Genomic DNA, 116,738 nt, shown 5'->3' with positions numbered 1-116,738 from the left:
TGCCTTTCTCAGCCCAGTGGGAGAAGGAGCCAGGAGGGCCCTGCAGGGATGCTGCTACAGGTGTACACACACAAAAGGCATACAGCCCCTGCCTGGAAGAAATACATGATCCATCCCTGAGGGGCCAGCTTATTCAGCGTCTCTTTATGGTCCTGTCACTAAGCTCGAATATAGGTTAGCCCCTCAACTCTAATCAGTAGCCCTTAAAGTTGCTTTAATAAGCTGGCTCTAGTGAAGTTTCTCCCCACAGTATTCCAGCCACAAACACACACTGATTCCTCTCCCCCGCATTGGCTACATCACTTGTTTTTCAACAACAAGCAGAGAGTCCGGTCTGACAGCCACAGAACAAGCCAGTTTCTCTAAAGAAACCCACAGGCACAGAGACTGGATCCTGGTGCACACCTTCTCTGGAACTGTGTTCCAAGCACTGGGTAATGAAAAGGGTTGCTTACCATAATAACCCTGACTTGAAACAGAAGATAAAGCCATTTGAGGAAGTACAGTAGTTACACAAATCATTCCACCGGATGGTTTCTCAATGTTTAATTTTGGCTTATTAGGCTCTCACATCTTTATGGTATCAAAGTATAGAAAATCATCCGCAAAGCAGCATCTGATTCACAAACAATCCCTCCCTCAGCTAAATCTAGCCTTAGTTCTAGCCTCAGTGAAATGACTGTGGCAGCTTGAACTCAGCTGGCATGTGAGGCCAATCCTCTGTGTCCACAAGGCGACATGGGGAGAACGACACACAGGTTCTCACCACAAGTGGATCTGAAACAGAAACTTCAGATCTGGATCAAGATCCAAGCCCCTCCACAATTCAGGAGGAATATTCAGCTCTGGAGTCCCTGTGTGGTTCTGACTCCATCTGAAGGAGACCCCACAGATGTAACAGGAGGAGATGCTGCAGATCAGATCTGAGCTGTTTCAGCAGAGTGGGGTGGGGAAGCACAAGACTAGAATAGCCAGGATTGCTGTGCGTCAGGAGTGAGGGGCCTCGGCAGAAATGGGATGGTGGAATAGCAGGCAGGATCTGCAGGTCAGGACAGATTCCCAGTGATTCTATGTCTCGCTCTTGTGGGCAGACCTCTATAGTTAACCATAATGAGAAACAATAATGTCTAACCATCACTCTACTATCTGCAGTTTCTTCTATTGGGTAACTGTTCTGTGACCATTCAAATGCAGGACTAGGTGACCTAAGAGACCTTTTCTACCTGTATCTACTATGATTTGATATATTCTCTGGAAGTGACCAACCACCTGTTTGCACTTATCCAGTGAAACCCCACAATGTGTGGGCAGCATCCTGCATGCTGGATAATAACCTGAGAGGACTCCATGTCTCTAATCCTACACTAGCTCTGTATTAAGAGGACTATTTGCAACTCAAGCCTTGTGCAAACACACTGACTTCCAGATTCCTCCTCCAAATCTTCCATCCTGCAACCTGTGCTCTGCCCCGCTACAGGCAAGGCCCCTTTAGGGGCAGTGGAGCTGCCCTCTTTGGAGAGTTTCTCCTGTAAGCAAAGTAGTGTCATGATGCTAGGGCACTCACAGTGTTGCTTTGCCTTGTTGCAAGGGCCCCAAAAGTTATCCTGAGCCCCCTTTCACCCTTTCCAGTGAGTTTAGCCAGACGCAGAACCAACCCCACAAAATCAGGACGATCCTAGATATAATGGGAAAGGTGATGGCAACAGTTCAAGCCACTCAGAGTAAATAAAGGAAAAGAAGGACACAATAAATACAATCTTCACTCAACTGTCCTAAGAGATAAATATGCAAAACTAACCCTGCTGGATTGCTGCTGACAGGAGGAAATATCAGTGGCACTGCAGTATCCCTCACTTGCACCTTTGGGCTGGCTTTGCTGAGGTTCCTGAGCTGTTTCCTGCCAGATTTTGTTTCCTTTGGCAGCTGTTTTCACCTGTCCCCTATTTTGACCTGGGCCACTGTGTGGGATAGACAGTGTCAGACAGTGAAGTGATTTCCAATCAGTGCCGTGTTGCTTACACTGCTGTAGCTCTGGTTTTGTCATCACTTCTGTCAAAATCTTGTACCTCGCAGTTTATTGTGTAACAGGCTGGATTCGAGAATGGAACCCAGGGCCTTAGACAGGCAACAGTTTCTTCTTTCAATACTTCTCCCTCCACTGAATGGAATAATGAAGCCATAGACATTAGAGGCAGAAAGGCATGCTGTCACCCACTCCGCCTACTGGAGGGTCAATGCACGATTGTTTCCTCTTGTACATTTACCAACGCTTTGTGCAGTCCAGTTTTCAAAAAAAAAAAAAAAAAAAAACCCAAGTAATGTGGCTTCTGCTATTCTCTTGGGAGTCGCTTCTCCCACCTAATACATGTCATTTCCAATTTTTCCTGATATTTAAGTGAAATTTTCCTCTCCCTTCGTATCAAACTAAATGGTTCCCTTCCTGTGTGTTGTTTCCACCTTTCAAATATTTGCGGACTGTTGTCATATGTGCCCCACCCTAGTCATCCCCAAGCCAACCTGCACACAGCTAGATTTTCTAGAGCCAACACTTCCAGGGCCTACCACCATTTTAGTGGCCTAGGTACAGAGAGTTTGGTGGGACTCCATTCAGTTCCCGGGCAGGGGAGGGGGGAAATAGTGTCCTTGACCACCTTCGCCTCTGTGCAGCTTTGCAGAGAGGCCCTGGACTCCACACGGTGTGAAGCCTGAACGAGCTGCTATTGGTGTTATTCTTTCCTTGCTAATTTTTTGGATGAGTAAGAACCAGAATGCTGATCAGAATAAGCAGCAAGGTTAAAATGGTGGCTGTACTCCCTTCCCAGCTCACACTGCCTTGACTCACTTCATGGCTTTGTCTTGCAAGGCCAGCTCCCTTTACTGCTTCTTTTATTGTTTCAAGTTTCCCTTTCTCAGTGTTTGTTTCCTGAGAAAGGTGCTCAGTGAAATTTCCGGTGGAAATATTTTCAAAAAAGCATAAAAGCAGCTGGTGAGCTCAGCTCCTGCCTGCAGCACCCCTGGCTTGGCCATCTCAATAAAGGCCTGAGCCAACGCCCAGAGAAGGCAGTGGAAAAGTTTCCATTGAGATTACTGGGCTATGGGCCAAAATCGGCATTGCAATAATAGCATGCGAAGAGGGAGGGATATTTGCAGCTTAGTTGGGCAAATATGTCACTCAAGGCCATAGAGGACACTGGGATGAACATAGGCAGGCAGGGCCGGCTTTAGGCCTATTCCACCAATTCCCCCGAATCGGGCCCCACGCCTAAGAGGGCCCCGTGCCCAGTGAGAATCCCTTCCCTGGCTAGAGGCTCCTTTTCAATTTTTACTCACCCAGTAGCACTCCGGGTCTTCGGCAGCACTTCGATGGTGGGTACTTCGCTTGCTCCGGGTCTTCAGCGGTGGGTCCTTCAGGGCTGCCGAAGACCTGGAGTGAGTGAAGGACCCGCTGCCAAAGACTCAGAGCGCCACTCGGTGTTTTTTTTGTTTGTTTGTTTGTTTTTTAAGTCATCCCTGCCGGGGACCCGTCAAAACTATTCAAATTGGGCCCCGCACTTCCTAAAGCCGGCCCTGTAGGCAGGCTGCCCAGCATATATCCAGGAGTGCTCTAAAGAGAAGGCATTGGTTATTGCACAGTTTAAGACTCAATATAGAATAAAACAAGCAGTTCAGCCATGATGCTGACAGTTGCCCCTTGTCACCTTAGCTTTTCCTGCTACTCTGGTAAGTCATTTTTGATTATACAGAGCAGGGCACACGAGCCATCTGAACTGTTCAAAGCCTAACCTATAAGGCTTTTCAGAGAAATATTAAAAACAGGATGTTCCCAAAGAGAACATTGAGCAATTACTGCTTTGAGATTGCTCAGAACACTAAAGCTGATTTTCTGCACTCAGAGACTGATGCAGACAAAGCACGACAAGAGCTTACCCAACAATTGCAATGGGGTTATGGGGTTATGTCACATTAGGGCATCATGTACACACCGGTGGGGGCAGGGCTGCTTTAACATCTATTTGATTATTTCCCACATATTGTTCTTTTCAGTTCTTTGCCCCACAAGGTCTTTCTCTCCATTTACTGATATCACTGATTTCACTGTGTCCTTGCCAGTCAGAAAACACACAGTCTAGAAATGTGCTCACCTGCTTGATGTAATTTCAGACCACTCAAACACTGTGGGCTTGACAATTCAGCTCAGTCTCATATGTTATCCTGTTCACGTTCTGCTCAAGACAGAAACATGGGGGAAGGAAGTGAGAAGGAAAGAAAAAATCCAATGAAATATAATATGGGGGGGGCCAGATCTTCAGCTGGTGAGGGTTGGGATAGATCCTCGGACATCATTTTTGCTGCCTTGATAAGGCACAGGGCATCCACATGTACCAGCCATGTCACTATCCATGGAGGAAGCTGTTTAGTCAGCATGCATAAGGGTGACAGAATCAGACACTTAAAGAGCACAAAAGTCCAGAACAAAAAGATGCTCTTCCTCTTCTCATCCCTCCTGGACAGAGGAATTTTAAGAGTACTGATTTTGGAGAAAGATTTATCAAAAAGGCGCTGTTGGCATCTTGATCTGAACAGGCCTGGGATCATCGGTAGAAGAGCAAGTTGGGGGGTTAAATATTGAATCTCCTTGGGGGGAAAGATCCAAATTTATGTGAATCTACAGAATAGACTAGTATCAGAGGGGTAGCCATGTTAGTCTGGATCTGTAAAAGCAGCAAAGAGTCCTGTGGCACCTTATAGACTAACAGACGTATTGGAGCATGAGCTTTTGTAGGTGAATACCTACTTCATCAGATGTCTGACTCATGTGTCTGACGAAGTGGGTGTTCACCCACAAAAGCTCATGCTCCAATACATCTGTTAGTCTTTAAGGTGCCACAGGACTCTTTGCTGCTTTTACAGAATAGACTGTGAGGTTTGCGAAACCTGAACTCTCTTACAAACCCACGAACTGTACTGTCAATTTCATCATTCCGGGGAGAACGGGGCTGGCTCTGAGAAATGGCGTGGAACTATCCAGTAATGAATAGCTGGAAACGATCTGGGTTTATATGTCCTTCTAGAGCTCATGCCGTATTTTTGTATTTCCCCCTCAGATTTTACCATATATGCTAAACAAACATTTCTGTGATGACAATGTTAAGATTGAGCTGGTAATTCCAATATCTTCATCATCACCCCATAGCTAATTAGGCTCATCTGTGCTTGCATTTACCCACTGTGTGTGCATATGCACTTGCAGTAATTGCACCCACAATGTAGGCACATAATTGCACACAGATTTGCCTACTGAAATTGTTCGAAAACTTGGCTTTGAATTTTGAATCATGCCTGTAACTTAAGGCCTGATGCTCTGCTGGCATAAACTGCTGAAGCTCCATTTGAAGCGAATGAAGCTGAGGATCTGGTCCTTAACTCCCATTGGGGCACAACTTCACTAGCAGAAGAGGAAAGAAAGCAGATAGTGAAAATAAGTGGAGGGGATTTGATCCAAGTAGAATGCATTCAGTGACACCTTTTAGTGCTGAGGGGTTTATTTATGGGCTGACGTTTCGTGAAACTGTATTTGGCTCTGTCATAAACAGATAGTAAGAGTTAATAGAACAAAAGTGCTTCATATCTCTTTTGCCTGGAAAGGGTTAACAAGAACAGTGAGCCTGGCTGTCACCTGACCAGAGGACCAATCAGGGGACAGGATACTTTCAAATCTTGAGGGAGGGAAGTTTTTGTGTGTGCTGTTAGTTTTTTGGTTGTTGTTCACTCTGGGGGCTCAGAGGGACCAGACGTGCAACCAAGTTTCTCTCCAATCTCTCCGATACAGGATCTTATAAGTTCAGACTAGTGAGTACTAGGTAGATAAAGCGAGTTAGGCTTATGGTTGTTTTCTTTATTTGCAAATGTGTATTTGGCTGGGAGGAGTTCAAATGTGTATTTTGCTGAAAGGATTTTAATTTGTACTTGTATACTTAGGCTGGGAGGGTATTCCCAGTGTCTATAGCTGAAAGACCCTGTACCTATTCCATTTTTTAAATTTACAAAGATAATTTTTACTGTTTTTTCCTTTCTTTAATTAAAAGCTTTTCTTGTTTAAGAACCTGATTGTTTTTTTATTCTGGTGAGACCCCAGGGGACTGGATCTGGATCCACCAGGGAATTGGTGGGGAGAAAGGAGGGAAGGGGGAGAGAGAGGTTAATTTCTCTCTGTGTCAGGATTACTTTCTCTCTCAGGGAGAGTCTGGGAGGGGGAAAGAGAAGGAAGGGAGGAAGGTAAATTTTCCTCTCTGTTTTAAGATTCAAGGAGTTTGAATCACACAGTGATCTTCCAGGGTAACCCAGGGAGGGGAAGCCTGGGAGAGGCAACGGTGGGGGAAAGGGTTTACTTTCCTTGTGTTAAGACCCAGAGGGACTGGGTCTTGAGGGTCCCCGGGCAAGGTTTTTGAGGGGGACCAGAGTGTACCATGCACTGGAATTCCTGGTTGGTGGCAGTGCTACAAGTACTAAGCTGGTAATTGAGCTTAGAGGAATTCATGCTGGTACCCCATCTTTTGGACGCTAAGGTTCAGAGTGGGGAATTATACTATGACAGGCTCAACTCCTGTGATATATTCCAAAGAGACTTTTTTCTTTATAATAAAGCTCTCTTCAGTGATGAGAGTCGTACTCACTGGAATGTTATTTTTCAGTGTTCTAGCCAATCTCCATTCTAATTTGACTACAACCTACTCAGCTTACTCCCATCTCGGCACAGGCTCTCTCCCCAAACCCTCCACCCCTCTGGACTGTGAGAAGGAATGTGAAGCTCTATCAAAATCTTGACCAGTCTTTCCCAGTGCAGAGACAGCTGCAGTTAACCGTCTCCTTGCTCCTTCCCAGGTTTAATGTCTCTCCTTTGGGTAGGGTGGGTAGAGGCACCCCCGCCAGCTCCCCCTGCTTGAATCAGGAGGCCTCATTTCCATTTGTCATCTTGCTGCTTCCGGCATGATGGCAGTTTTCCCTCTTTCCCACTGAATTTCAATCCTCCTTCCCACTTCCTGTCTCCACCTTCTCCTGTTCTCCCTTTTCCTGCCTACCCTCTCTTCTCTCTCACCCTATCTTAAATAATGGTGAAAAAATAGACCCCAACAGCAAGAGAGACAACTAAATGTCAGCTCTCGACCACATGGCATCGGAGCCACACCCCTCTTCATTTCTATCATGGTTTCATGGCTCCCCTCTGCCCCATTTTATGCTATAGGGACCTGATGTCTCAGTCTCCAGTGTTCCCTTCCCTAGACCTTTAACCAAAGGCATGTTGGCATTGTATTCTCTTCCCAGGGATCTGCATCCCTGCATCTCCCATTCATGCTCTTTAAATTCTCACAGGGCTGCCAAATCTGGACTAGGCCAGTTATGCTAATTAAGCTAGTTCCAGTTCATGATAAACTAGCAGTTTGAGGACATCAGGAGAAAGCCAGATGCTGATTTCAGAGTGATGATTACAGGCTAAAGGATGTCAAACACTCTGCTCTTCTCTCTATTTGATTCAAGAGCTTTTCTCTTTCTCTATATGCAGACCAGCTTTCTGGGCTCCTGGAACTTCTATTGAAGTCTCAGTATCATTTTAATTGCTTTTTTCAAGAAAATAAATAATGCCAATATTTATTCATCTTCCTTCCTCTTATTAGTGCAAAGGATGCAGGTGGCTGCCTTTGTTACGGGGGCTTATTCTAATGAGCAATTGGATTTTTCCATTTCTCCATACATTCCTGACCACAACTGGGGCTGGCTGGCTGAAAGATGCCTTGAGATCTCAGGATGATCATGGTTACCAGGCATCCTGGAACTGGTAGAAGGGCATGGAGCCTTTCATGTCTGGCTCACGGGTCCAAATCAAGCCCCAGTTGGATTGTGGACATCGCCATCTGATAGCTACAAGAAATGAGTGGATGGATCTTAGTCCAGTTCCTAGTGTGATCAGTGTGCACATCACACTGAACACTGCCACAATAGATCCTGTTTTTGGCAACTTGTAGGAGGAAAGGCCATGGTCTGATAGGGCCATGGAGAGTGGCAGGAATAAGTAAATAAAGTAACAAGTTTTCTGGAGAGCAGGAATAACTATTTTGCAAGCTGGATATTACAGAAGCATTCACAAGAATTATTTGCCCATCACTTCCAGTAAGGTCTCCACCCAACAAGCCCTGGACTCCTCACACAACTGACAGGAAGCTAACTTCTGGCACCTTCATGATAGCCTGCTAATTTGCTTGCCGAGCTGGCAGGTGGTTCCTGCTTTTGGACTCAGAATCTGAAGTCAGGTTGTGCAGGTTTCTGGTGGTGATGCACAAGGAAATGTAGTGCTGTACAAAGAAATCTGGGAATAGGAATGGAAGAGAAGATGGGTGTGATGGAAAAGGAGTTTGTGCCTCCCGTTCACATTCCATACAAACAAAACTGCACCAGCTGCACCTCATCACTGCAGGGAGAAGGGTGCTGTTCTATTGACACAACACGATTACACCACAATTTCAGACTCTAGTCACCAGCATCCCCCATCAAGTAGTTTCTGACTTCCATAAGGGAGGCAGTTCTGTCCTCATTAGGCAGGAAAAGTTCCCCAATTCAGCTCAGGAGGGCAAATGCTCAATCGCACCTGGGACGTCACTTTGGGTGAGGCAGTAACATGGGATCATACATATACAATATGTGGACTACCTGGGGACCTCTTACTATGCAGATCACTGACAGAATAGACCATAATGGCCATGTATCTATACTCTTGTATGTTCCAAAATTCCTTGGGATGTTTGGGGTGAAGTAGATTTACCATAAATAAGGTAACTAGGAAAAAATAATTCCATCAAGGAAGTCCACTTGCAGTGCATTGTCTCTAGAGTAAATTCTTAAAAATAATATTTAGATTAAATCAGCCCCTCTGATTCTATGAAGACATGAGAAAGCGTCAGATAGGCAAAGGCTTTTGAAAAAGACCCAACCATCCATATTTGATAATACTATTGTCCTCTCTCTTCCTGGTTTTGTGTTGATTCTGCAGTTGTGTGCCCATTATCGCACACACCTGACATCTAGAGCTGGACCTGTGCCCTGTTGTACACTACTGCCCTACAGTTTCAAAGACCCTGGACTACATAACACCCCCAATCTGCAGCAAAATACCCCCACATCCTGCCATTGCTACCCCCATGCACCACATCACCAATGAAGCTGCACACTCATTTCATTTGCTGATATATTCCACACTATCAGCACATCAGGGAGCATTGGCTTTGAAAGATAAGCTGAGATGCCTACCCGAGGTGAGCTCTTCCTCTCTGGTGTGTATCTTCCAGGGAATCACACTAATCCTGACAGCTCATCCACTTCTTAGTAATAAGGAGCCCACTCTTTATGGCCTATTGTTGTTCTGAAGATGAAGTCAGATGCTGGTTTCTTAGTCACTGCTGCAGCATCTGAGCTTTGTTCTTCCTGCTTGGATTGAAAGTCAAAGATGAGAGCAACATTGCAAAGAACAAAGCTGCCAAGCCAGTTGGGGCACAAGCTCACCAGTCAACATTTCCATTGGTGCTGATGCAACTTGGAATGTGTTTGTTGGAATGCATTTGCCTCACCATAGTGACCACAAATTTATCAACTACTGCCAGAAGACATAAGGACTTTCTGGCTCAAAATGGATCAACGCTTAGTTTTCTGGTTGGTAAAAAGATAAACCAGCTCCATAAATTCTAAGAGACGTTCCATGTATTTCCAGTAGAGACAGGGAAGTGTTAGTACCATTATACAAGGCACTAGTGAGACCTTATCTGGAACACTGTGTGCAATTCTAGTCTCCCATGTTTAAGAAAGATGAATTCAAATTGGTGCAGAGAAGGGCTACTAGGATGATCCGAGGAATGGAAAACCTGTCTTATGAGAGGAGACTAAAAGAGTTTGGCTTGTTTAGCCTAACCAAAAGAAGGCTGAGGGGAGCTATGATTGCTCTCTATAAATACATCAGAGGAATAAATACCAGGGAGGGAGAGGAGTTATTTAAGTTAAGCGCCAATGTGGACACAAGAACAAATGGATATATACTCGCCATTAACAAGTTTAGGCTTGAAATTAGGCAAAGATTTCTAACCATCAGAGGAGTGAATTTCTAGAACAGCTTCCAAGGGGAGCAATGGGGGAAAAAAACCTAACTGGCTTCAAGACTGAGATTTATAAGTTTCTGGAGGGGTGGTATGATAGGACTGCCTACAATGGCATGTAGCTGATCCACGACTGCTAGCACAAATATCTCCTACAGCTAACGATGGGACACTAGTTCGCAATGGCTCTGCATTACTACAGCAAAATTTTTCCCAGGTGTCTAGCTGGTGGGTCTTAGGGTCAGGAAGAAATTTGCCTCTGAGTCAGATTGGCAGAAACCCTGGGGGGTTTTCACCTTCCTCTGACGCATGGGGCATGGGTCACTTGCAGGTTTAAGTTAGTGTAAATGGTAACTTCTCTGTAACTTGAAGTCTAATCAGATGTCTTTTTACTTTACTCTGCAAAGAATAAAACTGAACTAAGCGTGGATTCTGTATGGAAATAGCACTTCAGGCTATCCTGTTCATTACTCTTAACTGTCCATGTCCAGTTACAATGTTATCTTGAGATGTCAGAATTTAGATAAGCATTTAAACTCCACTGTAAATAAAACAACTTGCAAATGTTTTCTGAAAAAAAAAAAAAACTTGAAGTCTTTAAACCATGATTTCACAGCTTCAGTAACTCAGCCAGAGGTTAGGGATCATTCTGATGGCCCAGACATCTGGTGCCTAGCAACTAACAGCCCTGGACAGCCAAGCCTCTGCAGGAAATCAACCAGTTTGACCAGCTGGGGAACAAAGGAACTAAGGTGGAAAGCAGGTGACAAGAGTTTTCCCGGCAGCCAGGACAAAGAGCTGGAGAGGAGCCAGAGGTGGTGGCTAAACATGAGGCAGCTGGAAGGAGCAGGGGCTGGTGAAATGGAGACTTGGGGGTCAAGAGCCAGCCCTTGGGGCTCTGAATCTGACCAAGATGGACTTTGCCATAACTTCCTGCTTGCTCCGCTAACAAAGGATTTTCTATGCTGTGCTCCAGACAACTAATAAACCCTTTTGTTTTTACAATGCTGGCTGAGAGTCACTGTTGACTGAGGACTAAGGAAGGCAGGTGTGTGTGTGCGCGTGTGTGCTTTGCTTCCCTTTGTGTGTGTGGGTGTGTGTGTGCAAGGCTTTCCCAGGTGGCCTATTCAGCTAGACTCACTGCAGGGAGCTCACAGAGTGAAGCTGGGGTGATGCAGGCTCTGTGGTTAATCCCAGGAGGCACTGAAGGCAAGGAACCTTGCCCTACAGAGAATGTGCCCTGTAAGGGTTGTCACACTGAAGAGGCTTTTGTCAGGGATTGATTCAGAGCTGTTCAAGAGCATCAAGCCTGTGGACCCATGACACTGGGTCAACAAAAGTTTCTAGAAATGACTGAACAAACTGTCAGTATTTTCTGTTCATTTTAAAGAGAAGCAGATCTTGTGTTTTACAGCATCTCCATCTTCTTGAACGAAGCAGGTGGTGTCAGATGCAAAACAATTTTTTAAAGACCGATTTCTTGCTAAACTGCTGCTATGAGGTAAACATCGGACACTCTGGTGTTGGGGCTCAGGAAGGTGAAGAATAAGACAGGGCAGATTGTGCAGACAAATACTACAGACAGACCTTCTGCATGTGGAATGTGATGCAGAGAAAACGTTTGTTTTTTTTAACTACATAATTACTGCAGTTAGGTCATTTCTCACAATCCTGCTTCCACTGCAGCCATGGAAAAATTCCTATTGACTTCAGTGGCAGCAAGCTGTACTCCAAGGTGTCTCGCTACGTGTTCCATTCTGCCATTGTTTTCATACCCAGTTGCTTATTGTCCTTGAAATATTCTTTATCACTAACAGAACGGAATTTCTCGGTGCTATTTCCTGTTGCCTTCCCAAGCACAGAGACTACAGACTAACAAAGGCTAATATCTTACAGACCTGTAGTAGGCCGGCGTGGCTCCCCTCCTCCCCGGAGAGGGTCGAGCCCCGCTGGAGGCCAGGGTGGGCAGAGCTACGGAGCTCTGAGCCTGCCCCTCAAAGGATCAGGGGGCGACCCGGAACTATAAAAGCCGGCCCTCAGACCTCAGTCAGGCCCCAGCAGCCAGAGAGATCAGATGTACCTCAGGGAGCTCGAGACTGGGAGACTCCGGCAACCCAGAGGAGCCGCCCAGACTGGCCGGATCCTCCCCGCGCTCACTACCAGGAGGAGCTGCCTGAGCCTCCCCTGGGTGCCTGCTACTCAGAGAAGCCACCGGAGCTTCCCCGCCCCTGCTATCCAGAGGAGCTGACGGGGCTTCCCCGCGCCTGCTGCTACCCAGAGGAGTCGCCGGCGCTACCCTGGCCCAACCACCCAGCCCCGGTCGTGATGAGCCTATGCTCGTGGACCCTTCAGAGGCCGACGGTAGGTCCCGAGGGGGAGTATGGAAGCAGCCCGGGGGCAGCCGACCCCAGTCAGCCTGCGGAATTGCCGGAGCCTATGTCAGTGTGTTGCGGCCAGGATCCCCGCTGACTGACCAGCAGAGTGATAGCCGCTGTTAGGGCCCCGAGCTGGAACGCAGTGGAGTGGGAGGGCCTGCGTCCCCCATCACCCCACTCTGGGGTGGCAGACTCCCCCTCTCCCTGGCCTGAGGAGGTTGATAACTGTTACTCTTGCTCAGCCCTGACCAAAGGCCTGAGCTTATTGAATCAGCATTTGCTGCCCTGCCCTGACCTAGGGCTGGGCCTTTAACACTGTTACTGTTGCTCAGCTCTGACAAAAGGCCTGAGTTTACTGACTCAGCGTTTGTTACCCGCCCTGACCTAGGGCTGGACCTTAATCTATTACTGGTACTACTCAGTCCTGACCCAGGCCTGAGCTTACTGACCCTGTGTTCGCTGTCCGCCTTTGCGTAGGGCCCAGCGCCTCGCGGCTGGTATGGCAGCCCTGCTGGAGGGCCTGAGCCCCTTGCCCACCGGATGGACAAGCACTGCAAGGACCGCCGGGCTAGTTTCCTGGACCAACTGGAGTGGAGTGGGCCGGCGTGGCTCCCCTCCTCCCTGGAGAGGGTCAAGCCCCGGCCGCAAACATTTACAAGGCCATTTAATGTGAACACTAATCTCATTATGGCCTACGGGAGCAACGGCTGCTTGGAAGAATGGCACTTAATATGGAGTAAAATAATGGGGTTTTTAAGTTCTCCTGATAGGATTTATTTAATATTTTCATGTTACAGCTCCAGCTACTTTGACCACCTTGGAAGGTTTGTCTCAATAATCGCTTGAGTCACTTTGCACCTGAAAAACCACAGGCTGTTGTGAAATGGCTGATAATTCCAAAGTCTTGTATTAGTTCATTGCCATTAGTGTGACTGAAGATCTAAAGACACATTCTCCTTATGGGCCTGGTATACACTACGCATTTATACCAATTTTAGCAGCGTTAAACTGATTTAACACTGAACCCATCCACACAACGAGGCCCTTTATATCGATATAAAGGGCTCTTTAAACTGGTTTCTGTACTCCCCGACGAGAGGAGTAGCGCTGAAATTGGTATTATCATATCGGATTAGGGTTAGTGTGGCTGCAAATCGACGGTATTGGCCTCCAGGCAGTATCCCACAGTACACCACTGTGACCGCTCTGGAAAGCAATCTGAACTTGGATGCACTGGCCAGGTAGACAGGAAAAGCCCCGTGAACTTTTGAATTGCACTTCCTGTTTGCCCAGCGTGGATCTCTGATCAGCATGGGTGGCGATGCAGTCCCAAATCCAAAAAGAACTCCAGCATGGATCGTACGGGAGATACTGGATCTGATCGCTGTATGGGGAGACATATCTGTTCTATCAGACCTCCATTACAGAAGACGAAATGCCAAAAAATATCTCCAGGCTATGATACAGAGTCCACAGCACAGTGCTGTGTGACAAGCGTAACGGAAATCCAAAGAATCAAATGGATGCTCATGGAGGAAGAGAGGGGGGACTGAGGACTCCAGCTATCCCACAGTCCCCGCAGTATCTGAAAAGCATTTGCATTCTTGGCTGAGCTCTCAATGCCTGTAGGGTCAAACACATTGTCCGGGGTGGTTCAGGGTATATCTCGTCAATTTACTCCCCCTCCCCCCTCCGTGAAAGAAAAGGGAAAAAAATCGTTTCTTGACTTTTTTCAATGTCACCGTATATCTACTGCATGCTGCTAGTAGACACGGTGCTGGGGCACTGAACAGCAGCATCCTCTCCCCTCCCCTTCCCGGTGGCAGACGGTACAGTGCAGTAGGACTGGTAGCCGTCCTCGTCATCAGCCCATGGGTGCTCCTGGCTGGCCTCAGGTGAGATCGGCTAGGGGCGCCTGGGTAAAAATAGGAATGACTCTCGGTTATTCCTGGCAGATGGTACAGAACGGCTGGTAACCGTCCTCATCATAGCAACTGGGGGCTGAACTCCATCAGCCCCCCACCCATGTCTAAAGAAAAGATTCTGTACTGCCTGGACTATCATAGCAGTAGGATGCTGGGCTCCTCTCCCCCCCCACCGTTTAATGTCCTGCCTGGACTATCATAGCAGCTGGAGGCTGCCTCCCCCTCATTTTATCTCACTAAAAAGTCAGTGTTTCTTATTCCTGCATTCTTTATTACTTCATTACACAAATGGGGGGACCCTGCAAAGGTAGCCCAGAAGGGTTGGGGGAGGAGGGAAGCAACGGGTGGGGTTGTTGCAGGGGCAGCCCCTAGAATGGCATGTAGCTCATCATTTCTGTGGGATCTGACATGGAGCAGCTGTGCTCTCTGGTTCTCTGATACACATGCCCCATATTCTAGGCAGGACTGATTCTATTTTTAGATACAACAAAAAGGAGGGAATGACCCAGGGGGTCATTCTCATTTTTGTCTTTGTGCCTCTGGCCAACCTCAGCAAAGGTCAGCCAGGAGCACTCATGACAGCAGCAGACGGTACAGAACAACTGATAACCGTCATCGCCAATTTACAATGGCACAGCAGACGGTACAGAACGACTGGTAACCGTCTCTGCTACCTTGCAAAGGCAAATGAATGCTGCTGTGTAGCGCTGCAGTACCGCCTCTGTCAGCGGCATCCAGTACACCTACAGTGACAGTGACAAAAGGCAAAACGGGCTCCATGGTTGCCATGCTATGGTGTCTGCCAGGGCAATCCAGGGAAATAGGGCGAAATGATTGTCTGCCGCTGCTTTCACGGAGGAAGGAATGAGTGATGACATTTACCCAGAATCACCCGCGACACTGTTTTTGCACCATCATGCATTAGGATCTCAACCTAGAATTCCAATGGGTGGGGGAGACTGCGGGAACTATGAGATAGCTACAGGATAGCTAGCCACAGTGCAACGCTCCAGAAATCGACGCTAGCCTCAGTACATGGACGCACACCGCCGAATTATTGTGCTTTATGTGGCAGCGTGCACTTGACTTTATAAAATCTGTTTTACAAAACCAGTTTATGTAAAATCGGAATAATCCTGTAGTGTAGACATACCCTTAGTTACAGTGCTATAGCCCTATTGAATTCAATGAGAGGGGAATTTGATTTTCACAACATGAAAACACCTGGTATCCAATCCTGCTGTGGGCTCAAATGCAGGCAGAACTCATGTTGAACATACTGAGGATTTGCAGCATTTACCTTTGGTTTCATGCTGTGGGCCCAGATCCTCGGATGGTGAAAATTGGAACAGCTCCATTGGCTTCTGTGAAAGAAGGCTGACTTACCCCATGGGAAGATCTGGCCCCAGCTGTCTTTATCCTGTTACGTGAGAGATGCATTGGAGTTCTGTTATCTGTTATGTAACAACAGAGATGGAGCCAGTGACATGACTCCATTTAGTGTAAAAGGGCAAGGTTAATTTTCAGCTGTTCAGATGTGACGGCACCTTTAGTCTGCGAGGGCGTCCTGGCTGGTACACATTCAAGTTAATGGGCTTCAGTGTTCCTTTGCAGTTAACTTTTTAATGTTCATAAACCTGGTATGTGCTGAGGTGGCTTAAAGCATAACACAGGTTTTTTATGTTTGCAAATCTGTGAACCTCTGCCTCTTTGAGAATGTATTAATTATTATTATTATTATTGTTGCTGGTCATAATGTGGGAGGGTCTTCTCTCTGCCCTCTGCTCATGAGGTTATGTATGTGTCTTGTAGCACTTTTCTGAACACCACTTGGAAGGAATTTTTTTCCAGTAAGTGTGGACTGATTCTTTTCTCTTAGAAGGCATGTACTTTTTTCAGGTTTACACTGATTAACACAGAAAACAATTGGGGCTGTTAAAATTTCTTCAAATTCTATAGAAATTTAAGTTCAGCTATATTTTCCAGTTAAGTGATGAAATGGGTGTTTGTATATACAAACATCAACATGTTTAACTACTCACTTCCCCACCCCCCTCCGAATATGCAGTATTTCGTCTGTGTATATGGAATATAGGAGTTCGGTGAGGAGCCATTTCAGCATATGTATGACTTATTAAAAGACAAATTTTAAGTAGAACTGTATCCTAAACTGCATTATGATATTGTACTCAAACATTGCATTTCAATGAGAGATTCAACTTACTTTATAGGAACAGAACAGACTCCTCAAACTCTTACCACAAAAGTGGTTCATAGACATGCAGATAGTCCCATTGTCTTCAATGGGATTTGTCAAATGATTAAGGGTTTACAGGATTAGGTTCCAAGTTTGTAAATTGTCCTGGATGAAACTGACAAAGCCTGAGCTGTCAGATCAGAAGGAGCTTCATTCAAATAAAGGTGGGCAGATGTGTGATAAATCTTAGCTCCCTTGCTAAGATGAGGAACATATTTTTAGCAAAGTTCTTGGCAGATTCCTGAGGCAGCTGGTTTAAGGTCATCAGTGTCCGGCATTATAATCTTCACTTATAGTTCTCTGACCCACAAAGCTGGAAAATGAGGCATTTCTTTTCTTTGTGTTGCTGCTCCAGTTCCAGTTCCAGTTAGCAAAATGCACATTAGACTAGCTTGGCTGCAAAGAAAAATTCTGTGTATGTCAATACCTGATTCCTGTCAGGCTGCAGAACTGGGCTGACATCAGAATCCAAACATCCTCTGGTCAGTCCAAGCAAAGGCATTCCTCTAATGATTTGGACTTGCTGCGATGCAGTATGGATGTCATGGATAGTTCAGACCAATGGGGAGAAACAGAATAAAAAACACGTTGAAACACTTTCCGTTCTCCCCACATCCCCCCCCTCTTGAGGACTCCTGACTAATGTAACAGCACAATACATATGCTAACAAAGCCTTTGTTTAAGTTTGTTAGCATATGCATTGTGCTGTTAAATCCATATAAAGAATTAATGCCCTCCCTAGCCCTGTTCTGCTCCTTTAAGGAGCAGAGCTCAGTCCCGCCCCACCACTGGAGTGGGGGCTAGCCCCAAGTCTTTCTGGTACCCCGTATCCCCTAAAAATCTCTTGCTGGTACTGCGTACTGGAGCATACCACCCTACTTGCACTCCTGAACAGGAATCAATGGCCGCAGTATCTAAACCCAATGCAGAGAATCAAAGCAAATAACATAATAATTCCAGAAAAGAACTCAAAAAAGGGAACTCTGCAATCTGTGGGGCAGACAGCTGTGGTTGGCGTTATGGGTCTAAAAATAGCCTTGCTCTGTACATTGTTGAGAAACTCAGTGGAAAAAATTCTTGGCCTCAGTGCAAAGACTAGTGAAGAAATGTCTCCCGCACAAAATTGCCATCACAGCTGGTGAGGACTAACTGAAGTGCCCTTTCACGCCAAGTGGTGGTCCCTCCTGCTCAGTATTCTGGCACATCGAGGGGAAGCTTGTCCTGACTCTGCCTGTGTTGTATCTGCTCTGGGGCTAAGTGGAGGATTTGCCAAATGGGTTATGCTCCCCAGCTTGTATTTAGGAACTTACATAAGCAGCCTGCTATTGAAAGGTGCTGAGCATTCAGCACCTTCCAGTGAAGGCAAATGGTAGTTGCTGGGTTCTCAGCACCTCTGAAAGCAAACCACTTCTCTAGGTGTCTAAATATAGATTTAGGAGTCCAACTTAGGTCCCTACTTTGGAAAGTCTCCAGAGCTGTTGCCACGACACTGTTCACCAGGGCTGAAATTCATTTAAAGCCCCACTCCAAAGGAACCCTTAGAAGATCTTGGTCTGAAAAGCGCCAGAGCAATGCAGCTTGCAACCTTTTAATCTATCACGCAGATCCTGAAGCTAGAAAGGGAGACCTATGCATTGTAAGCACTGCTCATAGGAAGACATGGAACAGGGCTCTGTGCATCAAAGATGAGACTGATTTGATGGTGATATTTATCTTACTGTGGCAACAATAAGACGAGAATAACCCTTCCTTTAGCTAGCATCTTCCATCCACAGCTCTTCACAAACGCTAATGAATGGAGGCTCACAATAGCCTTTTGAGGAGAGAAAAATCAAACAGCAACTCTCGGGCTATGCTCTTTTGATCTTTGCAAGCAGCAGCTCTCAAATGGCAAGAAAAGCTTCGCAGTTCAGTGGAGAGGAGCAGATACTCAGACCAGAGGTGACAGATGCATCTATCACTTTATGAATCTATGAATTTAAACTGAAGAGGCTCCATAGGATACTGTCTAGCCGTAAAGGGACACCTTTTCAAAGAGACCCGAGCTGCAGCTTTTCCTTCACAATTATTTGTCTGGAATTGGGTGTTCCAGTCTGGGGCTATCTCTGGGTCGAAATCCCCGAATCCTTACTCCTGCAAAACTCCTACTGAGCAGTGTCAAGGGACTGGACCTCTTATGGACATTCAGGGGAATGGCACATGCTCAACACCTCTCAGGATGTGGCCTATTGGAAGTTGAGCTAGAGCAAGAACAGGGTAAACACAAAGTACAGTGCGAGTGAGGGCTCCTGGAAACCGCTGATGTCTCAGACCAGTTGCCTGAACACTGACCTGCAGGGACTGCTGGTAGGGATGAAAGGGCACTTAAATGAATCCTTGACCTAGAGATAGGCAAGGGCCCTGTCATAGTATAATTCCCAAATCTGGACCTTAGCGTCCAAAATATGGGTACTAGCATGAATTCCCCTAAGCTTAATTACAAGCTTAGATCTGATAGGCTGCCACCAATCAGGACTTAAGTAGAGCACCTGATAGACTCTGATGTCCCCAAACCCTTCCCTGGGGACCCCCAAGACCCAGATTCCTTGAGTCTCACAACAAAGGGAAATAAACCATTCCCTTCCCCCTCTTTACCTCCTCCCAGATCTTTCCCGCCCTGGGTACCCTAGGAGATCACCGTAATTCAAATTCTTGAATCACCATTTCCCCTCCCTTCTTCCCCGGAGAGAGATACACAGATAAACGCCGAGAGCAGGCTTTTCTTCCCTCTTCCCTTTCCTTTCTCCCACCAATTCCCTGGTGAGTACACAGACTCAAGTCCTTTGAGCCTTAACTAGGAGAAAAAAATCAAACAGGTCTTAAAGCAAAGCTTTTAATAAAAAAAGAAAGAAAAAAGTAAAAGGTTTATCTCTGCAATTTAGATGGTAAACAGTTACAGGTCTTTCAACTTATAAACAATAGAAAGAAACTTTCTCCAGCAGAAACACAATTTAAGCTACTTCCAGCAAGTACACATATGCAAATGGAAAAAACAAATTAAAAGACTATGACCGCCTTTTCTTACTTACAATTCTGAATAGATAAGAGACTGTAGCAGGGAGATTGGCAGAAACCTGGTTGCGCCTCTAGCCCCATCCAGGACCCAGAGAGAACAAAGCCAAACCCAAAACCCAAAAACAAAGGCTTCCCTCCACGAGATTTGAAAGTATCTTGTCTCCTGATTGGTCCTCTGGTCAGGTGTTTGCAGGTCACTGTTTGTTAACCCTTTATAGGTGAAAGAGACATTAACCCTTAGCTATCTATTTATGACAGGCCCAGCTGACACTCTGGCACAAATCTACACAGCTCTGGGGTGGGTGCAGTTTTTGTTATCCCACCCTTTCAGGACAGCCCATTATCCTCCAATTGGTCCTAGACAAAACAAACAGCGGGTTTTCAGTCTGTAATAATCAGGGAACCATTGCCTAAGCATAGTCTGTAGAATACAAACCACTTACATCATATCTTCCTGGTTGCTTTGGTTTTCCTCTATGGTAACAAAGACATTTACAGCAAAAGGCCTGAGATTTCCTTGCCTCCTCTAAAGTGCCATGAGCACAGGAAATGTACTTAAGGCTCCACCCTGCAATGGCAGCTAGCTTCCTGTTTGGAGACAGAAGTAGGCTGGGTAAGCAGAAGGTCAGAGACGTTCAATGGTGCAATAGGAGAACCCCATGACTTTAGCTGCCCTGGGAATCCACAGGCTGGCAGGGAGTGTGAGACATAAACTGATGTTTTCTGGAGTCACAACTGATTATAAAACACTCGACGCAATCATATGGATTGAAAACACAATGGGCCAGATTCTTACCTTTTGTAAAAGGATGAAACTCCACTGAGCCAATGGATCTGTGCCCATTTATACCAACAGTGCATCTGGCCTGATGGCTTGAACTAACAACATGTATCTAAGCTGTTGCACAGAAATACAGATATGATGGGCATCAGCTAAATTCCATGCATGTGGCACAGGAAATGAGCACTGGCTTCATTCTGCATTATCTAGATGCACTGCAAAGAGCCAACTAGCTCATTATTGGGCATCATTACCATTGTCCAACACCCCGCTAGTGGAGGGATCCATAATCATTAAAACAGGTGCCAGAAGTGGGTGGCAGCAACCTGGGAGCTGGCTGAGAAGGGAAAAGCTGGACGCTTAGATGTCTACAGGTATGTCCCTGATTTACAGGAGCGATTGGGGTTTTAAACATCTGAGTGACCTAAATTGCAAAATCGAGCCCTGGTGAAGACCTGGATGAAATTACAGCCTTTCTGCACACTTACCCATTGTGCACATGCCTGAGTGTTTTATGCAGGCCATAACAGGTGCTCACATACTCACTGCACCATCCTTTGAAAATTTGGCCCTTTAATTTTTAATTCTTCAGTAGGATGAGATGTAAAGCAACTAACTCCAGCTCTTCAGAAAATAGAGATCTCAATATTTTAGTAATAGTGATATGAAATGCAAGGATATTTCTCTTCCTCATTTGAAGACTTTTCCTGATTACACAAGAGAACTAATTTTACTTTCAGCTTTCTTCTCACTACTACAACTCCTCTTGGTTTTGAACTAAAGGAGCTCCGCTCAGGAGTTTGAGAGATGTTGTTCCTGCAGCTTTTCTCTGCCTTGATTTTCTTCAGTCAAGGCCAAGGAGTGGCTCCTTACTCACTGCAGAACTGTGTGGTCCATGGAAAGTGGAGCAAAATGATAAAGGTGCTGTGCTATCATCAGAATTTGTCGCAAGTCCCATGTCATCTTCCCTGGAATGTAAGCAGCTTAGATCTGTCTGAGAATCGGATTGCAAGCCTGAGGCAGAGTGACTTCAGCAAACTGAGTCTGTTACAATTCTTGAATGTTTCTCAGAACCAAATTCATCTAATTGAAGGAGGCACTTTTACTCACACAAGTAGCCTAAAGATCTTGAACCTCACTTCAAACCAGCTGAGAGTTCTTTCCAGCTCTATGTTTGATGGGCTGGGAAACCTTACAATCTTGCTACTTAGGAAAAATAATATTGACAGGATTGAGCCATCTGCCTTTGCCCACCTGATGAAGTTAAAGGTAATTGATTTATCATCAAACAAGTTACATTCTCTGAATGCTTTGGATGTTGTGTTTAAGGTAAAATCTTTGGAAGAGCTGCACATAAGAGAGAACAATATAACAAATTTCACGACCAAAGATATTGTTAATGTGCCCATGTGGCTTCGTGAACTGGATGCATCCCATAACCCAAACTCTTTCATTGATGTTGCAACTGATGCTTTGTATAGACTTCTTTCACTGGATTTATCTTTCTCTGGCACCTATAGCCACATTACATGGATTATACAAGACCCTTGTTTCCTGAAAGGGTTAAAGAGATTATATTTAGGAGGGATATTTATGACATCACTAGATATATTGGCTGTGGTCCAAAAACTGAATTGTTCTTTGCTAGAGGAGATCCACCTAAATGAGTTGAACTTGACTGATTCTGACAAGCTCATAGAAAAGGTATGCCTTTGGCACCGAAATGTCAAGACTCTTAATTTACAAGGCAATAAATTTGAAAGCATTAAAGGAATTGTCTTTGAAAACTGCACTCATCTATGGCATTTGGATCTATCACACAACAGGTTAAAAGTGGTGCCATGTATATCTTTTCAGCCCCTGAATTCTTTACAGAGTCTTTCCTTGGCAAACAATGAGTTCACTGCAGTACCAGATGCAACTTCGAATATAATGTCTCTGAAAAGTTTGGATCTCAGCTTTAACCAAATTAGGAAAATTGTCCCAAATGATTTTGCCAATCTAAAGAACCTGGAGCACCTCACTCTAACTGGAAACAGAATCACTACGATCAGCTCAGATTTGTTTCGGGATCTACACAATTTGTTGGAATTAAATTTGGGAATGAACCTTCTTTTGGAAATCTCACGACCTTTTTCAGATAGTTTAGGGAAACTGGAAAAAATGGAACTAGTGGGAAATAAGATGAGCTCCATCAAGAAAGAAACTTTTAGGAATCTGACTTCTCTGCAGTTTCTCAGCCTGCTGGACAACCAAATTAGCACAATAGAACCCGGAGCCTTTGAAGGTCTGAGGCAGCTGCAGACACTGCTTCTTGGCACAAATAAGATCACCAAGGAAACTTTGCAGAAAGGCATCTTCCAGGGAGTAAACTCATTGGTTGACCTTCAGCTTTTTGAAAATTACATCTCCTATGAGACATCTGGAGCACTTGACAACCCTCCCTTCATTCTCCTGAAGTCCTTAAAATACCTCTCTCTGAACAGCCAACGTGACAAAGGGCTTCTGAATTTCCCGTCTAACTTCTTGCAAGGGTTGGAATCAATAGTGAGAATCCATGCAGGCAACTTACCCATCACTGATTTGGATCCAGCCACCTTTAGTTACACCCCTATGCTCCAAGAACTGGATTTGAGCAGCAATCCTATCAATCCCATTAGCCCAGCTCTGCTCCAGCCTGGACCGAAGCTGAGAGAGCTACATCTCAATACAATAGGGCTGCAGTCTCTTGATTTTGTTCTCCATGTAAACTTTTCTAATCTGGCCATACTCAGGGTGTCTGGAAACAAACTAAATGTAATTGAACTTAAACACATAAGGGCTTTGCCTTACCTTACTTTTTTGGATCTTAGACAAAATCCTTTTACTTGTTCTTGCGATAACCAAATGTTCCTCAGTTGGTCTCTTCATGACTTAAAAACTCAAGTGCTCTATTTCTACCAGTACACCTGTGCTTTCCCACTTGCCAGTAAGGGAAGGAAACTTTGGGCCTTCCACACCTCCTCCTGCACAGTCAACCATGAGTTTATCTTGTTTGTTACGAATACAAGCACAATTATTTTGCTGATGATAGTATGCATCTGTTTTCGCTGGAGGTGGCAAGGGATTTATGCTTACCACCTGCTACTTGCCTATGTTCATGACAAGAGGTATAAAAGGATGAGGCAACATACAAAATATGACTATGACGCGTTTGTCTCCTACAACACGCATGACCGGGAGTGGGTGATCAATGAGCTCCTTCCCACACTGGAAGACAAATACCACTGGAGGCTATGTCTGCACTACCGTGACTTTGAACCAGGGAAGTGCATCCTGAAGAACATTGTGGAAAACATCTATGCCAGCAGGAAGACCATTTGTGTCATAACCCACCAATACCTGGAAAGTGAGTGGTGCTCTAAGGAGATCCAGGTGGCCAGTTTTCGCCTCTTTGATGAACACAAGGATGTCTTGATTCTGATTTTCCTGGAACACATCCCCAGTGATAGTCTATCATCCTACCACAGAATGAGAAAGCTGGTGAAGAAGAAAACATACCTCATGTGGCCCCAGGAGAAGATGGAGATTCCGCTGTTTTGGCATAAACTCAACATGGCTTTGAAGACAAGTGAGGGGAAAGATGATGAAGATCCTATTTTGTCTGGGATCATTCCAGATGAAGATTAGTAAAGACAGTGGTCTGCAGTGACTCTCTCTGTCTGCTTATGACATTTCTGATGGGGCCATCTCTGCAATTTCTAGATATCAGCCTGGATATTGAAGACATTAATGTCCAGTATTTGAAATTATTTGGCTTCCCTTCACAGCAGGGGACTGTGACAGTGGCACTTGCATTACAGAGAGGTCAGTATTAAAACCACCTGCAAGTTGCCAGGCCACAGTTGAGGCTTATAGACTGGGCTAGTGACTGTATGTGTGTGTGAAGCTTGCATTGATACTATGTGTTCTTGTACCTCTTCTGTGGCTAAACAGAAGCTTTGAGTCTGCAGGGCCATCAAGCTTAACTTGCTGAAATTTGTTAATTGGGTTTTAATGCACTTTAAAAATGTAAAAAAGGAAAGAAAGCAAGAAAGAAAGAACTCAGTAGCAAAGCTAAGTAACTGTGAACAAAAGAGACCAAACCTGGGGTAGAAAAGAATGATAGAAACAACCTTTGCAAACCCAAAACAACAACTTAACAAAATGATGAATGCCTTCCTGTCTGCAGCTGTTTGGCACAGTGAACATAAACGTTTCTGTGAAACTATTTTAAAACAATTTGCAAATCACCTTTAAGAAAAGGTTAGGTGCAAACTTCCATTTTCAAACTCCCTGAAGTTATGTAAATCCTGCTTCGAGGCAATTAAAAAGAACAACTGCATAGAGAAAAGGCTCTACTGTGAACTTTTAATTATTTTTACACTTGTTAAAATCTAATGTTTAGGTTCATTTCTACATTTCATTTTTTAATCTTTAGGACAAGAGATTGATTACCAGTGTCAATCAGGACAGGGAGAATATATCCACATTAAGTCCTGCTCTACACTCCGTGTTTACACTGGTAGAACCATGTTGGCTGGTTTGTAATTTTTAATGAAATAATGATACTGGTACAACCCCTAGAGTGGATGCAGTTATCACTGTATAAAAGTGCTTGTACCACTATTGCTTATTACACTTCCCATACAGGAATACCAGTATATATATAAGAATATACCAGTATAGCACTGTTTTATAGATATATAGCTGTGTCCACGTTAGAGGGATTGTACCGCTTTAGTTATAGTGGTATCGTTAAAATGTTACAACTTTTGTGTGTACATAAAACCTATGGCTTAAATGCAGTAAACCATTTAAGCACATGCTTAATTTTAAGCAAGTGTTCAGATACTGTGGTGATGAGCGAGGTCTGAGAACCAATATAGAATAGAATAGAAGCATGTGACTAGTCCCCCTGAACTAGAGCTGGATTTTTCAACAAAACAGTTTCATTGGAAAATGCCAATTTGTTGAACTTGAAATATTTCACGAAAACATGAACAACACACAGGCAGGGCTCTATCAGAAATCCACCAGCTTGGGGGCCTGCAGCTCTGAGCAGTCTCACTATGCGGACTGCCCTATGGTTTCAAGGTCTCTGCTCTGGACCCAAGAGCCTGAAAGGCTTTAGGGGCTCTCAAGACTTCTAGGCCCCCAGCCACAGGACTGGAAGACTGGGATCCCTGGCTCCTAAGCAGCCTGATGGGGATTCAGGATCCTAAAAGCCCTGGGAACCACAGTTGAGCTGGAAGCTCAGGCTCAATTTCACGTAGAAATGTTTGAAACAAAATGTTTCTATTATTTCAAACTGATTTTTTCCCCAGATTTTCCCTTTTGCAGGGAATTTCGAAATTCCATTAGCATTTCCAAAAGGAACTTTAATTTTTTATTTTGGAATTTCCCACAGAATGAAAATTCCAACTTTCAACCAGCTCTAGTCTTAATGGCTTTGCTAGATTGGGCCCTTACTTCCTACTGTGGCATAAGCAAATGGACTATGAGGGATTCTCTGTTCTTACAAGAAGACACCTTGTGATAAATGAAGGGGGAGTAGAGGAGCTCCCTTTTCTGAACACCCAGCCAGCCAGTAGCTATAAAATCCCTCTTAGCAGCTGTTCTCTTATTGCTCTACCTGTAAAGGGTTAAAGAGTCTCACTACGATGCATAGGTAAAAGAAAGTAAGTGGGCAGCTGGCCAAAAGAGCTAATGGGAAGGCTAGAACTTTTTAAAATTGAAACAAGACTCCCCTTTTGTCTGTCTGTTGTTCTCCCAGGAAGAGGTGAACAGGACAGAGCTATGATGTAAGAGCTTGGGCCAGATATGAAAAAATCATCAGTGGAAACTACTCATTTAAAATCCCAGATATGTAAGTAGATCAGGAAATGTCTAGGAAGACCCAATTAGGTTTATTCCTTGTATTTCATTATGGCTTGTGGATTCCTCTGTGCTAACCCCAGGTCCTTTTGTTTTGCTTGTAACCTTTAAACTGGACTTCAAGAAAGCTATTCTTGATGCTTAATCCTTGTAGTTGTTTTCTTTTTAAATCTAGCAAATGCCTAAATTCCCAGATGTATTTTCTTTTCTTTCTTTTTATTAATAAAATTTACCTTTTTTAAGACTAGAATTGGATTTTTGTGTCTTAAGAGGTTTGTGCACATGTTGTTTAATTAGCTGGTGACAACAGCTGATTTCTTTTTTTTTCCTTTCTTTCTCAGCTCCTTCCAGAGGGGGTGTGTGTGTGAAAGGGCTTGAGGGTACCCAACAGGAGGGAATTATCAACTGTGCCTTCCTGGGTTCTCAGAGGGGTTCTGCACTTGGGTGGTGGCAGCATCTACCAATCCAAGGTCAGAGAGAAGCTGTAACCTTGAGAATGGCCAGTATTAATTTTTAGAATCCTTGCTGGCTCCCACCTTCTGCTCTTGAAGTGCCAGAGTGGAGTATCAGCCTTGACACACCTAGACAGACAGTGTGAGTTAACTGGATGGTTTTGGTAGTCTAATCTGGTGATATACAGTAGTGGAGTCTGTGGATATTCTCGCTATAGCTCAGCATTTAAGAGTCACTACAGGATGTTTTAAATGAGCCCATTCTGTTGCATTTTGCTGAGTATGTTTAGTAGCTGCTCTCTTAATTCTTTAGCATAGGTTAGAAGGGAATTTTTTAGTAAAACACGGTGAATGATGCAGTATTTATGAAAAGATGAATGAAGGACACTCTGGGTCACATCCACCACTGCAGTGACTTCAGTGGAGCTGTTCCCATACTCTAATACTCAGCTAATGTCTAATACTTGGCTCTTGGCCTCAGTGATCTGTTGTGACAGTGAGATCCACAGATCACTGTGGGTTGTGCAAAATGATTTTCTTGTACTAGTTTTAAGTTTGCTGCCTTTTCCTTCCATTGACCATCGCTTTGTTTTTATATTGAGAGGGCATCAAATTTGCCTTCTCCGGACCAGTCCTTATTTTGATGCTCCCTCTACTGTTTCCTCTCAAAAATAGTCCTAGTCTTGTCAATTTCTTTTCTTACTGAAGCCTCTCCCGGGGCAGCTCCAGGCACCAGCACTCCAAACACGTGCTTGGAGCAGCAAGCCACGGGGGGCGCTCTGCCGGTCGCTGCGAGGGTGGCAGGCAGGTTGCCTTTGGCGGCATGCCTGCGGAGGGTCCGCTCGTCCCGCGGCTTCAGCGGACCTCTTGCAGGCCTGCTGCCGAATCCGCGGGACCGGGACCTCCCACAGGAAAGCCGCTGAAGGCAACCTGCCTGCCGTGCTTGGGGCGGCAAAACACCTAAAGCCGCCCCTGGCCTCTCCAGGCATCTAGTTACTACTCCCTGCCTCTGAACCTGCTCTGTTTCTGACATATCTTTTTTAAGATGGGCTGATCAGAACTGAACTCGCTATTCCAGCCAGGGGAAGGTGTACCCTGGATTTATCCAATAGCATTAAAGTATCTTGAGCAGTATTTCCTGTCTCCTTCCTTATGCACCCTGACACTTTTTTTTTTTTACTGCCATTTCACGTTGGCAGAGGCTTTCATTGAGCGGTTCACAATGATACCCAGACCTTTTTCCTGGTTCATTAGGGTCTGATTCTTCCACCTTTACTCATGTCGAGTAGCTCCTCACACCATGAATAGGACCACTGGAAACCACCATCAGAGTGGCACCAGTTGACATCTTTGCTGACAGTCTCAGCAGAGAACCCAATGACTGAATGGGCAACAGGTACTGAATTCCCCTTACTTTAGGAGGAATCTTTTGTGTTAATCTCCAGGTCAGGGTTGAGGCACATGGACCAGAAGCAGAATTTGGCCTATTGAATGTAACAGCCATTGTATGGGGGCAATTGCTGAACTCTACATCCTGTCAATAACTTCAGGAGCCTGATATTCTGGGCGTCTGAGTCCTGCCAGTGGCTATCAGAGTAATAATGCTACCTCTGGTTATATCCTGATGCCTTGCCCTTGGCTGATGTGTGTCTGATTTGTCCCTTAGCCGTGCAAGATTCTTGTCTACAGCAGCAGCCCAAAAAGCTGTGAGCAGCTCTAAAAATAGATCAGTAAACAGCCTACTCTCTTCTGTAAAAAGCCCCTAGCTGAAGGTCATACAAAAGCTACAGACCTGGCCACCCTGCTCAGAATGAAAGCCACAAGGAAGCTGTGCCCTTGTCTCAAGGACATGCTCCTGACATAACAGCATGGGCAGTTGGGAAAGCGCTGAGATACTGAGGCAGAATGGGTGTCTTGAAATGAATATCCCAGTGAGTCTGCAAAACCATTTATCCAGATCTAATCTGATGCATAAATTTTGTAGCAGTGCCAATAATACAGGAACTGGCCCATCTCTAATGCAGAAGCACTTAGATGTTAGCCATGTTCCTTCTCTTGAATTAACAACCTTTCCTAACTGCATCAAACAGGTTATACTGCCTATGACTGGGTATATGCTATTTCATAGGTCTCTGCAATCCGATATTTAACCCACCAGTCAGATGAGGAGGCAGTGTTGTTTAATAACTAGACCAAAGTACTTGAGGTCAGGTGATCTGAAATGTATTCCCAACTTTGCCAATGACTTCCTGGATGACTTTGGGCAAATCACTTAAGGCTTAGGCTCCCTTTGTGCCTTTGAAAATCTTTCCCCTTCAATGCAGGGGCCCTCAGTTTCTGTGAAATGAGGTATTGCTACTTGTCTACTTCATTGGGTTGTTGTGGAATTAAATTCATGAAAAGTTGTAATGTGATTGGAGATCCTCAAATGGCAGGAGCAATACAAGGACAAAAGGGCAGATCCTGATCTCATTTACATCAGTGAAAACGTTGAGTAATTCACTGGACTTGTGTCAGGTTAACGCTGACATTTGGCCACGTCCAGACTACCCGCCGTATTGGCGGGTTAAAATCGATTGCTTGGGGATTGATATATCGCGTCTAATCTAGACGTGCTATATCGATCCCCGAGCCCGCTTATATCGATTCCGGAACTCCATCAACCCCAACGGAGTTCCGGAATCGACACGGAGAGCCGCGAACATCGATCCCGCGCGGTGTGGACGGGTGAGTAATCCGATCTTAGATATTCGACATCAGCTACGTTATTCACGTAGCTGAAGTTGCGTATCTAAGATCGATTCCCCCCCCCTAGTGTGGACCAGCCCAAAGTCTTGGTAATGCTATTTGTGAAGTGTTCCACCCTAGCTCTGATGTTAAACAGTAGTCCAGCAAACTTGAATCTAGGCTCTCCTCTCTGACACTGGGTCCCAGCCCCCTATTGCCAAAAGTAGCAAGGAAAGTGAATCCCAGCAGGGGGCTCAGAAATATTTTAATTCAACACTCAATTATCAGCACTCACAGGCCACCCATGAGGAGATGCTTGACACTCTCTGACCTTTCAGATCACTGCATAGTGTAGCTTGTCATTGAAAGGCTTCACTCCAGTGCTGCTTGGCAAGAGCAGGGGGTATCCCTGCTGCTCAGAAGGACGATCTGGTCCCTCTCTCTCACTCTGATTTCAGTGACAGATTCACTGGCACTATTGCAAGTATGCTGCTGGATCTGTACTGTATAGAACAGCTGTTTCATTATGGTGTGCACAGCCCCCATCCCTACCCTGGGATCAAATTAAAAGCTGTGAGGACATTCAGTTGAATAGAAAGAAGGACTGAAGTGTGAGCAGTGCTGGGATCAAAGTGATATTGAGCTAATTGTATGAGAAAGGTTCTCAACAAAGCAGGAAGTTCAGTGTATCTAATGGAGAGAGAAGAAAGGGGATTTATTCCTTTTGCTTTATCTGGTGATATAGATATAAACATCTCTTCCTTGCTTCATTGCCCCCTGCAAAACAATGAAATATATGCGATTCATATAGCATTTCAGAGCCTTTAGACAGAGAAAATATTAAAGGGCTGAGGCTAAAAAGTGTGGTGTATTGAAAGTGTGTTAAAATTATAGTCTATCATTTTAAATTCTCGGTGGTCTACCTTACTGGTAGAGTATTCTGTTGGGAAGCGTGCAGTAGTAGTCAGTCTGCAAAGATCCAGCCTATAGCAAGGTGAGATGACTTGCAGAAGGTGAGGTCACTGCTTAAATTGCAGCAAGGGAGGTTTAGGTTGGACATTAGGAAAACTTTCTGTCAGGGTGGTTAAGCACTGGAATAAATTGCCTAGGGAGGTTGCAGAATCTCCATCATTGGAGGTTTTTAAGAGCATGTTAGATAAACACTTGTCAGGGATGGTCTAGATAATACTTAGGGCTGGTCTACACTGTGGGAGGGTATCGATCTAAGATCATGTAGCTGAAGTTGCGTGAATAGTGTAGCTGAAGTTGAAGTATCTTAGATCTATTTACCTCGGGTCCTCACGGCGCAGGATTGACGTCCGTGGCTCCCCGTGTCAACTCCGCTACCACCGCTCACTCCGGGTGGAGTTCCAGAGTTGACGGGAGCGCATTCGGGGATCGATATATTGCATCTAGATGAGACATGATATATCGATCCCTGAAAAATCAATCGCTAGCCGCCGATACGGCGGGTCATCTGGATGTATCCTTAGTCCTGCCTTGAGTGCAGGCGACTGGACTAGAAGACTTCTCAAGGTCCTTTCCAGTCCTACATTTCTATGATTCCATCAGATTGATTTGTCTCGGGCAATTTTTTTATTGTATTTTGTTGATGGTGGTGTGTAGGCTGATGGTTCCCAATTTTAAGTTTGAATTAAGCAATTACTTTTTTCCTCTCAGTTGTTTGCAAAACCGTCTTTGAAGCTGGGAATGCACGATTTTTTGCTGATCAGATTTGTCCATCTTCCTCTGACACACACTACAAGTCCCCTTGCAACTCACATTTACAAAGCCACTAATGCTCCCTGTGGCTTACATCTTTTAAAAAAGAAACTCAAAGTCAGAAGTTTTCATCAATTCATTTTGTTTCTGATACTGACAGGCTGTGCAAATGTTAACATCTGCGTAACTCGTGTTTTTTCTCAAAAGTCTCAGAGTGAGAACATGGATGTAGAGGCTGTGGCTGCATTTCTGAAGGGCTTGGATGGCTTTTGGACTGTCAATATCATTCACAGCTCTATAAACTAAAGACCAAACTCCACAGTGTAGGCCATGTTTATCCATGGGAAAGCTGGAAAGTTATTTCTCCTATAGAGCATGACAGCTGGAAAGATGCATTATGAAGAGTGTTCATCTTCCTCTGAGGTATCAGATATTGGTCACTACTAGAAGCAGGATTCCAAAGTAGATGAATCTGTGCGTCTAATCCAGCATGGCAGACGGTAGGGTACCATACTAGAAGTACCTGTGGATCTGATCTTATATGGCAAGGGGCAGAATACCAGCTTAAGCCTTTGAGTCTGATACATTGTGCCAGAGCTGGAAACAGGACTGGATGGACTTATAGATCTGATCTGATATGGGTAAGGCATGGGATACCTGGATGGATAGCTCTATGATGTTCATTCAGCTCCTATGTTCTTACTAATGCCATTTACTTAATGTGTTGAACTCCTGCCCATCCAGAAATTAATTTCTTGTACTTGAGAAAAATATTACCTTCTTGCTATTGTAGAAAGATACATACACCAGTACAGCTCATATATTGCCAAGACCCAAATCTTAAAACTAGCATTTATAATGTGGACAGAACAGTAGTAGAAACAGGAGATGAGCTGAGGTCATTTCAGTATCATACATCTAGACTTGGAAGAATGAGATTTTTTTTATAATTTTGATGGATAATATTGATTTTTAAGCATTTTTTTCAATTTGTATCAATTTAAATCTTCAGTTGTGCAAAATTATGGGATTTAAGCTTTTTTTATTGTTAGCGATTTACATTTTCACAGTTGTAGGAAAGTTGGGGGGAATCAGAAATGACTTAATGACAGTAGACATTGAGATTTAAAAGGTTAAAGCTTTATAACTGTTAAAAATTGTCAGCATCACATGTCAAAATATACAATGTAAATATCCTTAAATCGAATTCTAATAAATTCTCAGGCAGCATTTTTCTTACTTTGTCTATTTGTAAATTTCAGTTATCATCTATGGAAATATTTTTGCAGAGGTTTGTGTGTGTGCAGTGAAATTGACATTCACTGATAAAAGCTGAATCCTTCCAAGCCTTCATACATTCTATGAAGTTCCTTGAGCCTCATGCAGATGGATGGCATGGTGGAATTGTCCCTGTGATCTTGTGTGCATGCATGCATGGAAAGTGTATGTGTGTGCATGTGTATGTTTAAATGGTGGGCAATGCATGTGTTTGTGGGTGTGCATGCACATGAACATGTGTGTGCTTAGGAGCTGGAATCAAAGGGTTACCTGAGGAGATGATTGTATTGATGCTGATGCCTTTGCTAACTAGAAGCATAAATATATAGCTAGATAGATCTCTTTTCTTTCTGTCCAGACAGCCAAAACTCCCATCCAGCTTTCATCATCTCCCATTTTCGCTGCTGTGGCCTCCCTAACACTCACATCACCATACAAAATACAGCTGTTAAGATCATCTTCTGTGTTTTGACCAAGTCCCTTTGAATCTCCCCACTGGCTCCCTCAGTCTCATGGCATCAAGTTTAACCTTCTTGTCCTCACCTTCCAGGCCTTTCAGAACTCTACTCTTTAAATGTATCAGCTCTTGTCTCTTCTTGTATTACTCCCCCATTCCAGCATGTTCATCAGCTTCTCACACACATCTCTGTGCCTTCTTACTGGCTGCCCTCTATGACCAGAACATCCTTCCTGAACTGATCCTCTTTGAAATCTTTCAAAACCCATCTCTGCTGTGATGCCTGTAAGAAGTTAGCTAATTAGTAATGGCTGCAGGACAGATGGGGATAACTAGCATTGACCCTATATATTTAAAATTATCAAGAGAAAAAATAACAAATGTCTATAGGTATATTACAAATTGTGTATATTTGATCATATACCCCTTCATATGATACTCGTCTTCTTAGATTGTAAGCTCTTCAGGGCAGACACAGTGTCTTCATAGGATTCCAATCCTGATTGGAGTCTCTGGGTGCCACTGTAATATAAATATTTGGGGGTGCTGGAACAATTTTTATAGTCAGGGTCCTGAGAGCCATTGAACCAAACTGTAAACTCTGTATATAATGGAAACCACTTTGAGCCAGGGGCTGTAGCAGCAGCCCTAGTTCCAGCCCCTATGTAAGTATTAGTTTTATTCAGTAATAATAGCAGTAACTTTTCAGCCATCAGATGGCAGCATTGCACAATTTTACAAATCTAGAGCAGCGAGGTGAGTAGCACTCAGATACACCCATATATGGTCTATTTATCGGACAACCTGTTTTTCCAGCTCTTTCAAATAAACGTGACTCAAGTCAAACAGCTTCCCAACTGCTCAAATCCCTTCAAGAGCAGCTATTAAAAATCCTGTAGAGCTGTAAGTGCTTCTCAGTCCCTGAGCTGTTTGCATATCACGATCAACAGTAACAGCACGGGCAATCGGGGACACAAAGCGCCTTATTTAGAAATGAGTTGAGGGAGTTGTTCTGAGACATCTCAAGTGCCCTTGAAAGTCCAGTTCCCTTCTCCTGTGATATGTATCCATACTCCTTGGTACAAGATCAACATTCACTTTCAGTGAGAGACCGGTGTAGATATTTTTACTTATGCAAAGAATCAATTACAGAATTTACATGGGAATGAATTTTGGGATGACTCTAACTTTAGGCATCCTTACTGATTCTCAAGTATGTGGATTGGTCCAGAATGTGGTCAGTGTTGATTCAGATCAGTTTTATTTTCATTGCAGGGAGAGATGGGACCAAAGCAAAACTCAGATCCAAATGCCCTGAAGCACAAGGAAGTTTGAATTTGAACTTTGCAGTTCAGGATCATTGCTAACTTTAAGCTTTATCCCTTACTTGGGCTTCTTTATCCCTCTTGGTTTCCTGCTTTGCAGCCACCTTATAGATAACAAGTGGAGACCAGAGAGTTCTTCTACCACTATACCTAAAGCTATTTAGAAACCAATATAGTTAAAACAGTACAGTCCCCTAGTGTGGTTTCAGATATATCAGGGGAAAAACGTGTACTGGTATAAGCACCTTTATACTGGTATAATTGCATTTAGGGCTGACTTTAACAAGTGCGGGGCCCGATTCGTACTCACCCGGAGGCACTCCGGGTCTTTGGCAGCACTCAAGGACCCGCCGCCGAAATGCCACCAAAGACTCGGAGTGAATGAAGGGCCCGCCGCCGAAATGCCGCCGAAGACCCGGAACACCGCCAGATGAGTAAAAATTAAAAAGGCACCAGCATGGAATCGGGTGAATCAGCCTAAAGTCGGCCCTGATTGCATTCACACTAGGGGTTGTACACTTTAACCATATCAGTATAAAGTCACAGTCCTAATCAAAGTAGTTAAATCGGTACATAAACTGTGTGTAGACTAGGCCTTAAATTAGGCTCCTCATCATTCATAAGCATGTGGTTAGCAACTCCACCAGCTGAGCTGAAAGGGAGCTTCTGTGGCTGATCCAGTTAGCAAGAGACATGCCAAGTTGGCATATAATGGATGCTGCTTTTATAATTTGGCTGCATTTCTTTAGGTACTTTCTCAACAGGGCTGGAGGCCTAAATCTTCTCCCAAATTTAGTCAGGAGCCCATCCTGACAGTGAGTAATAATGAGTCACAAGGAATTCTCAGTTTCATGCTCTTGCAAAAGAACAATGCAGAGAATGGATTGAGAGGACAAAGAAGGAAAGAACATTTAAAAAGGCAGAAAGAAACAGCAGACCCAGAATATATCTAGCTGACACAAAGCAGCTGCTTAAAGAACTCCCAGCAGAAATTTGCAAGGCATCTCCAAGAATTAGTGCTACACACTTTACAATCCAAAAAGACTCGTAGCTGAACCGAGGTTAGGAGGTAAATCAAATCATGTCAGACCTACCAAAGAAGGATGATAAAATAGAGCTTGCACAAAAGCACAAGAGAGCTCCACTCCATTCTTAATTCACCCCATTGTGCTTCTGGGCCTGAGATACTGCAGCAGGCATCTCAGAATAGCAGGAGGACCTTAGGTGCCACGTCACTCTGAATTTATTTTTTTATACAATGAAGTCAAGCACTGAACATTAATGTTTCAATGGTTTTCGGATTTGATTTGGGATCTGATAAGTTGTCAGCAGAGCTTGGCTACCATCCACTTTCGGCCATACTCAGAGCTGATGTAAAAGGTGATGTGAATTACAGGTCACGTGTGTACTGGTCAGAAAGATGGTGTACATGGGTGTAACTGACACACTGAAGATCAAGAAGGGGGTATGTAGCAGAAAAAGTGACTAAGAGGATGTGTACAAGAATCAGATCTATGAATACTGCATTTAAGCACAATGTAACATTACTGCTATTTTACTCAATGTGACCCCAAAGTATTAATTTATTATTATTTATAAAGCACCTAAGACAGGTACCTGCTCCAAATTGGTTCTAGAGGCGATCCATCCACTTATAAAAAGCTAAGCTGTTGCAACTCCTTTGACTTCAGTGGGAGTGGACCCATTTACACCTGGTCTGACTTTTAGGCCCTTTCTATCTTCAAAGTATTCTTCACCTAGGGTCCCCTCAGCCACTTTACAAAGAGCCAAACAACCGCAATATTTAGCAGATTGGTTTGTGGGATGGACAAAAAGCAGCTGTGCATGCGCAGCCAAATTTTCAGAAGTGGCCACTGATTTTGGATACATCTGGTTTTGGGTGCCCAAGTGTTGCCAGCTCTCATGACATTTGGTGTTCTTCTAAAGCCCTAGCACGCAGAGTCACAGGATTAATTGAGGATCTCAGCTTTGTTAAAAAATTGTCTCTATCCTTCATGTCTGCAGAGAAAACTTGAAAAAAATTAACCTTAGAGGCTCAAAAAACAGATGCCAAACAAAAAAGAACTCCAAATTTAGACTTTTAAAAATCTCATAATTTTTAAGCCAAGCTCATGATTTTTCTGGGGCTTGACTCATGATTTTTGAATACTCAGCATGAGCAATACTGCCAGCTAAAGACATTGTGAGCTCGATTTTCCAGTGCTGAGTGTTGAGCACCAATTGAGCAGCTCCCACTAACTTCACTGAATGCTGCAACAGATGCTGATGATCTCTGAAAATCAGGCTCCGGCTGTTACAAGCTGGGCACCAAAAACTGAAGCACCTGCAGTTAGATGGCCCCCATCTGATGGTGACTGATTTTTAAGATTGCTAGCCCAGGGCCCTGGCTCTGCTTTCCCCAAAGCAAGGCTGGCTGCCAGAAACAAGAGATCTGAGTCTCTGGGGTGACTAGGGGGACTCAGCTGCCCTGGAGCAGGGCCTAACCCGCTGCGTGTGCTCTTGCTGCAAAACCTGCGTGCCCCTCCTGGCCCCATTCCCACCAAGTTGGCCATGTCAAGTGACAGAGACCCCTGGTGATTTTGAAAGGCCACTGGCCCTTTAAGGATGGAGGGGGAGGGAAAGGTGAAGGAGGACGGGCGGGCGGGCATGCGCCCTTTCTCTTCACCCTTCCCCCTGGATTCCGAATAGGGTTGTGCGCATGTGCACTTGCGGAAGCTGACGCTGCGTGAAGAACCAACCTAGTCATTGACTTTGATTTAACTCCGTCTACGCATGCGCGCTGGTCCAACGTCCTCGCCTGCCCTCTTAGCTTGCACATGCGCGCTTTGTGGTCTGTCGAACATGCACAGTGGCTGCCCCGCCCCGTTCCCAGAGTTCCCTGCGCGGTGAAGAAGCGGCGGCCGCAGAGTGGAGGCATTTTGTGTCCGTGATAGCAGCCGCGCGATATACAAGATGGCGGCGGTTGCTGAGTGAAGTACCAGCGGCGGCGGCCGGGATCCGGCGGTGCCAGCTGCGCTCGGATCCCCAGAGCCTCCCGGTGCCACTCCCGTATCTCTGGAGCGGGCGGAGAGTGTAGTGGCGCCCGGTCGGGGAGTAGGGCAGAGCCGCGGAGGAGGACGCCCGCCGCAGGGGCCCGGCCTAAGCTGAGCGGCGGGGACCAGATTCCTCCTCCGCTGCCGCTTCCCACTTCTCCTCCCGGGCGGCGCAGAGGCCCCCCCCCAGGCTCCTTGCTTCAGCGTAGGACCCCCACCTCACTTCCCCTCAGCGCCGGGAGGGCCGCGAGCCGCCCCTCACCATGGCGAGCAGCAGCGGCTCCAAGGCCGAGTTCATCGTCGGGGGTAAATACAAGCTGGTGCGGAAGATCGGGTCGGGCTCGTTCGGGGACATCTATCTGGCCATCAACATCACCAACGGGGAGGTAAGGGCGCCACGTAGCCCCGCAGGGAGCCCCGGGACTCATCCCTTCAGGGAGTCCCCGCCCCGGGGCACCTACCCAGTGACCCTCATCGAGCCAGGGTCCTGTCAACACAGGGAGCCCAGGCCCCTGCGGTTGGTTTCACCAAGAGATTGGGCGATCAGCGTACCCGCCGGGTGGTTAGTCCGCTACCAGAGGGAGGCTGGCCCTTCGTAGGAGAAACTTATCTAGTGATAGTACATCGATTCGTGGGATCTCCAGTTACCCTGGGGATGGGTGGTAGAGTTAGGCACCCCCCCTCCCAAAAAAGGGGGGGTATGTCCCTTGCCTTGTTCGTCTTCCCCTCGCCCAGTCATCCATCCCTTTCCACTTTGAGGGAGCACACACTTACCTGCCACTCAACATATGGGGAGAAACACAGAAGACCCCCTTACTCTTCGGTTTGCTTCTTTTTCCTCTCTCCATCCCACATTTTTCCGAGCCACGAAGGAACGACTCCCATCTCGATTAGTCATATGGATCTGAAGACTAAACATCTCTAGTCCTATTTCCCTGCCAGGATGGATATTTATGCACAAATCAGCACCGTGTGGATTTTATTTGCAGAGCCTGCTGCTCCTCCATATTGTGGATACTGAGCTAGTGTTGCGAGCTCTAGAAAATCTTCCCATATTCCCAAAATCTACTGCAGCAGAGCTCTGAGTGGGAGTGGAGTGCTGTGTCCTCCTAAACCCCTATGCCTGGTGGATGCTCTGATTCCCTGTTCCCTCTCACTGCAGGAAGTGGCCGTGAAGTTGGAGTCTCAGAAGGCCAGGCATCCCCAGTTGCTGTACGAGAGCAAACTGTACAAGATTCTGCAAGGTGGAGTTGGCATCCCACACATAAGGTAAGAGTCAAACAGGCTGTAGGACATCAGTATGGACTCTTGTCCAGTGCATCGTGTGATGGGGCTCCATGGTTAGAGAAGGGTTGAGTGTTTTTACTCAGGATTGATTTAGGAGGTGAAATAGTGTGTATACGGTAGAATTAGCGGGATCTCTCCAACCCAGCCTTCCCCATTCCCCTTACTGCCCTGTAGATTTTAGCCGTTTATGCAGCAATCCCTGAGGAGGTGGAATTTCTGCAGGATTTTTGTTTAGGAGTGTAGGCTGGCTTCCTGGGAGGCAGCATTGGAAATGGCTGCTCTCTTTTGTTGTGTTTTTGTTCCAACATGTCTTCCTTCTCTGCTCAGAAAATGGCGGATGGACGTGACTAACCCTTCCCCCATCTTCTGTTGGGACATGGACATGCTCTGGCATGCACCTCTCTTCCTTCCAGCACGTTTGTGTGTCCGGAAGGCTCAGGTCTGCAGAGAACCTCCAGGAGGAATGAAATGGCAACCCCCTTCTGTTGCCCACAACAGATGCGTCACTGAGCCCTCTAGAGATACAGTGCCAAGATTATTTCCTCCCCCCTTCTTTCATTCCCTTGTTATGCAGCTTCCTTGTTTCATACTAGTTATGAAAAATTGTTTTAATAGGTCAGGGGAGGCTTAGTCAGAACTATTTTTAAATTTTCTTAGTAGTGAAGCAGACTTGAGAATTGGATTATTGTACCAGTACTGGTAGGTCAGTCAGGTGAGCAAGAATAAATCAAAAACTGGTGGGTTTCCCTTACCTCAGTATAGAGATGAGCTGAAATCTATCTATAGTTATAGTTATAGTTATAGTTAATCTAACTTTTTATAAGAGTTGTCACCTTTTCAAGAGCCTTCATTAGAAGCTTATCACATTTAAAATTCTGTGAATTGTATTTTAACATCTGTTTTGTGATGAGTTGAAGAAAATCAAAGCTCTTATTGGAGTCAATGGCTACATAAACATAACTTAGTGGTTTGCGAAGGATAGGGTACTAGCAATTGTTAGGATTGGAAGGATTAGATTTTTATCGGTAAATCTTGATAAATTTCACCATGTACACACAAACCAATGAAAAAACATTTCCATCAATAATAGAAATTTACAGATAGGCAAAGTGAGAAAAGTGCTGCTTGAGAGCATAGTTTGATTTAAATTTTGAGGTGATGTTGACAGTTTGTGCTTTAATGATTTTGAAGCTTTAACTTTTTGAATCTCAACATCTGCTATCATTAGATTACTGTTGTCTGATCCCCCCCAAAATTCCCTTCAACTGTCAAAATTTAAATTGATAAATATAGAAAATGTTTAAAAATCAATATTAGCCATCCATTGTTAAAAAAAAAATTAAAATTGAACTGACAAGCCTAGCTGTAGTACATGCTTTGTACCCCTTCTTTTTCTTGTTTAATGTACATAAAGGATATAACCCCACTGATTTTGTAAGACATTTTGACTAGACTTTGTTATTGTAGGACATGTTATTTTGTAAATCTTATTGAATACTTATTAGTTTAATGCTTTCAAATAAGGACACTTGTGGGTGCCTCCAGTTATGAGCAGTAATATCTCCTGCACATATACCATAACTATGTTGCCATAGGCTGTGTTGTCCTATATATTTAAACCCTTTGCAATGCAAAATCAGTATAGCCTTATGTAAGGGTAGAACAAATATAACTGTATGAAGCAAAAAAGCTCTAGCTTTAAGTGTGAAACCACTGCTGCATACATTATGCAATTTCAGCATCCTTTTCACAGTTTAAAAAATGAATGAAATTGTCTATTGAAATGCCACTACTGAAATAGTTGCACATTAAAACGATGCTAACTTGGAAAAACTGTCAAAGCGAACAGATATTTAATAATTCATAACCAGTCTGAAAAAGCAGGTATTTAAATGTAAATTGTTTTTCACTTAAAGAATAACATACCTGTTATTCTACCAACAAGTCCATAACATAGTATTGTTTCCATGTAGCAAAAGTGAATTACAGTTCAAAGAAATGTCCTCAGGCTTAATAGTAATAAACTTACTTATTACTGTTTTTTCCAAGCTGAGATGCTAAATGTCAACTTAAGTAATATTCTTGTATAAAACGTACCTATTCTTTGAAAATAACTAGATTGATATCACTGAAAGAAAAAACTTGTTTTAGTGTCTTTTTTTTTTTCTTTGTGCATTGGACAGTATTTTTATATATCTCATTTCACTTTGTGTATTGTCAGCAATTTCCCCTTTATTTATTTTAAATGTTTTTCTCCACACAACAATAGGGGGATGAACAACTGTTTTAAAGAATAGGAAATGATGGGTAATACCACAAAAAATTGGTTGGGAGATTTGGCAACTGATACAGTCTCTGAAACTACTCAACTCACTCTTTTAAACTGACAAGAGTTCAGGTTAAGCAATCTCTTAGATAACCCTGACTGACATAGTGTCTGGTCAATTTCACTTTCAGATTCTCACAGTGCTAGTCCTAACTGTCTGTGTTCTGCAAAATGCTGCCTTTCAGAACATCTGCCCTAACTTGAAATCCTGGGTTTAAATCTTGCCGGGGGGTGGGTACTCTACCAAAATTTGAATTGGCAGTCTCTAACCACATTTCTACTTTTGGCCGGCATCTTGCTTGATGGTATCTGGTGACAGCTGCAGTGGGAGAACCTAAAATAAAGGCTTCTTATTTTGTTTTCTACTTTAACATCAGAGAAGGGCAATAACAATTTGTACAATAAAGTTCTTATCTACAAATATTAAGCATGATGGAATTTGATTAGGGCCAAATACTTGTGTTGCTGTGAATGAAGATGAATAACCTGACTTACAACATGGACTGTGTCACTAATACATCCATCAAGGATACGTACATTGTACAAAGAATTAATTTGTGACCTTCATCCTGATGATGTCCATACATTGTGCATATTGTGCTTGATTTTTCCAGTATGTCTCTTTAGATGCATGTGATCTGGTACTCTTTAACTGCACTCTTGTTGGGAAAATGTTTGGCTTTTATATTTAGCTTAGTTTTCAGTTAAATATTCTGACAGTACACCATGTCAGTACTACGACAATGTGTGTAATATGAACAGTTCAAATAGAATTCAGTTGTGCTCTACTGGAGGAGAATATTAAGGAAAATTTAATCCTTTTTTCTTCATAAGTCAGGCAAGCTTTAAAACTGTTATAAAACCTTACAGCTGCACTCTTAAAGTAGTCATAGAAGGAGGTGTTGTGATCCAGTGGATAGGACACTTGACAGGGAATTGAGAGCTCATTCTTGGCTTTGCCACTGGCTTGTTGTATAACCTTGAAAAAGTCACTTTATCTTTCTATACTTCAGTTTCCTCATCTGTAAAACCGAGGTAATGCTTTACAAAAGAATTCAAGCTCATGTTCGACAAACGGGGGAAAATTTTAGACAACGTGACCTATGAGAAAACATTGAAAAAAATGGGGATGGTACCTCTGGAGAAGCGAAGATGGGTGGCGGGGGACATAAGTTTTCAGGTATGTAGAAGGTTGTTACAAAAAGGAGGGAGATAAATTGTTCTCTTTACCCACTGAGGACAGGGCAAGAAATGATGAGCTTAAATTGCAGCGAGGGAGATTTAGTTTGGAGATTTAAGTTAGACGTTAGGAAAAACTACCTAACTGTAAAGGTAGTCAAGCATTGGAACAAATTATGTAGGGAGGCTGTGGTATCTCTGGTAGTTGGAGGCTTTTAAGAACAGGTTAGTCAAACATGACGGGTGGGCAAACTATAGTCCGGGGGCCACATCTGGGCCTTCAGATGTTTTAGTCTGGCCCTTGAGCTCCTGCTGAGGAGCAGAATCCAGGGTTTGCCCCACTCTGCTTGTGCTGTGGCTCCGCGCAGCTCCCAGAAGTAGCAGCATGTTCCCCCTCTGCCCCCTACTCATAGGGGCAGCCAGGGGGTCTGCACACTGCCCCTGCCCCTGCCCCAGGCGCCGCCCCTACAGTTCCCATTGGTCAGCAGTCACAGCCAATGGGAGCTGCAGGGGTGGCTTCTGTGGATGGGCAGCACGCAGAGCTGCCTGTCTATTCCTCTGAGTAGGAGCCAGAGGGGGGATGTGCTGCTGCTTCCGGGAGCTGCTTGAGGCAAGCACTGTCTGGAGCCTGCACCCTTGCCCCACTCCAGGACCCCTGCCCCAGCACTGATCCCCCTCCCACCCTCCGAACCCTTCGGTCCCACTGTCCTGCACCCCAGAGCCCACACTGTCAGCTTGAGCCCTCACCCCCTCCCCTGCACTCCAACCCCCTACTCCAGCCTGGAGCCCCCTCCCACATCCTGAACTCTTCATTTTTGGCCCCACCCTGGGGCCCACACCCCAACACCCAATTTCATGAGTATTCGTGCCCTGCTATACAATTTTCATGCCCAGATGTGGCCCTCGGGCCAAAAAGTTTACCCACCCCTGGTTTAGATAATACTTGTTGCTGCCTCAGTGTAAAGGACTGGACTTGGTAACCTGTCAAGGTTCCTTCCAGTCTATATATTTCTATGATTCACTGTTCAGACCTGTGTATAAAAACCACTAGATACAGCATAACAAAGGTGTTATCTATACAAGAAATAAAATGGTAAGCCTGAGTTACTAATGTAAAGATTATGCAAGCTAGCTTTTGAAAAACATGTTGGGCCTTCTTAGGCCTGGTCTGCATTAGAAAATTTGGTTGATTTTAAGTGTGTCCATTTGGGTGAAAAATCCACACCCCTGAGTGGCATTGTTAAGCCAACCTATGTGCCTGTGTAGACAGTGGTAGGTTGATGGAAAAATTCTTCTGTTCACCTAGCTACCACCTGGGGAGGTGGACTGCCTATGTTGACAGGAGAACCCTTCCTGTTGCCATAGGTAATGTTACACTGAAGTGCTACACTTAAGTGTAGACATACCCTACACATATCAAAGTAGTAAACACGGAAGTGCAATTACTAATACTTTTGCAATAAGAGAGAGTCTTTATTGAATACTCAACTCTCTTCCCCCTTAGATGCAAGCGCAAAAACACGCTTAGATACATCTAGTCTAGTCATCTTGGTTTTACTGGATCTTCCAGATATGTTGAGATAAATTAGCCAAAAAAACCCTTACATGTGTTCATAATGTATAAAGAAGCAAAAGCGCAAAATCCAATTTTAAAATACATTTTTTGAATGTCACCTCAAAGAACTGAGAAAACTGACAGTACATGAATCCTCAATCTTCACTGTAAACAGCACAGGTTGGAGACTTTGCAATCCTTATGTTTAAGATAAAAAATACAAACAGTCAGATTTAGGCAGGAAAGGTTTTGCTTTATGGTGTAAAAGAAATCTTGAAAAAAGGGCACAGCTATTATTCCATACCCCCACCATGCAGACCCCTTCAGATTAAGAATTTGAAAATAGTTCTGAGTACAAAGAACTATATGAATGCACTAGTAGTTAAACAATGTAATGTGTGTTCTTGAGATGTACATGTATTGTGCAACATGAATTTCATTTTTGGTTTGACAGAAAACTTGAACCAAGGTTACACTTCTTTAAATGATTTTGTGCCCTAAGGCAGCTCTGATGGACTGAATGAAAAGTCCACATTCTTCTGGCAGATTTATTCTGATGGTTCTTGGGCATTATGTCAGTCCCCTTCTTGTACTGGCAATGCATTTTCATCTGTTACTTTCTTGTTTAATTGATCACATTAATTTGGGATATTTGAGTTTGTACCAGATTCCTTGGTTCTGGCTGGCTGTATATTTGGCTGGTGGCTTGTTCTGAACTTTATTTCTGGTATTAATTTATTGTAACTTAAATGTCTTTCAAGATGCACTCTCTACATATTTTTAAGTAGGTTTTCTTTGGGTAGAGATTTTTCTAGAGGATTAACTGTTCAGAAGAATTGCCAGGATCTGGCTGTATTTGGAATGAGTGATGTATCTGCGCCTTGGTTACAGCTAATCATGTGTAACATATTAAATGTTGCATTTATTTGGGGGCAGAACTAAGGCTGGGGCTACATGAGGAAGCCATTGCTCTTGTGTAAACACTGCATAATAACACATACACTGATAGGTGATAATTAATGGCACTAAAAATATACCATTGGTTCTTTGAGTTCCAAGGCTACTGAAAACATATGTATTGTGTATATCCTAGCTTTCTTTCCTCCAGGCTTAATGTTCCAATATGTTGTATATTGTACAGGTGTCGAGGCATGTTTATGCCAATTTTCATATTCCTTATTGCAGGGGGAGTAGAGGGAGAAGGGTGAAGCTTCTTACAGCTTCCCACCATCATCTTGGGAAGCAAAGTCTAGAAGACTTATTAACCTTATTCTCCTTATATTACCTACAAGGTTTAAAGCAGTCTGCCCTGTGTTCTCACTGTAGGAGTCTTAATACCCCACTAAGCATATGAATCTGACTAAAGTGACATTTTAATTTAGTTGTAAGTAGAATCACACCATTGTATGGAGCTATTCAAATTTAACATTTAACATGGATCCTTCCTAACTTCCAAAATAAAGCCTACTCTAGCATTAAGCGTCAGGAGTGCAATATGTGCAGTTAGATGAGTAATGATGTAAAGGACACTTGAAATTTATTAATTTTAAAACCAATCAAATTTATAAATATTATATCTTATGATAAAAGCACCCTTCAAACAGTTTCCTGAAACATCTTAAAATGTTAAAAGGATCTTTTTGCTTTACTGTTCACTAGTATCTCCAATAATAACAGACTATTCAGGGAAACGGTGAAGCTGAGTTACACAGAATGCTGCAGGAAGCACAAAGTAAATTGAAAAAATAGGTACTTAATAGTAATCCTATTATTTTGTTAGTAACAATAGATTAATAATTTTCAGACTTCATTTCAAGTGATGTCCCTTTAAGCAGTGTTTTATACAAGTTAAATATTTTAACTGGTGAGATGCATTCTCAGCTTCGAACTGCTTATTCAAGATCATAAGACAGGGCTTGAAAAACAGACCTGCTAGCCAGATACTAATATGAGACATAGAGAGGGCACAACAGTAACTTGCATCGGCAGCGCTCTGGGAAGTTGCCGGAACCAGAGAGGGTCCTGTCAGTGGATTGTTTCATATTTGTAGGTGTGTAAGACTCCCCTGCCACTTCTTTTCCCAAATCTTTTCTGTTGAATAGGGATAGCCTCAATCTTTTCCAGATCTTCTCCTATACTTGGTTCTGTCTGCCTCTGCTCACAGCTTTATCTAGCGGAAGCAGGTACCGAGGTAGCCACCAGTTTTGTCCGTTTCAATATATGTGTCATCCTGTATGGAGTAATTAAACTGACCAGTTTTTTTCATTTTTTTTTATGCTGCTTGGGAAAGCTGAGCAGCACTAGAGCAATCTAAAGACTTGGGATGAAAGCACTCCATGGGTTCCTCCTTATATTGGAGGATTACCTTTGCAATGAGAGAGGCAGGAAAACTTAATTTCTGTAGAAACATACGTAGAAACAATTTACCAGATGTAGATTTTCTGCCTTAAGCAATTAGTAAAATAGTAAGTCAATCACTTAGAAGTACATATGCAGCATAGAGAGTTCTAGTCAATTTAAATGATCAGGCTGCATGTCATTTATGGGAATGAGTTGCACTAGCATACTTTTATATATTCGAAATAATCTGTTTTAGCTGTACAAAACAGTCATTATTTTGTTTATAATCGGGTGTTCACCCACGAAAGCTCATGTTCCAATATGTCTGTTAGTCTATAAGGTGCCACAGAACTCTTTCTGCTTTTACAGATCCAGACTAACATGGCTACCCCTCTGATACTTGATTTTATTTATAGTAACTCTAACTTTTTTATAGTAAGTGTTTAGTTGCCGATTGTGAATTTAGTATTTGGGTGGCCTAATTTATAACTAACGTTAGTTTCCACAGTGAGTGACCTCTGTTAAATATTTCACTTGACTATACCAGTTATCTCATATTATGTTAATTGCATTTGTATTCCTGACTCTTAGTTGGTCTACAATTAATTGTTTTTCCAGCTTTATGGCAGAGAACATACAAGTCAATATGGAGAAGCTAACACATATGTAAATTGTAAAATACATAGGCAATTCAGTCTCAAATCTCATGGTGACAGGCTCTGTTACATTATCTCTGCCTCTGGAGGGGTTGAATTTGCAAATGTAAAAAATCTAAACTCTTGGTGCATAGGCATACTTGTTTGCCATGAAATTTTCCTCCATCTTTAATAGTTGAAAGGTGACTGCCATAATGAAACTGTATATTTGAAACAGAAAGATCTTAAGGAACCAGTTGCTTGGTGCGAGTCAGAATAATTGTAGGCTAGAGCAGTACGGGATATTGACAAAACATAGGGAACCAAGAAGAATAAATGTGTGTAATGTCCCAGGTAGACGTATGAAATCCATATGTGCAAGTTGTGCTGGTGTCAATAAGTTATCACTGATATTTTCAAGTAGTCCATTTTCTTAGATGTAGTCTGAGATAAAACACATTTCTAGTTGAGTAAACGAGATCTAAAGCTGTAGTGATATGTTTGAACCAATAACAGCTTTGTCTGCATTTCCTCATAGACTTAAATGCACAGGTGTGTTTCCCATGTCTAAGACTGCTACCATGGCTACTTTCTGCTTCAGTTTTATTGTATTTAGTAACATGATGTACTTTCTAACTGTCACTAGAGTGCCTTTTATATTGCTTTGAGATTATTCCTTTGAGTCATTTTTGCCAGTGTTTGGGTTTTACGTTAGTGCCCCAGTTAAGGGTTGATCTGTATGTTTGGGAACTCTTAGGTGAGTATTTATCTGAAGATGGTGTTTTCTGCTCGCAGTTATGTGACTGCTATTTATACTTGCCTTATGATTTGGAATTAAGCTCTTAACTGCTATTTTGTGGAACAGTGAAAGTGGTGCAACAGAGTCTGAAATCAGGCCTAGAATCTCACTGGCTGTTGGGCTAACAGAAACAAGTGGTCTCATCTACTTCTGCTCCTACATATGGCTTTCTTCCTTCTCCTTCTGTTAAATACTCTAGTGAGTCCTTCCTCATACAAGATTGAATGTACAGTCTACTTTAGGAAGTAACATTTGACCATAAAGTTACTGCTTTGATAATTGAACAAAATCAGTCTTTTGTTAGTAAACTTGCTATTGTTACAGTCTAGTTTCTCAAGATGTTCTATGTTAATTTGTCACTGTCTGTATTCTTGTAACATGTATTCACTAACATCAAGGTTTTGAAATTGAAAAGTTTCTAAATGTATGTTATAGCTATAGCCCTACCAAATTCTCTGCCATGAAAAACACATCACTGACTGTGAAATCTGGTCTTTTGTGTACTTTTACCCTATACTATACAGAAGTCACAGGAGAGACCAGCGTTTCTCAAACTCGGGGTCCTGACCCGGAATATATGTGTGTGTAGTGGGGGAGGTTTTGCAAGGTTATTGTAAGGGGGTTGTGGTATTGCCACCCTTACTTCCGTGCTGCCTTCAGAGCTGGCTTGCCAGAGAGCAGCAGCTGCTAGCCAAGGGCCCAGCTCCTGAAGGCAGTGCAGAAGTAAGGGTGGCAGTACTGTGACCCCCTTACAATAGCCTTGCAACCCTCCACCCCCATTTTGGGTCAGGACTCCTACAGTTACAACACTGTGAGGTTTCAGATATTAAATACCTGAAATAATGAAATTTTCAATTTTTAAAATCCCACCACTGTGAAATTGGCCAAAATGGACCATGAATTTGGTAGGACCCTAGCTCTAGCCAACTTAAAAGCAGTTGCTGTTTAGAGGATGATGCCTTGGTGGAACTAAGTACAGTAATTGTGCACCTAGCACTGCGGTATCAACACTTTCGTTTGCTTTCCTCAAGGTTAGTCATTAAAGAAATTAAAACCATGGGTTTGCTGAGTAAACACTAAGATGAATCATGTGACTTGGCAGAATGCCTGCTTGCCCATCTGGGAGCTGCAAAACAAATCATTTCTCACACCACAGTATCACATGACTTAATCCCCTAGCATAGTGACACAGACATTGAAATACAGGTGGTTACAAACAAGTTTTCCAACTCTGCCTATGTATATTACACTGCTTTACTGCAGTAAATATGTGCTAATGTGCATATATGACTGGAAGATTTGTCTATTTTTGCATGTCTCTGATGCCATGTAAAGTTTTTTAATTTGAAAGTCTGTCTTATCTTAATCAATACCTTTTAGAATAGTTCATTTTAATTAATATGAAATTTTTAGCCCATTGGAAAGCAGGGATACATACAATTGTAAATCTAATTGCCTACTGCCCCAACTCTGCAGGCCTAAAACTGTGAAGGCTATCTCAATTTCTGATCTCTCAGATTTCTTACCCCTATAAACAAGGAGTACTTTACTAACTTGAGTGTGGCCTATATCTAGGCTTGGCAGAATTTGATTTTTTTTCTTTTTTGATTATTTCAACTGCTATCAATATCTGTTTAAGTATTTTAGATTTTTATCAGTTTAAATTTTCAGTTGTGGGAAACTGTTTGCGGGACCAGACAATGGGGAGGGTCAGACAGTAATTGTTTAATGGCAGTAGATGTTGATTCAAAAAGTTAAAGCTTTATAACTGTTAAAATGCAAATTGTCAACATCATGTCAAAATATACAATGTAAATATCCTTAAAGCAAACTAAGTTCTCAAGCATCACTTTTCTTTCTTTGCTTGTCTGTGAATTTTGATTATCATTGATGAACATATATTTTCATTAGTTTGTGTGCATACGGTGAAATCACCATTTATTGACACTGATTAAAAATCTGATCATTCCAAGACTACCTGTAAATCCTTAGCCATGTCCTGAAGTAACGACTGTTTAGCTCAGAATGCAAGTTATTTCACAATCAAGAAGCATCGAGTTACCTTTTTACGCAATAGTATGTTTGCTAGTAATTTTGCAACCTCTGAGATATGACAAACACCATGGTATGATGAAAAAATTAACATGTTTGTGGATTAATGAGCAAGGATGAGTGAGCATCTGATGTGCCAAAAACCAGAACATGCACATCAAATTTCTAGGCCACAGAAAAAATAAATATCTTGTGTGAGGCTGAGTAATCTCTATGAGGACATTATATAATATGAATTTTTACAGGCTAGGGATCTCAAAGGACTTGCGTATTTATATTCCATCTTTCTTATTAGTGTGAGTGGCTAATAGTATCTTAAAACGATGTATTAACTTCCTGACTTTGTTCATAAACTTTTTGCCTTGCCTTACTTCAACACATCCAAAACGTGTATTGATGCTTCTTGACAGTAAACCTCAATCGGAGATTTAAACAAACAGTGTAAATTCCTGCACTTCCACATCCAAGGCAAGATCAACTGTTAATCTCCAATAGATATCTGGAGAATTTGTAATCTGAGATGCTCAAATAGTATCTGATATCTGGCTAGATCTTTAAATATCCTTAAATCACCCAAAACATAAAATTAGGAGTATATTGTTTAATTCTGCCAGCTCCTGTGGAGCTGAGCCTTTGAGAGAAATCATGTGTAGAGGAGGGGAGAGTTTGTGGCAGAGGTCCCCTAGGTAAGGGCCTCCTTTTTTTTTTTTTTTGGTAAAAATCTAATTTTCTCAGAACACAAATAGTAATGCTGATTTTAAGTCTGTATAACGTTGTCCTTCTACATGCCAGCTAACATTGATTAAATGAATATAGAAGTATAAAGTAAACTAGACTACTTGCCAGATCTTTCTACGTTATAAGTATATTTTTCAAGAGTTTGCTTGTGAGAGCCAAGTTTCTGCATTCCTTACTATTAGTTTCCAATAGTAGCAGCTACCAAACAAACCTTGAATGGACAAGATGTATCCTAACTTCTTAATCCAGTTTTTCCTGGAATCGTTACAGGAAAATGAAGTCGTTGATTTGCAGTGTTTAGCAAAGCAAACGCTGAACATTCCAGATCTCCTTTACCAAACCTTTCAAATTAACTGGTTATGGGAATAGACAGGAATTATTTCTGACATGTAACAATTTAAGAAATTAAATTGGTGGTGAAATACTACTGCAACAACTTACCAAAAGGAATTTATGTTGGAAAATGCTGAACTAGCTGTGCTTTAGGCCACGGAGACTAAGTTACAAGCCTGTTAAGAACTCTTGATAAATACTGAAATTCTTTATTTTAGAATTGGTTATGAGGACAGGGATTTTTCTGTATTTTAAAAAATCCCCAGACATAATCCACCCAAAACATAGTTTGTTTTGGTGTGAGGAAGAATACATTGAGATGTTAGCAAAAATCTAAAAATAGACTGCTTTTTAGTCTGAGTGAATGATGTTCCTAGTCCACTCCTTGATAATGGTCTATTTAAATACAAAAAACCTGTATCTTGTTGAAAGAGGTAGGATTTTTTTCTAACAATTCATACACCTCGCTGAGAGAGATGTGCACAGTTTGGTTGGGGTCAATTACCTTTTTTTGATAGCAGAGATAAAGCATGTTGCTTTCTTGCTCCGTATAATCTGAAATTTAACTTAAAATAAAAAAATGGCTGAAATGTGCATTCACTTTCTACATTTTGAGGTAAACCTAAGCACTTTGTGAAACATGTTTGGGCAGAAGTGAGGTGGAACTATCATAGTGAATTGTCTGTCTGTTCATAGAATGTATGGGGGTTGGATGAAGGGATTAAAATGCTTTTCAAAGCAAGTAGGAAACAGCTTCTCTGGAAGGTCTGTCCAGATGCTTGATCTCTCTAAATGTACACTCCAGAACACACTGACCTCTTATTTCTTATGCTGAATTAAACAGCTTTTTTATTTCTAAACTAGTTGATCAGCTCCATTGTTAATGTGCTCATTTCCTGTGTTAAGTTTTAAATCATAGAAATGTAGGGTTGGAAGGGATCTCGAGAGGTTATCTAGTACAGCCCTCCTGTGCTGAGTCAGGGCCAAGAACACCTATATTGGCGGTTCTCAACCTTTTTTAAAATCTGATCCCATCTTAGCATTGTTTTTCCTGGACTCCTCCCACCCTACCCCCTAAAATTGTTTTTGAATGAGTAACATTGCATCTTGATGCTTGCCCCTGTACCTCTTACATTTACTCTAATTACTGAACTGTTAGAAGATTTGTCACGCCCCTAAAAGTTGGACCCCCTCCCCAGGTTGAGATGTTCTGTCCTAGACCACCCCAACACATTTCTCTAACCTGTGCTTAAAAACCGACATTGAGATTTGTTTAGAAACACTTGGATTACAGGATGGTTCGTATGTTTTCAGTATGCTTCGCTGCTATTTGACATAAAAGGAATGTGGACTCTGAAATCCTGGGGGTTCTGTTCCAGGTTCTGAAGGGAGTATTCTCAAGTGGCTTCAGATCCTTCTGCCCCGACTTCTCCAGCCTTTCTGTGTTTAGTCTCTGCCCCCTTAGCTCCTCATCCCTCTGCATTCCAGTCAAATTGTTCTTCCTTCCTAGGTGCCAGCAGGGGGTGTATGGGAAACTCCGTTCCCAGTGCATGTTGTGACAATGGCTCTTGCCAGGTGGAAGGAGCAATAGCAGGAAAGTCTGGTCTATCCCTGTAGCATGCCCATTAGAGATAGAATCTTTGGAGAATGTAGCTGCCAAACTAGGTGCTGAGACTTTCAGAAACTTGTAACTTGGCCAAATTTCAGTTGCTTGTAACTTTACCAAAATTTAACTGTTTGGGTTGAAAATGGTCTTATATTGGACAGTGGTGGGTAACTGTGTCTATTTTAGACTGTGCAGGGAGCAATATCTATAATGCAAACAAAATGTAGTACTTTTTGAAAGGGAAACTTGAACCTAAAGCTTTCAGGGGGGCTAGGACCAAAGCCAGAGCCCTACTGCTCTTGGGGTGGAGGTGGGGGTCAGAGCCTAATCGCTTCAGCCCCAAGTAGGAAGTGTGTAACCTGAGGCTTCCCCCCCCACATACACACAGGGCTGGAGTCCAGTCCTGGTCCCCAGCAAAAGTAATGTCAGTCCTTGGCAACCCCATTAAAACAATGCCTTGACCCACTTTGGGGTCCTGACCCACAGTTTGAGAACTGCTACTCTAGACTAAAGAGCCTCGTACATCTTCTTTCTCCCTGTGTATGTACTCTAAGAATGTGATCAATTTTTCTTTTAACTTTCTGCTCCGTAAACTATAAATTACACTCCCAATCTCACTGTAAGGCATGTTTTTCTGACATTGAATCATTCTTGTGGCTCCTGTCTAAGTCCTTTCAAAGTGTTGACACCTGCCTGGTGGTGGTCTCGTCAATGCCACATACAGTTGGGATATTGCCTTCTTAATCCTCGTATTCATGTTGGCCCTCTTTAGCTGTAGCATCACACTGGTAGCCTGTGTTCAGTTGGTTACCTACCACAACCCCTAAAGTCCTCTTCAGACTCTGCTTTCCAGGATATAACCCCCCGCCTGTCAGCATGGGCTATTTTTTGTTCCTAGATGTAGGACAATGCATTTAGCTGTACTGAAACTCATGACCTGGATTGATGGAGTCAGTAGTGTTGAGGACAGAGCAATCTGCGATACCTTACTTTCCTAGAGTCCTCTCCTTAAGTAGGTATTTGCTACAGGAGTTACACAGACATATGGTAGCTGAGGCTTAAGTCAGAACTTGATATAGTCTTCTGTTCACCTACCTTTATTTTTGGGATATTTATTGCTAGTGCTATGGCAAGGGCCATATTAGTCAGATCCCAGAAAAGTTAATCTTATTTTCTTCTGTATGATTGAAGTCTCCAGTGTCTGACTCTGTCTGTTGAAAGACCTATATACAGAGTTACAGTACTCAACTCTGAAGGTCACAAAAGTATGATTACTGTAACTAGATCCATCTTTGATAAGATGAGGTGCAGCCTCTGGCTAGTTAAATGGCAGAGGGTTTTTGTCATGACCATTTTGTCAAGCAGTAATGAGCAAGGAGGAAATATGTGCTGTAAATGACTGAATCCCGAGAAGAACCTTTCAAAGCATGTCCTCTTCCTGATTTTCATCCAACCAATTACCTTGATTAGGCGTTATTTGGACAGGTGCTATTTGAACTGGAGAGAGAGCAGTGGTGGTTGTTCCTTCTTGCTTCTCTTCCCTTCTCCTCTCCCCCACAGAAAGACGTTAAACCTAGTGAGAGGGAAGTATTAAGCTTTGTGGGACTTCACAGTTGAGCACTCTCAATGTAGATGAGCCCACTGCCATACTGAGCATTCTGAAGGGAAGAATTGGAATTACTTTGAAGTGCTCCCATCAACCCCTGTTACTGGGTAGGCAACCTATGGCATGAGCACCGAAGGCAGCATGTGAGCTGATTTTCAGTGTCACTCACACTGCCTGGGTCCTGACCACCAGTCTGGGGGGCTCTGCATTTTAATTTAATTTTAAATGAAGCCTCTTAAACATTTTAAAAATCTTATTTACTTTACATACAACAATAGTTTAGTTATATATTATAGATTTATAGAAAGAGACCTTCTAAAAATGCATTGCTGGCATGCAAAACCTTAAATTAGAGTGAATAAATGAAGACTGGGCACACCACTTCTGAAAGGTTGCCCACCCTGGGCCCTGTTACATCTCGTAAGATAATAGTCTGCATTGGTATGAAATACCACAGACACGTTAGTAGGAACACTATGGATGGGAAGAGATCTTCCCTCATTGCTGAAAGAATAGATACGCTTTTTGTAGATCGTTCCTTCCTATTTATGTCTGCCTTTGCTCAGAATTGTGAGATTAAACACTCTCTGGTGGCTTGCAAGATCTGCCTGGTCCAGAGTAGTGTAATTTAGATTGTATTTTAAGAGTGCCTTTAGTTTTCCGCGTTTGGAATTTTAAACTTCTACTTTTAGTAAAATCTTAGTTTTGTTTTAAGTATACCAAGGATCTCTCTCTAGATTTTTCCATCAGCCTCTTCTGCTAGACCAGAATGTATCTACTGGGTGCTCAAGTGCTAGAGAGATGGATGCCAATAAAAACCTGGATGAATGTGTAGTGAGGGAATGTCTAACTCCCTCTCCCTGTTGTGATCTAGTGAAAAAAATAGTCATAGTGTGAAAAAAACTGTACAGCTCTCTTTTATATGTGAACATTCTCTGGGGTGAAACTGGAAACTACAGGAAGCAACACCAAAAATGAGGTGATACCTTTGAAAGGTGCCAGTGCAAACATGGTTTGAACCTTACTGTTCATATAGCTGCCTCTGCTTTGCTCTGTCATTTTAATTTGGTACACTGGTATTTTTCAAATGTTCTTCTGTCAGAAAGTGGCAGACATCTAGTTGAAGACTGAGAGGGATGTGAGAGTTGCAGGTGGAACTTGACACTCCTTTGTTTGAAGCGAAAATTGAAGGTGCACCTTCTTATTAAAATACAAACAAAACCTTTTTGCTCAATGTCCTATGAAAGTTGAGTGATTTTCCAGAAAGTAGGGTGACTCAGTAAGTTGCCACAGAGCTTTTTGTTGCTGCTTGCTTTACAAAAAGGTATTCTATTTAATAATAAAAAATTCCTGTATCCAGCTTGTAAAGGCCAGCTGCCAGTCGGTCGTTTTTAATCAGTGCTTTTGGTGGTTAATAAGAGGATGGGAGTTAACGTAGTTAAAGGCCAGCATTATGTACTGCTTTCTGGAAATCAGTGGCAGGAAGAACAAAATGGAGCTGATCCAATTAAGACCTAAACAAAATGAATGTTATAAAAGAAATGCATCATTGCCACTAATGTACATCAAAGTAAATTACTGTCACAAAAATACTCCATGTCTTACAGTAGCCAGGGCTTGCTTATAAATACTGAACACTTTGTAAAACAGTCTAGTTAACTGGATTTTGTGCATCAGCGATCTCAGTTGTTGTTTTTGAAGTGGGAAAATGTATTACTTGGCATCTTCTAGAAAATATTAACTAGCTACCTCATTGTTAATACTACAAATTATTAGTTTATCTTAAACAGAATGACAACTTAGACATCTCTGCTTCATTACAGGTGGTATGGTCAAGAGAAAGATTATAATGTTCTAGTTATGGATCTTCTAGGACCCAGCCTTGAAGACCTCTTCAACTTCTGTTCCCGCAGGTTCACAATGAAAACAGTACTTATGTTAGCAGACCAGGTATGTGAAACTTAACTTTGCATTGTAAGGAAAATGAAGCAAATAGTGTTCATTTTAAGTATGTCAGAATGTGTGCAACTCAGCACTCCAAATACTCAAGTGACTAATTGACCCACATAGAAGCAAAAAATACGAACAGTGGCAGTTTCATGGTATAGTAGAGCATAAGATTAGCATTGTAGAGAGCTAATAATGCAATGCAAATATTAGTATTCTACCCATGCTAGTGTTAACACTTTTTTAAAAATCATTCTCTTAATTTTATTTTGCTTACATCACAGTTCTCAAGTATTGGTAGTGGTAAAAAGCAATCCTCAAAATTTTGGGTTAATTTGATTAAATGAAGCACTATAATAGGCTTCAGCCAAGCATATTGTTGGCAGGCTGTATATAGACTTTTCTGCCACTGCATATCAATGTGTATCTGCTACATCCTTGCTATCCTGACTTTTAGTCTTCTCAAATTGAATGGTTTTGGGATGTCTGCTTTCCTTTAGGAAAAAGCATGGGGATGCCAAACTCCTATCTCATAATTCAAATATCTAGAGTTTGAGGTTACATACTTAGTGCTGAGTACCTTAGAAATGCTGTATCTTGCCTTGCCTCTCTATTTAGGCTTGAAATATTCTATCATACACTCTAGGGCTTGGTCTACACGTAAACATTAGAACCACCTAGCTAAGTCACTCAGGGCCATGAAAAATTTCGTGCCGTGAGTACCATGGTTAGATGGACCTAAATATAGATGAGTTGAAAACTTGTATTGAAAATTATCCAAGATTATCAACTGATGTTAGTGCCAAATGTCATAAAATCCCAAGCTGTCAGCCAAGGAAGCTTAGAGCATTTCTGAGTGGAAATAGGTGTCAACTGTCCTTGTTCTCAGCTGCTTTTAGTTACTGATGCTCACATCAGAGGGAGAACCACTCCCTTGGCTGCTGTGGTGGTAACATCTTTAAATGTTGTGAAAAGAAAGGTTTTGATTCTTCAAGAGTAACCTAAGTATCTATGGGACAATAGGAATGTCTTTAAACGCCCCACTGGATAGGACGTAGAACTCTAGTACAATAAATTTAAAGATGGGCACTGGGGCATATTCCACTGGGATTGTTACTAGCTTAGAGAGATGCTACAGTATTGACACCTATAGTTCACTATGGCCCGGTCTACACTTAAAATGTAGATCAACATAGCTATCGCACTCGGGGGAGAGTGGGGGTGAAAAAATCCACGCACCTGAGCACCATAGCAATGCCAGCCTAGCCCTCTAGGGTAGGTGCAGCCAGGTTGATGGAAGAAGACTTCCATTGACTTAGCTCCCATTGCTTAGGAGGTGGTCCTACAGCAACAGGAAAAACACCTTCCATCACTGTATGGGGTTATACCAGCATAGTGATGGTGTTTGTAGCTATACTACAATAGTCCCTGTAATGTAGACCTCACCTAACACTGTAGTATTATTGTCCAGCAAATTAAGATAACCATAATAGCTAAACGGCACATGTGAAGTAACAAACTGTTAATGAGTTAGTTCCTAGTTAAACAACATCAGGAAAAGATTTCTAGAACAGTCCTGTAATAAACAAAGTAACTTCTGTTAGATTGCTTGGGTTTCTTAAAATCGTGGATAAATCAATTGTGAATACCACTTGTGCTATTTATAGGGAAGCAGTTGGACACTTTTACACTGAAGACCTGTAGGATTGGTCAAGTGATGACAGACCAATGATTATCTTCATCAAACTGTTTGTCGCTTCACTTGACAAATCTATTTTGTGAGTACATGTTAAAATGTACTTGGCGAAATATGCAATTTATAATTCATTCATTATTAAGGAAAATGAACTTGAACTAAAACATTGGACTTTTTTTCTAATATCTTTGATTTTTAGATTTCTCTTTCTAATGTTAAATTCTGATTATCTTTTCTTGTATTTACAGATGATCAGTAGAATCGAATATGTGCACACAAAGAATTTTATACACAGAGACATTAAACCAGATAACTTCCTAATGGGTATCGGGCGTCACTGTAATAAGGTTAGTCTAATGCTGTCTGCATGAAAGAACAAGGAGGGTAATGCCTCTAAGAATGGTTCTGATAAACATTTAGATTTTGAAAAAATCTAAATAGCCTGAGTTAACTGTTTGTCATTGCTGAAATGGATATGCTAAAGAGACTAAATCAGTTTAATTCTTTGATGCCAGGTGGTGGGATACATGTATTGCTAAATGCAGTGCCATGAACATTTGGGCCTTTGATCCACCTCACAAGGAGGATTTTAATGGCAGATTGTTTTTAAACATAAAAATCTGAAGTGTAAACTAATTTAATTGATTACCTAAGCATGCTCTGTCCAACTATGGTGTTTCATTATTCAAAGTTAGTGCACATCAGAATAGCTTAATTTTTTTTCCTTAATGTTAAAATCAAATCTTAACTCTTGACTCCAGGACTGATTTCTTGATGCAAAATTTATTCGCACCAGCTTAGAAGCTCCTGACCTACCTGTCACCAAGGTGTTAAAAATTTGCAATGATTGGTAATGAAACCATCAATCTTCAGGATTATGCATACCAAAATAACTGTCAGCCTATAGATGGTAGCATTGTTCACTTATACTATATTTGTAACTGAATTTCTGAAAACCTGCCAAGTTGGAGAAGTACTAAAATGTAGATTAGCTGAATGCTTGAAGATCACGCATCAAAACTGACCTTACTGAATCTTAAATATTTTAAGTGAAATTGGGGGACTTCTAGTTGCTAACTTTAAACTTGTGGGTGGGGCGGGGGATGGGGGTTAACTTAGCCAGAGATGCATGCTTCCAGTTGGAAACTTTGCATAGAGAAATACTGTTTTCAATGACTAGTTCTGTTGAGTGAAATGTTTAATTCTCAATTGTTATGTTGAGCTCGGGCAGACAGGCAGCATTGGCAATGCAGTAAGCATGCTATTTAATAGAAATTTTTAACTTCAGGACAAACGTACATAATTAAGCTTTTTATTGGAAGCAAGATTCCCACTTATGTTCTTTATATGCTATCTGAGGATGTTTACTTTCTTCCGGCACTATTAGCTATAAAATGTTTACCTTGGTTTGCCTGTATGAATGCCAACTTGAAGCCATTAACATTAGAAACAAAACTGGTTGCTAACATGAGAAACATCAGAGTTCTGTCTGAAGGGGTGCAGTGCACAATGAACATTTAGATTGAACTGTTTTTGTTAGAAAATCTTTTGTAACAGTCAAATTGAAAGGTAAAGTCTTCATGTAATCCTGTTGCTGTTAAACCTTGCTCATTCCCAAGTTTCATACTTTTACTCTATAGAGCTCTATTTTTCTCTACTATAAAGCAGTCAGGTTCTTTAATTTTCTGGCAAGACCTGGCAATATAATTAGAAAAAATTAAAATAATTTGTTTTAATTTTTTTTACTAGTTTGTCTCTGATTTCCAACTTCTTTCGTTTTTGGCCGTTTTCCCACACCTTTGCACAGTCATGCTGGGTTGGCATTGTAGCTCCTTGTTCTACCTTGATATGGAATAATGGCCTAGAAAATACTGCTGTGCTCATTATATTAGATGAGCATGTTAGTCACATAAGCTGAGTGGAAAACCTAAATTGCCTGCAGACCATGAATTTTTAGTCAATGCCACTTGCTATCTGTATTAGGGAGCCACACAATGAAATGGTGGTAAACACTCTTGTTGCGGGCATGAGTTTTATTAAATACCAAGTTTAACAACTTAGATAGTCCTCAATGTAAAATTGTTGCTTTACCTAAGCAGGATTGAAAAGGGACATTTTGGTTCAGTTTTGGACTAATGGCTGCTCCACTTTAGAAACATTTGCTTCCAGATATAATACACAGTGGTGTTCCTTTTATTTGTAGCTAAGTGCAGCTACATATTAAATATTTTTGTACTTGAGGACATGCCAGTCACAAAAAGACTAGGGTGCCATGGTAATCTTGTTCCAGTAGCTTCCTGTCAATTATAAACAATATATTTTTAAAAAATGTAGTCACAATTTCAATTGAAGTGATCAATTTTTAAATTATTCGCAATTTGATATTTGGGGGTAACTTTGTTCCAACCTTAAAAGGTGAACTTTCAGCTCTGCTAGAAATAAGCCCTGCATGCTTATGAAAGTAAACTTTAAGGTGACTAAATGCCTTCTACCTCTTCCTTACTGAAGATTTACTTTTTCTGAATGTCTTTTGGGGAAGGGCAGTTTGTGGTACCAAAGAATGCTTTTGTAAGCAAAGCTTCAATTTCCTTTTTTGATAGAGCCAAATGTCACCATTGCTATCCCTGTTTAAGGTAGTGCCATTATGAAGTGGCTCGTATTCAAAATTTATCTTGCCACATTTTTCAAAATTCTCTCTTTAAAAAACAAAAAAAAAACCTCTTTTGGAAAACTACAGTGCTTGGTGGAAGAAGGATGGCATTTGGCTACCCTGTTCTTTCTCTAACGCCTCGGTGTTGCCTGTCTGCGCCGGCCATTGTTGCAATGTAAGCAATACTGTTTGATGCACTGCCACCCTCTATTGTTTGTTCAGTGTTTAGAATCTCCAGTGGGGAAGAGGAAAAGAAGCATGACTGTTAGTACTTCTCAGGACCCATCTTTCTCAGGATTAAACCAGGTCTGAAACTGTCTCCTATTCCAACCTCAACCCCAAATTCATGTGCTTTATATTTTTTTTTGTTTTGTTTTTGTTTCTGGAGAATGTAGACCTTGCAAAAGCACCTCTTATGTTGGCATTATTCAGACATACTTGGCAAACATGTAACATTTCTAAGATGTTTTCCTGTGGCGCTTGTCTAAACTGTAAAGTGTTTTCTGTAAACTTAAATGTGAAATGGGTTATATGTACATGCCTTGTATTCAAATGCAGAAATTGGTTTTAGTTTGGTATATAAAACTTTAGTGCAATTCGTGTATGTCTTGACGTGGATAGCTTACCCCTTCAAAGTGGTAGCAGTGTAGCAGCAGGATTTGCTCATAGGGCTGTATGTATGCCACCTAGCAGGGTTCATGCTGTATATCTGAATGTGTTCAGAGATGGGGAATCCTGTTGACCACCTCAGGGCTGGTTCACACTAGGGGGGGGAAATCGATCTTAGATACGCAACTTCAGCTACGTGAATAACGTAGCTGAAGTCGAATATCTAAGATCGGATTACTCACCCATCCACACCGCACGGGATCGATGTTCGCGGTTCTCCGTGTCGATTCCGGAACTCCGTTGGGGTTGATGGAGTTCCGGAATCGATATAAGCGCGCTCGGGGATCGATATATCGCGTCTAGATTAGACGCGATATATCGATCTCCGAGCAATCTATTTTAACTCGCCGATACGGCGGGTAGTCTGGACGTGGCCTTAGTCAGTCTCCCTTCCCATGCAGTTTTTGCTTGGTAATCCGTTTCAAATGATGGTGTGAGGGTACTCATGACTTAAGACTATGTGCTCATAAAATGAGGGTGCCCTGATAAACCTGTCTCTTGGATAATCCCATGTTGCCTGTTGCTTTCAAATCTTAAGTGTAGGGTTCCTTGCTGCTAGGAGGGAGGAATATGATTGGAAAGGGAAAGCAAGTCTTGTGCCTATTTCTAACCATGCAGTTGAAACTAAATGGAAATTAATCAGTAAGCATCTTATCGGTTGGTTGGTAAGATGTACTATTCTGGTATGTAGCTTGCAGAAGCACTAGTCTTCGCTGCTTATACTACAGAACATCTACCTGTGCTGCACCTGACTGACACAGTCATTAGGAATCTAGTTCTGAAAACATCTCAGTCAAGGCAATCTTTATTCTACATCTGCAGCTGCCCTACCCTTATACCTCAAATTAAATTAAGGTGCTATTGAACTTGTTTGTGATAGCTTTTCTGTTAGTGCTGACTGGCATCTGATGAAAGAGTCTGTCCGTGTTAAAATTGGGTCAGAGGGTGTCCTGAAGAGATCCCAGCCTCCTACATTGAGAGATAACTACTTTACTCCACTGAACCCTTAGTTGTCTAGAAGGGAGGTGGCTGAACTTGCTGTCTGGCTCCTGGAGACTAGGTTAAATCCCTGAGGGGAAAAAAGTTACAGTGGAATGCAACAGAGATTCCAGTTACTTGATCAGTGTAAAAATCACTGGATTAGGCCATTTTTAAATAATTGATATCTGTACATTTTAAAAAAGCTGTTGTTCCCTACTCATAATCAGCCCAATATGCATTTAAGCAGGTCTGTAAGAGATGAAGCATGGAGTGTCACAAAATTCCTGCAACTAAGCTCTTTTTAAAGAGGCAGCAGCAGGTAGGCTTTAAAATGCCATGTGGAACAAACCTCCAGGAAAAAAATACAGAATTTGCCTAAAGAACTATAAAGACTGCTGGGGCGGAGGGGGGGGGGGGGCAATATCTTTTATTTTGATCAATATCATGAGGCTGGGTTTCTTCCTGCACTTACTTACCATTAATGGCAGACCCCAAGGATTACAAAAGTGCCTGTCATATCAGTTGAGACTTTGAAGTATTTAAAGTACTTTGTAAATTCCTTGTGTAATTTAAATGTTCTGATTAAGTGAATCTGTGTAATCATTAGGGAAGGTGGCTTTCCTTTGAGGCATAAAATACTTATATTTGTTACTACTGGAAGGGGCACGCTAACAGCCAGCTTTTGTGATCAAAGCAGCATATTGGTGGGGGTCGTGATCACAAAGCTTTAAACTTTGAACAGTGGATGGGAGTCATCTTTCTGTGTGGAGGTCAGCTATAAATTTACATCAGCACTTAGTTTTTCCTATATCAAAGGTAGGTAGCACTTGTAGCATGCTAATACAAGTGTAACCTTACAGCTTCTACTTTAGGACTTAAATTGTCCCAGTAATTCTAAGGATTTGATGTTTCTGCTCAACCTGTGAGGTGTTGTCTCTGCCAGTTGTGTTGTGTGGCTAAGAATGGATATCTTTCTGACTGCTTTTTGAGACTGGCAGTGGCTTCATCTGCTGGAACAGCCACCAGTGGAAGAAATTTCAGTAAGGCAGATCTTCCCCTTAAGAGAAGAGGAAGAAGAAAATCTCATGCAAATTTGTGTGAAAGCAGGTTCTTAAGCATCGACATTGCCCCATATCTTGGCCACCGTGAGACCTGTCTTCAGGCTGCTAATGAGTAAATACAGTAATTCCTTGCTTAACATCCTCTCGCTTAGCATTGTTTTGATCTTAGGTCCTTGCTCAGTTACAGACATGCTCCATTGAAAGTTGTGCAATGCTTTGCTATAACATCGTTTGGCTGCCTGCTTTGTCCACAGCTGGCAGCCCCCTATCTGCTCCCCTATGCCCCCGCCCCCAGCGCCTCCTGCCCTCCAGCAGACCTCATGGATTAGCACCTTCCCCCCTCTTCCCCCCATGGCAATCAGTTGGCTTGCAGCTTTCAGGAGAGAGGGGAGGAGTGAGGACTCAGTGTACAGATTCCCCCTGCCTCCTGAACCCTGCAAACCTGCTGATTGCTGCAGCCAGGAAGGGGGTGGGGATCCTGGGTGATGAGTCCTCGCTTCTCCCCTCTCCCTCCTGCCCCCTGAAGTTGCAAGCCAGCTGATTGCTGCAGGGAGGGGGAAGGAGTGAGGACATGGAGCACCCCTCCCCTGCCTCCTGCGGGTGGCAATCAGCTGGCTTGAGGTGTTCAGGAGGGAGGGGGAGCCTGTGTGCCATGACCTTGCTCCTCCTCCCCCCTTCCTCTTGAACGTGTGGGCAGGGGAGGGAGGGGGGAGGAGCGAGGATGCCACATGCGGAGTTAAGGAGTGGGGAAGAAGAGACTCTTTAAGGGTGGGAGTTTGGGGGAAGAGGTGGCGTGAGTGGGGCAAGGTTGAGCCCTGGTGCTTGCAGAGTAGGGGAAGCTGCCACTGCGCAACGTGCTTCTCCTCGCCTACAGCACCTTCAGCCTCCTTGCCTGCCTCATTTTCTCCAGTGCTAGTGGGCTGTGCCTGTGTGGGGTAAGGCGGGGGCACCTCCCAACTATAGTACTGTATGTATGGCAAAAAAAAATTCCCCTGGAACCTAACCCACCCCAACCCCTAATATTTACATCCATTCTTATGGGGAAATTGGACTAGCTTAACATCGTTTCACTTAAAGTCCCATTTTTCAGGAACATAACTACAACATTAAGTGAGGAGTTACTGTACTCTGAATTTGATTGCTCTCCAGAAGCAACTATAGTTAACAAGTCTCCACCCGTCAGCTACACTAGAGTGAAGCTTCCTTGCACAGTAGAAATGTTGATTTAATTTGTGTTAGCACCTAGATATACCAGAGGCCGCCCTCTCTCCTTATACTGTGGTAAAACTATTGGTCTTTTTTTTTTTTCCCCTTTTCCCCTCCCCTTCCTACTTGTTGAGTGAATTTTAGAACCACATCCTCTGTCTGAGTTACCTGGAATAATCTTTTGAATTTAAGACCTTGAGTGTGCTTCTCCTGCAAATTATTTAAGAGTCGCAAAAGTGCCTTTAATAGCCTGACACTCAGCCACTTCAATCCCTTGTCATATGTATGGACTGAGACCCCAACTTTCTGTTGGCCTCTGGATCTAATCTATGGCAGTGGAGTGTCACACGCCATCAGGCTGAAACTTGAAGGTTGAGCTAAAAAATTATCTGAGTATCTTAAAGGAAAGAAAGGAACAGATTTAATTGTTCAACACTGAGACAAAAACGTAATATTCCAGATCTATAATTGAAAACACTTTTTACATACCTCAATCTCATTCTTGGCTGCCAAATTCTGCCTGAAGTTTTGCCACAAGAAAATACAATAACAGCACACTAACTGTAATCCAGTTAAACCTACTTGTTGTTTAAGTTTGATAGTTATGGAGGTTTAGTTGACATGGGCTTTGTAGAAATAAATCTTAATCTGATCCTTTTACTGGACTAGAGCTGCTTGGCTATGTGAGTATAATCAGCTGGATTTAATAAAAGCATCTCGTGATACTTGACTTGCTGACTTCTTATCAGTAGCTTAAAAATATGAGTGTATGTCTGAAAGCAATGTATCTCATTGCTGTTGAAGTTGGCCTTTTATGCTATGCAAAATTATCTTTGATTGCTGTGACAGTTAAAATGCACAAATGCTAGCACATCAAAATATAACTGAAAGGTTTAAGTTGCTGAGCTGCCTTTAAGTGAATATCTAAATGTATGTAGTGCAGAACTGCTTCAAGATTAATACATTTTTGCGATGCATACAGCCATACCATATTTTCATTTCCCTTCCTAACTAATAATCACATGTCACAGATCTTGAGTAAGGGCTTGTCTATACTGCCCCAGAGTTTGCACTATGAGGGTGTGACTAGCAGTGCGAATCAGAGTGCTGTTCTGTGGCTCCTCTGTATGGCTGCTGCTGACACCAACTGAAAGGTTCTTAGTGTGCATTAATGTAGTCCTTTTCAAACAGGACTATGTGAATGCAAAGTAAGAACCTTTTAGTTCACACCAGCAGAATCTGTACAAGGGAGTTACAGCATGCACTGTTGTTCATGACCCCATAGTGCAAACTGTAGGGCAGTGTAGACATAACCTTAGATTAGAACAGTAGTAAAGTATGTTTAAGACTAAACCTTTGAGTTGAGTACTAAAATCTAGTCCCTCCCACCAGGAAAAGGAAAGGCTTAAAATAATTGAATATTAAAACTTTGAGTTTGCTTGTTAGAGCAAGTAAGGCTTACTGCCACGTTACTTTGCTTCCTTTAAACCAGTGGTCCCCAACCTTTTTCGTCTGTCGGGTGCCAGACGATGAGCCACAGAGAACTGTGGCGGTGGACGAGCATCCGCCGAAATGCCACCGACAAGTGACGTCATCCACAGGTGTCACCGCCAAAATGCTGCCGAATTTTGGCAGATGCTCGTCCACCAGCCAGTATGCGGGTGCACTTGGACACCTCGGCACCCGCAGGCACCATGTTGGGGACTCCTGCTTTAAACTGTTGCCTCTGATTTAACTATAGACCTAATGAAACAAAGTACATATTGGGTGGGGTTTCCACATACCTGCATCTGGAAGCAATAACCTATTTTCATTTCTCTTTAAGTTATTCCTTATTGACTTTGGTTTGGCCAAAAAGTACCGTGACAACAGGACAAGACAACACATACCATACAGAGAAGACAAAAATCTCACTGGCACAGCTCGATATGCCAGTATCAATGCACATCTTGGCATTGAGCAGAGGTGAGTTCAAGGGGATTACTGCTGTGCTCCTGAAGGCTGTGGGCTGACCTCATTCATAAGACTCGGAAGTTTCTAAACTACTTTCACTCAAATGTGTGAACACCTCCCTTGGCAAATACTTACCTGTCTGCCTGCTTCTGCCAGAATATGAAAGCTAATTAAGCTAATTTATTTTCTTCCTTGAAGTAGAATGAGTCTTGCAGGCTGAAGAGACACTTGTTCTGAATAAAATTTCAAAGCACAATTTTTTTTTTCATTGTGCTGGCACTTATTGTCACTTTGAAAGGTCTTGGAAGATCCACTTCCATAGCCCATTTTTTTTTATTTCAGGAATGGGAAAAACTCCTAACTGGCTTCAGAGGCCTTTTTGTACTGACTTTAGGTGCTGGTATTTTTCTTTCTTTCCCCAGTCATTACTTGTTAGGTTATGCTTGTGCCCTTACCTGCAGGTAAGGTTTTGAGGATCACGGCAACCCTGCTTTCCTCATCTGTTCTAGTCTTCTGCATACTTGGCTGCAGTTTTATAGTAGTATCCCTATTCCTGGACGAGTGAGAGAGCCACCTGCTCAAAAGCAAATATTGAACTTCATTAATCAATCAAAAGGGTAGATTTGCACCAGCTCGAGCCAGAGTGCATCACTTGTTCTGCATGCCTGAGCTGCACTCCTCCAGAATTCAACTGGAGAGGGTACTCTCTCCTCTGCCTATTTCAGAAGCATGTGTTGGGCACACCAAGCCAAACATAAGTTGATGCTGTATTTCCATCCCTCACCCATTCCTGCTAGATGTTCTTATACATAAGACACTTCAGAGACTAAAGCAGTATAGAGTAGAACCCTGTACAGGACCTTTTTTTTTTCTTTTAATCCTCCTCCCATAACGTTTCTTGCACTTTTATCCTCCTCCCACCTGCAAAACTTTAGATTCTGCAAGAGAAACAGATTCCCCCATGCCACTTCAAAAAAAAAACAAACAAACATGTATATGCACACGTGCACATACAATTCAGTTTTTACTACTAAAAGAATAAAACAAATCTTGTGTAAACCATGTTGAAAAAAAAAAAACTTCACTCCTGTTACAATATACATCAAATCTTTTTATCCCTTGCTTAAATTTCAGTGTTAAAACCTTCATTTAATTTTTTTTTACTGTTTTCCCTCAACCTTCCACAGTACACTTTTCCCTCCCCTCCTCTCCGCCCCCCACTCCTGCCCACAACAAAGTACATTTTCCCTGCTCCTGCTATTTTTGCAGTGGGTCCTGCGGGGTCCCAGTCCTGCTGCAGGACTCTAGTATAGAGCCATAATAGGTAACATTGTACAGTAGTTAGCCTTTCCTCTGAATTTTTGCTCCCTGAGCTGTAGTCAGAGCTTGAACATTATTAAAACTAGCTTGAGCAGCTGTTTTATCTCATCAATTATAGTAAAACTTACAACTGACTATTCAGAGCACGTGGGAAGGGTTTAGTACCATAGAGTTTTTAGAAAAGGACCATATGTTTCCATATTGACCACCTTCCTCTATGGCTTTTTTGTGTAGCAGTCATGAATAGCAATTTAAATATGGTGGTTCTTCCCAGGCAGCTTTCGAACATCTTAGACATGTTTGGCAAACAGAGCAGGTGGGTATTAGAACTTCTGATGGGAACACATGCTCTTAACGCAGGTTTTGATACATTGGATCCCAAGCAGATTTGGATAAGCCACAATCTGAAGGTAGAGGCAGTGATCATAAAAAGAACTATGCATTCTTTGGGGCTATTTTTGGTTGTTTGAGTCTGGCAGCTCTCCCATCCTCTATTTTGGTATTTGGAATTCTAGTTTAATGGTAAACTTTCTTTACCCCACTCTCTCTAAGAATTACTAAAACATTCAGAGTCAGCCAGTAGTAAAGGCTCTAAGTGATCCCCTGCTGTAAATCAAGAGAAGATGGAGGAGACCTGAGACTTGACAGCAGACCCCTTCATCAGTTACAGTGCTAAATTGAGACCAGTGCAGGGTTTGCTCTGTCAAGTGTAGTGACAGCTGTTACTGAAGTAGCATAAATACCTAGTATAACAGAAGGTGATATCATCTCATCCTTTACAAGCCAGATATCCCGGAGTCCACTTACATGCGTTTCGATTCTAATGAAGCCTTTATTAGGAAATGTCAGTACAAGACTGTAAATTCCAGGTTTCATACTGTACAGCTATGGCATTGAAAAATCCATTTAAAAAAAATTACAGGGGAGGTGCGTGCAGCCCCCTCTCTGCCTGGGCTCAGAGAAGAGTCTGCCCCAGAGTCCTACTGCTACCCCCCCTCCCCCCCATATAGGCTCTTAAGCACATCATGTCTATGCACGAGGTCACGGGGGTTTGCTAGTGCTTATTTTAAAATGGAAAAAACAAATGATTTCAGAACCAGCAAACTTTGCACACTAGCCTAGGAAACTGCACAGTCTGACTACTGTCACCCTTATTATTCCATCCTACCTCGTAAGTACGGTACATTCACTGAGTATTCTCTCAGGTAGTAAGTTCTGCAGGGCAGGGTTGTCTTACATGCACATGTAGATTCTTTTGGAATCTACTTACATAGATGCTCCTTCACTACAGTCTCATTAAATAAACTCCCCTCTGCTGTTTTCGCTCTCTCCCCACTGCTTTCTCTCATCTTTCCTCCCCTCTCCCTTTAACCCCTAGTGGGCGGAATGAGGGAACCTGTTGCCATCTAGCTTTCCTGCAGGCTTCGATTCCTGCAGAATAACAGCCTGGCAGGAGGTGTGTTTGGTGAACTGGGGTTTGTGGGTAGACACAGAAAATTAGTTAGTCCAGACCACAGTAAATAGGCATCAGCAGCAGGCTGGCATATAGAAGGGCAGAGGCCTTCCCTGCCATTGCAGGGAGGACATTGCCAAGAAGGAAAATTGGTGGAGCAGATACCTCCTCACTGCAGTGAATTGCACCTGTCTTTAAATACACCTCTACCTCAATATAAAGCTGTCCTTGGGAGCCAAAAAATCTTAACGTGTTATAGGTGAAACCATGTTATGTTGAACTTGCTTTGATCCACCGGAGTGCACAGCCCCCCTGCCCCCTCGAGCACTGCTTTACCACGTTATATCCAAATTCGTGTTATATCGGATGGCGTTATATCGAGGTAGCGGTGTACTCACACAGAAGAATGATTCAGGAAAATGTTATCTGTGGAGCATGTTTGGTGTGTTAAGATCTGAGGCTGCTTGGTGGTGCCAGAGCATGTCTAGTGGAAACAATGTTTTAGCAGCAAGCTCTGAATGCAGTCTGCAAATGGCACTGGAGCTTCCTCTTACAACATTCCCCCCCCCCCTTTTTTTTTTGATAGTGGTTTAAGTGTGTTTTAAATAACTAAATATAGGGGTCACAATAGCTCCCTGTCTAGATATGTTGATAGTAATTGAATATCAGAATCTACAGTAAGCCCCATATAAAAAGCAGGGTTCAAGGAAAACTGCTTAAAGTAGGTCAAAGATGTAAGTAAGGAAGACTATAGAAGTCTCTAATTCAGATCAGTTTTCTGCCTGAATTACTTAAGGTCTGTATTCACACCAGAGACTATAGGGGCATAGCTCTGTTGGAAAAGGATTTTTACATGGGTGTAGGGATTTTGTCCCCAAATAACTGTAATTAGGTTGATGGAAGCATTCTTCCGTTGACATCGCTGCATCTATGCTGGCAGTCAGGTCGTCATAGCTATGTCAGTCGTGTATAGATTTTACACACTCCAGATTTAGGTTTGTTTGACCTAAATATCAAGTGTGGACCAGGCCTTAAATGAAGTTAATGCATCTGTGGTTATCAGATTTTTCACTCTGGCCTTTTGGAGTTCCATGGCAACAAACTTTCATAGATGTGCAGGTGTTCAGTCACAACTGCACCTAATGTCAATAGGAGCTGCATGGGAAAGTCATTTTCCTTGCTTTGAAAAACTAAGGAACATTGAAGCCTTCAGTCTGATTGTTACATGTTTGCCCTAAGTTTCAGTATCTCTAAAATGATGTGTTGAGAAACATAGCTTAATCCCAGGTTTTTCTTCCATTTTGCTCATTCATAGAAATAGTATGAACAAACATGACACTGTTTCTAGTTTAAGGATTCTTATGAACACTAAATAGTACAGTTACTTTTCTGATAACATTTGCAGTTTTTAAGATTATCTTTTTTTCTCTACAGTCGTCGAGATGATATGGAGTCTCTAGGCTATGTATTGATGTATTTTAATAGAACCAGCCTGCCTTGGCAAGGATTAAAGGTAGGCCATGCAGTCTGCAGTCTTACTGTAGATTCTAAACATTTAAGAGCTGGGAATGAATGTTCTTTACTTCTAGCCTGCATAAAATGAACTGTGCGGTTCTAACTCAGAGCTCTTTTCCAAGTTTAGTTTTACTGGATGTGACGAGAGAGCCTCTGCTTTTTCTCATGCAGTATGCAGAATGTGTGTATTGTTTCACTTTTTAAATTTATGCTAAACAATGGCTTGCAAAAGTACTCTTCCTATCCAAGGGTGAGGCCATTTTGGAAAGGAAGACTTAAGATATTAAAGGTTATTTTAGTATTCTCTAACTATGTAGGATGTGAAAGTAGAACTTTAAAAAGAATATTTTAAGTCTAGTTTGTGGGTTAGCTGAATTGCTATCTTAATTGAAAGCTTAACACAGGTGTGCATTTGCATTACCCTGTGTCAGAACATGGGGTCATCATGTAAAAGCATGGTCAGTTTGTGATTGAATAGTGTACACTTTTTCTATCCTGTATTTTAGTTTTCTTTCCCATATGGGTATTGTGCTGTTCAGGGGGTGTTACAGCTGCACAACCTGTAAGGTTTTTAAACAGGCAGTCTGCTTGTGAAATACTAGAACTGTTCAACCTCAATCTAATGTAATGGTTACTCACTAAAAAACACAGGCAGCAGTTGAAGGGAGCTCAGGAATTGGAATTAATGGATATTCAAGTATGGTCTGAGTGGACAAAAGCAGCAGCTAGAAAGACACGAGTTGTGCCATGTGATGGAAGCCTTAGACTGCAATAAATGGTATTAAACTGTGTCCAAATCTTATTGCAGAGGGAATGAAGGTCAATCTGGTATTAAGTATGTGGGACTTGGAGATTTCACTTTTAAAAAACAAACAAAGAAAACTTCTGGTTCACAAAGGACTTTCCCTGTCAGTTTGATTTTTATTTTTTGTTACTGTCCTTGTTAATCCAGTGTTGCACAACATCTTTTTATATTGTGACCCACATGTTCCACAGGCTGCAACAAAGAAGCAAAAGTATGAAAAGATTAGTGAAAAGAAGATGTCCACTCCTGTTGAGGTTTTGTGTAAGGTAAGAGTAAATGGAAAATAACTTTTTCATCACATGACATCATTCCTTAGAAACTCAAAGGACATGTCCAGTGTGTTGGACACACAGTCTAAGCACTTTAAATAAACTGCATTCTCTACTCACTAGAATTCTCCTGCTAGCCATTGCTACTTGAACAGCAGGTGCAGCTGGCAATCTAACAAGATCCTTAATTTGCAAATATAAATAAGGCAGGCAGAGCCTCGTTTTGGGGGATCTGAACAATATAAATCTTCACCTTTGCCAGTTCTACTTACTCTCACCATGTAAGCGCTCAGCCAGGTTTATCTGGGTTGAGTGTCAACCACATTCTTCTCAAAGTATTTCATTGAGCTGCAAATAGAACACTCACGTCACAGAAAAGATTGGATGAGATGGAGCTAGAGCTCATCCAGTGCTGTGAGGGAAGACTCAGCAGCCCATGTTTCCTAATAGTCTCCTATACCTGTTGAATGGAAGAAGCAATAAAATGGACCCCTATGGAATCCCACTTGAGAGGTCTAACTGCAGAAAAACAATCATCTAATACTGTCATCTGGGATTTCAGAGCACCAGCTCACTGTACCCTCTCTGGGGCTGCAGATGTCAGCATCTCATGGCATCAAAGGCACAGGCATAGACGCCTGCTTTTTACCCATCTCCAGAATAGATTATTTTGTTGGTTAGGTGTCCTCCAAGAGTCCATTGGGTCTAACTGCAATTCTGCAAATCCACCGTATAGTGAATGTAGGAAATATAGTTCTGCTTCTTACAGGTGACAAATTTTAGAAGTATCTGTCACTGAGTTCTCCCTCCTCTTGCTTTTTCTCTTACAACACTAGAGCATTTGTTTATGCAAATAACTATTTTATCCTTAAGAATAGGGTGTTTAAGCAGCACTTATTACACAGAAATTCACATTATGATGCCAGTTCTCAAAGTAGGAGACTTTTCATGATTAAGTCCCAAGGAGCACTAAGCAGTAGCTTCTGTTTTTATGTATAATGCCTGTATGAGTAACTTTGAGTTTTCTGAAGAACTGTAACCACTTCTGTTCGGGCAAAGGATTTTTAAGAACTAAGCATAACTAGAACAAAAGGGGAAAGGTATAAAAGAATAAAGCATTTGGTATATTTTCAGTTTTAATTAGGTGCTATTGTTTGTAGATATATCTTTATTTTTACGTTACAGACATCATACTAAGGTCCTGTGAATTAAGACTGGAAAAGGAATGAATTCTTTGGTGTCAGGTGACCAGATGAGCAAAATGGGGCCAAAACAGAGACTTAAATTCTTGCCTTCTCCTAAGACCCAAATCCATTTTTTAACTTTGCTGTTAAACATTGGCTATGGCTTTTTGATTGCCGAATCCTTACAAATGGCTCCTCATTGCGGGTCATAGTTTGACTAATACTGTTGCTTACAGGGATTTCCTGCAGAATTTGCCATGTACCTGAACTACTGTCGTGGCCTGCGCTTTGAAGAGGCACCTGATTACATGTATCTGAGGCAATTATTCCGTATTCTTTTCAGGTCAGTCTCAAAATGTAGCACAATGATTTAGAAATCTAATTGTGTCAGCACTCAAATGAAAAATAACTGCTTCATGAATCTTCATTAGAGCTAGGTTTTTTTTGTTTTGTTTTTGTTTTTTAAACAACTCCTGGAATACGGAGACTTCTAGTTTACTTCAAGAAATCATTTAAAATTAGAGTGAAAACTACAATTTTAGAAAACCAGGAAATGTGGCACAACATGAAACTGGCTGTGAAGGAAGAGGATCTTTTCTATTTGACCTGTTCCACTCTGGCAATGACCTAGATCAGTGACTTTGATTCCTCTTCATCCTCAACCCACAAAATGTCTGAAATTGTCCCACATCTCACTATCACCCACAACTCTCAGTAGCAAGAGGATTATGGGATTTGGATCACTAGAAGAGCCAATGGGAGGTTTTTGGGTGCTGTGAGGATTGGGGCTACATATAGATCTGCTGGTGTCCTGGAAGTTTATTTGAGGGGAGGGAATGGTATTTAAAAACCCATTAATGCTTTTTACACTGTAAAGAAGCAAACAAGAACACAAGACCAACTGTTTTCTCTGTAAATTGCCTTTTAATAATGCAAGTTGTTGTTGACCCTCTGTAATCTTTGGGATCTTACAAATCATCTTACACTGAAGAGTTATGACTTTATAGCACCACATCTTTCCTATAATACAATATAAAGAAAGAATCATAGACTATCAGGGTTGGAAGGGACCTCAGGAGGTCATCTAATCCAACCCCTGTTCAGAGCAGGGCCAATCCCCAACGAAATCATCCCAGCCAGGGCTTTGTCAAGCCTGACCTTAAAAACCTCTAAGGAAGGAGATTCCATCACCTCCTTAGGTAACCCATTCTAGTACTTCACCACCCTCCTAGTGAAAAAGTCTTCCCTAGTATCCAACCTAAACCTCTCCCACTGCAACTTGAGACCATTACTCCTTATTCTGTAGTCCAGTACCACTGAGAACAGACCCATGATGTTGGGTTATCATGACTTCAGTGTAGGTAGGAGGAGAAGCTGGGCTATGCAGAAGTACTTCTACAGATGCAGATATCTGTGTGAATGAGGGAAGCAGACATTACCAAATGGCTTTCAAGCTTACTCCAAGGATTCCTTTCAATTATTAATATTTAGCATTTGTACACTACTGTTAATTGTTTTTGTAAAGTGCTTTGAAGATTAACTTCTAGCTTCAATTCTCAGCATACTGGCTTGAAATTCACAGTAAGGTAGTCATGTGTTGCAGTAAGTGTTTCTCTGTCTTCTAGGACCCTGAACCACCAATATGACTACACATTCGACTGGACAATGTTAAAGCAGAAAGCAGCACAGCAAGCCGCCTCTTCCAGTGGGCAGGGGCAGCAGGCCCAAACCCCCACAGGCAAGCAAACTGACAAATCCAAGAGTAACATGAAAGGTTAGTAGCCAAGAACCAAGTGACGTTACAGGAAAAAAATTAAACACTAAATTGGATAATGCCAGTGATTTAAGTGTTAGATCAAGGAGGTGGTTTAAAAACACACATTTGGCTGTTTGTTTAAAAAAAAAAAAAAAAAAAAAAAAAAAAGACGTCCTTGGAGAATTTGACTACTAACTTTAAACCAAAATGTCTTGTTCTTCATATCATTTCTTTTGGGGATGTTGGGTCATTTTAACCACTGCATCTTTTTGCTCCCGCATTAACCCCTTTTCCAAAACAAAAAACTGACTTGGTGTTGGGAATGTGATAAATGATACAATCCAAAATCCTAGACCTAACACTTTTAAGGGATAGTTCTCATTAACTAGGGCCAGTACCTGGAGACTTTGGGTTCTGCTCTGTTCCAGTTATAGGAGTGTTGTGGGTTTTTTTCAGCTCTGCATCTGTTCAGCAGTGAAAATGGAAAACTGTGAATGATATGGTTTCATCAGTTGGCTTCCTCCTAATATTAATACGTCCAGCATTCAGCCTCACTTGGCCCAAAGGCCAGGAAAGGACCAGTAAGCCTGGAATGTCTTGCTCAAATTCAGGTATAATCTTGAACTGCTGTTGTACTTCAAGGTTTTATCCCAGAAAGTCACAATTTTCCATCTTTTCATTTCGAAGTGGCTGGATGTTCTTGGTTTTCAGACTTCTTGGTATAAAACATAAGTTTTTATATGATGGTTTTGTGGGGAAATGTTGTGAAATGTTCAGATGCAATTGCTTTCCAAAACTTGTTTTTGAGACTAAACATGCTTCAGTTTGAACGCTTGAATTCTGCTGGAAAAGCCCTAGGGACTACTTTGAATATGTTTTCTTGCTACTTTTAAAACTCAGCTCTTTGAGCAAGGAAATGATTTCAATCTTATCTTCACAATGCATGTGCTGTATTAGATTATAATCCATTGATGAAGTACTAGTTACTACTATAGTAGTCCTTGTGCCAAGCATGGCTGAAACAAAAGAGAAACCTCGGATAATCCTGGTTAGAAATTAACCTGCAGTCAAACTAGGTGTGGAAGTCAGTAAGCTAACAGGTTAAGTTTAAGGCTAATAACGCAAGGAAGTGCTGTGAAAGCCACTGCACAATTCTGACTTCCAGCATTCTTTTACTGGTAGACCAGTCTGGGATATTAAAACTTGTTTTTGAGGTGAGTGCTGCACTTAGCAGGCAGGTCAGCTGAGGGCCTACTTAACCACTACCAAGTATTCCAGCAAGAATGGCCTGATGTAGCTGGCAGCTACCTTTTAATTGCATCAACCATGATGCCATATGTTAGCAAGCCAACTTGAAGATACTGGTCGCTCACCCTATTACATGCTAATGCCATCTGTTGGGAAAAGGTGAAAGTTGAGCATCTTGACTGGTTAGAACGTTATAGAACAAATAGTGTGTGTTTGTGTTTTTTTTCTTTATACCAGGCCATCAATGTACATGGCTGTTTATAAAGCACGTTAAACAAATTTAAGACACAGTCCCTACTCAGAAGAGCTTACAGTCTACTCTGAACTGACCAAACATAAGAAATTAACTCGAGAGTTGGGGATGAAGTCATTCACAGTAATTATACTTCCTTCCCCAACACACACAGAGACACTGCACAGTCATTAAACCTGTCTCTAAACAAAGAAAAGAATCTGAGCTATTAACCCCCCAACCCCTTCCTCACGTCAACAAAGCAAACAGCAACATTAAATGCATGTGTAAATAAACTCCAACTATTCCCCTCTCAACAAAAATCTCCTTTATAATGCTCACACAGTTAACCCCAGCCAAATCTTACCGATAATCTGAAAAGTCCTGTGCTAATGAGGGGGTTCTGACATCACATCTCAATAAAGGCGTCTCCTTTCCTGCTGTGTTTCTCTTGCTGCTGCTTATGAATCCATTGTGTTTGCTGCAGGGAGGAAGAGCTCCCTCTTCCTTTCATGTGATCTGGAAATCTGTAAAGGTCCTGGGAGGGAGAGGGCAGCATGCCCAAAAATGTTTTGATTCGCTGGAATCTTCTGTAGCAGCAGCAGATACAAACAGAATAGATTGGCAACTAGTTGGTTGAAATACAAGAGATACTTCATAATCTGGAGAGCATTCCAGAAGTAGAGACACATTAATGACTGTTACATAAAATATGCAGAGTTGGGCAAACCCAGAATCATTTGTATGGAAACTTTTTTACTAGACATGAACATGGAAAAACTGTTAAAGCTAAGTGCAGGTTCTGTTCTCCTGAGTATGACATGTAGATAGAATGGAGAAACACTCTGATGAATTCTTACGATGTGTCCAGCTACTAGCAAAGATTATTGCAGTCAAAGAGCAAGATAGGGAAAATTGGTCTGCATCAAAATTTTTCTTCTGTGCACTCCAGCTTTGTCTCTGGCAGCATCATGAAGCATGCTGGGATTTTCTATTAAGACGGTGATATGAGGGAAAGTGAAGTTAATTCCCCTTTATCTTCTGATAAGAAATTTGATACTCTACCTGCTTGAGCATCAAAAACTCCTACTCATGGAAAGTATTCAGATGATCATAATCAAATTGTTTTTAAGAGGCTTTTGGATAGAATGTGCCATGATCAGAAAAAACCTAACTTTACTACATTTGGCAGAGATATTTATGCCAGCAGCATACCATTTTATACCATCAAAAATCCTCATATACTAGAATTTTTTCATAAGTTGTATCCTATTTACGAAGTACCTAGTAGGATACAGTTCATAGGAAGTTTTCTGAATGCCAAAGCAGACGATGTGAAAAAGAATTGATGTACTTATTATGCAAGTTCCTCACTTGTCTCTGGTATTTGATGGATGGAGCTATAGTCACAGAATGTTCCATCAACTTCATGAGAACTCCACAGTGCTTTACTCGTTTCAGTGCACAACTGAGAATCACCACACAGCCCAGTATATCGTTGACCAGTGTAATAATGTAATCAATGAATTAGCTCCAGGGAAGATTATTTTGGTTGTGACCAACAACATGACTAATACAAAAGCTGCTTGGGCTTTAACAAATACGGGTCCACACTTTCTTTGTCATTTGTGCTGTTCATATGAGGCAGCTTTTCATTGGTGAGATCTGATAACTTTCTCCTGACGTGTCAAAAATGAAAAGCATTATCAGGTTTTTGAAAAAACAGCCATTCTTCAGCGTTATTGAGTACAGGACTCAGTATCCTCCACACTAAGAAGCATTGTCATACACGATGGATATCTTCTATTAAACGTTTCAAAGATCTTCAAATATGCAAGAAGGTCATTCAGTAAACAGCTGTTGGAAAAAGGGGTAGCCAGGTGATGCCCCCAAGTACTCTACACTGACGGTCTCAATGTCTTGAATGTAAAGTTGAAAGTTCATTTCACTGCTTGTACCCCATAGCTCAGTCCATTCAGATTATGGAAAACTATAGTTGAACATTGTCTGATGCCAAGAATGAGTTGCTGATTGATAAAATTTTTTGAGAATACTGAACACCATCACGTACAAAATCTGAAGAGGAAAGATAATAGACAAAACAGTATCATGGAAAAACCAGATGATCACTCCTGCACATAATGCTGCCTGCCTTCTTGATCCGCACTTGTAGAGCCAAGACCTTTGTGGTGAAACATTCATTCAGCTTGTGACCTTTTAGTAACTGATACAAATTTTAAAGCATATACAAATGTGCAAACAATTCTGATGGAAGTAGCAAATTATAAAGTAAGAGGTAGCCTGTTCAGTGTCAAAACAATATGGTGTGCAGTCCCAGCAGGGAATCAGAAGAGCTTGCTCCTTAATCATGATGAAAAGGGTTGTGTCCTCCTTGCACTCTAGCTACAGTGGCAGAAGTGATTCCCTGTACAACTGCATGTACAAAACAAAATTTGCTAGTTTGGGGAATCCCCATCCATTCAGAAACCAGAAGTAAACTGAAGCCCATCAGTGCTGGGAAACTGGTGACCATGTGTCACAATTTAAAATTAGAGAAGAAAATGGCAGATTAAGAGTTGACTCAGTATTTATCGGATGAAGAGGAACGAGATACTGATGAATTTGATGGCAGAAATAGATGAAGTAGTTGAAGCTGAAGAAAAAGATTATGAAAAGCAAGATGCTTGAAGAGTTGGCCTGCTATCTACCTAGCATTAGTGCATTTAAAATTTACTTCACTTTTACATATGCCATGTGTTTGATTTCTGTTTAATTTTTCTTTTGTAATTGTTCAGTCTTGCATTGTTGGGAGTGGGAGGAATAGCTCAGTGATTTGAGCATTGGCCTGCTAAACCCAGGGTTGTGAGTTCAATTCTTGAGGGGGCCACTTAGGGATCTGGGGCAAAAATCAGTACTTGGTCCTGCTAGTGAAGGCAGGGGGCTGGACTCAATGACTTTTCAAGGTCCCTTCCCGTTCTAGGAGATTGGTATATCTCCTGTTGTTGTTGTTGTTTGTTGTAACCCTGTTGGTCCCAAGATATTAGAGAGACAAAGGTGAGTGATGTAATATCTATTATTGGACCAACTTCTGTTGGTAAGAGACAAGCTTACACAGAGGTTTTCTTGCATAACATTCACATTGCTCAAAAGGTAATTCTTATTTATTAGAATGTTTTCACATGCTTCACATTTTTCTAAGTGAAATAACTTTCCTGTCATAATTAGGCACAAGTGTCTAAAGCTAAGCCTATTGGAGACCATAAAGTGTTACCTTTTTTTTGTTGTTATTGTTGTTACTATTGTGATAAATTAGTGCTTTAGTGGTGGTTTTCCATATTTGACATTTTTTTGAAGTCAGTTCTTTTGGACTGATCAAATTCCCAACCCTAACTGCAGTTGATGCAAATTCTTAAAGCTTGATTTGCAAGTTTAATCTTCACTGAGGGAAAAACCAAAGGAAAGAATCTTTGACAGTTATTCATGTCACTTGTTTCAGTTAACTGCTACAAAAGAACTGTTCTGTGATTCTCCTTGCTAAATGGTGAATATAAATTTTTTTGAAAAAATACAAAAATAGTATTTTTAAATTATAAAAAAATTTTCTCTTTAAAAATAAACCTGTTTTAAAATGAAGTTTGAATTTACTACAGAATATGTTAAGGCTTAAACTTGCTGTAATCTCTTAAAACACTTAAATAAAAAATACATATGCTGAATCCATGAGCCTCTTTCAAAAACGTGGAATTAAAGGATGCTTTTCTATATAAAATGTTTTCCTCTGATTCTAATTTTTGAAGTGAAGCTTTATAAATGACATAAGTCATGTACTGTAATAGCTTGATCCTGTGGTGGACCCACAGGCTGTACTGCTTGGTGCAAGAGACTAGCAAAGTCGTAATAAGAGTTGGACCAGTCCTCTTAACTTCAGGAGATGTATATCATCAGGATCATCCACTGAGCCCACCAGGAGATCTCCTACTCCTGTTTTATAGCTTGGATTGCTAATCCTTTTGTTTTTTCTGGGTCTGGGTAGAGGAGTTTTGTAACAAGGGAGAAGGAGCAGAAGGGTGCAATGCTGGAGTGAAAACAGGACACTGGGAAGAAGGGATAACGTTCTTCAGAGAGCAGTCTCTAGCACAGTGTTTCTCAAATCCTGCCACCAGGGGCTTTTCTTGCGGCCATAGCCTCCTGGGTTGTGATGGGGAGAGGGGAAGGAGTGGCGAAGTAGCAGCCCCTTCCTGTTGCTCCTGGATGCGCCACCTTGGTATTGGTTGCAGGGCTGCCAGTAAGAGTTGGAGCCAGCCCCTCTCCGGAGACACATGGGGCACAATGCTGGAGGAGCGGGCAGCCAGTGAGTTCCCCACCTTCCCAGTGCAGTGGGGCTCAGGCTTTGGGCTTCAGCCCTGGGGAGGTGGGGCATAAGACTCTGGCCATGTTTTGGGCTCCACCCTCAGACCCCATCTCCTGTCTGTTTCAGCAGCTGGACACCAGGCTTCAGGCACCAGCCTACAAGTATTTTAGGAAAAAATATGAGTGGCCGCTAGCAAGAGTTGGTGGCCACACTGTGAGGCCACCAAAACATTTGTCCTGAGAACCCCTGCTCTATTCATTTCAACACTGCGGAAAGAGGGACGGGGAGAGACCTGCCATGGCTGCAGGACATATTTAAAATAAAAAATTTTACCTCTGGGTATAAAAGTAACATATGCTAAATGTAAGCAGTACAACAGAGTTGCAAGGTCTGGTTGTCAGAATGAAGCATGATGCAAAATGCTCTTCAGAAGGCAGTGATTTTGAAGATGTTGTGGACATATCTGAACAATCTGGATTAACTGGTTAGTAAACTTATTTTTCCACCATTCTTATGGACTGCCTACCATGTCTTACTATGTTAGTAAATGATAACGTAGTTTGTCACAAATTAGTGTTTTGGGTAGATTGATTGATTACTTACCAATTTCAAAATGTTTGTGTTCAAAATATAATTGGTATATTAAGTACCCCCACAAATTATCAATTACCTTTTTACTGTTGCTGTTCAACTTCTGATATAACTTTTTTTATTGTGCAGTACAATCAAACATCCTAGGTGGAGATTTCCTGTTTAAAAGTAAAGTTTGATTAGGCATTTATGAATTTTAACATTTAAAGGGATTTTTCTTTTCACGCTGTCTGATATGTTGCTAGAAATAAGGGTTTTTAAATAGATATGTTCCTATAAAACTAGGTTAGGAATAAATTAATTAAACAGTGGTACAAACAGCTCTAGTAGGGTGCGTGTTTCATTTGTAATCTGTCTTATTTATTTTTAAGCAACACTGAGTAATACTCAATGAGTGACTTCTACCATTTTGTTTCAGGGTCCATCTTAGACAATAAGGGTTTATGAACATCCATCTGCAGTATCTACAACTTCAGAGTCATCTGCTGGTACCAGCAGATTGCTGCAACTAAATGTATGTCAGACAGTAAATTAACTGAATCAAGAAAAGACTTCATCCAGTAAAACCATGGATGCGTTAGTGATCAGGACCAGCCAATTCCAGCCAGACTCCTTTGGTGACAAGATTTCTTGGTTCGTTTATGCAACAAATTCTCCCTTTCGTCTTGTTCAGAGCAAACATTTCATTGACGAGGCTCAATCATTATGATGAGGCTACACTCCACTGGCAGAGCAGACAATGCTGGAATGTTACTGGACACAGTGTGAGAATGAAATTGAACCAGTGGAAAAATAAATTTGATGGGAAATTCATTAATCTGAGTCTTGATGAGTGGAGCAACGTACATAGTGATCCAGTAATATGTGCTTGTGTGACAACAGAAGATGGGGTTGTCTGTCTTACAGGAACAATTGATACATCAGGAAATATCCACGCAGCAGAATACTTACCAGTAGCAGTAAAAGCTATAACAATTTGAACAAAAATTCAAGTGTGTAGCATCATAGACAATGCTACACATGTAAAAAAGAGGAGAAGATGTTTAGAAGAAAATAACGAAGGGACCCTGAAACTTATAACTTAGGGATGCAGTGCTCATTTGATCTTTTAGCTAAAATACACCTCCAGGAATAAATGAAAATGTTGAAATTTCAAAATAATTCCCTAACAACCACTTTGCCTCAGCTTTGCTGAAGAGAGGAGGAAGATCCAAACCAATTATCACCCAATATGTGCAATGGGATTAGTTGACTCTTGAGGTATTAAGAACTGACCTGTTCTGATGACTATTTGTGAAGCACATGGTTGGCAAAATAGATGAAACTATCACAGCTGAAGTAGTCAACATCAGGCTGAAGAGAAACGTAGAGTGCATGCCTCATATACTGAAACATTTCTGTTGCCTTGGATAAACTGCAGAAAGATTGCTGATGGTGTTGAAATTTAGAAAGGAACATCAAGAGACACTGAAGAAAGGAAATAATGAACAAAGTTAAATTGCAGGCAGTAAGAAAGCGGATGGATCAATCATTTACTCCATCTCCTTTTCTTGTCAATATTGTCAACCCAAAGTACCAGGGTAGATTCCTTAACTGCTGAAGATGCTGCTATAGCATTGGCATCTAGTAATCACTCATCAGTTATGCCAACCACAATAAATTTCAGGGCTGGAGGTAAACCGTTCAAGCCGTACATGTTTGCTAATGATTTAAACAAAGACACACCACTGAATTGTTGGCAGTCACTAGTTAAGCACCTGGAACCAGAATTTTTTGAAGTGTTAAACCTGCTTTTAACAGCAGTAGCCTCTTCTGCAGGCACAGTGAATATTTGCTTCATTTGAACTAATTCAAAGTTGAGAAATCAATTGGGAGTTGAAAAAGCAGGAAATCTTGTCTGTCTTCCAGTCTGTAAATAAAAACAAGGCGGAGAGGGAATGAAATCTTCCAGTTTTAAAAGTCTGAAGGATGGCCCAAGAAGTGTAGGAGGCTCTTCTCATGTTCAAGAGACCTAGGCAAAAAGGAACTTCAGCCGGGTCAGATTTTCAAATGTGCTGAAGTGAAAGTAACTGGAGCTGATCTGAAATAATCGATTTTAATTCACTGCCCAACACAGTTAATCCCTCTGTTTGCTAAATCATTTAGTTGTAAATGTGAAATATGTTTTGATAAGCAAAGTTTTGTTGAATAAAAATGCCGTTTTCTGTGTTTAAATTCCAGTTTTCATCCTAATGCAGCCTGACTCAAATTATGGGCAAAAGTTAATTATCCAGTAAATAAGCAATATAATTCACTGTTTTCTAGCATACTGAGAATCTACAGTTAATCTGAAAATACTAAACTGAAATTGCTTAAATAAATGTGTACATATTAGGGCTGTCAATTTAATTGCAATAACTCAAATTAATTGCACTTTTAATCGCACTGTTAAACAATAAAATACCAGTTGAAATGTATTAAATATTTTTGGATGTTTTTGTACATTTTCATATATATAGTATTGTGTTTTCAAAATCCATGTATATTTTTATTACAAATATTTGCACTAAAAATGATAAGCAAAAGAAATAGTATTTTTCAGTTCACCTCATACAAGTACAGTAGTGCAGTCTTTGTTGTAAAAGTGCAACTTACAAGAATTTCCAAAATGCAGTGACTCTAACAGTGATAGGTGTGTAGTAATAGACCAGGGGTTCTCAGACTGGGGGATGGGACCCCTGAGGGGGTCGCAAGGTTATAACATGGGGAGGGAGGAGGTCACAAGCTGTCAGCCTCCAGCCCAAACCCTGCATTGCCTCCAGCATTTATAATGGTGTTAAATATATAAAAAAGTGTTTTTAATGTATAAGGGGGGTCGCACACAGAGGCTTGCTGCGTGAAAGGGGTCACCACTACAGAAGTCTGAGAACCCCTGTAATAAAGGCATCTGAACAAATGATATGGTAAAATGGCACTAGTGTTGGACAGTCTCGTGACCAGACTGCTGGGGGACCATGTACGTATCAGATTGTGGTTGCCAGTCTAATCAGCATGACATGCCAAAGTACAGCCCCAGTATCTGTAACCAATGCTGAGACTGTAGGAAGCGTTGGTCAACTTGGCTAAGACTGTCGCAACAGAAGGACACAGTCACACAGGAAAAATGCAGACTGCACAACAGTAGTTTTTCCTGTAGCTTTTGATGAGGGTGCTTAAAAGAAGGTGGTGTAATTGCTGAGCAATTTAAATGGTTTTCAAATTAGGTGCAGTGCACTTCAGACTATTTTACCAGCCTATCAGAATGTGAATAGTATGAAACTGGGTAATGATTTGGGGCAAAGCATGTCAGATGGGCCTTTATCTTTCAACTAAAAACATATAGCTGCAGTCATTTGGATAAGGCATATTAAAGAGTTGCAAAGAAGAAAAGAATCTTGGACTCTAATCCTTTTTGGCTTCTTTATTTGAAGTTGTTTTCTTTACAGATCGTAAAGTGTATTTTTGCTTGTTTCCATTAGAAATCTAAGTGCTGTGTATTCTGGAAGGCTCTCTGACTACAGAACTAGTGAAATGGTGACATCACAAGAGCTAAAAGCTGAGCAGTTAAAGGAAAGGGATTTTTTTTTTAATCGCTGGTCTTAAAATTATTTTTTAAAATCTGTTTAAATGATTGACTCTGGTTAAAGGAAATCTGTTAAAGTTTCAGCATTTTAGTCCCTTCAGTAAGTCATTAGTGTTCAAACTTCCCTTAGAAATGCCTGACTCTTTTTGAACTTAAAAAAAAAAAAAAAAAAAACAACCTTTCAGGCCTTTATCCCTCATGAAATAACAACGGCCACAAGTCCAATTTTAAAATACTTATTGGTCACCTTTAAAGGTTTTGGGGGTACCGAAATGACTTCTCATGAGGGTGATTTGATAGGTTTCTTGTGCAGTAAATCTAGTGGCTGCATCTGTTTTGAGAACAGAATTAACTGCTCTCAAATGAACTTAAAGGGGAGGAGGGAGAAAGTCCTATCAGATGGCCAGAGACATTCATTCATAAAATGCTCCTTGATTTGTGAACATCTGACTACAACACTTCAGTGTTTCTTAGAGTCTGGAGCCTGCCTACAATTCTTTTTAAACCTGAGCATTCCTAGTAGCACCATTAAAAGTAGACAACTGCAAAGGGCATAAATGGAGCCCTGAGGGTCCATTGGTGTCTAGCTAAAGCAATGGTTCCCACCCAACACAGCACAATATGCCTTTTTAAAATAAGGATATGAAGCAAAACAACGGATTCGTAGTTGCTTCATAGTGGAGTGAAAAGGCATTTTAAAGTATTTCTGCACCTTTCCAAAATGGTTCTAATCAGGCTGGCCCCAAAGAAAAGGATAAAATCTGCTTCCTGCCACTTGATGCTCCTCAGAGAGGCAGTACATATGTACTGCCATCAGGTGACCTGTGGTGACAGTCTGCAAAATACACACACAGGGCATTACAGACAAGTAGAAAACAACTCTGTGAAATTACACCTTGCTTCCTAGTGGCGAGAACACATCTTGTTAAAGTATATGGCTGCTGCCAGACTGAATGCCCATTTGAAGGACTTTGCATCTAGTTAGTGCATATGTATACTGTTGCTATACATTTATAAGTATGTGGTGTTCATTCAGAATAGTGATCAGTCAAACCATGTTTAGCTTTAGAAAAGGAAAGCAGGGACCATACCTTTCTAAAATGGAACATTTTCCCTGTAAATGACCATAACTATTTGTGTTTAACCCTGCATCCCAGGGGCTAGTCCTTTTCTTTTCAAATATCAGTAAGTTGCCTTTGTTTATCTTACAGGTTTCTGAGCATGAAGAGAGGAACAAATGAAGCAGAGCAGATCGGAGCAGGACTTGACACTCCCCAAATCCTAGAAATTTTAGTTCATACGTACACTTGCCAGTGGTTGTGGGCAACCATTTACTTGGTGTAAAGAACTTAATTTCAGTATAAACTGGCTCTGGGCAGCGCTGGTGAGGCTGCACTTTGAGTTGTAGCAGCAGCTGTAATTGTGAATTACTGAGATAGTGAAACATGGTGTCCGGTTTTCTATTGCATTTTTTCAAGTGGAAAAGTTAACTAAATAGTTGACACAAAATGGTGGAGAAAATTGTGCATATGCCAATTTGTTACCTTCTTACTTTGAACTACACTGCTTATGAGATCTCATTGTTTTGGAAGAATGGCATGAACAGTCTTCAGCAACAGTTGTGATAATTGTAAATGCTCACAATTGTGCACTCTTTCTGGTTATTCCTCCCTGGGTTTTGAAAGTTGTACACTTAAAACATTCTTAAAATTGTTGGCTTCTATGTGCAACATACCAAGCCAGCTGACATGGTAGTAACCAAAGATTCCAGTTTTTAAGCGTATGAAAGACTCTGCCTGCTTACCTGTGCTAGAAATAACAGCATCTAAAGTGAAGACTTAAGAGAAACTTAGCGACTACTAGATAATCTTTAGGACTCTGCATTAACTCTATAATGTTCTTGGTATAAAAGGAAAAACAGCATATTTGTCACAGAAATTTAGTTAACATCTTACAACTGAACCTGTATGTAAGTTGCTTAGATAAATGTAATCACTGTAAACATCTATATGATCTGGGATTTTGTTTTTATTTTGAAATGGGAGCTTTTTTGTTTACAAGTTCATTAAAAACTAAACTTTCTGTAAGGAAATGAGAATTTTTTTTTAAATTTGCCTTGTTAATTGAGTCTAAAGAAATCAACAACACTCCCTTTTTTTTAAACAGACAATTGCAAGGCCATTTGTTAAGCAAAAAGTCATATTTCTTTCTAAATCATTTTAGATTTAGTATTGTAATTCTTCCTCACTTTTGTTTTTAAATAAATTTTGTATTTTTTTTCCTTGAGGGGGAAGGGCAGTCTAGCATTTTTTATAACCTGCTGCATTGATACCCAGCCCTCTAACAAGAGATTGGCATCTTTTGAAGACCCCAGTATTGACAACCCACAAGCATTGCCATTGTCTTGCATTGGCTGGACTGACTTGTGATTATTAGTTTTGAAAATTTAGAATGGAAGTGTTTAGAGGGTTTTAAACCAAGGCATTTTCTTTCAAGTTCTTGTGAAGTGGATATGATCAAATTAACTCTTGTTCTTGGACAGCCTCACACTGTGCAGTGTTCACATTGGTTACTGCGCTGGGCTTTCCTCCTCACTCTTACTTTAGCCCAGCAGAAAAAAAAGTACTTTTATTGCTGGTAATTCTTTAACAGTGTAATTTATTCCTTTATAGCATGTCAGAATAAATTAAAAAAATCTGAAAATGCTGCCAGATGCCTATTGTGTAAATGGTGTTTTGTACATTAGCCTTTTTAGACTGTTTACATACATATAACAAAGTTTTTGGCCAGGAGGCATATTTTTCTTGCTGGAAAAGATCCTTCATTTGAAAAACTTATTATTCCAGGTCTGCATTATATCCTATGCACTCTTACTAAAGAGACTGAGATCACAATTATAACGGTTACAGCTGTTCCAAAAAGTGGGCAATCTAATAGGGGGTTGCGGGCGGGTGGGCTTGTATTCTAGTTTTCCTGATAAGATGTTAAATTCATATCTGCAGAAACCTTTGTCTTGTGAGCTGGCGACTATATTAATAAACACCACTTCAATCGTTAACATGGGTAAATATCTGTTTGGATGGGCAAGGAGTTTGAAAGTGCTCAAGATCTCAAATATATCAAAATACACATCCAGTGCCTCTGTCTATGTATATGAAGGGCTTCGTTTTTCTTTTGTAACTTCGCCTTGGAGTAAAGACAGTTTCTTGCAGCCAGAACGGGGAGGATGCTCAAGATAGCTACATTTCCAGAGTGAATGGGGAACTGATTTCTTTCATGTATTTCTGGGCAGTTGGGGTAGCAGTGAGGTTCTAGGTGGCATTCCTCTACTTCATATTTTTTCAAAGGAAACTTGAAATTCTAAGCATCTGACAAATCCCAGTCTCAGTAATGGGGAAACAGCCATATTTCAAAGGCACCATAGCATCTAGGCACATAATTTACAACTAGGCACAAACCACAGTATGCTACAGTATAGCTAAACTGAATGGAAAGCCTCACTTCTTAAGACACACTGGTATAAGTGGAAGATGCTGATCTGAAATGTAAGCTCGTCCTGGAGAGAGAGGGAATTAGTTGATCTGAACTTCACAGGCCACCAATGCTATTTCCTTGCATAGATGTAGTTCCCCAAAATTGTGGGGGAAGTGCTGTCACAGCCACTGTCAGCTACTGTTGGGAAGATACGACAGTTGTAGAGGGAGAGATTCCTTTCCTGTGTAGTTATCTTGTTCTTCAGCTTACAAATAAGTTTGTAATGGATTATTAATGGAGAAAAAAATTTTCAGCAGGTGTGGAGCACTATAAGCTAAATCCGTTCCTAGCTGCCTGCCTTGTTCACCGAGCAGGAAAACCTGGATTTGATGTAGTCAAGAGATCCTGTTAAACTACAAAAGTCAAATCGTGCTACTTCCATATCCAGGAAAGGATGGAAGCTAATTGGTACTATTTAGTACGTATATATCAGGAGTAGGCAACCTATGGCACGAGTGCCAAAGGGGGCACGCGAGCTGATTTTCAGTGGCACTCACACTGCCCGGGTCCTGGCCACTGGTCCGGAGGGCTCTGCATTTTATTTAATTTTAAATGAAGCTTCTTAAACATTTTAAAAACCTAATTTACTTTACATATAACAATAGTTTAAGTATATATTACAGACTTATAGAAAGAGACCTTCTAAGAACGTGAATCCGGGCTAATGGCTTTTAGTTTCAGCTCTGCCAGATGCGTGTCCTGGGTGGTTCCCTTATAATATCCAGTGCCCTAAAGGGCAAAGCAAAATTATTTTGCAACAGATTTCCAAGCAATTATAACGTACCTACAATGGTCATATATAAGCAAAGTCTAAGACCCCATCCCTTGCACACTTGCCTCTTAGTGAGAACCAGCGTTCCTGACAATTAACATAACACAGTAAAGAAAAACAGGTTTTAAGCAATTTTGTAGCTGTCTAAATTGTTAAGAGCACACTGTCACGTTGATGCTGTTTTTAAAGTATGGACACATTACCAGGTTTGTAGGGCTCCAAAGTTCCGTGCGCTTTTTTGTTCATATTAGAACAAGTGCTCTGCTTACTGCTCTGGGTATTAGCACTGGGGGTTCTGGTAAATGATTCTAGCTTTTAACTTGGACATGCAGGTCCGTTTAAAAGAACGGAGCCTGCCAAATGGTCACCAAACACATTGAAAGCCTGTTCGATGTATAATCTTGATGTACGCAATCTTTAACCGAGTTTATTTTCTTGCGGTGCCTGAGGGTAGTTCTGGTTTTTATTAAACTTTTGTACCTAAACTCATTTGTTGAAGAGATGTATCTATTCTGTTCTACCGTTGTAAATGTGCACTCCTGAAAGGTTCCTTGGACTTGCATGCGGCTTTGTGGATTGTACACATACTGAAGTGGGAATTTTGCACCAAGGAGCCTTCAGTGTCTAGTTCAAAACTTAATCCAGTGAGCTTTTCGCATGGGCTTTTAATTTCCCTTGATACTGTTCTCCAATTTAGAAGATGTTGCTGAGTCAGCCTTTTTCAGCTTCATCTGCTTCAGAAGCCATCATGCTGAATTCATGCCAGCCTGATGTCGTAAATGCAAGTTTACAAGCACCACAGACTCCAGCAGAAAGATGAAGTTGAGCTGTGAGGAAGAGCTCTTTGCTGCAAGCACAAATGTCTCCTGTAATTGTAATGGGGCAAGCAAAGGACTAAGGAAAACCACCTTTCTAGGGCAGCTCTCCATGGCGTGCTCCAGTGTGGGACAGTAGATCTTTATAAAGTTCCATTATGTAGGAATAAACCAATGGGCCTTTCATGCAAATCCTGTATGCAGTGAAGTCTTTTTGGGCTGATGGTCAAGAAGTGCAAGGCTGGCTGCTGCACGGCCTTGAGGACTACTTGGATGGAAATCTTTCCACACTACACATGAGAAGCTGCTTTGTCCCAAGTTGTGAAGAGAAGCTCTCCCCTTAACACACACTCTGTCCCAAAGAAATTGGGTCTTTTGAAAAGAGTCTTGCAGGTCCCAAACATACTATTCTTCAGATGAGTTTGAGGCGTTAAAGTTTTTATATACAAAAGCTTTGGTCTAGTTCACTCATTGACTGCATGCATCAAATAGCATGTATAAAGGAACTTCACAAGTGCAGCATGCGTAATATGACTGCCACCTATAGCCAGGGCTGGTTTCAGATAGCTAGGATTGATTTGTGAAGAAGAGATGAACTTCAGGTGAAGCAGGTAAATTGGAATCAGATTTTCACAGCTAGATTATTGTATAAAGTCAAAGTACTTTGTATTACTAATGGAAAGCTTTACTGTTTTGCTTCCTGATATTTCTGGAAGGTACTTGACCAAATTTACAGTAAATATTTGATCTTTGTTTTTGTGTTTTTTCCCTGTCTCTAATGTGACCCAATTGCTTCTCTCCTGGGTTTCAGTCAGAAATATTAATCTTGGTTTGGAGTAACCTTAAATTTCCCATTTGGGGTGGTTGAAGGGGGGGAAGGGAAGCTACTTGTACTTCAGTGAATCTTGGTCTCTGTGGTGTCATGCAGAATCAGTATTCATAGCTAAGGAGAGGAAAAGACTCGGAACAATGTTTTTAAACTTAACAAAAGAGGGGCAGCATTTTGAATGGAACTAGGGGTATGTGAGAAAAATCCTGCCTTTCCACAATTCCCTGGGTGTGCCTAGAAGGCCAGACATTCTCCATGGTTTGCTGGAAAAGAATCCCAGAATGGCTTTGCTTATTACAGTGCTAAGAACCATGGGATATCTCCCACTGAGTCCTAGCACCTCAGGCAAGTGAGTGCAGCATCGGTGTGGACCCAGTATCTTGGATATGGCTTTGCAATGTAGCTGCTTACACCTAGACAAATCTGGGTATAGGCAGGGAATTTGAAAGGGGACACCAATTTAGAACTCACGTTGTTTTCTGTAGCTACAAAATCATTTTTTTTCTTCTTTTTTTGGATTGTTTGCTTTGCCTGGACAGTGCTGTCAAATGTTTGCCTCCCCCGTTTGTATGGCAGTTTTACACAGCAGCGAGAGCAGCTCAAACTGGAAAATACCAGAGAGGAGGGACACAGGTCTAGGTTCCTTCTAGCCTGGTTACTGGAAGCAATTAAGCTTGGATTTCCATGCTGAACTCCATTTCTTTTTCTGTTGTCAGTTCCTCCTGCAGGAGCAGTTGGTATTTTAGAAGGACTACTTCCCCAGAGAGTGCTGCTGTTGTGTCATAACATGTAAAAAGGCAAGCCCTGCTGGTTAACATGTCTTAGAAGCATTTCTAGTATTTAGGGCCATTACAAAATCTAGAGCACTTATTAATAATCCTTCAGGAGAAAGAGCCAGTTCTTCCTTATGTGACTCAGGTGTTTGCCAACTTATGTCATGCAATTGCAGTGCAGTGGTGCTAGTAGGCAACACCTGAAATTCACACTGAGTCACATCCTGGAAATATACCCCACCCCGATTCCCTCCTCACTCTTCACAGGGGGGGCAACAAAGTGCACAGCTGGGTTGCAATTAGCCCTAATAAATGTAACTACTTTTCACACTGCTAGGTGCACTAAACTGGAGTCAGCAATATTTTTAATAGATGTGCTTCTGCTAGTCACTCCAGGGTCCAGCACTTATCCATGTTTTACATAAGTTTATAGGGTTCATTGCAGCTGAACCCTATCTGGCTTGTGATAATGGTTTTGTGACTAGCATTAACCTCGTAGCAAGTCCCATAAACTGATTACACCATCCATTCTGTTGAATGAACTTTCTCCCTGCTGACAACTCTGTAAATTGTATCTCATCTGGCCGTTCCTGTACCTCTTGATAACATTCAGAGCCTCTCCTGTCAGTGGCCACAGGTTGAGGGTACTATAGAGGCCTCAGAATGTGTTCCCTGCAATTCAGAGAGACTTGCTTTTCTCCCAGTATGTCGTGTGCTCTGTAAAATATGTTTGCATGTGCCCAGAAGGCAAAGTGCAGTCAGAATGCAGTATCTCTAGCCCTGCTCAGGCATGGCTCGTTCATGTGTCATGCAGCAAAACTTCTTCTTTACACTTTACCCTAAATGTCCTTTTCCCCCCCTCAGATAGCAAACGGCCGTGTTAAGGATGTCCAAACGTGACGTGTCCCATGCACCTCCTTCCCCTCCCTTTTGTGCTTGCATGTTCTCCTGGCGGTGCCCCCAGTAATTGCTTTATGTGGAAGAAGTGCTCTGATGAAAAGCAGACTTAGCTGGATCTTTTAAAATACAATTTAGCAGCTGGCACCAAGGAGCAGCAGCACCTGGGGGCGGGCTGGCCAGCTCTTTGTGGATCAATACCCGCCATCGGTTTGGATGTTTGACAGCACGAGGCAATGCCCAAGCCTTTCAACGCCTTTCTGCCATCATGATAAGTTTCTCTATCTAATGAGTGTGCGTTTAAATTAAAAAAAAAATACACATTCACCTCAACAAAAGCCAGGGTCCATCGCCAAGCTCACATGAGCAGCTGCCTGCTTCTGTTATACTCTAGCCGGTATAGACTAAGGAAGTCAAGAGTTTAAGGCCGGGTGGGCCCAGTCAGTCACCTAGTCAGTGTGGGATTAAAGGCCATTGCTGCTGGTTTCCTCTCTCCCTGTTGGGGTGCTGGTCAGTGCCAGTGTGCTCTAGAGAAGAGTACCACTGGCCTCTGGGCTGCCTCGTTAGCTTTAAAAGGGCAGCAGGAGGGCAGCTTGTGAAAATAGAGCACCACAGCATTCGCCTCCTTTGCGGTTGCCAGGAAACGGGTAAACAGCAAGGGATAACTGGAGGGGGGTTGCGCTGCAGTTTTCCTTTAACTGGTGCCCAGCTATTGCACCTTATTTCTGCATTACTCTTCCTCGCTGTGGTGGGGGAAGGTGCTGGGGGAGAAATGAAGGTGCTGGGCTGCTAGCACTTCATGCTGTTCCGGCTGAGCACATCAGAATTCAAATTGCCCTGTCAATGTGTAAGTGCAATCGAGTATTAACTGAATTCCAGGGAGACTTTGGATGGGCATGGAGACTTCATTACCTGCAGGCGCTTGAAGTAGGTCAGAGTCAAAGCAGGCAGGAGTGTGGAGACAGACTTTGTTGTCTCAGATTGTCTAGTACATTTTGCCAACGCTAAAATCACTTCTAATATTGGAGGGGGGAGTCCTTGATAGTGATCAACCCTGCCGGTCAGATCCGAGTCCTTCATGTAGGGAGCAGCTACTTGGCCCTTTTCGCAAGACTTGCAGTATGTAAGCATTTGGCCACCTGGGCCAGAGCCCTCTCTGAATCCTAGGAGTGCTTCTGGGGGTCTAGTGGTGCTTACATGGGGCATTGCTTCCGTTTATTGCAAATAACCAAATTGCAACAGCTTTCCTAATGGATTGGCCTGCTAAACCCAGGGTTGTGAGTTCAATCCTTGAGGGGGCCACTTACGGATCTGGGGCAAAAATCAGTACTTGGTCCTGCTAGTGAAGGCAGGGGGCTGGACTTGATGACCTTTCAAGGTCCCTTCCAGTTCTAGGAGATTGGTATATCTCCAATTATTTAACACACAAACTCTCTTAAGGGAAAAACACGGCTGTTGCAGCATGCCCAGCTCTTCCCTGTCCAAAGAGCAGTTGATTCTTTGGAGCAAGTTGACACCTCCTGGGTTGTGTTGGAGCTGAAGCATATTGAGTTGCAGCAGAGCTCAGCTTTCCTTTTGGTTAGATGTTGGCAGTCTTTGCCTTTGGCAGAAGATCATGGAACGGGAGTGAGGAAACTAACACATACCTGGCTAATGGCTGGCAGGGAGGGATCCTGCTCCTCCTGCTGAGTGACATTCACCAGCTGCTGCTGTTTTGTTTAGTGTGTCTGGGATCATGGTCCCAAGGGAGAATAGAGAGCACTTGGGGTCTCTTTGGAAAGAGCAAGGAGAGGGTGGGGGGAGAAACACTAAACCCCATGAACTCTTTCCAGGAAAGAACTCTGTGTATTGCCTACATGGGTTTCTAGAAGGGCACAGATATATGCAGGAACAACTTCCATCAGCTGACACCATGTGGACACTGCCATCTGCACTGCCGTAAGTGTGAACTAGAGCAGAAGCTCTGATCTCGGTCCAGCCTTTGTTGCTGGGATACCAGACCTTGGTAGAGGTAAATGGTCTCCCGTAGTTACGGTCACAGAGGAAGCGTTTCCACTTCATGGAAGCAGGAGATGCTGATCCTTATGGCAACACTTTCCAACAGCCCTACATAGAGTCACTGTCCAATGGCTGAGGAGAAGGAGGGTGTGTACCAAGGGTGGCAAATAGGATGCAGTAACTGATGTAGAGGAGACTGGCTATCTACTCCAACTACTAATCAGGGGCTGGTCGATGCTGGAAACTTACACTGGCCTACTTACATCCACCTACCTGAGACACGTAGTTAAGCCGACCTAACCCCCGGCAGCAAGAGCCCTAGGTCAATGGAAGAATTCTTCCACTGACCTTGCTACTGCTTCTCGGGGCGGTGGATTAACTACAGCGACAGGAGAACCTGTAGTGAGTGTCTATACTGCAGTGTTATGGGGGCTCAGCTGTAGCATTTTAAATGTAGACACAGCCTAGGTTAAAAAACATTGGCAAAAATAGCTTAAAGTGGAGACAAGCTCTTGATTTCCCCTCTTCCCCCCACCCCCACTCCAATAGTCTGACTGGCTCCATAGATTACTGTATGGGGAATGGGGATTAACCATATCTATAAATGCTGGGAGGGGGAGCGGAAAGCAGCTGTGGAGCAGTGACTGGCTTAGCTTTGGCAACACTTGAGTGAGAAGCTTTTGTCCTCGATTCCAGACTGCCCTTTGGGTGTGGCTGAGATGCTGGTGGTGATAGTGTGGGCTCAGTGCCCTATGCACCTGAGGGCAGAGTGCCACCTTGGCTTCTGTACCGTCCTCTGCATTGCTTCTCTAGCGCTGTGCAACTGGAGCCAAATGCCGAGTCAGTCAAAATGTTCCATTGGGCAAATGGAAAAGCCTCCATCTCAAAACCTGTCATTGTAAAAGGAGGCTTCAGCCATTCACATGTGCATCTCCATCAGCCTCTGCGTGTCTGTGCCTGAGCTTTAATAGTCTGCCTACATCCGAGTAGCCAACGACCTGCCTCCGGCAGAGCTGTGCCAATAAACTTCTTCCAAGGCACTGGCTGGAGCAGTTTGAGGAGGGCTTTTGAAAAATGCGTTGTCCTTGTCTACTCCCAGGTTTGGGCTGGTGTAGCTGTTAGCTATGGGTAGGTGCTTGCAGCTGTAGTTAGTACAACAGTGTCTTATACCAGCTCCGTGCATGGGCAGGGCATGAGCTGTATGGTTATAAGGCACTTTTATTCTAGTATAACTGTCTCCATTTCAGGGGGTTGTGCTCTTTGAGCTACAGCGCTAGTTAAAGTGATATGGTTGTGGGCAGACAAGGCCAAAGGGAGAAAGGAGTACAAGTTCCACTGCTTTGTGCTATTAACTCACTAGGTGCTTCTGAAAATCCCATGTTTAGTTCATAATAGGCAAGTGTCTGTCAGCCATAGATGCTGATGCTTCAGCCAGGGCTGTAAGTAGCAGAAGGTGCTGTTTTATTTCCCCCATAAACAGCTCCACTCCACCAGCCTACTTCACTTGCTCTGATTCCCATTTCCTAGCAGCCCCCCTGCTGTTACTAAAGGTGACACACCATTCAGCCTGTGCTTTACAGCCTGGAGAGGGAGAATGGATGAGTGGATTACTTATTGCCCAGCTTGCATACAGCCACTGGGATAGCACTGAGTGCAGAGTTTGGCTGTCAGCCTAATGAAGGTGCAAACCAGAATGGATCTCTCTGCTGTCTCCATTACAGAACTATGCCCCTGCCTGCCCAACAACGGCTGTGAACTGTGCCCCTACCTGCCCTTTGGCCTCCCAGCACAGGCACAGCCCCATTCAGCAGGAGCTCTGCTCCTATTTCTGTTGGAAGCCATCCTGTGGTGTAATTGCATTTCCTCAGCATGACTGAGAAAAGGAGACTGCACCTCCTTACGCGATGTCTTTGCTGGAAGAAACAGGCTGTTTAATACATTAACAAACATAGTGAAAATCCTAGTGTAGATAAGGTGGTCTAGTTTTAGCAAACTGGCTGGGGCCGTCACCTAGCATTACAAACTCATCTCTCTTTCCTAGTGAAGACAAGATCTAAGGCTTTCATCTCAGGTTCTCCTTCCACTTTCACTGTGCTCACCATAACTCACCAGTGAAGGCGGCTTTATTCCTGCTCTGCCTTCCATGGTCTGCCATAGGCCAGCCCTTGCAGGGGCAGCTAGATGAAAGGATTAGCTGTTCTCCAGCTGATCAGAGCAGCTCCACAGCCGCAGTATAAGACACCATGTTAGAGAGTGGTGGCAGAATCCTCCTAGAATCCTCCCTTCTCTGCTCTTCCACAAAGAGAACCTTCTCCCGCCGGACACCCCACGCCTTTCCTTACCCACAGCACACTACAGTTCAGACTTTCTGTGCCCCAGTTCGTGCAAAAAAAGGGCAGAGTTACAAAAGCCCCCATAGCACTGCTAAACCAAACTGCAGCCTCCCTCCTCTCAAATCCTCCGGCGCCCTCTCATCTTGCTACTCTGCTCCTAAGCAGGGCATCCTGTCGTTATACCGCCAGAAGACATTGAGCCTGGTGTAATATTAAACAGTGAACTGGGCAACTGATTTAATAATGCTGGTTGTACTGAGCTTTGTGAACGTGCTGGATTCAAAGCCACATGGATATGTCTACAGTGCAGTGCACCGTAAACCCAAGCTGGGACTCAGTGTGTCCACACTGGATTGTAAACCTGGGCTTACAATCGCTGGATCCAGGTCTCTGAGTCATGCTAATGTGTCCATACTGCACTATGCTGCCCTTCTGACTTGAGTCTGCCACTTGAGTTGTGTCCACTTTGCAAAATGACAGAGCATAGACCCAAATCTCAGTGTGAGCTGGGCTCTGACCCACCCCTCTAGTGTGGTCCTAGGATCTGGATCCTAGGACTTAGGTCCTGAGTGTTTGCTGACCTGGGTCAGACTGACCTGTTTGGGGATGGAAAGAGGGGTTGGGCTCAAACCTGATTCAGAGCCCAGGCTTAGTGTGCAGTGTAGACATACGCCAAGTGGAAGAACTTTAATCAACTAAAATCAATCAACAGAGTTCTTAAGTAGTGCAAATGGAGCATGCCTAGGACTGGATCACTCTGGTCACTGTCAGTAGCTAGAGCTTGTATCTTTCTGGGACGCTCATGACATTCATGTTGGGGTAGTTGGGCTGTTCCCACTCCCAAGCCTGGTCAGGGGGGAAGGATTGTTCTGTGATGTCGGCACAGCACTGGGTTGGGAGTCAGGTGATTTGGGCTCTAATACCTGCTCTGTCACTGACTTGCTAAGTGGTCTGAAAAAAACACTTGTGACATAAACAAGAGGCACTTCCTTATCTCCCATGGGTAGTAATTCATGTGTGCAGAGGGAAGTGTCTCTGTGCTTTATGCCAAGTTAATTACTCTGCCTGCTCCAGGTGCTGAGTCCCCCTCAGTGAGCATTGAGGGGACCAGGAGGGGAGGTTGTCAAGACCAACAGGTCCTGAACTCTCCTTGCCTCTCCTTAAAGGTCTTCTATCTAGGTTATAGTGCTGGGACTAGGACCATGCCAGCAGCAATGCTGTCTTGATCCTGTGATGGGTCTTCATAAAAACAAGGACACTACCAACTAGTTTCAGAGTAGCAGCTGTGTTAGTCTGTATCTGCAAAAAGAACAGGAGTCCTTGTGACACCGTAGAGACTAACAAATGTATTTGAGCATAAGCTTTCGTGGTCTAAAACCCACTTCATCAGATGCATGTAGTGGAAAATACAGTAGGAAGATATTTATACACAGAGAACATGAAACAATGGGTGTTACCATACACACTATACATAGAGTGATCAGCTAAGGTGAGCTATTACCAGCAGGAGAGAACAAGAACTGTTTGTAGTGGTAATGAAAATGGCCCATTTCCAGCAATTGACAAGGAGATGTGAGGAACAGTGTGGGCGGGGGAGGGGGGGGGAATAAGCATGGGGAAATAGTTTTACTTTGTGTAATGATCCATCCACTCCCAGTCTTTATTCAAGCCTAATTTAATGGTGTCCAGTTTGCAAATTAATTCCAATTCAGCAGTCTCTCTTTGGAGTCTGTTTCTGAAGTTTTTTTGTTGTAATATTGTAACTTTTAGGTCTGTAATTAAGTGGCCAGGGAGATTGAAGTGATGTCCAACTGGTTTTTGAATGTTATAATTCTGATTTGTGTCCATTTATTCTTTTATGTATCGACTGTCCGGTTTGGCCAATGTACATGGCAGAGGGGCATTGCTGGCACATGATGGCATATATCACATTGGTAGACGTGCAGGTGAACGAGCCTCTGATAGTGTGGCTGATGTGATTAGGTCCTATGATGGTATCCCCTGAATATATATGTGGAAAGAGTTGGCAACGGGCTTTGTTGCAGGGATAGGTTCCTGGATTAGTGTTTTTGTTGTGTGATATGTGGTTGCTGGTGAGTATTTGCTTCAGGTTTGGGGGCTCTTTTGTAAGCAAGGACTGGCCTGTCTCCCAAGATCTGTGAGTGTGATGGATTGTCCTTCAGGGTAGGTTGTAGATCTTTGATGATGCGCTGGAGAGGTTTGAGTTTAGCTGAAGGTGACAGCTAGTGGTGTTCTGTTACAGCTAGTGTTATCCCTACCCAAAACCTGTGCGTTGGCTTGGTCTGTGCACTCCTGATGCCACAAGCTATTGGACTTGAAGATGCATTTGAACACAGTCTCCTTAAGATGCAGTATGATTTATAACAAAGGGGCAACAGCATCAATCTATTGCCCTAGGGTGCAACCTGAAGCCAGAGCAGTAGATTCTGGCCCCAGTACAATGAATTGCCCTAGTATACGTTGCGAATCTTTTACTAAAGTCAAACAAAACTCATGCCAGTGCTAATGATGGTTTTGCATAAGTATTCAAAGGGGGGGAGGGGTGATTTCCCCAGGAAAGGGCTCCAGCGGAGCTGAGGCAGTAGAGATTAGGCACTCCCACAGGTAAAAGCGTGATTTTCCAAAACATTCACAGTTGGCCTAACTCTCTGCTTCCCTGTGAAGCCAAAGGCAAACTGGTCAGCCAGCACTGAGTGCTTCAATCCCCTCCTCGAGCTGTAACGACTTTTAATTATTTCAGCCCATTTTGCCCATATATCCTCCTAACAAGTGTTGAGTTGTCAATTACACACAGGCCTGAAGTTGCTCTGTTTCTCATATCCCCTTATTGTGTGGACCTCCACTCCTCTGTGTTGTCTTTTGCAGCCATAGTGATATAAACACTGGCTGCAGCCATTCTAAACAGAGGTGTTTAGTCTCAGCACGTAGGACGCTTTGCTAACACTGCAGGAAGTTAGACAATAGAGTCCTGAACTAATTGTGTCAGTGTTCTGCAGAGTTTCAGGAACGGCTGGCTCAGAAATGGTCATTAGCAGAAGAGAAATGGCGATAACAGTATGTCGCAGGCGGGGGGTGAGACAGAGAATGTGTTGCTTGCACAGAAAGAGTCGTCACAGGACACTTTTCAAACCAATTGTTGAGAGAAAAAAATAGCAGTGCTCTGTAACTTCCTTTCATTAAAGCTTCTATGCCCCACTCCCTCCTCCAGCCTCACTCCACACACCTCTGGTGCTGACCTCCAGCCCTTGAGCATGTACCTTGTCCTTGCACCCAGGAGTGTGACTGGCTTCCGTGGGTGACAAAGGAAAGGAAGGGACCATGTTGAAATATTGAGTCAAATTTACAGCTGCAGCACAGGTCTACTGTCCAGTCCAGGCATTCAGACGTCATGGTGAAGAGAATGGGTGTCATGGTCTCCTGTGGTGGCCACCTGTTGTGAACGACGCAGTAGGCCCAGAAGACCCTGTCTCTGTAATGAGAGCCTCCCCAGGAGTGATGGTTGTCTGTCTGCTCAGGGGTTGCTGTTGGAACTCAAGAGCCAGAACTAAGTTTCTAGCTGTTTTCTTAGCCATCCAGTGTACAGAATGGGGGTGGGGGAGAGGAAGGGAAGTCCTGCCACACACGGTCTCCCTTGTCCATCATTCAGACCTGCCTCCTGAGCTTTGCCCTCCTGCCTCCACACAGCAGTCCCTCCCCTAGTTCCTCTGTGCAGGTGCCTACATACACTGGTTTCAGGTTTAAGCTGCATTGTCTGTGGATCTGGTAGGAACCTGTCAAACCTCTCCAGCAATGGGGTGGGGGCCAGGGAAGCCCTAGGGACTTGGTTTCAGCTGGTCGTGCCCTCCTGCTGTAGTTTGCACTAGCAGTTGTGTGTTTCATTCGAGAGGCCAGTGTTCCCCTCTTTAAACGCTGCAGTGCTTCTGGGGAGGAAATTGTTAAAGGGGCCAGGGCGACGGGGATCCCACCAGGACCAGCAATAGGAGGGAGAGCTCTTCCTCTCTGTGTCATTGTTCTAAGCACAGCCACAGGCCCTTAGCATTGGTCTAAGATGCAGCACAGCTGCCATTGTCGTGCCAGAGCTTTCAGCCCCGTTCCTATGGGATGTGGGTGTCTGCAGCAAGCTCTGCTGATCCACAGAGCCTGGGTGGCTTGTTGTCAAGGCCTGGTGCAAGGACTCACATTATTTACTCCCGTGTCTGACAGCCATGGTGCCGTGGACTGAACTCTCCTTGAGGGCCAGAGCTGTCTCCTTTGATTGCTAACCAGGTTTGCACTGCCCCATACACATCAGCACGGGAGCAAGGCACCAGCATGAGGCATGAGCCACGGGGTGGGGCTCTGATCAGTTGGACCCAGGGTACCTGATGCCAAGGTGAGGGGAGTACCTTGGAAATCTCCAAATAATTGGGCCCCATCCTGCAAACCCCAGTGGAAAGGCCAAGGGCTGGAGCGAGGAGAAGGGCACCAGGGTTCAGTGTTGAGGTGCTGTGGTAGATTGGCGAGGAAAGCTCAGAAATGGAATAATGGGGGAAACTGGAGGGGTGGGGGGCATGGCAGGGCTGTGTGGAAGAAGACAGCTCAAAACTAACGTCCTTAGATTCATGCAGGCTAAACGAGCCCGTGGGGGTGGAGTGTTGCCTCTCACACCCCACGAGCCCTGGGCCCTTTCCCTGCAGAAGGGGATGTAGGGTGCAGCTGGCCAACAGACTGGGGAACCCCTTGGGCCTGCTCTCAAGCCGGGTGCAGCAGCTGGAGCAGCAGGAAGACAAACAGGCCCTACCCTGCTAAGGCGGTAATCCTCTGCAGGCTTGTGTGTGCTTAGCGTTTCACTCTGTCCCCTGGCAACAGCAGGTGAGTGAGACTAGGGCAGCCCTGCTGAAGCAGATCCTTTAGACAAGAGTTGGGGTTGGCCCAAATACAAACTGATCCCTCCATCTCCTTCCTGTCGGGACTGATTTCAGCTGTGATTGCCGAATTATTTACTTAGCGTCCCTGCAAACAGCCAACCCTGATGGGCCAGGCTCCAGGGAAAGGGCTGGTCCTGGTCCTTGTCCTGGTCCTGGTGCGAAGTTCAGCAGCAGGCCAGGTTACTGGGATGGTGATGCCCCAGCTGGTCAGGAAGCAGTAGGGCCCCAGGGGCTGGGAACAGAATCACAGGGAAAAGCTAGAGAGGCAGAACTCCTGCTGCCCTGACGCGTTGCAAACTGAGGTTTGAGCTGGGACAGACTGGGGGTTCTCTTTGGAGCAGAGTCAGCCGGCTAGGGCGAGCCCCTCGTTCCCTGGGTAGGGCTCTCCAGCAGTGGCGATCATGTATTTTTCCTCATTCCTGTGGACAGCCCGTTGTTCTAGGGGCTGTACACACACAGAACAGAAAGATGGTTCCTGAGCCAAAAGCTCTTTCCCTGTAAGCAAGTCCGCCATTGTTCATTCATCTCCTTTCAGGGCAGGGAGGGAGAATGCTGTGGCCCATTCCAGCAGGAGTACTCTCTCTTCCATGGTGATCCTTTAGCAAAGATATAGCTGGGGAACACGTAGCAGACTCCTAATTCAAAAGGCATTGGGGGTCTGGGGGCACGTGCTTCTATCTGTGCCTCCTCTCCTCTCCCATGTGGCTGCTGTTATGCTGGTTAAGTCCCACCATTTGAAGTGGTAAAAGAGAGCCTGACAGCCCTGGCTCCTTAACTCATCAGGGAACTCTTCCCGTCCCGTCGCTGCATCCCTTTGGTTTGCAGCCGCTCGTGTTCTCAGGCAGCTACCATAGCTGTCTGAGGCTGCAGACCAGCAAAGGGCTCCGTGTGTGGAGGCGGGGGGGACTTTTCTATTGCAAAGCCACTGGAATGTGCAGAGTAAGATCCAGCTCTGCAGGCTGGTGAGGATCAAGCTCCCGTCTGCTCCAGCTGCAGGGGCTCCTGCCCAGGCTGTAGGGTAGGGGTGGGCACTTAGCAGCTTCGGCCGCAGGTGCAGGAGCACCTGCTGATAGGGATGAAGTCTGCTTCATTTGTGTTTTATGGGTGTGGAAAAAGCCCACCAGCTTTCAAATGGCTCAAAAGAAGAAGAAAGGAGCTAATTAGAGGCAGTGCCCTCCCTTCCCAGGTATTCCCTGCCAGCAGCCTGGGGCCCAGAGGTCAAAGTGCAGGCTTCTCTGGTATCTGCCCCAATGGCCAGAATTCCATTGCTGATCTCAAAGAAGAGCAGGAAAGGGGGTGACTGGCACTTGCCTGCTTGCCTTAGCCCTGCCTGGGCTCTCTATGACCCTCCCACCCCTTCCTCTCTGCCAGTTTTGCCAACTTCCAGGCCCCTTTTAGCTCCTGGGCCTGTGTGTGACCCAGCTTGCCCTGCAGCCACACCTCAGGCTCTTCCTAGGATGCCTGCAAGAAGAAAACAGCCCTCTCTCCCCACCAGGTCCTTCTCAGAGCCGCCCGGTGTGCCCCTTCTCCCGCTCTTGGAGTGTGAACTCCTGCCTGGTTCAGGGCTGGGCTTGCCACCCGCACTCAGCACCATGAGGCACAGGTCTCAGTAGGGGTGGAAGATCAGAGCTGGGCTCTGTTCCTGGCCCTGTCATGAACGGGGGGCTTTCCCCCCACCTAATGGGGTGCAGGAGATGGACGTCTATGCTGCTGCAGCCTCTCCGGTTGCCGTATGCCAGGGCTTGCGTTTTGTCTGCACTCAGCTCACTTTCTGGTGCACTGGTGCTTGCACAGCAGGCTGCGGCGCCCTGGGTGGGGAGGGGAGCAGCAGCCCCACCTCTCTGCTTTGCAGCACTGCTGTGGCCCGTCGCCCGGCAGGTTTCGAGCTGCTCTGCTCGTCAGCAAGGGCGGAGACGCCAGCTCCGCTCTGGGCCACGGAGGCTGCTGACGATGGCGCTTTCAAGCCCTGCTTTTGGCTGACAATCTGGGCATGTCTAGGCCGTGGCTCCCTCTCCAGGGCAGGGCTTGGCCTGGCCCTCCTTTCTTCCAGTGCCATCCTGCCCGACAGCTTCAGGTTTCCCTTTATCCTCTCTATTAAAAAGGAGCAGAGAGCTGGATCAGAGAGCCCCCCACTGCCAGTGCCACCAGCAAGGGTGCCTGAGTGCAGCTGACACTGCTGGCTCACAGGCCTGGGGGGCAGTGGGACAGGGCAGGGACGAGCAGTGTGTTAGGGCCATGGGTGCAGGGGGCGCTGGCATAGCTAGGTTGGCAGGGGCACTGGAATGGCAGGCTGGACTTCATACCACTAGCGCCAACGTTTCCAGCCCCTTGGGTCTCGCTGCTCTCTTGTACTGGGGTCGGCAGCTCCTCCTGAAAAGTGACACTCAGCACAGCCCTTCCCCTTGCAGTGCCCATTTCAGGTGGGCAGGAATATGGCCTCTGCTCCTCTACTCTCTTCCCATGGGCACCACAACCCTAGTGTGCCCAGCCCTAGGCGCACCCCCTCTGCTGCATCCTGGTCCCTGGGGCCTTTTCTGTGCAGCTCCCTCTGCCGATTTTGCTTTCTCTGTGCTCGGTTGTGCCCGTGCTGCATTACGCAGCTGTTATTCACACGCACAAGGCAGGCCTGGAAAATGCACTCGGGCACTTCGGTGTTTACATGAATCTCCTGAAGTGCTGACTCAGGCTGGCGGGGAGGGGGAGAGCCACTCTGCGCTGTAGTAATTCCCCTGCTGTTGAGTTTGTGCTGTGATGGGTGAAGGGCAGACAGCGGGAATGTGTGCCTGGCTAGGGAAGGGCACTCAGTGTCCTCTTCATCCCAAGCTTCTCAGCCTTGTCCTCCCTAATCACTCACACTGCCTCTGCATTGCCACCCCTCCAGCAGCCCCCGCCAGGCGCTATGGGCATGGCCTCTGGCCCACGCAATACCCAGTCCTTCATTCTGATTTCTAACCTGCTTTAGGGTGACCCAGCTGGTTCTTCATCTGCAGACGGAGGGAGGGAGACTATGAACCTAGCTTCTTCAAATATTTACCAAGTTAGGCGGGTGGGTGCAGAGGCCTTAAATAAGCTGGCAGGAGAGCAGCTGTCAAATGGTTAGCAGGAAATTCTATGGTGACCACCCTGTGGGATTTAGTGCTGGAGGAGACCAGCTAGGCAATGCTCAGGCTGTGCAGCTCAGGGTATCCTGACATTTGCCAATGTCATGCTTCAGGATGCAAACTGATCCCCCAGGAGTCAGGAAGGAAACATCCCCGTGCATGCCAGGTATCCAGGTTGCACTGCATTGCACCATGGCCTGGATTTTCACTTCCCTCTGAAGTAGGTGGTGCTAGCAGTGCTGGTCGGGCACTGGCTTGGTCAGTGGTCTCATCTAATATAGCCAAAGCAGCATAGCTCAATAGGTGGGTCTGTGCCTCCTGCACAGCAGAAGCTGAGTCCCCATGGCTCCGTCCCTTGTGGGTGAGGGGTCAGGGTGCACTCTCTCAGGCAGGGCTGGTTTGCTCCTGGTGACAGCGGGGTGCCCTGGGAATCATCTACAGAAACTGGGGTGGGTCCTGGCTGGCAAAGGCCTATGCAGGGGGATTCCCGCGAGAGAAGCAAGGGACTTTGGTTCATCTGCCTCTCTGCCATCCTTTCCTGTGCCTGGGAGCGAGGGTGATCTGACATGTGTGTCTGCTGGGGGTGACTGGGCCAGAGTGAGAGCGCAACCAAGGCTAATTACAGCCACGGTACGCTTCACCCATTAGCAACCGTAATTAGCAGCTGTTCTGCTTCCCCTTAGAACACAGCAGTGAGGTGGGCCCCGTGGCTAGGCTGGACCAAGCTCCTTGTTCCTGAGCAGTGCCTGAGGATAGAGGGGGGCACTGGCCGCATCCTGAAGAGGGTGCTGGGCCAAGTCTCCTTTGAGCTGACAAGCTGGGGCTTGAGCCAACCCTGCTACCTCTCCCCTGGGGAGCCAGGGTCACATGGCTGCCCTGGCCCAGGTTCAGCGTCTCCTGAAACAGCCATAAGTCACACAGGGAAATGAGACCTATCGAGGCCTCTCTGAGCCAGCCCTGCTCGGTCACTGCAGGAGTATCTGCTCCAGTGCACTGGCAGCAGTTGTATCATCCCCCTGGAACAGTGTGAGCCCACTGCTGTGTCGTAGAATCCATGGAGCAAATGCCCTGTCCCCATCACACTGGACACGGACTGGTTCCCTTGTTGGAAGTCATGGCAGAGAGGCCAAGGACTGTCTGAGCCAGAAGGGTCCCTCCAGGTCAGTGTTATTACTCATGCTGAAGGTGTTTAGGCTCCTGGACTCTCAGCCAGCTTGTCCCACCAGCAGGAACTCCAGGAAATCCTAGTCTACAAATACTGAGCACAAATGAGATGCGAGGGCGGAGGGGGGGCTCTGCCTCTAGCTACAGATGTGCTGATTTGTTCTAATTAGGTCTGCAAAACCATGTGTGCTGAGCAGGTGGCTGTCTCCAGCTCAGGGCTGGAAGCTGAGCAGACCCCGGGCCCCATGCTCCAAAGCACAGTGGGGTGTGCAGGGGTTGGTCCTTGGAGCAGGCAAGTGGGTCTTGCTGCACAGGAGCTGGGAGTTGGAGCAGCCATGAGGACTTGGGCTAGCCCAGTGCCTTCCTGACCCACACCGGGCCAAACAATGAACCATCCGCTTCAAAATAACGCATGACCATGACTCCAGGTGAAGCTAGAGCTGTTGTATTGGCAGGGGCGGCTCTAGGGATTTTGCTGCCCCAAGCATGGCAGGTTGCCTCCGGTGGTTTGCCTGTGGAGGGTCCGCTGGTCCCGCGGCTTCGGCAGACCTCCCGCAGGTAAGCCTGTGGGAGGTCCGCTGAAGCCGTGGGACCAGCGGACCTTCCGCAGGCAAGCCGCAGAAGGCAGCCTGTCTGCTGCCTTCGTGACGCTGGCAGAGGGCCCCCCGCGGCTTGCCACCCCAAGTACGCGCTTGGCATGCTGGGGCCTGGAGCCACCCCTGTGTATTGGCATGTTGCCCAGCGGGTGTTGGATGGTGAAATGGGGAGCTGATGGTGCTTCCTGGGCCATCGCACAGAGAGACTGAGCTGTATGTACGGGTAATTCATTGGTGAGTGTGAGTTTCAGGGCCCCCTCTGGGCCGATCCATGGAGGATCTGGGTTGGTAACGTCCCACAGCTACAACGCTTTAGCTTTGTTCTTTTAGCTCAGGAGGTCTGTGGTTCAGTGCTGGCATGGCAACTAAGATGGCAGCCAACACATAAGCACAAAGCGGGTGCTGCTCAGACGGGAGCCTGTCTGCGTCTGAGGGAGGCGACTGTCGGACTGAGCGGGGGTGGATGCTACTGAGGTGAAGAAGCTGTGTGACTGGGCCTGGAGGGTGCAGAGTCTGTGCTAGTCTTGGTGGAAGCAGAGGGTAGAGGTTAAACCCAGGGACTGTGGGTTCTGTTTTCAGGCCCTATTCCTGGCCGGGCAGACTTCCTGGGGGACCTTGGACAAAGCACTTACTCACTCTGTACCTCAGTTTCCCCAACCACAAAGTGAGGACCTAGGGAGTGGGTGCTCCTGGCTGGAGCTGAGCCCTGCTGCTGCCTGAGAGAGAGACTCCAGGGGCATGGGCAGAGCTCAGCCATGTACACTCTCCTGGCACAGACCCAGCGGCAGAACCACGGCTCTGCTCCCTTCTGGCAGCTGATGATGGCCGGACTTACCAACACAAGTTGCTCTCCTGGGACATGACTCCTTCCCCTTCCCCTTGGCACCAGATAAAAGCATGGAGGCCTCTGCTCCTGCCCGTGGAGTGGCGCAGCATGTGGGAGGCAGCCTCTCTCGGGGCCTGGAGGCCAACGCAGGACAAGGGGGATTAGTTTTAAGCTGATTTCTGCCACCTGTTTGGGAAGCGCTGACACTGAGGAGATGCTTCACGTCGTTCCGCAGTCTCCCCCTCTGCTGGCAAGTCACATGGTGCCAGCATGCGCCCTGGGTGGGGGGGTGGAATTAGCGTGGCAGTGTCAGAGCAGAGAGGGAGTGGGGGAGGAGAAGGGAGTCCCAGCAGGGCCCCTCTGCCTCCCCAGACAGACCTGATGGGCCCGTCCCAGCATGGAACAACCCCGTTACAAAAAGCCTGGCCAGGGTGGAGGCAGGTTTTGGAGAAGGGCACAGTGACGGCCAAAGAGAAGCTGCCCCTTCTCATCAGAATCCAGTTCAGCCCTCTGGTGCGGTGCTACCCACCAAACTCTGAACCACTCGTCACCCTGGAGTAGGAGCCCCCGCCCTGTCCTGCTAGCTGATGGGCTTTCCTCAAGACACTACAGGGTACCCAGCATCAAGCCCAGAGCTGTAGGAAGTTGGGTGAGGGGCAATCTTCCTCCTACTGTTGAACGGGGTGGCACAGGGAACAGCTGGCCTCTTGCCATCAGCCAACCGGATGTGGGGGGATGAGAGAAAACATATTATTTCCTGCCATCATCAGCCTCCCTATGGCCCTGAATGGCACAATCAGATCTCACCGCCACACCTGCACACAGGTCTGATTGGAAACTGACTGTCCCCGCCGGCTGTGCAAATAACAGCGCCGACTCCTTCTCTTTGACAGCTGTCTCCATGCTTGCCTCATGCAGTCAGGGACATGGCCGGAAAGCTCCTTCCTGCCCCCTGGGACCCTGGCTCCTGCCCCTCTCCATCCAGGAGACATGCACTGCGCTGCTTCAGGAGCTGTTCAGTGGAACTCAGGAGGCCTTCTCTGCATTTATTCCCCAGTCACTGCTGTGGTGTCTGAACACCCCTCCCGCCTGCCTGGGGGCTGCTGGAGGAAATAGTGTTGTGCCAAGGACCTTGGGATCATCCACTGGGGACAGGCGGAAAACTCCCGTTGGACAAACGTGACGATTTTGTTTTGATTTCTTGCCATGAAGAATTAATCAAAGGACTCCTGCTCTGCTCGGAGTCCCTCTGGTAAGCTGCTCTTTGATCTTCTCACCCTACAATCTGCTCTTCAGCCCCCCGGCCCATTTCCAGGACCCCTTGCAGCTTGAGTATTGCTGTAAGCACAGCTTATCACAAGTGTTGCCGGGAGGATTTTCATCTCTGCCAGTACCTCTGGAGGATAAACCTTCATTATACATATCCCCTGGAGCAAGTTCTAGCCCAGAAGTATTTTTGAAGGGATCATTCTTTATTGCTGACAATTTTTTTTCCAATTAGGCAGAATTTCTGCAATACCCATTTTCCCCACCAAAAAACCCTTTTGATCTCTGTATAATTGGACAATATGTATAATATCCAACTATAAACTGGATAATAGATCCATTATCCATCCGGAGCGTTTCCTCCATTGCTCTCCTGGAGTTCACCCTCTCTCTGGTCCTTTCTGCTCCTGATGTGTTTTGTCCTTGCCATGTCTCCTTGCTGGGTCTAGGGCCTGAAGCCACTGTCAGGGTCTGTTTTCGCTTGGGCAATGTGGATTTCTTTGGAAATGTGCATGAAAAGAAACAGACACGCTCCTCTTGGAGCGGATGTCACCTGTACCTGCCAAATCACATCTTAATAAGGTGCCACAAGGAAGACCATCAGCTGTAACCATTCACACAGGCTGCTACATTGGTTAGCTTCCATTTCAGAGGTCATCCTTACGCAAACCATTCCTGAATCACCCACATTTTGCACAGGAACAGGTTTTGCGGGTATCCTGGGTCTCTGTAACAGCATAAATACCAAATGGGGAGACCTAGATGCTATGTCAAATCCTGCTTCCATGCAGCCAGTGTCCCACAAAAATCTACCCTCGTGTGCCCAGTTGCCATCCCCTCTTGCCACTGCTCTGCTGCCCAGATTGCAGCCTTTAATTCCTAACCAGGAAGAACTGCTCTCCCCATTATGATTCAACTCCAGTTGCAAAGAGCCAGCTGGCCAGCCCATAATGCAGGCATGGCCTCATTCTGGAAACCTGGCCATGACTCATCTTGCAGAACTGGTAGGTATCTGCTGAGTCACCACCATCCTAGCCCATGAATGGCATGTTCAGAGAGCAGCCTCCAAAGGGCCGGCAGAAGGCTGGTAGCTGGGGCACTAACTGATATGCTATGAATTTGCATTCTCATATGGTTTCCCTTTTCTGTGTGCGTGTAAGAATTCACAGCAGCAGAGTGACTGTAATGACAGCAGCTTTTCAGGAAACTTGGGGCACAGAGACCAAAATCTGACCAACAAGGGGAGGTTCTGTGAGGTATCAGATCTAAGGAGTTTTCATATGGATCTGTGGATTCAAGCTGGATCTGGGATGCCCTGGGAAATCCAGATTGTTTCTAGAAATCGCAGAAGCTTCACTTTGCCGTGTGAGGGGAGCGTGATACATAAATGAGACCCCTGCCGCCCCCACAGCCCACCTGCCTTGGTAAAATTGCCAAAAGGAGGGGGGGAACTTCTTTCTGGCTGGTTCTAGCACAGATTTCATGAGGTTCTCCTCTGGCTCTCATGGGCCACCCCAGCTTGTGCTGCTGGGATCTTACACACTGAGCAGGGCTGAGCTAAGTTATGGCGGCATCTGGGAGGGAGACCTTCAAGGGAGGGTGGAGGTGGTGCTGGAAGTGGTGAGGGTGACTGGGGAGGTGGCTCTCTTTTTTCTGCACCAATACTGAAGCAACACCCCAGTATATCGTGCGTCAGTGAGTGCTAGGCTGGTGGGGCAGCTTTGGGGCAAGGGGATGTAAAGCAGATCCTGCTGAAGTTAGAAAAGATCCCATGGCATGACCTGTAAGAGCAGCGATATTAGGCCTGGTGGCCTAGGCAGGAGGGAATTACCTCTCTGAAGCCCCTCAGCAATTTCAGCTGGATACAGTGTTCTTTTCCTAATCAGTTAGGTACTGTTTGGTGCCAAAGAGCCAGGGCCGGCGCTTCCATTGAGGCAAACTAGACAATCGCCTAGGGCGCCAGGATTTTCGGGGGGTGGCATTTAGCGGGGGAGGGGTGGCAGGCGGCTCCGGTGGACCTGCCGCAGTCGTGCCTGCGGAGGGTCGGTTGGTCTGCGGCTCTGGTGGAGCTGCCGCAGGCATGTCTGCGGACGGTCCGCTGGTCCCGCGCGGCTCCTGTGGACCTCCCGCAGGCACGGCTGCGGCAGCTCCACTGGAGCCGCAGGAGCGGCGCACAGGGCTGCGAAATGGCCATGCGCCTAGGGCACGAAAAACTCTAGCGCCAGTCCTGCGAAGAGCTGATGTCTTTCACCCAGCTGGTAATGGTTGACATGGTCCTAGGGTGACCAGATGTCCTGATTTTATAGGGACAATCTAGATTTTGGGGTCTTTTTCTTATATAGGCTCCTATTACTCCCCATCCCCTGTACGGATTTTTCACACTTGCTGTCTGGTCACCCTACATGGTCCTTATTCGTTTCCTGGAACTTTGTTAATGTATGAAGTGGGCTTTATGGAAGCTGCTGTGGACAGGCAAAGTATTACGATGATGATGATGCAAAAGCAGCAAAGAATCCTGTGGCACCTTATAGACTAACAGATGTTTTGGAGCATGAGCTTTCGTGGGTGAATACCCACTTCGTCAGATGATGCTGATGCTGATGGAAGAATCACCAGGAGTTTCATAGGAGCTTACCACCATGTTGTTAACTTTTGTAATTTTATCACACGTCTCATGCTATTCGGTGCTTTTCTTAAAGCCCCAGCTCCTAGAATCAGGATCACATGAAGACTTCAGCTTTCATTTAAAAAAATAGCAGGTTTCTCACCCTCATTATTGCAAAGAAAAGCATGAAAATGTGAGGCTAAAGGATAAAGGGTTAAACCCTCAAAGCCAAATAAAAAGAACTCCAAACAGTATTCGTTTTTTAAAACTCTCCTGATTTATTTAATGCTTGAGACTGGCAATACTATTATCATGTTTCAGTTTGCTGCCTATCTTAGCTACTTATACAGCCCACATCACCATAGGGCCTGAGCCCCTCACCGTCTTTATGTATTTGTCCATCCAACACCTCTGGGAAGTAGGGCAGTGCTATTATCCCACAGAGAATCTAAGTAATTTCAACAAAGGGAAGGGAACATGGGTTTCTAAGTCGAAGGCCAGTCCCTCAACCCCTGGACTATTTATTGTAGGGGATTCCACTGCAACGGGTCTGTCTGAGCCCCACCACATCTGCAAATGCTACTGGCAGCTGTTTGATTTGTTCTCCTGGCTCCGCTGCCCCAGCCTCCTTTTCCAGGTCTCAGTGGGTCATGTCCCGCCTGTTGAGGGTCAGGAGGGGGTGCGACCCTCGGAGTGCGTTATTAGGATGATTTGCTGAGTAGGGGGAAGTCTGGCAAACAGGGGAATTAGAAGAGGGGGTGCTGTGATCTGGACATTTCACTCTAGCACTTCCTTCAGGGGAGTCATGGGCCCTTCCTTTGCAGTTAGGATTAGAAGTAGCCTTGTCCTAAGACCTTCAAGCATGTCTCAGATGGACCCTGCAGCCAAGGTTTGCCATCTCCCCTGGAGACTGTCTCTGGCTGTTGACAAAATCCCAGCTGTGGCAAACAAATGGGCTGCCCAGGCTGGGCTAATCCATCATCACCTGCTGAGGATCAATGAGCATCCAAAGAGGCACCTTGCTGCCACATCCATCCTACTGAAGCAGGATCTAACTGAATAGCCTTGGGGAGGGCTCTGGGGAGGGACAAGCTGCAGAAGCCGTCCCCTTTCTCCATCAGGGTTTGTACTAGAGTGGTTCCACTGTCTCCGACCCTTCTGATTTTTTTGACAGACAGTTGATAGTTTGCTATTTGGTGTTTCTCTTGCAGCCCCAGCTCCTGGAATTATGTGATTATGTGGGAATCTCAGCTTTAAAAAAGAAAAGGAAGTTTCTAGCCCTCGTGGTAGGATGACCAGATGTCCTGATTTTATAGGGACAGTCCCAATTTTGGGGGCTTTTTCTTATATAGGCTCCTATTACCTCTCACCCCCTGTCCCACCTCCAAGTGCAGTCTAACAGGTCAGAACCAGAAGGCAAAGAAAAATCCCGACTCTGTATTTTTTCTAAACCAGTCTCATGATTTCTGGGGGCCTGGTTCCTGTTCTTCCAGTGCTTGAGATTGGCAGTACAGTGATCTCCAGCATCCGAAGCCCCTTCTGTGCAGCCCAGGGGCTCTCTGCACAGGTGAACACTTCCATCAGTACTAAAGGCATTTCTTTGACCTTGCCTTCTCTAATATAAACACACAGCAACAGGGATATTTAACAACAACAATAAACCTTCCAGAGCAAGACACTCCACACCATCTGCATCTCCCTCCAGGGAGAGGCAGAGAGAACAAACAACACGTGACTGATGTGGATCATGTTGCTCAGATGCAAAGGTGATAAGCACAGTATAATAACCCATGGAGAATAGATTAGAAGGCCCTGCATGGGATCAGACACCAAATACTCCACCCCAACCTCCAGCAAAACAATCAGCTGGAAAGACCCCAGGTTGGGGTGATTGGGAATAAGGCTGGCGGGCCCGGGCTGCCAGTGTGATGAAGTCAGTGTCTTCACGTCCCCTTTGAAATGCACCCCTGGGGTGATACAGGGAATCAGCCCTGCTGGTGTAGCCCCCTGTGGATCTGCAGTTGCTCTGGGGCTTAGGAGGAGGCAGTTGGCTCCACCTAGCTACTACCATTATCTGTCTGCAGTGCAGCATCCCTGCAAGATTTCATTAACTCTGCAAAGTCGCTACTGTGACAGCAGCTGGGCTGCACCCAGTCGGGAACTGGATCCTGGAAGAGACAGGCATGTACCTTGGGAAGGAGCTGCAGCCATTAAAGCAAAGGCTGAGGTAGCCCCAGGGCCAACATTTAAGGATGTGAGCGTCAGGCTTGCAGCATCCAGCCTGGCTGGAATCTCAGATTCAAACCCCAGTAGCGGCCTCAGAGCCCTTCTCCCTTTCAAGGGAGAGGAGTCCCTTGCGGATCACTATGTCAGGTCTGTCAGATCTGACTTTGGTCCCTAAGCTCCTGTCTCCTTGACGTGGACAGGAAAGCTCCCCTGACACTTCTTGTAACGGCAGGGTTTGACTAGCACCCTGGGCCAAAGCTTAGTCTCCTACCACAAGAGGAAGGAGGATTTTGTGGCTAAAGCAAGGCCTGGGAGGCAAGAGACAATTTCATTGTGTCGGTCACATAGGAGCCCTCTCTGCCTCAGTTTCCCCATCAGCAAAAGGATCTACGCTCCTTTCCACCCTCCAAGGGCTGCCAGGAGGCTATATTAACTAAGATTTATAAAGCAGGTTGTGAACCTGAGGTGGAAGGTGTGGTGGAAGCACAAAATATCATTATCTAGTAGTGCCTGCAGGACGCCTGGTTTCCACCCGCCACCCCGGAGACAGCTGCATTTTAACGGTGCTATAATAATGTAGACAGTTTGCATTGTCTGGAGCATCCCACAGGATGAAAGCTGCTGTTCAGATGGAAACAGCCCTTTATTTTATTCAAAGGGCATAGATAGAGGCTTCCCTACAAATGCTGGGGCAGCTGTTTTACTAGCAGGGCTCGGGGCCTGCTGCAGATTTGCGCGGTCCCTGGCCCTAACACTCCATTGTTCAGATCCTGTGGGTGCAGACGCGGGTGGACAAGGCAGTTGGGGGAACGCTACACCAGCTTGGGACTCTCCTTATGCCGTGGTTAGACCCTGGTGACCATTTCCACAATTTGCAGGCCCAGGATGGTGTCATGGGGCCTTAGCACTGCAGAGAGGCCTGGTCTAGGGCCTGCACTGCTACAGCAGAGCTGATTAGGAAGTTTTTTGACAAAATATTTGGGGGCGGGAGGGTTGCTCAAAATGCTGACAAGGTGAAACCAAAGCTTTGTGGAACGGAGCGTTTGGAATGTCCCAACTGAAAAAACCAAAAAAACAAAAAACGTGGAAAACAAGTTTTGCCATTGTCAAAACATCCCATAGAGACGTTTTTTAAATGAGGTTTGTTTCTCTGGCTCGGGATGACTTCCCCTTTTGAAGTGAAACAATTTATACCAAAAGAAAGGTTTTAAATGGTTGAAATTGATACCAACCTTTTGGATTAGCCCAAACTGACATTTTCCCCCAGGTTTTCGTCTTGTGAACATTTTCAGGTGTGTGACTGTTTGCCCAGTTCTGAGACAGGAATGTTTTTTTGAAATTGCAAGAATTCTCCCAGGATAGAAAACCTCTCCCTGCCAACAGCCCCGCTCCGAGTTGAGGGCATTTCATCTCTGGAAGTGCAGTGTGGTGTTTGGGGCTGGGGCCAGGGGGATGGAGCCCAACGCAGGCTCGGGGTGGCCTCTCCAGGACTAGCCTATGCCATGTTGCTCAGGGGGTGGGAGCCCATACTGGTCGCTGGATTTCCCTGCCCAGCCTCTTTCAGCAGCAGGGTTCACCTTCAAGATGAAGTGGATCAAACTCAGAAGCTCAAGAGTTTGGTTCCCGCTCAGGCAGCGGCAGGTGAGCAGGGCAGGCAGTCAGTAGGCCCTCCTGTGATGGGGAGGGAGGCCGGTGCAGTTTGGGGGGGGTCTTTCATCACACAAGAGGCTTTGGGGGCCCTCTGTTATATATAGTCTCTGTGTGGGACGATCCTGCTGATCCCACTCTTGCCCTGTCTCAAGGCACCCGGGTCTCTGCCAACCTACAAGCTAATAGTTCCTCAGACTCCATATCACATCCATTCACACCTGTGGCAGCAGCATTCTGCCACCTCCATCAGACACGAGTCCATCCCCTGGAGGGCAGGACGTGGGGGGGGGGCAGGGTCATTTCGCCACATCACCGTACTGCAGCAGATTCCCAATTCAGCTGGCAGGTGCTGCTCCCCTGGTCCCTAGGGATGGCAAGGAGACACATGCTGCCCGTCCACCTCTGAGGGAGGGGTGTGCTGGGGCGGGCTGGGCTCCAGCTCCGCTGCTGACTCCAGCTCCTTCTGGATGCAATGGGGCAGCCCCACAATACTCATCAAGGTAGCTTTTCTAATGTGTACTGCCCCTCCCAGCCCTATTGGAAACTTTTCTCTGGGACTGGGACCTCGCTGGGGTCAGGGGAGCTGTGGCAGCAGGGATGGGTATGACTGTGCAGGGGACTGGGACTGTGTCTTTGTGTGTGTGTGTCTGGGGCAGCTCTGAGCACACCGATGGCACTTACAGTGACGCAGTAGGCTGGTGAGAGAGGCTAACGCCCTGCTCTCCCTGTGGGGCAGCCCAGCTCTGGTGAGACACAGGCCCCGGTGAGGTGAGACAGAGAATGGCTGTGTCTGGTATCTGCAACACACAGAGGAGGAGGAGGGAGAGAGCCAGCAAGGCGGAGGGTGAGGCAGGGCTGGCGAATTCTGCCAAGAAAAGGTGCAGGCTGCAGGAATTTATTCCCCTGCCCTGTCCTGTGCCAGCCCTGCAGAAACCCCTCCTGGGCTGTGTCCTGCCTGCGCTGGGCAAAGCTGAGTCAGCAGCCAAGAGGCTTTGATCTCCACTAACCTTGGGATGGCTGACGTGTGCACCTGCCAAGTGGAGGCTCAGGGTTGTTCTGTACTGTGTGTGTGAGAGAGACAGAGAGAGGAAGCCTTATTGTGAGCATGTGATGTGTGCAGATCCCTTGTGTGTGGTATTGGGAGGGTATCCGTATGTGAGTTCATGGTTGTGTTGCTGTGAGTGTCTGTGAGAGGCAGTTGCTGTCAGTGGGAGCCCTTGGAGGTGTGGCTGGAGCCTTACACTGCTGGGAGCTGGGGATTAGTGCCAGGTGGTTTGGGCTTGGGTGGACTCGCGGACTTTGACCACAGAAGCTGGAGGAACTGCATTGCTCACCAGCTGTAGCAGGCAGCTATGAGCCAGCAAGAAAGTCCTAGAGCAAGAGATGGGTCCAGACTCCCTCGCTGCCTCCTGTGACAGGCAATAGCCAGGGAGAGCCAGGCGGTCAGAGCTTAGATGAGCAGGGCAGAAAACAAACCACTTGGGGCATGGAGAAGGCCTGTCCCTTGGCATGATATGTCTGGGCTGAGGCGGGTGTGTGTGGGGAACAGAGCCTGGGGAAGCCCAAGAGACCACTAGCTAACTCTTGCAGGACAATCCCAAGGTCCTTCCTCCTGCTTCAGGCCTCGCTCAGGCAAAGACCCCTGTTGACCCCAGCACACTAATATTCGGGGCTTTGAGGGTTGTTTCTGCTAGGAGAAGAAACTGATCATGGAGTCAGGTATCTGTGATGCAATCCTGTTTATTTTCAAAGAACACACAAAGTCCTGTTTCTGTGAACGCAGGAGCAATCAAGCAGCAGGAGGAAGTTTCTCTGCTCTCAGTTTCAAGCCTCTTTCAGCCAGCACTCTGCCCAAAAGCTCTCTCACTCTCATATTTTCTCAGGGCCACACTTGAGTGCTCGTTCTGTCTCCTTGGCTTTCAGCTGCTTCTCTATCAGGTTTTCTGGTGTTTCTGCTGCTTCTCCCCACCTTCCTCCACCCCCACAGTTGCAATCAAATCAATCCTCCACCTCCATGGGGACTATGGATTTTATCAGACTCCT

The 116,738-nt window shown here is 44.2% G+C and overlaps 2 protein-coding genes and 1 long non-coding RNA gene across 8 annotated transcripts in view; 2 read left to right on the top strand and 1 right to left on the bottom strand.

The window, feature by feature from the left end:
• The first annotated feature begins 21,271 nt into the window (after nt 1-21,271).
• LOC127055515 (toll-like receptor 13) lies at nt 21,272-26,612 on the top strand. The gene has a single exon (XM_050962574.1). The coding sequence runs from the start codon at nt 21,337-21,339 to the stop codon at nt 24,196-24,198; it is 2,862 nt and encodes a 953-aa protein (XP_050818531.1). The 5' UTR covers nt 21,272-21,336; the 3' UTR covers nt 24,199-26,612.
• Nucleotides 26,613-37,282: 10,670 nt separating this feature from the next.
• CSNK1A1 (casein kinase 1 alpha 1) lies at nt 37,283-87,095 on the top strand. 6 transcript variants are annotated; one of them, XM_050962772.1, is made up of 11 exons: nt 37,283-37,824; nt 38,601-38,707; nt 55,718-55,844; nt 57,786-57,884; nt 60,410-60,493; nt 65,930-66,069; nt 70,265-70,343; nt 71,342-71,416; nt 72,840-72,946; nt 74,229-74,341; nt 85,594-87,095. In XM_050962772.1, exons 1-11 carry the CDS (start codon nt 37,702-37,704, stop codon nt 85,599-85,601), a joined length of 1,062 nt encoding a protein of 353 aa, XP_050818729.1. In that variant the 5' UTR covers nt 37,283-37,701; the 3' UTR covers nt 85,602-87,095. The 6 variants fall into 6 exon arrangements, with proteins under 6 accessions (XP_050818729.1, XP_050818728.1, XP_050818725.1 ...); XM_050962771.1 differs by lacking the exon at nt 85,594-87,095 and adding an exon at nt 81,200-82,995; XM_050962768.1 differs by lacking the exon at nt 85,594-87,095 and adding an exon at nt 81,200-82,995 and having other exon boundaries at nt 74,229-74,377.
• A 29,322-nt stretch (nt 87,096-116,417) lies between these two features.
• Nucleotides 116,418-116,738, bottom strand: part of LOC127055703 (uncharacterized) — a 4,494-nt gene continuing 4,173 nt past the window's right edge. The window contains exon 2 of the long non-coding RNA XR_007775577.1: nt 116,418-116,738. This exon is cut by the window's right edge and continues 86 nt beyond it. This is a non-coding gene — a long non-coding RNA (uncharacterized LOC127055703).

This window comes from Gopherus flavomarginatus, chromosome 7 (genome assembly GCF_025201925.1).
Source record: "Gopherus flavomarginatus isolate rGopFla2 chromosome 7, rGopFla2.mat.asm, whole genome shotgun sequence".
NCBI lineage: Eukaryota > Metazoa > Chordata > Testudines > Testudinidae > Gopherus > Gopherus flavomarginatus.
Note: the sequence above shows the minus strand (reverse complement) of the source record. Positions and strands in the feature narration are given on the sequence as shown.

Excerpts from the sequence above, each read along its gene's own strand:
- LOC127055515 (XM_050962574.1), top strand. The coding sequence starts at position 21,337 with ATGTTGTTCCTGCAGCTTTTCTCTGCCTTGATTTTCTTCAGTCAAGGC.
- CSNK1A1 (XM_050962768.1), top strand. The coding sequence starts at position 37,702 with ATGGCGAGCAGCAGCGGCTCCAAGGCCGAGTTCATCGTCGGGGGTAAA. Across the intron at positions 37,825-38,600 it reads TCAACATCACCAACGGGGAG|GAAGTGGCCGTGAAGTTGGA; the intron begins GTAAGGGCGCCA and ends CTCTCACTGCAG. Across the intron at positions 70,344-71,341 it reads TGCCTTGGCAAGGATTAAAG|GCTGCAACAAAGAAGCAAAA; the intron begins GTAGGCCATGCA and ends CATGTTCCACAG.